Source organism: Asterias rubens, chromosome 9 (assembly GCF_902459465.1).
Source record: "Asterias rubens chromosome 9, eAstRub1.3, whole genome shotgun sequence".
NCBI classification, from domain to species: domain Eukaryota; kingdom Metazoa; phylum Echinodermata; class Asteroidea; order Forcipulatida; family Asteriidae; genus Asterias; species Asterias rubens.
In genome coordinates, this window is record NC_047070.1 from 4,957,564 (window position 1) to 5,079,459 (window position 121,896).

General features: G+C 38.3%; 7 protein-coding genes across 13 annotated transcripts; 3 read left to right on the forward strand and 4 right to left on the reverse strand.

The window, feature by feature from the left end:
- The first annotated feature begins 10,932 nt into the window (after nucleotides 1-10,932).
- Nucleotides 10,933-35,761, forward strand: LOC117294796 (CREB3 regulatory factor-like). 4 transcript variants are annotated; one of them, XM_033777320.1, is made up of 9 exons: nucleotides 10,933-11,217; nucleotides 24,150-24,247; nucleotides 24,394-24,686; nucleotides 25,300-26,259; nucleotides 28,431-28,665; nucleotides 30,963-31,185; nucleotides 31,550-31,623; nucleotides 32,338-32,460; nucleotides 34,556-35,761. In XM_033777320.1, the coding sequence occupies exons 3-9, from the start codon at nucleotides 24,678-24,680 to the stop codon at nucleotides 34,660-34,662; spliced, it is 1,731 nt and encodes a 576-aa protein (XP_033633211.1). In that variant the 5' UTR covers nucleotides 10,933-11,217; nucleotides 24,150-24,247; nucleotides 24,394-24,677; the 3' UTR covers nucleotides 34,663-35,761. The 4 variants fall into 4 exon arrangements, with proteins under 4 accessions (XP_033633211.1, XP_033633214.1, XP_033633215.1 ...); XM_033777323.1 differs by having other exon boundaries at nucleotides 30,966-31,185; XM_033777321.1 differs by lacking the exon at nucleotides 10,933-11,217 and adding an exon at nucleotides 12,902-12,980.
- Nucleotides 35,762-45,900: 10,139 nt separating this feature from the next.
- LOC117294989 (ectonucleoside triphosphate diphosphohydrolase 4-like) lies at nucleotides 45,901-60,234 on the reverse strand. Of its 2 annotated transcripts, XM_033777548.1 has the most exons (11): nucleotides 60,219-60,234; nucleotides 59,814-59,946; nucleotides 58,744-59,123; nucleotides 57,292-57,442; nucleotides 56,761-56,924; nucleotides 56,264-56,418; nucleotides 54,160-54,329; nucleotides 53,646-53,976; nucleotides 53,298-53,380; nucleotides 47,381-47,542; nucleotides 45,901-46,638 (listed from the first exon to the last, which is right to left on the reverse strand). In XM_033777548.1, the coding sequence occupies exons 2-11, from the start codon at nucleotides 59,819-59,821 to the stop codon at nucleotides 46,389-46,391; spliced, it is 1,854 nt and encodes a 617-aa protein (XP_033633439.1). In that variant the 5' UTR covers nucleotides 59,822-59,946; nucleotides 60,219-60,234; the 3' UTR covers nucleotides 45,901-46,388. The 2 variants fall into 2 exon arrangements, with proteins under 2 accessions (XP_033633439.1, XP_033633441.1); XM_033777550.1 differs by lacking the exon at nucleotides 60,219-60,234 and having other exon boundaries at nucleotides 56,291-56,418; nucleotides 59,814-59,966.
- Nucleotides 60,235-60,523: 289 nt separating this feature from the next.
- LOC117295038 (vesicle transport protein SEC20-like) lies at nucleotides 60,524-64,496 on the forward strand. The gene is made up of 6 exons (XM_033777603.1): nucleotides 60,524-60,607; nucleotides 62,059-62,151; nucleotides 62,889-62,980; nucleotides 63,236-63,343; nucleotides 63,768-63,883; nucleotides 64,123-64,496. The coding sequence occupies exons 1-6, from the start codon at nucleotides 60,524-60,526 to the stop codon at nucleotides 64,308-64,310; spliced, it is 681 nt and encodes a 226-aa protein (XP_033633494.1). The 3' UTR covers nucleotides 64,311-64,496.
- Nucleotides 64,497-67,475: 2,979 nt separating this feature from the next.
- On the reverse strand, nucleotides 67,476-92,132 carry LOC117295036 (histone-lysine N-methyltransferase NSD2-like). Its single transcript, XM_033777600.1, has 17 exons — nucleotides 92,068-92,132; nucleotides 89,966-91,297; nucleotides 88,851-89,645; nucleotides 87,270-87,415; nucleotides 85,817-86,053; nucleotides 85,288-85,420; nucleotides 77,579-77,818; nucleotides 75,945-76,145; nucleotides 75,171-75,350; nucleotides 74,245-74,404; nucleotides 73,475-73,683; nucleotides 72,766-72,878; nucleotides 72,233-72,502; nucleotides 71,493-71,751; nucleotides 71,110-71,216; nucleotides 69,846-70,062; nucleotides 67,476-69,544 (listed from the first exon to the last, which is right to left on the reverse strand). Exons 2-17 carry the CDS (start codon nucleotides 91,263-91,265, stop codon nucleotides 68,805-68,807), a joined length of 5,307 nt encoding a protein of 1,768 aa, XP_033633491.1. The 5' UTR covers nucleotides 91,266-91,297; nucleotides 92,068-92,132; the 3' UTR covers nucleotides 67,476-68,804.
- A 140-nt stretch (nucleotides 92,133-92,272) lies between these two features.
- LOC117295037 (28S ribosomal protein S26, mitochondrial-like) lies at nucleotides 92,273-98,271 on the forward strand. Its single transcript, XM_033777602.1, has 4 exons — nucleotides 92,273-92,914; nucleotides 95,688-95,834; nucleotides 97,309-97,432; nucleotides 97,982-98,271. Exons 1-4 carry the CDS (start codon nucleotides 92,682-92,684, stop codon nucleotides 98,189-98,191), a joined length of 714 nt encoding a protein of 237 aa, XP_033633493.1. The 5' UTR covers nucleotides 92,273-92,681; the 3' UTR covers nucleotides 98,192-98,271.
- A 2,069-nt stretch (nucleotides 98,272-100,340) lies between these two features.
- Nucleotides 100,341-104,688, reverse strand: LOC117295068 (methylated-DNA--protein-cysteine methyltransferase-like). 3 transcript variants are annotated; one of them, XM_033777641.1, is made up of 4 exons: nucleotides 104,522-104,688; nucleotides 103,923-104,070; nucleotides 102,798-102,943; nucleotides 100,341-101,466 (listed from the first exon to the last, which is right to left on the reverse strand). In XM_033777641.1, exons 1-4 carry the CDS (start codon nucleotides 104,526-104,528, stop codon nucleotides 101,201-101,203), a joined length of 567 nt encoding a protein of 188 aa, XP_033633532.1. In that variant the 5' UTR covers nucleotides 104,529-104,688; the 3' UTR covers nucleotides 100,341-101,200. The 3 variants fall into 3 exon arrangements, with proteins under 3 accessions (XP_033633532.1, XP_033633533.1, XP_033633531.1); XM_033777642.1 differs by having other exon boundaries at nucleotides 104,531-104,687; XM_033777640.1 differs by having other exon boundaries at nucleotides 104,501-104,685.
- Nucleotides 104,689-107,193: 2,505 nt separating this feature from the next.
- On the reverse strand, nucleotides 107,194-120,154 carry LOC117295084 (tetratricopeptide repeat protein 1-like). The gene is made up of 7 exons (XM_033777654.1): nucleotides 120,067-120,154; nucleotides 113,731-114,358; nucleotides 112,258-112,318; nucleotides 110,425-110,537; nucleotides 109,302-109,338; nucleotides 108,465-108,613; nucleotides 107,194-107,542 (listed from the first exon to the last, which is right to left on the reverse strand). The coding sequence occupies exons 2-7, from the start codon at nucleotides 114,226-114,228 to the stop codon at nucleotides 107,348-107,350; spliced, it is 1,053 nt and encodes a 350-aa protein (XP_033633545.1). The 5' UTR covers nucleotides 114,229-114,358; nucleotides 120,067-120,154; the 3' UTR covers nucleotides 107,194-107,347.
- Between the last annotated feature and the right edge of the window lie 1,742 nt (nucleotides 120,155-121,896).

Below are 121,896 nucleotides of genomic sequence, written 5' to 3' on the forward strand. Positions count from 1 at the left end.
TAAAGCCTATGGACCCTTATATTTACTATATGTATTAAGGCCTATAATATAGACCCATCTTCTTAAGGCCTGTTGACCCGATCTTTATTTATCAGTGGGGGATGGCTGAAAATTAAGGCATATGGACCCATTTTTTAAGGTCTATGGACCCATCTTTACTATGTATGTAAAGGCCTTTATAGACCAATCTTTGAATCATTAATGCCTATTATGAACCCATCTTTTAAGGCGTATATGGACACATCTTAATACTGTAGTAAGGTCTACAGGGACCCATGTTTTTAGGACTATCAGATCCATCTTGATTTGTATTTAGGCCTATGGACCCATATTTTAAGGCATATGGACCCCATCTTTAAGGCCTATATGGACCCATTTTTTAAGAAATTGACTCAGTTTTTAATTGTATTAAGACATATGGTCCCATTTTGCTTGTATTAAGGCCTGGACCTATTTTTTATATGCATACACTATGGACCCATCTTTGTATTAAGGCCTATATGGACCCATCTTTCAGGGCCTATTAACCGTTGATACTTCTATTAAGGCCTGGACCTATTTTTTATATGCATACATTATGGACCCATCTTTGTATTAAGGCCTATATGGACCCATCTTTCAGGGCCTATTAACCCATTGTTACTTGTATTAAGGCCTGAACCTATATTAGGCATACATTATGGACCCATCTTTACTATGGATTAAGGCCTATATAGACCCATCTTTCAGGGCCTATTAACCGTTGATACTTCTATTAAGGCCTGGACCTATTTTTTATATGCATGCATACATTATGGACCCATCTTTGTATTAAGGCCTATATGGACCCATCAGGGCCTATTAACCCATTGTTACTTCTATTAAGGCCTGGACCTATTTTGTATAGGCATACATTATGGACCCATCTTTACTATGGATTAAGGCCTATATAGACCCATCTTTCAGGGCCTATTAACCAGTTGTTACTATGCATATATTATGGACCTATCTTTGTATTAAGGCTCTATATGGACCTATCTTTCAGGGCCTGTTAACCCATTGTTATTGTATCAATGCCTGGACATAGGCATACATTATGGACCCATCTTTACTATGTATAAGGCCTATATATATGGACACATCTTTCAGGACCTATTTATTAACCTGTTGTTACTTCTATTAAGGCCTTAACCTATTTTTATAGGCATACATGGACCCATCTTTCAGGGCCTTATTAGTCCATATTGTATTTGTATTAAGGCCTGAACCTATTTTTCATAGGCATACATTATGGACCCATCTTTACTATGTATTAGGGCCTTTAATAGACCCATCTTCTAAGGCCTGTGGACCCATCTTTACTATGCTTCCTTGTTTATAAATCTAAAAGTTAAGGCAATTTTTTTAATCATAATTTTTTATGTTTAGTGTTCTGTAGGCCTTCATCTGGTTTTAAAACCATAGAAGTTGTGGTGGCATTTAATCTGTTTACCGTTTTGTCTTATCTGTCACTTTCTTAGGATTCCTTGTGATTTCTTATCCTCAATATTGTGGGTGTGTACATTAGATTTGATTTCATACATATGTTTAAGTGGAGACATGGTTGAGTAAGTCAACATCATTGTTGTCTTATCGTTCATGTTGCCTTCCTTGAAGGAATTCTTGATCCTCAATGCTGGCAAATGTCTTAATCACATAGCATACTTTACTTTACTTTTGTTTACCCTAAAAGGTAAGGCAACTTTTAATACAGGTCACAGTAGGCCTATAGGCCTAACATACATAATGGTTGAAACCCATGGAGCTACTTTTATAACAAATCTCAGCCTTTCTGTCTTCTGATGGATCACTGATGAAAACTTCTTAGTGTTGGCCAAAACTCCAACTTCTCCAACTGTTGTAAGGTCCGTTTAATCTTGATCAGCCATTTGTAACCATGGTGATAGTTTTAATGAAAAATTTACTTGGTGCTAGTTTCCCAATTTCTTTCTTTCCATTGGCTTATTTTGAGGAATTCTTAGTCCTCAGTGTTTAAGCCAATATCACAAATTTCTTATTAATAAAAAAGTCACACTTTTTATACCCTTGTGACAACCCTCAAGGCATGATACACTTTTGGTAATTGCCAAAGACCATCCTTACCTAGTGTAAAAATCACTAAACAAGTGATTTTGAAAGGACGTGAGTGAATGTTTAAAATGCTTGATGAAAGTGATGATAGGGGACTTGCGCTACTATTTTTAGAAACTCAATAATGGTAAAACAAATGTAGTTTAAAATAATAATAAAAAACATCTCGTTACAATCATCAAACATCAACAACTTGAACAAAAACATTGCAGTCATACATACCTACAAATAAACAAACCATTCAAACACAATTTCTTAGAGACCATGAGAGTTCTTCGTTATGAACATTTTCGAGGACTACTTTCTTCAATTGACAGCGTCTTCAAAGCTAGGCATGCCAACGCAATTAAAGACATCAGGATATTTTCTTGGGAAATAGAAATCCAAGTCAGCCACCTTCGAGTTTTTTGGTTGCAGCACTGCACACTAACAATAGTGACAGGGATTGTGCCAAATTCTTTGGAACACGTGAATCTACATTTGTACACAGGATTGTTTGAAACACTTTCGTTTTCTGTGCCCATGAACAATATATGTCTGATGATTTTGGACCCTAAAAACAATGTAATACTGTACATTCATAATTAATTGAGTATGAGTGATCTGATTTATTGTTTGCAATATCAGTACTTTATCATTGTATTAAAATTATGAATATGTATGGGAAATCTGTTTTCAATGCTTTCCAGGGGCAAAAATAATGTTTAGTATAATACAATTACACTTTAGGGATAAATACCCTCAAAGTGTCGAGATTTGTGTCAGCAACTGACATTGTTGCAATCAAAAGTCATGATCAATTAAGGAAAGTCTATGTGAACAGAACAATTTTAAGGCAGTTTTGACAAGTCACCCATGACGAGAACCCATCATCAAGTTTATCAAGATATGTGCCAGCAAACAAAATGTGTCTATGGACAATTTTGTCTATGGAAATGTCTATGGAAAAAAGAAGGATCCGTATTGAAAGTTAACACATGTACTCATCTATGAAAAACTGAATCACAAAGGAGGAAAGTGTATCATCTATGCTGTTGTGCCAGCACATGACAATATCACAATGGAAAATGTTCTGTGGATTGACAATAAATGAACAAAGAAGTCAGGATAAACATTTTCACCGACTTGTGCCAAGAGCAAGAACCAATAAACTTTAGGGAGAGAACAGTGACTGATACAAAACAACACAATGCAACATTTACAAACAATGGACACACAGTCAAACAAAACAAAACATGTAAACATGATTAAATACAACAATTACATATTATTTAAACAACTTAGGCCTAATCAATAATTGTAAAAATTTTGAAGGACGGATGATAAATGAAGTGATAGAAATAGTGTGAAATCTTGTACTTTCCAATACAAGTGTTTTCAAAACATTGTTGAAGTAATGGGCCATCTCTCTTACTTTCTCCTCATATATAACTAGTGGGTCACCCCCCCCCCTTCACCCACCCCCAAACACCATCACTTTCCTCTCTTCTGGTATGGGACATCTGTCTCAGATTCTTCTCATTTTAACTGATGGCGTCATTTTGCTCATTTTCTTCTTCATTATAAACTGGCGATCATCTCATTGATCAAGTTTGAGCTGGTGCATGATCGTCCCTTCCTTTCAGCACATTATATGTGGAACTGGCTTCCGGTTGGACAACAACACCACCATATCCATTGAACCCTTATAAACTACATTACTTGTTCAACTACTAAAGTTCTTAACAAATTTGGTATGAAAATGGTACTTTCACAACCTGGTCACCCAAGAGTGAAAGTACAATGAATGAGTATGAAGTGGTAACTTGAGATTAACAATTAATTTAACAACAATAATTTAGCTAAAGAAAATTGAATACAGGACAAAAAACATACCGCATAAAACAATAATAACACAGCAAAAATACATTTAGACCATCAAACACTAAACAATTTTCATGTTCATAGAACAATAAGAGAAGTGAAACAAGATTGCCCATCAAAGCTCGTGTATGACTCAAGAAACATTAAGGACTGCTTATGTTATCTTCTTTAAACTCTGCATCAAGTTAATTTTGCCAACGCAGCTAAAATGGAAATACAGTCTCAACACAGTCTCAACTCATGTGAAAGGAATCTTCTCTCTATTCCCATGGAAATGATACACAACTGATCCTTCAAGAGGACATAAACGGTCTCAAGATATTACTGCTCACAATCATGATTTGAAATCTGTCCATAATGTAGGAAAGATTTATCATTTTTAAATAACAACCGGTGGAAAATATCCAAATCTTGTCTGTGTATTGTTTTGAATCAATCAATTTACATTGTCGTTTATTACTTGATAATTCACTTGGTGAATATTTTGTATTTGAAGACAAACAGGATGCAACTGCATAAAGCAGTTGTTTTTCCCCTATAATCATGTCTACCTCCCTGTACTGTGTATTATAGTTAGAATCAATCAATTTACCTTGTGGTTTATTACTTGATAATAATCATACTGTAATAATGGTGAATAATATTTTTTTTTTTTTTTTTGAAAAAAGGATGCTGCATAAAGCAGTTGTTTTTTCTCCTGTATTTTAACCATGTCTACCTTCCTGAGATAAGCAAGTTTCAGGTTTAACTTGGTGTACTGGTTTACATGCACTGATAATAATTACACTGTATTTTAAGAGGAACATGTATGTAACTGCATAAAGCAGTTGGTTTTCCCCCATAATCATTTCAACCTCCCTATACTTGCTGTAGCGCCCTCTATCGACACAGCACACTTTTGTTTATGTTTTGGTGACGGCAAAAGGAGTATGTGTCCATAAAGTTCCTTGATTTGTCAAGTGTGTCTTTTATTTTGTTTCAAGAGACTGTCATATTGACAGTGTCAAATGTTTAAATCAAAATTTTACGATATTGGAAAAAGCAGCAATAAAACAGTTCTACCACCAAGTTGCTGAGGATAAGATGAAGAAGCATTACACTGAAAGGTAGTTAGATTGTTTCATTCCTTTTTAAATATACAACCATATTTCTATTGTCTATGCAGCAAGCCACTTTTATTCAAGACTCAATTGATGCAGGACTGTTAGTAACTTTGTTTAGCCTAGATACCAGAATATCTTGTTTGAGGCCTAGAATTTGCTCAGATTAAAGGTCTACCTCTGAAAACAAAATGCTTTTAATTGATTCAAGATTACACTCACTTAATTTATCCAGGGCTACATAGTTATTAGCTTTCAAAAATAAAGGTTTAAGATTAGATTATTTTTCAATAGGTTATGAATACGGAGTAGGCTCAATGACTAAGTTTCCACAAAAAATGCTATGCCTGTATTTTTGAAGTAGGTCTGAATTTACCTGTTTATAAAAAAATGAAATAAAGAGATTAAAAAAGGCCTAAAGTATAATTATTTTCCAACAGATGATAAGCTTACACCAAAATACTTATGTGATTTAGAAGTAGACTAATGACTGTTTTTCAAAATGCCATGACTTTTTCCATGAAGTAGGCCTATACATTTAAATGGTCTTTACAATACAGAAAAAATGAAGGCCTAAAATTAGTGATGATAAGTCTAACACCCTAAAACATTTCTTCTAGTTAATATGGATTTGAAGCAGATGACATGTCTAAACCCATGTTTCGGGTAATGCATAGTAGGCATAGTGACTCTTTATTTCAAAGTGACATGCCTATCAAAGTATAGGCCTACATTTAAATGTTATTTAAAATTGAAATAAAGAAATAAATGAATAAAACAAACAAAATAAGATTTTTCCCCAACAGATGATAAGTTCAATACTTTCTTTTAGTTTATATGAATTTGAAGTAGGCCTAATGACTAATTTTCAAAATTACATTCAATTTCTTCGTTGATCAAGTAGGTCTTTATGAAATGTTTTTTTTAAAGAATTTGACAAAAAAACAAATGTAGGCCTCGGCCTAAAATAAGATTTTGTTCCTATTAATCGTTTTAACACCAAAAATAGTTTTCCTTAGAATAACTAATATGATAGTGACGACAATAGTATTCAGGTCTAATAGTTTGATTATTTTCCCCACAAATAAATGATCTAAATACATATAATAAATGTTTGTAGAATCGAATTACTTAGTTTACCGGTTTAGAATCTTGCAAAACTGACAACATTAGGCCTATAATTACATATTAATACAAGGTTTAGAACTTGAACTTAAAGATGACACATTTACTGAAGACTTAATAGTCCACACAGTTTTCATCATGGCTTCAAGGCATGCCATTCTTTTTTATATAGTAGATTTTAACGTTTAGGCTTAATAAAATAGAAAACAGTATTATTTCTTTGTGGAAGCAATTGAAAGACATCAAATAAGACCATTACAAGGTTTAGAACTAAAACTTAAAGATGACATTTTTTGAAGGAAAAAACTTACCAGTCCACAAAGTTTTCCTTATAGCTTTAAGGCATGCATTTATTTTTGTACACTGGATTTTATAGTTGAGGCCTATAAAAATATTACTACTATTATTTCTTTTTGTAAGCAATTGAAAGACTTGTAATACCCTACACATCTGGTTCATCTTAGTTATAATATTATCAACATTCTCAGACTAATGATCATTTAATAAGCCCTCTTCAGTTACAAAAGAAAATTGCAAGTCATATATTTACAGAACTGACCAACTTACATCCTTTATTGGAAGTACTATTCAAAACACATTTCTGGTAATGGTGAGGCATTGGACGGCTATATGGGGAAATGGAGGAGGCCGCAAAGGAAAAAAAAACAGGACGAATCACAATTTTGTTTGCTCGAAAATGTTTAAACCTTTTATCGCATTTTTTTTTAAAGGAACACGTTGCCTTGGATCGGTCCAGTTGGTCTTTGAAAAGCGTTTGTAACCGTTTGTTATAAAATGCATGGGTAGAAAGATGTTGTAAAAGTAGAATACAATGATCCACATAAAAGTACCTCGAAATTGCACGGTTTTCCTTTTACCTCGTCTAGTAACATGGTCGGCCATCACAATGGGAGTCAAATTTTTGACTGACATAAATGGCCGACAATTTTTTTTAAACTCAAGTCAGTTCTGTTGATATGCTTTTATTTTCACATAATGATACCCAATTTGATTCTTGTTTCTTGTATACCAACAATATTCTTTTCAGAATCCATGTTTTATCTTTACTTTTCAGGTTCTGAATTTGTGGTTCATGAAACAAAGTGGATGACTCAAAACAAATATAAACAGGTGAAGTAACAGACAAATTTCCTATTATTATTATTATTATTATTATTATTATTATTATTATTATTATTTTTTTTTTTTTTATTTTTTTTTTTTATTTATCAGAAAGGCATAAATTTTCATATCATATCTGAAATATGTATTATCTCATTGCTTAAAATTCTCTATTTTTTGGGTAGAAAATGATATTTGAAATGCAAGATGAGCAAACAGTTATAGATTCACAAGCATGTTGAAATTGAAAAAGTCATATCCATCATAAGTTTTCTTGCACCCTCATATTAAAGGTGACAATGCTTAACCGTTTTTTTAGTTTCCGCAAAGCCATAAAACTTTCGTATGACATCACTTTACTGAGAAGGGTTGGGGTTGTGGGGTGGGAGTGTCAGGGGCTTCGACACTTTGCGGTATAGGGTGAACAGTTTAGTTCCCCTCTCACATGGTCAATACCACAGAGATGATTTACGCATTGTAAGCGGAGAACAGACCATAATCAGACCCAGAATAAATGTAATTATAGGCCTTTATTAATTATACAATAATAATATTGACTTCATATAACATTTAATACATTCAAAACGGCAAACAAACTTAATTTCATTCAACATTTAACTGCATATTATACAACGTTTTTATTTGCATTATTATGAAGCTTCATCACAATTCACACGCTATTGGAATAATATTCCAATTATAAACTAATTTGCGTTTGCCAAAGTGACTTGTATTGATCCTAATAGACGTTTTATATCTCAAATCAGAATTTAGAAGAAAAAAAATGTTAACTATGTGGGTTGAGCAAGAACATTTCAAAATTTATTTAAAAACTTTCATATTGCTTATGTTTTTTAACAGGTCCTTTTTTTTCAATTTTTTGGGTTGAAAAGTTCACAACTGAATTGACACAATTATTATGGTGTAGGGCCTATATTGTTCCTCTGATTATTGCTTTTTTTTTTTAAGTTTCCCAAAAACAATCTATTTCGTGAATCCACATTTATTAAAAGCAACATCATCACGACTTTCTGCAGGACATTTTTTCAAACCCAATAGTTAAAAAAAATATCCCAGAGCCTAAACATAGGTCCCCTAAAAAGAATTTGGTCACCATATAGTTTTACCCACAACAACTTCAGCCATATCACCAGACTAATTAAACACATACATACAGACAATAGAAATCATCACAGGCCCTGCTGCTAGGGCGACCAAATTTGTCTAAAAGCGTGTACCGCAATCACATAATTTAAAATGAACAAGAACGCATCAACTGTTGATGCAGAAGTCAAACATAAAATTTGAAACTTGCAAATAATTGATTATATATAAATATTGAATAAATCGTTCATTTTTAGGACAAAAATTATTAAAAAAGATAAGATTATTGACCATGGATAGCGTTCAGATTCCTTCCCAAACCATAAACCCAAGTAAAGCGCATTCTGTTAGTGAATACAACATTAATTTTGAGCAGGAATTGGGGAAAATTTAAGATTTTTTTTATTTTTTATAAATTTTCGACTCTATTGAGCTAAACTAGCGGTTTATACTAATTACGTGACGTACTTGTTAAGAAAAACATTACTTAAGGTAAAAAAAAAAAGCATTTTTTTCTGAGATAGTGAGAAATTCTTGCTGAACCACATATAGTAACCCATTTTAGACTTTAATTTGTTAATAAAAAAATCATTAAAAAAAAGAAATTTTTACAGCTACAAATTTTCAGGAACATGAAGTTCTTTAGTAAATTGTTAGATTCAATTGAAAAACCAATAATCAAAAACTTTTGTTGACAACTTTACAGTCAATTTAATTTGGGGAATTGTTTTCGCATCGAGAACAAATATAAACAATCATCGTTTGCAACACGGTGTTTTGTCTTTTAGTATTTTCATGCAACATAAATATGACCAATTGAACCCAGATTTCCACAGCCTAGGTTTGTTTAGTTCTGCCTCCATGTTTTTTAAAGCATTTTTTAAAGGTCACGTGTAGGCTACCATGGTCACATGTTTGAAACTTATTTTAACATAGGGTCGACACGTTGTTCCATATAATAGTAACTCCATTGTTGTTTGTAGAGAACAATAACATTGACTGCAATTTCAACGAGAAGGCTAAAATGGTAAAACGAAAAATGTATTATTTTGTATAATACAGTGGGGGTTCACGGCAAAACCAACATAACAAAATTGGGGGCGTGCGTGACCGCACGCACGGGCTCCCATCGCCTCCTTCCCGGACTAGTGAGACGCCCCTGGATGCCTCGCAATATTATTCACCTGTCAACGACCTAATTACCCTGCTTGATGATATGGGCAAGGCTGGCATGGTGGAAGGAAAGGTAATTAGCTACTCCGGCTGCAATTGTCACTACCACTCTAAAAAAATCCCTGATTTATTTTAACGAATCCGTTTTTTAAATCGATTTAGAGAAAAAGAAAATGTCCCCATTGAAAAGTTCTATAGGTGGCGATTTTGACGATGTACATTATAAACAGTGCGATCTAATACGGCCCAGTGTACAGTGACAAAAAACCCGGTTGTCCATCATCCAAAGTCCACCACGATCGAGTGAGAGTCCATAGACCGAACCATGAATAAAATTAATAGCTTTTTTTCTTTTTTCTTTTTCTACGGTTTCCCCACCACCCCATCTAAAAATATTGGATGAAAATTGCATTGTATTTCCACCCATAGCATTTTGCACACGGTATATTGAAGCGCAACCTGCCCAGCTCATCTGCAAATTGCACAAACTATTTACATACAATTGAAATGGTAAGATTCCATTCTGATTGTGGTTTTTGTATAATGTTGATAGCCGTACCAGCCTGAACCTAGCTGTAGGGGGTTGTTGGCCGCAACCGCCTCGCTGCAGTATAAACTGCCATAAACTGCCGATGATAGCGTGCCATGTCAGGATTTCCCAAACAAATGACGCAATACATGGCCTTTCTTTGCCTTCCTAGAAAAACACCTCCTAAATAATCGACCGACCGAGGGGCGCTACAAAAATGATACAATTTGGTCTACAGTAACGTCTATGTTTTGTAATTTGTATATCAAACATACAGAATAAGTACTATCAATATGATGACATGATAACTTTATTGTAAAATATGCCAAAAGATCGAACAAAAAAATGGCCCAAAGATCTTTGGGGAGATAGTAAATGGAACGTGTCCGACCGAGTCACGCACCAGCACGTGATTTAATCAACATCCTGGACCTCGACCAATCACGTTGGCTAGTTGTTGAAAGATTTTCAGGGGTATAACATCTAGAAACGTTTTATTTCCAAAAGTGAGTTGATAATTATTACAATGTTTCCATATAATACATATTGCAGTAACTGTGTTAAATAACTATTAATAAAAAGATAATTATCTGTCTGGATAAATCCAAATAGACCCAAAACATTCTTTGTTATGAGTAAAATCTCCCTACTCAATGCCAAATATGCAAAAACCCACTCTTATGGGCGAGTGCCTTAGTACGAGGATTTTCATTGGTCAATATTTTATGTAATCACATGCACGGTACATCCTTGAGCGATATTTGACAGATTCAAAACAAAACACCATCAGGGGGCAGAGAGATACTGCAAGTCACGTATATTCACCTCATATTAGCTGAACTATCTAGGAGAAAGGCTGACGGAAATTTTGATGTAGCTGAACTATTCATTTTTAGAGACTCTTTGCTCACGAAAAAGGACCCAGTAATTGTGGAAACGGACAAACTACATTACAACAACTGTTCCCAGACAGTGGATTTGTGATATAAATTGCAAATTACACAGCAGAGGAACGTTTTTTTTCCCCACCCTGGACTCAGTGGAGTTTCGAAATCAACATCCAGGAACTGAATGCTTGTGTTTCCAACTGAAGTAAGTCGTTTGTTATAAAATGGTCTTACATGTGATTATGTAACATAATATAATGTGACTATCCAGACAGCCAGCCCCCGATTTCACGAAGCGCTGCGACGCGTCGCAAGTGCAAGTTGCGACCGGTTACACGTCATATTAGTTGCGATGCATATGAAATTGATTTCATCAAAGTTACGATGCTTTGGATGCGTCGCAAGTTTCTTGACAACGAGGAAGAATACGTCGTAAGAATGCTATGTTTCATTTGTTTACGCACAAAATGCATGAAAGGACATAACAATTACCACACGTAACTTCCGTGAACCAATCGGGAAGACACTAGACAACAAAATGGAAATTTACCCTCCCCCCCCAAAAAAAAAAAGGACGGGTAAAAGAAAAGAAAACAAACACACGCTTAACAAATGAACATACACAAACTAAAACAACTAAACAAATAAATAATTATAACCCCCCCCAAAAAAAAATTAAAATAAATAAATACCTAAACACTAGTCCGAAACGGTGTAGTGTCTGCCATCTTGAATGAACTATAATACACGACTGTTTCATGACCAAGTTGTACACAACATAAAACAGCCGCAGAACTTTAGCAGTTCATCCTCGTCCAAAGGGTTGTTTTTATTAAGAGTGAAAATAGTTTGTATTGCGACTCGTCGCGCTTACGACGTGTTTGGTGAAATGGATTGTGGAACTCGTCGCAGCCGCGACGTGTCTTAGGTCTGCGACGTCGCTACTTGCGATGAGTTTCGTGAAATCGGGGGCTGGTCAGATATTAAGATCTATTTTTGTATGATTATTTTTTGATAAATATATTGCATTTCATTTCAGTTCTGTTCAGCTCAGGTTATAATTATTATTATTTATTTTGTATGATTGTTAAAGTAAAACTGGACAAAAAACTTATTTGTATTTATTTAGTTGTGATAATGTAACCCTCCTCCCGACTGCGAAGTCGGCTCTGCCGTCGGGAGGAGGGTTACGTTATCGCAACTACTTTGTGTTGTGACTGAGATTGGGACAAGATCGGGACTCGAACCCACAAAAACTCAAGAGCAGGGCCCAAGAGCTTTAAATCTGGTTCGCTAGTGCTTGACCTCAAATTGCAGTGAGTTGAGCTTGTCGTTTTCAAAACCTTTGCTCAGGTTAGTCACATCAATTGTATGGTTTATCACGATTAGCAAAAGATCAAGAGAGGGCGCTGTTTGACCCACAAAAAGATATAGGTGATGCGTGCGCGTTTCGTGCATGACAACGTACACCGCATAGCAAACTGCCCCATTTGCCTACCCACAACGCATTGTGGTTTTGAATCGCGATAAACCTTATTGAAAAGCATTTACCTTCAGATTGAATGTATGGGATTTAAAAATACAGGGAGCACAGTTTTAACAATCAACAGGCGGGCGTGTTTTGCATGACATGTTGCAAAAACAATTCATTTACTGTTTTAAAAAGTGTTAACTCGAATTACAGTCTTGTTATTTTATTTCAATTTCATTTGCAGTTAATGCTATCCTTCTGTGTAAACAGAGGAAAGTGCAGTCATGAACTTTCATTTCAAATTCATCTAAACCAGGAAATGAGCTGACCTAAGAATGTAAAGTTAGACACTCATGTAGCTTCCTTCATTCAAAATGGCGAAGTGGTAGTTTGTTGTTAACTGGTTTTTGACAGCCAGTGGGTGGTTCAAACTGGTCCCAATGCTATGCTCTGCTTATCGTCAGCCAAAGAATCAGTGCTTATCGGCTTCTAAGCAGGTAATTCGACACCTTAGTTGAGTGTATTTCACAGGTTTAGCATTGAGTCTTTGCTTTGTCAAGTGCTCAGAATGTGTAGACGTTGTTACTGGGCATTCTTTCAGGTGTGCAGAAATTCGGTGCTTGCCCTGTGACTGCCTGTGAGGTGTTTGCAAGCACAGAATTTGCGGTAAGCAGAAACTTACCATGTTCATGATGTTCATGATGCCATGACTGGTACCAGTCAGTGGCACAAAAGATTTCTGGATTTCCTTTTACAGAGGAACAATATGCAGGGTGCATAGTACTAGTAGCTAGTTGTGTGTGGAGAACAAATTGTGTGCACAACAACAATGTACATTCAGGCCTGTATGTTTTTATAAAAGTGTAAGGATGTCACTAAGGCATTTTCTTCCTGGTAAAGGGCACCCTTTGAGGAAATTGTAACATTCTACTGGAGCATTTAAAAGACACCAAGGCAATGACCATGGGCCAATTTTATAGAGCTGCTTTTAAAGCAAAAAATTTGCTTAACAGCACAAAAATAGCTTGCTTATTTTACACAATTACTGGCCAAAATTTCATGCCATATATACATTGCTTGTGACTGGTATTTAGCTGTTGTTTACTTACCATAAAAATTGAGTCTTGGTCGATAATCTGATTTTACTAAGCATTATTTGTTTTGCTTTTAAAAGCAACATTTTGTGCTCAAGCAGCTCTATGAAATTGGGCCCAGGGGCATAGGTATCAGGCCTGTTTACATTGAACAATATGTAGTTTCGCCCACAATATTTTAAAATACATTAGGCATTAAAAGAGGAATACAAAATGTTGCAGCTGCAGAAAATGCCAGCTTTTGTAACCTCATGTTGAACTCTAGTGCAGATTAGATTGTACATGACTTTCATAACTCATTTAAGTGGCCCATGGATGTCTGTCCATACCTGTTTGACATTGGAAAAAGTATACATGAATTTAATTGAAGTTCTGCATTTCATTGTATTAAAATACATGTTTTCCCTGTTTGATCTGAGAACTTTTCCTCCATGATCTGATCAGAGCAAGGTGTAAATACTTTGACTGATTGAAGCAAAATTTAGTCAGTTGTTTGGCAAACTGATAAGAATACAGCACGTATTTATCCACATTGTTGACTTGCCCTCCTGTTTCCATCATGTAGTTAATGACATTAGGTCCACATTTTCACCCGAAAAATAGGATACTGGCCTACCAAACATTTTGTGGCTGGTTTCCTGCTAAACTGTACGAAGAAATTATGTATTTTTTTTCTTGAAACTGGTCCCTGGTTTTGAGGTCCTTGATGGAACAAAAACATCCACAGGTATCTAGGGTAGTAAGAAGAGTGTGTGAGCTCCTTAAACGTAGGCCTATGTGTGTGGGCTCTCAGATGCCATGATGGCTGGTGGTCAGATCTGCGGGCTTTGATCATAGTTTTGATCCTCTTCTTAATTTTGCTTACTGTGTTGTTTTGATGGATCAAAAGTTGACACTAAATTTATTAGTCAGCCTGCAGTCCTGGTGAATTGTGATAATTTTGCAATTGCTCTACAGAGAGTAGAAACACAGTAGTCTACAGACAACCTTTGCAGTTGAATGATCAATCCAATAATGGTTGTGGTCATGCTCCCTGTGAACCATTTACCAAGGTTAGGATCTGGCTAATTCTGTGTCTGCACAGAGATAAATAATAACATACATTTCCTGTTTTTTAGCGGATGCATGTATGAGGGTGAAATCTATTTCATGTGTAAAAAGTTTTTCTCAGAAAAAAGTTTCTATCGTGTAACAATAGATTTTTCTATGCCCTTAATTGCCACTTAAAATTTATAACCCTATATGTTGAGCATAATTTGCCTGACAGGATTTTATCAGTAATTGTGTTTTAAATTGGCTAGTACTGTTTTTTTCCTTCATGGTTTTACTAAGTTTCATGTGCATACACCATGCATTGATGGGTTCTTTGGCAGACACCATTGGCGCATTGTGCATAGAAACTAGAAACACATCAGCCACAAAGGCATGGCATTTCATAAAATGTTTGCTTTTCAACTCTAGGGTGTGCCCACTCCCCAATAGTCTAAATATCAGACAAACTTTGTGGGGCTCAAGGATATAGACTGTGGCTGTTCCATGTGGAACTCCACATTTAAAAAGAGTACTGCACAAAGGGGCATTTAAAAATGTACTGCACAAGGGGGCATTTGTTGAAACGGTTAAATGTACTCTTCATTGTGTCCCATGCCCATGAAAGCATTTGATGGACAAAAATTTACCTCCATGATCCATTCTGGGTGTAATGAGGTTCAAGCATTGTGCAACATTGTTGTTACCATAGAGCTAGGTAGGGGTGTTACATAAATTATGAGGATCAGATACATTTTGAAATGACAGGACTAGATTGAGGAGGACCTATGGCTTACAAATTTTCTGCTGAGCAAAAATAAGCAGGTCCTCCATGACACAGATTGTGTGAATGTATTTTGGCTGGTAGTTCTGGAAACCATAATACTTGCCTATTTTCTGCTTACCAATATCATAGAGCAAGGAGCTTTATGAAATTGGGTCCTATGGTCATTGCTCTCCGCCCCCTTAAAATATTATCCATATTTTCCATATATTACACACAATCCTCCAGAAGACGATCAGAGCATACTGATCGAAACGTCGAGTTAATCCAACGGTTCTTTTCAGAACCACCCCAACTCATTTAGAGATTGTTATTACATGGTGTTACCGCAAACTTTTCTATATACACACAATCCTCTTTAGAACTACCATATGACCTCCGAGTCCTGGCCCAACTCATCCTTGCCCTCCCCCACTGACCTGCAGAATGACCCCCATAAGTACCACCCCTAGACCAATGTAGGGTAGGTACTGTATGCTAATTTTTATACTTGACAATTGACATGTCAAGAATAAGTCCATGCTTGCAAATAAAAGTTGCCCCATTATGGAAATAATAAAATGCAGGTCATTTGAAAAACAAAAATAGTGACATTTATGCAAAACAAAAAACTTCATTTCCAAAAATCAAGTTGATGTGTTCCAACAAATGCAGATTAATGTTTTGGCAACGCTCCGTTATTAATGGTAGGTCGTGCAATAATTGAAATTTGTCTAATTTCAGCCTTTGTTACATTAAAAAACATTTAAACTCCCCATTCCAGTTTAGGTAGTTTTGGTCTCTTGCTTTTGTAACAAAAAGAGCCATTGTTGATATTGTAGGGGTGCTGACTAGGTGGTCCCCCGAAGCTGTTCAGAAACGTGACTGTACTCCCAGTGAACCTACAACCAGTATCCTGTACTGCTAATAGACTTTGCCTAGTTTACATGACATTGATGTAACCATGGCAGTATGTAATTATGATAATACATACATCTTTAAAATGAGAAGGAAATAGCAGATTATGTTCCAACATTTATTGTGTGTATTGTGTGTGGCTCGCTATCACAACAGAACCCTGGATGTGATGACCAGTATTCTTAGATCTTGGGGTGTGAAGTAAGTGCTTTGTGGTTTGGATTCACAGGAAAATAATGAATTGACTGGGAGCCTGTCTATGTTCAGGGTCATGCATGTTGTGTTTCTCTGAATCAGGTGTGTGTACTTTCTGTGGTCATGCATGCATAATGATGGTAATATAATGGTGTCCCTGCCAGCTGACTTGCTGTTTAGTGTTTGTTGACAAACTGTGTGCTGGGTGCTTGGAGACATTCTGGACTGGTACTATAGATAAAACTTTTGTTAAATGGTAAATGTTAAATGTTAAATGCATTGTTAAATGGTGCAGCTGGTCTACTTGCTTTTTACTATGATGGAGCATGAAAAATAGAAGGAGCAAGAAAAATGGATGGAGTGTGGACCTCTTAATTCATGGATTGACCGTATTAGTGGAACAAGTTTAGTAGGAACTGTTTCTAAGACCATGTACAAAGTGCCATGCTTTGTGTTACATAGAGAGTATTGAAGCTCACTGGAAATTTGAAGTTCTACGAGTGCAGACTCTCAATTATTTCAGGGCGAGACAGCTTTTTGAAACCACGGCTTTGGCTCGAGCTTGCTTCAGAAAGTTCTGGCTTAGACCCAGGGATGCCAGGGTGTACATTTTAGTGTGTTTTTTTTGTTTTCAAAAAAGAAAAGAACAAACCTGTCCTCTGCCTCTCTCCCCTTAACCCTCCCCTGCCTTTGTAGCAGAAGTGGAGGTCAAGTCTTATTCTCAGGTTTTCTTTCACTGTGTTGTACTCCTTCCCTTGAGAACTCAATCACTCATTTCAATATTCAGTATTTCCTGGGAAGGGGGTTGTGTTGAGTCACCCTAGCCGGAGGCTATGTAAATAGAGGGTAATATGGTCTGATGTGGCGTGGAGAAAATTCTTTGACCAGGGCCCAATTTCATAAAGCTGTTTTATTTAAAGTAGAAAACACTGCTTGGCCAATTTCTAAGCTAAAGTTGAGTGTATGAGCCACCAGCTACAACAATGCAAACTTTTAAGTTGCAATTTGAATTGTGGCAAATATATTTGTCGAGCAGTGTTGGTCTGCTTTAAAACAGCTTTAAAATGTAATATTAGGCTGATAACCTGTTTCCTCTAAGTGATACTATTAACTGTGCTTATTTGTGCTATTTATAGGGTAAATTGCTGATATTTTAGCTCCATGATTATGATCTGATGATTTGGTCCAAAGGTCCTTCAATCCAGAGTATTCACGATGCATCAATTCTTAGGAAGCATATGTACAATGATCCTTTCACATGATCAGCGGCTGATTTCATGAAACGCTAAGATTAATCCTATCTCGAGTTAGGACGGGTAACCCAACCTAACTTAGGACGGGTTCAATGTGTCCTTACGTATTTAATAATACGGAACTTAACTCGTCCTAAGTCCTAGGATTAATCCTAAGTTAGGAAGAGTTTGGTGAAATTGACGGCTGTACCCATGCATGCATTGTGTGTACAAAAGTGCATGATTCTTTCACATGGTCTGGAGTGGGCCAGACTTTCTAAACCTGGATGAATCCTGTTGAGCTCATTTGCATAATAATATTGGTAACCTGGATTATTTGAACCTTGTTTAAAGGCACTCAACATTTTTGGTAAAACTGTCAAAGACCAGTATTCTCACTTCGTGTATTCCAACATGCTTAAAAGAACAATAACAACATTTTGACCCAAGAATTTGATCATTGAATTTGCAAGATAATCACCAAATAAATAAAAAAAACTCTTGTTGCACAAATTTGTGCGCTTTTGGATGCTTAAAATAAAAGGCTTTATAGGCCTTAAGCCGTTTATTATTTGAGGTTACGTGTACTTTAGAGGGAGCTGTTTCTCACAAACCACTATGCTCTCCATTGCTCGTTAGGCAAGTCAGTTTTTATGCTAATAACTATTTTGAGTAATTACCAAGTCCATCAGTGATATTTTGTAACTGCTATTTTATCATTGAGGTATGTCTGGCACCAGTGTGTTGGCAAATTGTTTTAAAAACACATTCCCACGCATTGTGACATGTGGCACTGAAAAGAGAACTCCTTCGCTTTCAGTTTATATTGCCAATGATTGTTTCTGCTGGTATTGAATCATACTTTGATGACACTGTTGTTAAAGGGATGTTTTAAATTATTGTGAAAGGTCTTCTTTTCCCTAACCATAATTTAAAAAAGCTACTGTTTGTGCCGTGACAAGGAATTTCATATTTTGAAAAGAAAGATGTTCACAACAGATCTCTGTTGTTTTGCTATTTGTTTGAAATGTAGGCCTATGTAATATTATATAATATATATAAAAAAAACAAATACTTCTGGTAATGAAACCTTTCAGGATGCTAAGCTTGGGCGATATCGATTTATTTTATTCACGATATATATCGCCGACAATATATTCGATATTATAACACCCCTTACTAGTATTCTCCCTGCTCATTGGTTTAGCTAGAGCGCGTCACATGACATGTCTTAGTTTTGCTAGACGACGGCCGTGTGATAGTGCGTCGGTTTGCCGTGCGCTAGTCCGAAGACTAGCACATGGCGTGCATTACCCAGACGCCCGTTGCGTGTACGAGGATGATAAATTAATAGTCTGTAACCATTTCGGATTGCACGACACTACATGCAGGACAGTAAAAGTTTTGTTTAGTCTGTATTCGCGTCGTCCGTGGATTGTAGCATGCAGGTCTGTAACTTAATAATAATAGTACAGTATTAAGAAATGTTTGGGGTGTTATAAAGCAAATATTGACTGATTTTACTCGTGCAATGGTTAAAACGATGACTCCCTCGGTGATCCCCGGAGCGTTCTATTTTCCCTCGGCTTCGACTCGGGAAAATAGAACGCTCCGGGGATCACCTCGGGAGTCATACATGTAGTTTTAACCATAGCACTCGAAGCAGTCAATATTTGTATATAATCGCGATTAATTAAATTTGACATCATCAGTCTTCAAACTCCCAGTGAAAGTTGTAGAAGAGACAGTCATAGCATGAGGTGTTCTAATGACCTATTCTTCTGGTTTTACTCTAAATCTATGGGGTGCAAGATGTCTCAGCTAGGAAATACATCGCGATATTGCGATACTTGATCAAATTTGCGATATCGCGATATATCGATATTTCGATTAAAACCAAATCGATCCGATATCGAAATCGTTTCCAAATTAATATCGCGATATTCGATAATATCGAGGAGTGATGGTCACATGTTTTTTCCTGTGGTTCATGTGGTTTGGTACACCGCCTGCATACATGTACATGAACTTCTTAGAATGTCGTATGATATCTTGCCTTGGACCCCCCTCTCTGTTTGGTGAAAAGTTGAAGAAGAAAAGTATGATAAAAGAGTTAATATTGGATTTACAAAACAACCTGTTAAAAGAGAAAGGAATTCCTTCAGCAGTGTAAATGTTTTGAGAATAGATTAAATGGGTAATATTTAAAAAAAAAGTAAATATGTTTAGAAAGACAGTTTTTTTGGGGGGGGAAATTTTGTGATTTTGTCAAGTAAAAAGTGGAATAAATATTAGAAGTACTGTACATCCATCATCCATGGCCTATACTTTCTTGAATAAAAACATGAGCATCTTTATTTGATCTATCAAAAACTTCATTTCAGCAAAAAGAATTTGTTAAAAAAAAAAGTCAACACAAAAAGTGATTGTACAGCCAGTATTTTGATTGCAAGTTCTCCGTTATTGACTATTTTGTGTGGGTGATAAATCAATTGATTTCTACTGCTAAAAATATCCACCTGTTCTCTCTGGAAAAAGAAAATGGGATTTAAAAAAAAATGTTTTACAAGAACTTAAAAAAAAAAATGGTTGATTGATTGAAATGGAAATTGTTGATTTTGTGTGAGTGATATAATTACTTGATTTCTATTGCTTAAAATATCTACATGTTAGCTCTGAAAAAAGAAAACATGTTAATGTTTATACAAGAACTCTTTAATATTGTTTCATACGTTTTATTGCAATGGATTATCAATTGTTTTGTGTGAGTGGTATATAATCAACTGATTTATATTGCTAAAAATATCTACTTGTTAGCTCTAAAAAATAAAAAATAAATGTTTTCTCAAGAACTTCAAATAATATGTATTTTTCACAATCTTGAGACCTCCCACTAAAAGCAATTGCAAAGAGTCTAAATCAAACAAGGTAGGATTTTCCCTCTAACCATTTGTGGTGAATTGGGAACAATGTGCATGGATACATGTTAAAAAATGTTGACATTGAGTTGATATTTATAGACTAGTACAATACAAACAATAGGTCTCCTTACTCTACACTCTTTGTTGATGTGCGTGTATTATTGAGTTACCAGGCGATTGTTACTGTGATGGAGTCCTTTGAATATGCATCTCCCTCATGAATTATTAATCATCACTGGCATCATTCTTTATGCAAGCTCCTGCTAGTGCACATACTACTAGAAAGATCCAATACCTATACTAATGAATTTAAAGATCATGAGTTGTCTGATGCAGTCTGTTTGTATTATATTCATTTTTAAAGATGTTTTCAAGAACTTCAGAAGTGTTTTTTCTTGTACTTAAAACCATGGAGACCGCGAAACTTGAGAAACTCATGACTGGGTTCTCAGTTTTTGGGGTGGATCCCAACTTTTAGATAGTTAGTTTGGCTTGGGATCCTTGAACAAGAAAGGAGATCATGCATTTGCAGCTAAGGCTAGGTTGCTGGTTCGAGTCCTGCTCCAGGCAACGCTTTTGTGATCAACCCATAAGTAGTTGTTTATATACCAGTAAGAAAGTTACACAATTTTATGACCCAGACTGCAGTTATAAGGAAATAAAATGTGGATAAAATAAGTAGGAGTCTTAGCTTAACCTATGAATTATTCATGTTATCTGACAGTTTCCTGGTTCTGTTTCCATTATCTCAAGGTCACTTTCAGAATGAATTGTATCAATTTGCATACTCCCTGGTTCCCTGTTCATTATAATTGTCTCAAGGTTACTTTCAGATTGAATAATCAATTTGCATAAAGTTCCCTGGTTTCCCTGGAATCCTAGGGAAAGGTTGTTTGCATTGTTCAGCTCAGGATCACCTGTCATCATCAGTGTGGGGATTGAGCCAAACAGTTGGAAGTTTGCCAAAGAAGTCAGCTGATTGCCTGAAGTTAGGTTGGGGGGGGGGGATTCCAATGACTGCTGGATGTAAACAAACTCAGTGGGTCAAAGGGATTTGATGGTGGGCATGTTGCAATGTGTACTATGGATTGGTGTGATAATTGGGGTTGTTCAAGGTTGACTCCTAATACTGTTTGTAAAAGGGAATTAAATAACTATTAAATTTAAAGTTTCCTTTTTGGGGGGTCTTGGAGTAATTTTTTGCTAATTTCAGGGAAAAATGATGTGTTCACTATAAATCCTGTCAACTTAATTAACTCATATTTGTTTTTTACAAAGGAGAGCCCTCCGGTACATTTATTTGAGTATGATAAACAAGAACACCATACAGGCCTTAATCTGAAATATCTCAGCTTATTCCTTTACACAAAAAAAAAACCACTTGAAGAATTTGATAGGTATTGAGGAAGTGACGAAAAATCTTTAAGAATCCTATAGACCGATCCGACGCGCACCTGGCACGGCGCGCCATTGCTGAGGTGCACATGTGCCTAGTTTTGTGCACAAAGACATGAGGAAATTATGTTTCTTTTCACTCTTTATGGCAATTTCCTCAACAAATAACACAATTTCCTTAAGAGGACATCATGACTGACCACAAATATTTGCAACAATATCAGCCAAATCATCTTGAAAAAGGTGCTTGTCTTAGGCGAGTTAGGGGTCAAAGATGCGGAAACTGCATTAGTCGCCAAAGTGCAATCGGCAAGGTATTCTGTCAGAATTTCAGTATTTACTTTCTGCTTAACTTTAAAAATTTATCAAGAATGTAGTATGTTGTTAATCAAGCAGCCATCCTAAAGAAAATTTCATAGATTGTCGAGGAAGGCATTCAATTCCCATAAAAAGTGAAAAGGAAAACGATTTTCTCGTGTCTTTGTGCACAAAGCTAGGCACAAAGACACCCCAGCAATGGCGCGCAGCGCATGGCGGTGCCCAGCACTTACGCGCCTGGAACTAACTTTTATTTAAGAATTTTGCCTGTACATTGTTACAGACTTTTTTTCGTAAGAGTTATTAAAAAATTGATACATAACTATCACAGTTCTATCTGAAAAGCTGTGTTAAAGTCGAGCACTCTTCCCCCGCCCTCTGCCGTCCAAATCTGCATCCACTACAGTATGTTCAATGTTCCTTGCTGCAATTTCAGTTGGAAAATAAGCAGGGTTGTGAGTGCACATTGGAGTTAAAGCTTAAAGGGAAGGTACACGTTTGGTAATTGTCAAAGACCAGTCTTCCATTATCCCATTATAACCATAAAATAACAAGCCTGTGAAAATTTTGGCTCAATTGGTCATCAAAGTTGCGAGAAAATGATGAAAGAAAAAACACCCTTGTTGGATGAATTTGTGTGCTTTCAGATAAGAATAAAGGACTTCCAACTAGATGTCTTTTATAATTTTAGTGAGAAATTACCTCTTTCTCAAAAACTACGTGACTTCAGAGGCAGTTGTTTCCCACAATGTTTTACACTACAAACAGCTCTCAAATGCTCGTTACCAAGTCAGTTTTTTAGTTAATATTTGTTTTGAGTATTTACCAAACTTGTACCTTCCCTTTAAGCTTTAGTTTTAGAGTGCTTCCTTCAGTTCTTGCTTGAACATGTTGAAGGGTACAGTTGTCAGGGATAGCTTGGAATGATCACCAAATTGCTTGTTGATCATCGCCATCGGAAGCTGGGTGCTTTAAATTCTTTTCATCTGGAAAATTTAACTTTTCTTTCACACAAAATTTCGTAAAGAACTTTCTTCTGGAACATATTTGACCCGAAGGACATCCTTGTGTGTGTGGATAATATGTCAACACATTTTGACAGTCAATTTTGAGCTATATTTGCATATTTTTTAGCACTGCTAAATAAGAAAATTAAGGCATTCTTGCTTCAATAAATACTGTATTATAAGCAAGTGACTGACAGGGTGGGTTCGAATCCCCAGCCGTGACACTTGTGTCCTTAAGCAAGACACTTAACCATTGCTTCGTCCTTCGGATGGGATGTCAAGCCGTTGGTCCCATGTGTTTTGTAACGCATGTAAAAGAACCCAGTGCACTTATCGAAAAGAGAAGGGGTTTGCCCTGGTGTTCCTGGTCTGATTGACAGCAAAATTGCGCCACAGCATCTTGTTAAAGCATTTGTGCTGACAGTATTAGGTCTCATAATTCAAAACGTAGTCCCACATCTGGCAGGAAATACTTTATGTAACAGCTCCAGGAGTGTCACTGGGTGACGGACATGTGCACTATATAAGAAACCACAATTATTATTGTTATTATTATTATTATTATTATTATTATTATTAATATCATTATCAACAAAGCAAAGCCATGGTGAACCGCAAGCTCTGGCTGCCAACTTTTATTGCTCTTGTTAAATACATACACTTACGGTTTACTGAATTTCTCTGAAGAAAAATTGGCACAGTGGTTCAAAAAGTGTGCATTAGATTGAGCTTTAACTTCAATTTTATATATATAAAAATTGTCTCTCATGTTGGTTTATTATGATTTTTTGCAGGCTTTCTCATTTACTTGGATTGGAGAAATTGACTTTAACTACATTTAAGGAGATTGTGTGCACTGGGCCTTCGATCCTACTAAAGTCTATTGCATATTGTGAGTTACAACGTGATTCGTGTTTGTCATATATTTAAATTTTATAAGTACATTTTATGGTGGGAGTCTGGATGTTCTTCCTCTTTTTCAACAATTATACGATAAATAAATGATGACCCCCTCTTTTCTTCATACCTTTCCATCAGACTCAAGAACAGCTAAGAGTTATTACTACCTGTGCACGGAAAACAAGTCTCCACGGCGACACAGCGCGAGGCAGCACAGTGACATGGCCTGGTGTGGTCAATCTTTCACACACCTAGTCAGCTGTTGTCGTTTTTACCCAAAGAGCTTCCTCAGACTAAGTCAGGTCGAAGAGTAAGGAAAAAAACTTAGAATTGGAGTGATCAACTCCGAGTGACACTTTCTGAGCACTGTGTTGCCGTGGTTAAATTGTTGCCGTGACGTTTTCCTGAAGCCCAGCTCACAGATGTCTATGGTTCGTGATGTTTTTTTTTCCTTTTACTCTATCTTGTTTGAAGGTTGTGTTTGTCTTTTGCTCCTTCTAAATTTGCGAAACCAAAACAAAATTCACTCTTAATCCCCCCCCCCCCCCCACAAATCTTTGTTTTGATAATAGACTATACATTCCTGTGTAGACACATCTTTTTCAAATGGCCCAACCTGAAAAACACATTCATACCATTCATACCAAACATTTTTTTTTTAATGATCCTCCATTTGTCTCTTTGTAGAGTTTATACAACTTTACTGGACACCATAAAAACAACTTCACAGGGCCCGGTATGTGACGCTGAAAGTTCAGTCAGGGTTTGCTAAGCAGCCATGTTGTGTGTTTCCAAATTGTTTAGGCTTGAGATTTTTTGAGGCTGATGGGTGAATGTTTTTCACATAAGTCAGCAATATAAAAATCAAAAAAGTTGGACTGCTTGTGTGATTGTTTTAGTCAACTGGAATTGGGGAAAGCCTTTCTTTGGTAAAACTAACAGGGCAAACTCTGGTGCAATGCTCCCTATAGTTGGATAAAGTGCTCTTTTTACTTGGTAACTGTTGACTTCTAAAATGTCTTCTCCTTTTTTGTATTCCTGTAGTCAATATCAATGATGGATATGACGTTTTGCCAGTCTCTGTGTGACTTTCCCAGCTCTGCGTCCGGCTATGACCGTGCTCTGAACTCGCCGGATTTGTCCAACATCAGCAGTAGTCCACAGTTGGCATTTATGTATGAGCATGACGAGGCCCAAGACAGGGGTAAAGGCACAAAAAGAAACGTCTTCATGTTCCAACAGTCAATGGAGATAAACGAACTGGACAGTGACCTCAACAACAGCTTCTGGTCGGACGGATTGCTGTCGGAAACATCCTTCGGAGAGAGTGGCCGAGCCTCTTTGTGGGACTTCTCTGGATTTGACGATATCTCAAGTCCGCTTCAGCATCCCGAAGACGATCTCACTTATGCGCCGACCTTAGCCGAGCTAAACAATGACGACTCACAGAGTTTCGATGCTATGCTAAGCTCGCACAATGCCATTACACCGTTAATCCGGAAGTCACAGTCCCACGACCTCAACAACAACAACAACAAAAAGGCAACGAGTAGTAGCGTGACAAAAGCTTCGTCAAGCAGCATGGCTGGACCTGCTGCTGATGTCATGCAAGTCTCAAACGCCCTGCTGATAAAACAGGAGAAAGTCGACCTTCCAAAGCCTCTCTCCATTCCCGCCGATGTCAAACCAAACTCGACCCCTGTGCTCTCGCATGGAGGAGGTAGAACACACAGAGAGAAGGCCGTGAAAAGCTCATACAGACTGACCCGAAAACCTATCCACCATCGGCATCATCACAGTCTGATGAAGAGCACAAGAAAGTACATCAGTCGGTATGGGTTTGACCCAGGCATCTCGTATCCTCCAAAGAAGGGAAATGTGGAGCAAAAATGGCAGGAGATCCGAAACTTCATCGAAGAAGATGTCGATGGCGGAGCTCGTGAGAAACTTATGGGGAGTCTAAGATCCAGCCTAGAGCCTGAGCACAAGAAGCTTACAATCAAGGTACAGTTATATTGATGATGACTTTAAAAAGTTTCAGAGAGGAAGCTCGTAAACAGAGTTTTTATTTTAAGATAAAAATCTAACCCTTTTCGATATTTTTAGATGGATATTTCAAGGGGCAGAGATGCAACTTTTCCGATTTAAATCGGAAAACCGATTTTTCTTATTTTTACCCCCAAAATCCGTGTTTTTTTTGTTCAAAATCTAAAAAACCAGATAAAAAGTGTCAGATATTTCCCCGATTTATGCTTCCAAATACGCTATTTTTAAATTCGTCGTTATTTTTAAAAACTTGAAAATCGTCGTTAAAACCATGGAGAACCTAACAATCCCGTATGGTATCGTCAGCGATCGCGTGCGAATCACAACGCATGCACCTCGCCTTCCTAAGTTGATAATTTAAATTTTTTGGCATGTTTTGCTCGTTCGTAAATATCAGGGACTCAAATTTTTTTGGAAAAGCATCAAGATCGCAAGGCTTGCAGACTAAATACGCTTGTACAGAACCAGAATCAGCCAATTAATGTTGGTTTCAAAATCGCACAGTGCTTTACACTTATCAGTGAATGGTAATAATTAAATATTTAAAAGATGATTAAAAAAAATAAAATAATAAATAAAAAGAAATTAAAAAAGTTTCCTTTTAAACGAAGTAATAGAACTACCTGGTTTAGATTTTGGTATATATTTTTATAAGTATAAATTTACACAAGAAATACAAATTGAACAGGGGTTGTCACAACTAGAAACTAGAAAACTGCTAATTGCCTAAGATTCTTCAAAAACAAAATGTGATTATCACCCCAAGATCTTTTTGATTGAAGTGAGTGCTACCAAGAGGTTGTTGCCCCCTTGACAATTATTTGTATAATTAACTACATGTTGCATGGGGGCGCTCTGTCACACTGGCTACATGGTAAACGGTTGAATGGCTTAATTCTCACTGGCACGAGCTCATGAACAAAGGTGTATGCAAAATAAGGAAAGGTGTATGCAAATATAAGGGCCTGATGGCTGGGTTGGTAGAACCAAAAGTGGACGGACCTCATGACAGATTCAACTCCCACTCTAGTCAAGTTAGTTCCAATCAATATTTGATTTCATCCAATCAGTTTCCCCCATGGTTGTGTACATGCAAGAACTGTAACTTCACCAAAAGAGAGGAAATTACAAAATTCCAATGGTTATGTATTTTTTAAATTTTTTTGTAGTTTGAATGGCAATAAGGAGAATCTAAAAGAAAGAGAGAATTCAGCTGATGTGAGGAACAGTTGCATGCATGTTTATTATTATTGAATAATATTTTTATTTAGAAAATAGAATTTTGTTGCAGTCTGCTCGCCAACCAAAATAACCTAAATGGTATTACACAAAAATGTATGGTCTTAAATTATGTAAAAACGTCATTAATTTAAAAAAAAAAAACTTTTATTGTGTGTGTGCAAGCTATGTAAATACCCCGCAAAACATAATCTTCAAATATTGATAGAAACAGTTTGACGTTTTGCTATGGCCCTCCCTGACACTAGGTAGGAACAATGGGCTCCTTGCATTGTGTGCACTCCTAATTGATGGGCAAGCTGTGAACAGCTGATGTTTAGGGTCGCCTTATTAGGTGTTGCTAGGGGCAACGGGCATTGCCTTACTCTAATGATCCGTTCAAGTGTGCATACACTTGTTTGTATTGTGCGTAAATAAAAAAAATGTCATGAAGGAAAAAACATTTGCACAAATCCATTCTTCTTAATTTCTTTGACTGATTTAATGATCTGGCAAGATGTGTTTTTATTGAGTAGACTGAGTAATGGCAATAATCAGTTGCATTATCACAAATCTAAAAACATTTGTATTATTTGTTGTTGTCTTTTTGAGGGGTGGGGATGGGTGATTGGCCAGGGGTTGATATGTATATTTATGAGGCATATGCCACCAATTTTACACTAACCATGGGAAGCACAATAAGTTATCAGACTTTTTGAATAATTTTGTACGAAAAAAAGTATATGAAATGGTATACATTAATTTGATTCTGACTTAGGTTGAACCTGGTCTCGATCAGGCATATACGAAGTCCGAAATTCTAGAATACCTTGAATAATTATTAAACTTTTTGAATAGCTTGTATGTGAACAAATATGTAACCATTTTACATTAATTTGATCCTGACTTAGGTTGAACCCGGTCTCCATCAGGCGTATACTTCTGCTGGAGCTGAAGACTATGACTCTCACGATGAGGGTCTCGGGAGTGAGCATGAAGACCAAGATGATGAGATTGATGAGGATACAGATGAGGAAGGTGAGGAGGAGGATGGACTGAGCGATGAGGAGGAGGAGGAGGAGGAAGATATGCACAATGTGGAGGAGGAGGAGGATGATGCGTGTAGTGACATCTCAGAGGACCATGGTAAGATCCAGTGTTTTCTCTTATAATAATAATGCTCTAATGTTAATATTTGGACATGGTGTTTTATTGTGTCATACAAAAGTACCCAAACTCTTAAAAACACCTTGAGGGCCAGTAAGAGTTCTGCAGAGATACCAACATACACGATTTGGGCGTAGCAAATACGATTTCGAGCCGTGACTACGACGCTACGATAATACTCAATAAAACACGCTAAACAAGCCGCCCAATATAATTTTATAAAATCGTACAATACATGCAAACAACGAATGAACTATTAAGTGGAAATAAAAATTAAGAAAAAAATCAAAACAATTGTAACAGAAAAGAAAAAAACACTTTTAATTTTAGAACGCAGTGTTGAATAATAGCGGCGAATTCACTCGAACAATGTACGTGTCTCGACGTAATGATTGTTGCGTGCCCTCCCCCGCTGGCTGGCCGGCTGAGTGTGCATTTTTTACGTTAGTGCATTTCTGCAAGATCGTACCCATTGATCTCTATTACACGATGGGGAATAGTGCACACGTGCGTGGGGAATGAGGTTGTGTGTGAGCTAACGTGTCACAATAACCACATTCCTCATGTATCCACTATTACTGTGCCCACGCTGGCTGTACATGTACTTCATCGAAGCTTGGCAAAAAAAGTACGAAATAATGGCGACAAAAAAAGGAGACCTTCTGAACAAAAATACCTTCAACTGAGTGGCCTGTGAGGTCTAAGCTAGACAGTTTCCATGTTTTCCTACCAGTAATTGTAGCGCCGATGTCCAGACAATGCCCAAAATCCGGACACATATTTTTTGCCCAAAATCCGGACACGTTTTTTTATTTTTTTTAAATTTTTTTTTTCTCTCTCTCCCAATAGCTTGTTGTTGCGTTTCTGATCATTAAAACAAAAACATTTAAGTAAGGCCACCCTTTTTTATGTTACATTTAAGTAAGGCCACCCTTTTTTATGTTACATTTATTTTTGAAACATAGTCAGAAGATGAGGGAAATCAGGTTTTTTTTTCAATTTTTTTTTCACTGGCCACTATAAACATTTGTACTATAGCTGTTCTGTTGATGCATACAGGTAATTGTTATTTCACAACAATGCCTGAAAATGAGCTAATTAGCATTGTAGAGAGTAATAGAAAGATCGGTTTAGGGAGCCCAAGCTGCGCTCGCCCTTAACATTTGGGAGATGCTACTCTTTTTTAAAATTCAATGTTGGCATCTCTGGTTCTGTCCAACTAGTCCAGCAGCAGATTTCACGAATCGATAGGATTAATACCATCTCGAGTTATGGAATTAAACTGGATCTAAGTCCTGATATTAATCCTAAGTAAGGAAGAGTTTGGAGAAATGGACAATTGCTGGCTTGTTGCTGAAGTCCATCATCCATATGTAAACCGCTTCATATAAAATCAAGACACAAGTCCCAGCATGCTCGAAAGAAAATAAAAATAAAAATAGACCAGTGAAAAAGCTGGCAGGCTAGTGAAATGACAATTGCTATCCACGCGGACTGGCGCAGCCCTGACATTGTGGTGCTGTACAACGCCGTTTGTTGGTTTTGCGAAAAACTTATCTTTTGATATCTCTCTTTTTAATTTTGGTTTTTACCCATACACCGATGTGTGTTAGCACTGTGTACTCAGTCCTGTGAAAAAATATCACAGGCATGTTACTCGGGTGGGATTCCAACCCACGACCCTTGCAATTCTAGAGCAGTGTCTTACCAACTAGACTACCGAGGTGGCCCGGCAGCTAGAGGCAGTTCGAATCCTATGTTTTGGCAGCGGGTACCGCAACGATATAATAGATGTTAAATTTGCATCGGGGATAAAGGGCAACCTCGGTAGTCTAGTTGGTAAGACACTGCTCTAGAATTGCAAGGGTCGTGGGTTCGAATCCCACCCGAGTAACATGCCTGTGATATTTTTTCACAGGACTCGGGAAAGTACTGAGTATACAGTGCTAACACACATCGGTGTATGGGTGAAAACCAAAATTAATATTCTTTATCCCCGATGGAAATTTAACATCTATTATATTTCTCTTTTTATTATATTTTGTTGAGGGGCTAGACCGAAGTTTGGCTAAGGCCCCCAGCCACCCTCTGTAGAACCATGCCTGTGGAACATTCTGTTCAAAAGTTCAATTTGTCATCATGAGAAATTTATAAATTCAACATTGATTTTTATCATTGACGATTGCGAAAATAGTTCCTACAAAGTTAAGAATTGGAAAGAATGGGAAAATAAAGAAAGAAACTTTTAATCAGGTATAAATCTTGTTTATTTTCAGCAGATGACGTTGCAGTTGTAAACATTCAAGACCAAATCCCGATAAAAGTGAAATCACGGCGCAGCGAGTACGACGATCTGACCCCCAACCCCAAGCGACTTTTGAACATCGGCAACGAACTCCACAAACTCAACAAGACCATCAGCAGTATGACGCCGGTCAGCGCGCTGCCGGTCAATGCTCGCAATAGATCCAGGAAAGAAAAGAACAAATTGGCATCAAGGTAGGACAATTGATTGATTGATTGAGTTTATAAAAATCCAGCAAGAACATAACAAAAATACATTTAAACAACAACAGGAGAAAAGACAATGAAACAAGAAAATCCCAAATAGAACACAAGGTAGAAACACTGCACAAAATTATCCAATGTAACAATATTGTACACAAAATTCTGAGGAACTTATTTCACTTGAGCGTGCTTTTGCCAATTTTTTAAATTAGGAGTCTGGAATGCCCCAAAGGTTTAACAAACTCTGTGGAGAACGGCAGGCTAAAGAAGAGTACATGTATCTTTTTATTTAACAAAAGTGATTACTGAATGAAATTTGGTTATCATGCCTCTGGTATCTTTTGACTTTCCACAGAGCATGTCGACTTAAGAAGAAAGCTCAACACGAGGCAAACAAAGTCAAGCTGTTTGGTCTGGAAAAAGAACATGGTGAGTAATTACACATGAATGGTTTAATGTATCATCAATGCCCCCCCCCCCCCAACAAAAAAAATGAAGAAAAACAACACTAATGTCTTTTAAAATAAATCTTGGAAAAAAAAAATGAACACACTCAAAAAGTCCACCTGCACCACAACAAATTGCATAAATAAAATAAAAATATCTTTAATGTTTACTTGCGATAAAACTTGTTATAAAGGAATAGTGGAAACAGGCCAACACCAACTTGGATTTGAACCCAAGACCTACAATCTGTACGTCTTCATTGTAGTATAACCCAGCCTGCTCCTTGAAACCCGCAAAAACATTTTCATCTCCAACAAATCACATTTACATAAACAAAGAAACTATAGAAACAAATTGACATTAATTATTCATGTGCCCTGAGGGGTTTGGGTGGGATTTGAACCGAAGACCTATAATCTACATGTCTTCACCATAAAAGTAACCCAGCTTTCTCGGTGAAGCCAACAATTAAGGTCTTCATCTCCCACAGATAACGTTAACAAAAACAAAGAACTTGATTATGTTTGGAAACAAATTAACATTAATTATGTATGACGTGCCGCGAGGGGTTTCTCAAAAAAACCCAACAACAAACAAACAACCCCAACAAAACAAAATACAGGTGGTTTTGTCCGCCATGAGTAATGGAGTCTCCGTTTCCCTCTCTATCATCTTGTGAAATTTTGTTACTGACAGATCGCTTGATGCAGGTGATTATGGCCATTAAGAAGGAGCTCGTTATCTATCTGGAGGAGCGGCCCAAGGAGCCTCCGCCTTGCCTCTCCAAACGCTTGAGTTCCCTCATCCAGAGTATCCTTGGTAAGCCAAAATTGAATGTACCAATAACTTGTCTGTTATGCTGAGTGACGGTCCACCATCGAGATTCAGTTGGAACGATTCCCCCCAAAAATTTGATTTGATTTAGACTTTCGGAAGTTAGATTGCTGCTCTCTGAAGTTTGTCTACCTTGCTGCAAAGATAACAATAATTTCAAACACAATCTGACTTTCTAAATCCCTTTTTTCCTTCCCAAATCCATTTGTTATCTCTGCGGATTGAGTTTGACTTTTACGATTTAAGTTTTGATTCTCCGTTCTCATTAAAAACCTATAAAATCTTATTTGAGGGGAGGATGGCACGATGAAAACACAATTTCGTCTAGAATTCTTGACTCTTTTTCAGTTTGTTAATTGGCCCTGTGCCACAAAAACTGGGAAGAGTTCCAAAAAAGTAAGAAAAACAAGATTTGTGAACAAATATACAATAACTAGATGAAAGATTTTGCTTTAAAGGTTAATGCGCCAGCCTCTAATGAGGAAAATTCAATTGGAAACACTATTTAATTTTCTTTCAAAATTATGACAATATCAAAACCTCTGGAGATGCAATGATTTTGGCAGTAAGCCAGAAGTAAATTGGACTGGACTTAAGCAAAAATAAATTTGTCTTGGTCTAAGTGCAGTACACTTTGTCATTTGATGATTATTAATGTATGGTTATTTTATTCATCAAATTTATGAACTATTTGGTTTTAGAGTTTTTTTGAAGAGAAAAAGAAGAAGAAGTTTTATATTCATTTTATAATCAGGCAAATTGGTGAGTGGCCAATCTTGGCGGATAATGATGGCATGGCCGGGGGCTGAAACAAATCTATGCAATTATACATGAGGATTTAAGAATAATTAATTTCTAAATTGTAGCCTTTTTATGTAGGGCTGTGATTTGTTTCATTATATGAAATGGACTATTACTGCTGTTGCACAACCGAACCTGCCATGGTTTGTGGAAGGCTACTAGAGTGAACCACTTGCATGTATTTACCATACTTTTTAACACATGAGGACACTTTCAAAGGGTGAATTTCCTTCAACACAGTGAGAGTTCTATCTTATTATGATAACCTGTGTGTATGTCAAAATAATAAATAATAATGCTATAATAACCACGTTAAAAACATCCGTTTGTTTTATTTGTTGGTTGAAAACACTCCTGCGATCAAAATACTGCAAATCGCTGTTAGATACTTGTTGACTCAACAAGAAGACTTTTAAGAAACTAAGGTTAACCCTGTAGACACAAAGTGAAGATCAGTTCATGCTGTTTTCTGTTGCGATGCAAGACAAATTGCTTGCTTAAGTACTTTTAGTACTCTGACCAGCGCCCAATTTCATGGCTCTGCTTACCACAGAATTCTGTGCTTGGTAGTACCATTGTTCGTTTCACCAAATTCACCATCTGTTTAAGCTAAGAATGCCTTGTAATGTGAAGTACACACCAGCACAATCAAAACTTTCCTTGCTCACCTGTGAAATATGCTTAAGTTAAGCTAGGATTTTTATGCCATGAGCGTTGATTCTTTGCTTATGGTAAGCAATGAAATCAGGTCCATCAGGAGCCTATAACATCCTGCATCATCAACAAATCTCCCACTCCATGGTAACTCAACACTTAATCATTTAGTATCCGAGGTAGGGTTGAACTGTAGGCCTCATACTGGGCCCAAAGTCATAGCGCTGCTAAACGGTAAGCAAATTTTTGTGCTTACTGTAGCAGAAAAATTTGCTAAGGTGCAAGCGTATTTCACAGATTAGCAGAAAATTGGGCGGCCATATTGCATTTTTACCATGGATTTGCATTGTAACGTCATTTGTTATGGTGCGGTAAGCACCGGAAGGTTAGCCAGCCTTTTCGTGTGCTTACGCTTAGCAGCAGTATGAAATGGCAACCGCACACTAAGAACAAAATTGGCCGCTAAGCAGCACTAAGAAATTGGGCCCAGATGTTGCCACCGAACTGACCTTAATGGTTTTGCGGCTGAGGTAGGGCGGCGGACAAAAGTTTTGTTATTTATAGAATGCAGGTTCGAATCCTGGTCTGGTCAGTAATGTTCTCGACTCCCTTTCTCTTCATGCAGGTCAAATGGTTGCGAATCACACCCAGGAATTTGTGAACAGCGTCCTGGAGAAGACGGCTAATGGCAAGCTACAAGGTGGCTTGAGCTTCCTAAAACATCATAATTAAGACAATCCCGTAGCTGGACATTGTGGTCGAAAGGAAAAGATACATGTCGACTTCAAGCTGTTGTATCGATGTGTCAGATTGGAAGGGTGCACACAGCCCTACCCCTTCTTACCACCCCACCAGCAAAATTTACCCAAATTGCTTATGTATCAGAAACATGGGTAAAAAGTTTGTGCAGGTAAAATTCATGTTTATGCTCTTCATTCCCAATAAAAGTCATACATTGGCGTCATCCAACGGCCATCTTAGAGGTAAACCGGTGATAAAGGCAGTGGCAGCTCACAGATTTGTACGAGCGGCGCGCAAGACTGTCCAATGAAAAATCTATACTCTAGGTGATGGTGCCCTACCCAAAGGACTTAATGGGAAAGGACTTAATGGGCGTAGGGTCTGTTGGCAAACGGGGGTAATAATAGTTATGTGGGATTGTTATGTCATGGTTTGGTTAATTTTCGGGTGATATTTTTTGTAGATGTTAAAGGTAGAAGAATTTTTATTTTTGATTTCGTGGAACACAATATTGGGAAATGAATATCTCAAAGTTAAAGTTGATCAAATTTTGTCCATGATTGGTCGGTGAACCACTTGGCGTCATAGACATATTTAAACACTTTTATTTATTTATTTATTTGTTTATTTTGTCTTATTCTTTAAGGGCATCCCCATTACTTGTAAATGAACTGTTTTCCTTTCTGCCCTTAGCTGGTGGATATATTAAAAAACAAAAAAAGTTATAACAAGATCTTTTTGCGCAGGCGCAGCTCAAAGCCCAAACCTAAGATGTCCGTAAAAATGGTGTTTCAAGAATGATGTGCAAAGACATAATTTGTTCTGTGAAGGCTTGAAAAATGTTGGATTTTGAAACACCAGAATTAAAGCTACTAACTCTTTAAAAAAAAAAGTCGTATTGGCTACAAATGTAGGTCTTTTTATGATCAGTTTTATCATATTTGTGAATCGGACTTTGCTCAAATTTTCTTAAAGGGATTTAATCAATACGAAAAAAAAAAAAAAAAAAAAAAAGAAGAATTACAAACCCTTTACTCTGCCTTAGTATTATTGCTTAAATATGTGAACAGAATAAGATTTGTTGTAAATAGAAATACAAAGAAGTTAATATATATTAAGGATGTAGTAAAAAGATGCGTGAAGTAAAAAATATGCAACTATGAGTTTTATGGGGAGGTGTATCCAATACACTATTTATGGTATGGGGCAAAATAATTGTCACTTGCAGACCCCTTACATTACTCTATGACACAATGACGTGTTGTCTAAATGTTGGTACAGTCGCCGAGAATGTACAACTTTCACAAACTTTGATTGTTTCCTTCAAAAGACAAACATGTTGACCATGTACATGTTCATGCGATGGCAAAATGATGCTATGTTACTAATGTTAGCACAAAGTGGACATTGGACATCAAGAAGTGTATGTAATCAGATATGCGGATTGGTAACAACATTTAAGGCTCTGGACATTTTTGGTAACGACTCAAAACATGAGCGTAAAGACTCACTTGGTAACAAGCAACGGAGAGCTGTCGATAGTAATCAAACATTGTTGGAAACGATTCCCTCTGAGAAAAAAGTAAATTTTTTTCGTCTGAGTAGGGAGAAACTCTGGATTAGACGCCTCCAGACCATTAACCCCATGGTCTGAACATCCAATAAGGAAACGACTAATAAACCTTTTGTTTTGCCGTCTCCTTTTTCCATACAGCCTTTTAGCCTGAGCCTCATTCACTAATTAATTACTTTTTTCCCCACCTCCCCACCCTTGATATTGTCCTTTGTGTGTCCATCCTCTTGTGGTCAAGCCAGTCCCTTCCCTTCAACCCCCCCCCCCCCCTGTTGGCTTTTTTCTGTATGCTTTCTAACCCCATACATGTATTTCCACTTCACTGCTTATGTTTTACTTAGTTACCTGTTCATGTTTGTTGTGTTGTCATTTAGACTTCGAGAAAGACTCTGCTAGGGTCGAAACGTCAGGCCATTAACATTTCTTTTGCAAAAAAGTAATTTCTCACTAAAATATTTTGAAACATGCACTTCAGTTTTTATCAGGCATGTGGAATTCGGAAGCACACAACTTTGTGTGGCAAGTGTTTATTTTCTCATTATATTCTTGACAGAATGAGCCAAAATTTCCACAGATTTGTTATTTTATGCATATTGTAGGGATACACAAAGTGCAATCTTGATATTAAAACCCAAATGTGTCCAGTGCCTTATAAGGAAACAAAAACAAAAAACAAACAAACAACCCAAACCAGGCTATATTTTCATTTAGAATTCTAAATAAACAGGGAACCAGTGATCCAACTCGCATGACTTTTTGGATGGTTACCAATATCTGGAAACAACTTTAACGGTGCCACAAAATGGACTTGAATTTTTTACATAACTAAGTGGTCTTGGCTGTGAGTGACATTATTTTTGTGATTATTGTTCTGGTAAAGAGCTGTTTATCTCTGTGTATTATTATTGTTATTTTTTTCTGTAAACTTGAAATGTCACTGAGAATAATTATGCATATACATGTAACTTAAATATATTCAGGTAAAAGACTTGCTTTGTATTCAGTCACACATTCCCAAATGATTGAAATTTCATGGCGGGAAATTATACTCAGTACTTCTGTTTGAGACAACAACAAAAAACTAAGAAGAACAAAAATCCAAACAATTCAGGAATACTCTGAAGGATATTTTTAGGATATTTCTTTTATTTTGACAAAACAGTCTTTAAAAAAAAAACAGTTTAAAGTGCCTCTAATACTTTTTTTAAAACAAATTTAGTAAAAAAAAATAGGTTGAAGAAAAAAACAAATTGACAAAATTATAATTTAATTGTAGTAAATGCATAAAGATGACAATAATAAAGAACGAATTTAGTGATTATGTGTATATATTATTGTATAGAGATAAATCTGACTTGTTTATGATGGCTTTTTGATGACCAATTGGTTATTTATTTTTGTTCCTTATATGTGAGGCATTTGTAAACATGTTTTTCAGTGTGCGTGAATAATTGGCTCAATCTTTGGGGCTGGAATAATACTTGCACTGTTAAAACCAAGCTCAGATAGAGCTAGCGTAAAGAAAAATCCATGGAGAACATGAAGGTTTTTTATTTTATTTCATTATTTTTTTCATTAAATTTATTATAAAGAAGATTTATTTATGGCTTTTAACAGATTCTCTCTTTTGTTGTGTACACGGAGATAAGATTTTATTTTTTGAGAGAAATTTGCAATAGGTTTAATTATTAAACAAAATTTAAAGAAGAAGTGTACAGAAACAGTATTTATCTATATATATATATATATATTATATAATCATATTCAGTGTGTGTATTTTGTGGCTTTTAAAAAAACAATTCTCAGGTTTCTAGTTGATGCTCATTAATCACTCCTTATTCAGACATTGGGCCAATTTAAAAAAAAAAAGAGAAATTTGCGAAACGAACCGTTGATTTTTTCGCTGAGTGAATGTAAGTTTATAAGAGCCCTGGGCAATGGGCAACCTTGTAAAAAGTGGCAAAGAATGAATTTGTTTAATGCTGGCCATCTACCATAATTATAATTATCGTTGTTGTTGTTTTTTTTGTTTTTTTCACAATGAGATTTTGTTTATTGATTAATTTGTTTTTTACCATTATGTTTGTTTAGCACTGCGTACTCAGTACTTTCCTGAGTTAATTGAAAAAAATCCACAGGCAAACTACTTGGGTGGGATTCGTACACGCTTTTAACACAAAAGATTCAAACTGCCTCTAGCCACGGTGCTAGCTCGGTGGTCTAGTTGGTAAGACGCTGCTCTAGCAATTCAAAGGTCATGGGTTTGAATCCCACCTGAGTGATTTGCCTGTGGATTTTGTTCACAGAACTCGGGAAAGTAATCCAAGTTTACAGTGCTTACTAAGCATCGGCGTATGGGTAAAAGAACAAGTATTTTCTATATCCCTGATGCAAAACTTACTTTTATTAATAAGATTATTTTATTATTTTATTTTTCTTCATTTTGTTCCCCCTGTTTATATTTATGTAACAGAAAAACTGTGTAATGAACTTCTGTAGAACCAATGCTCGATCAATGGCAGCAAATGTAATTTTCTGTTATTCACACGTGTTTTTATAGTGTGCACACATTTCTGAGAACAATAGAATGTCTGTGTAACATTTATTGTCTCCAACCTTCCCAACATTTTTGGAAATGAGAATGAACTGGAAATCTCAGATTTTTCTTAGCCATATCATAATGTATTAAATTAAACTTCCTGCCTGTATGTATAGTACACAAAAATGCTTTTGTTAAATGGCTGTAAGACTTTTACTGAAAGACGCATGAGGTGTGCAGGCCTGATCCAACGTAATGCAACTTCAATTGATCATTATAGAAGCTGTACCCTACAAAAGACTTCAGAAAGAGCTGTTCCGTTGCTATGCCCTTTGTTTCCTTAATTCTCAGGATTGATCATTTGAAACCAATCAAAAATCCATTCTTCACACCCACCCAAAGATTATAGTGTCGAAGGCGCAAGATGAGAAACTCTGGCTGAAATGTGCACTTGGCACCATTTTAGCAAGCAACTCTTTTGATGCAACAATAGATCACTGCAGACGATGATCATTGCTATCATCTTGCGCCATCCGCTTTGTATCTTTGATTAAGGAAACCATTTCCCTGTTATGTTGAATATCCCCGATTGGTAAAAATCTCTCCAATTGCAAGATGCAATAGTTGACAGCTCTGTTCTCATCAATGATATGTTCTAACAACAGACCAGCCGACGATTTCACAAAGAGTTAGGACTCGTCTTAAGGTCTGCATGCTACAGTGCAGGGTTAGGACTCGTCCTAAGTCCTTAGATTAGTCTTAAGTTAGGAAGAGTTTTGTGAAATCGACGGCAGGGCCCAATTTCATAGCTCTGCTTACCTCTGTATTCTGTGCTTACGACCATTCTCCCCATGCGTGCAAGTGTCAAATTTCTGCGCTAGCTGTGTATGCATAGATTGCCTTACGTGGGGTTCGCACGCGCCCAAGCAAGGATTCCCCGCTAACCTGTGAAATACGCTTGACGTAAGCACAGAATTTTCTGCTTATGGTAAGCAGAGTCATGACTTTGTGCCCAGCACATCGTCTGCATTAAGTGAGCTTCTAATGAGCATGTACAAAATAGTGTTGCACTTTTTGGGATTGACATTGAGTAATATTGGCATTTAAATACAATAGTTTAGCCCCTCTTAACTAGCTATAGTAATTCAGTTTTATTGCACCTTATTAAGTTTAGCAGAAAGAAGCAGTTTTTAAATTTCAATAAAGTATAAACAGAAAATTACTCAGTATAAACAGAAAAGCAAAACTTGGTTTTGTCGAGTTTCAAAAAATTTAAGTATTCAAATAGTGCGTCAAAAATGAATATGTAAAATTTGAGTAGTGAGAAAGAATACCAGTTTGTAACCAGGAAATATTTGGGCTTAAACTCCATTATTATATTGATTAACCCGAGTTATTGATCCCATTGTTAATCTCCTCCTCTTAGAAGATTACCATCAAAATAAAAATTGGGCGGAATTGAAAAAAAATCTTCTGCTATTACATGAGAGCATTCCTTTTGATTTCTTAAAGTAGACTTAACAAAATATATTATTCACCAAGGGAGGAATTTAGATGTTGAAGATGTATCTGGTGTCTGAGTGGTGAACTTAAAACAGTGTGTGACTCTAACCAAAGGGATTTGTTATTGAATACTATTATTATTATTTTTATTATTATTATTTTGTTTTGTATACATTTATTCCTAGTTTAACTTCTCAGTATTTTACTATGTTCCATCTGTAAAAAGCACGGTCTGTTAATGACAAGGTGTCCTAAATGTAGTGGAGTTCTTTGTTAGATGTTCATTTATATTATTTGATGTCAAATAATGATGCTTATGAGTTTTTGAGTAGCTTAAACTTTCTTTCAGTTAAAGCCATTATACACTTTCGGTAAACAGTATTGTCCAAGTCCCACACTTCGTGTATCACAACTTATATATAAAACAACAAACCTGTGAAAATTTAGGCTCAATCGGTCATCGGAGTCGGGAGAAAAAAACGGGAAAACCCACTCTTGTTTCCTCGCGTTTCGCCGTGTCAGACACGTGTTTAAAATAAATCCGTAATTCTCGCTAACGAGAATTTATATTGTTTTACCGTTTTCTCAAAAAGTAAAGCATTTCATGAACTAATATTTCAAGGGAAGTCTTTCACCATTACCTTCTGTAAACCCTGTAAATTATTTGTAAATCTGTGAACTTTTTTTTTTTTTTTCTGTACCGAAAGGGTCCAATGGCTTTAATCTCACAACTGCTCTCTGAACAATTTGTCTTTTACCATTTTTGGTGGGAAAAGTTTAATGTTTTGTTGTTAGTTTTTCCTTCAATCTAGAGTTTGGTTCTTTAGCTCAGGAAAGACTTCAAATATAAATTTAGCATGACTTATAAAAGAATTTCAGAGTTGTTGATTTCCCGTTATTTACTAATGGCTGGAGTAAACAATGTATGACCAAGGATTCCAGGCCAGTAGTGTCTTGATGATATTGCAGTCTACAAAGCCATAGTTTAAAAAAAGGTTATTTCTTGAAGGGTTCCTGTAACTAAAAGTTTTAAATTACAATTTAATTGATTGTTATTAAACAAAATTGTTATGATTAGATGTAGTGTCAGTACGGTGTAAAAAAAATAAATATTAGTCACTCGTGACATATTTTTGTACAGTATGCAAAAGAGTAAATAAAATGCACTTCAAATGCAAATATTTTTTATCAAAAGAAAAAAAAACAACAAAACTAAAAAACGGCTTGTGCGACATTATATTCCTCCAGTTTCATATACTTCTTCTTCTAGACATTTAAAGGGACATGTTGCCTCGGATCGGACGAGTTTGTCAATGAAAAGCGTTTGAAACTCTGTACTAGTGTAAAATGCATATTGTTAGAAAGAAGTTTTAAAAGTAGAATACAATGATTCACACAAATATGGCTCGAAATTGCGTGGTTTTCCCTTTACTTTGCGAACTAACACGGTCGACCATTTTGTGGATTAAAAAAATTTGACTTCACAAATTGGCATGCCGTTTTAGTTCAGGAAACACAAGGGTAACCACTCAATTTCGCTGCTTATTTGTGTGGACTTTTATGTTCTACATTGTAAACATCTTTCTTACAATATGCATTGTAGAACTACTAGTTTCAAGCCCTTTTCATTGACCAACTTGCTCGATAGAAGGCAACCTGTCCCTTTAAGAAACGGTTTTGTTATTTTGCAAAACTACGACAGTACAAAGCACCCAGTGTGATATAGCAGTGAACCTTTTTTTGCACTGATCTGACATTGATTCTTGAAGTGTACAAAATTAATATTTAAAGCTTAACATCCCAACTTGCTGTGCAGTCATAGTATGTACAACTGTAAATAAATAAATAAATAAATAAATAACCATTATTTCTGTGAAAAAAAAACAAGAAAAGGAGGATCTTTGTTTTTTTCATGACGTTGATACATTCTGCAAAGGATTTTGTTGTCATCTTCTTTCCTGTATCCATGGCAACCAGGACTTAAATAAATCACTAGGTGAAGGCCCAGCATTCTTATCAAATTGGATTTTATATTGAAAAAAATCACAAGGGGTAGTAAGTCCAGTGGTTTTATCAAATTTTGCCAAAAAAATAAAAAAATTGCAAAGGGTTAGTTCAGCGTTTTGATCAAATTGGTCCAAAATTGCAAAAAAAACAAGACATTCTTATCGAATTTGAGCCACACATTATCAAATTTTTCCAAAAAAACAAACATCACAAGGCTAAGTCCAGCATTCTTATCAAATTGGTCCAAATATTGAAAAATTACAGGGGGTTGAAGTCCAGCATGCTTATCAATATGGTTCAATTGAAAAAGTCGTAAGGGGTAAGTCCAGCATGTAAATATTGACCAAATAACAATGGGCAGCAGGTCCAGCATTCGTATCAAATTGGCACAAATATAAAAAAAACTAGACATAAGAATTTGTTTGATAACAAATTCGAGGTGTTCGGATTTCTGGCCTGAATTAACGAGCCATCACTTTTTAAGTTTAGTTGACTGGGGAGATAGTGAGCTATGCTGTGTGTTATTGTGAAAACAAAGTGAATAGCTATTAAATAACCTTTTTTCTAAGCGTTTTTTAGAACTTCCAGTTTAGACAGGTGAAAAGGTCAATACAAGGTCATCAACATATTCTTTTTTGTGAAGTATGTGGAGCCCTTTCATATGGTGTATATTGTCGAGATGGCTTGTGTAGTTAAGGAAATATGAATTTATGAATATTGACGACTGTAGAAGAGACTAGATTTAACCGAAGGGAAGGATTAAGTGACAAAACGCTTTGAGCTCAAAATTGATGTAATGATTATTAATGTACCACGTTTCATTAATAAGATACACAATTTTGTATGTACAAACTTATACTTCCGGGTTCGACCGGAAATGAAGGTCAAATGAGGTCACACATTGTAAACATTTGTAGAATCGTCGAAGGGCCTTAAAATTAAGTTATTATATTAATACACAAAATAATATTATTCAGATACGATTTTTTATAAAACAAACTACTACTTCCGGTTTCGACCGGAAGTAAAGGTCAAATGGGGTCACACCCTGTGTAAGATTTGTTTAATACTTCATGACCTTTCATATGGTGTAAAGATCACGTATGTAGCATATCTGATTCTGGAGATATGAGTATTTTAATAAAAAACTTCAATTTAATATAATGACGTCATCGATGACGTCATCATTCCAAATTTTGTTCTTTGTCATATACACGCTTTGGTCTAAATACGTGGTAAGTTTCAAGTCCGTACATGCTGTATTTTTTGAGATAGCAAAATAATTTTTTTTTCGACCTCGTGTACCATTTTCGTTGTGACGTAGCTATGACGTCACACATTATATTTTTAGAATGCTCTTGAGTTTAAAAAAATGTTATGCATTGGACATTTTTTCATATTTTTATTCACTTAGGCTCTAGAGCCCAAAATAACATGATTTGTTACTTTAACTTCCGGTTTCGACCGGAAGTAAAGGTCAAATGGGGTCACGTTGTGCACCGCATTTGTAGATCTTTATAAGAGGTTTTATGTAAAAAAAGAATCTTGAACGTAGCTCTTTTGGTTTTGAAGATATGATTTTTCTAATTATTTAAGGTTTATTTCACGTTTATTTAACGTAATGACGTCATCAATGACGTCACCATTCCAAAAAAGTTGCGGTGCCGTCTACTCACCGAGGTTGATGTTCATGAGAAGTTTCAAGTTCATACAAGTTTCAGTTTTTCTCAAAATTGGCGGAGAACGTTCAGGCAGAAGAAGAAGACGGAGAAAAAAAAAAAAAAAAAAAAAAAAAAAAACTTAACAATAACAATAGGTTTTCGGCTAAAAGCCGAACACCTAAAAAAAAAAAAAAAAAAAAAAAAAAAGAGGGCCAAGCGTGCTTAACAAATTTGACAAAACATTGAAAAAAGTCACAAGTGGTAATTCCAGTAGTCTTGTGGAATTTTGTTTACCAATCCTCTACCTAAAAGCATTGGACAACTAATGACCAGTTACGGTATCTAACAAAAAAAAAAGGAAACCCCACTTGTAGCACAAATTTGTGTGGTTTCAGATGCATAATAATAACAGGCTTCAGGCACGAAGTCTTTTACTATTTAAGTGAGAATTTGTCTCTTTCTCAAAAACTATGTTACTTCAGAGGGAGTTGTGCTCACAATGATTTGCTCGTTTACCAAGTAAATGTTGATGCTAACAATTAAATTTAGTTATTACCAATAGTGTCCAGTGCCTTTAAGAAGGTGGTCAGTCAACATCCTACTCACTCAAATTAAAATAACCGGAAATGAAGACCGTTTCCTGTTTCTTTAAATTATAGTATATTTATTTGTGTTTAATACCTTTTTTATACAGATGTTTTTTAAAAATAGCTTACAAATCTTTTTCAGGCGATCACTTCATTGCAGTCTTCAGAACAAGAACCCTTTTACTAAGCTGTACGAAATGATTTGTCATATTTTAGACAAAGAAAAAATTTGTAAAAGAAAAAATTGTTTTATCCCCTAAAAGCATCAATAATTCTAAAGCTGCAGTAAAAAAGGAATAATCCGTCCTAAAATTTAAATAATTGTTACATAATTAACCACGATCTGACAAAAGAGATACAGAAAGAAAAGCTGTTTCAAGTTACAAAAAAAAGTTACAAATTGTTTAGAAGACACCCCGTTTTCACATTTTGTGGGTAATCAGTGAATGGTTTTATTCAGCATTTTTTTTGCAATATTTAGACTGAATTTGTTTGTGCACACTGAATGTCAATATAGAGCAGCAAAGTAATGATTTTTGAGTAGCAACTGTTACATTTTGTGTAGCATTTTTGCAAAAAAAAACTTTAAAAAAAAAAAAAAAAAGGTTCCATTTGCATCATTGCATTGAAACATAGGCCCTTTTTGATACCTCGGCTTCGGCTTTGGATTTGGCTTTAAGCTTCCCTCTCTCGTCTGAAGCCCTGAGCGCGTACGCAAAGCATGCGCAATTGTCAAAACAACCTGGAGCTGAAGCCAAGGATTCAAAAAGGGCCATACTTCCTCTTTTCAATCTGTTCTTCAATACACCGATCTAGTAGGCTCCGCCCATGACGTACGTGTGAGCAAGAACATGTGGGGCTTTCCAATGCCTTTCCACACAACTCTGCCGCGCGCCAAGATACGCGCATGCATGTCGGACCTTATTTGTCGGACCTTCGTTGCGTTGTGATTGGTAAATACGTAATGGGGCGGAGCTTCATGGATCGGTCTATTGCATAATGTTCCAACAAGAAGAACAAAAAGGTTTTTTTCACCAAAGTATTGAGTCTAGTTTCATAAAGCTGTTTCAGCACACAAATTTGCTTAGCATAATAGTCATGTTTCGCAACAATGGGTTACCAACCAAAATATGTCTATTGCAAGTGACTGGTTCCTTGACAGCTTTTGTTAAAGGCAGTGGACACTATATATAATTACAGAAATGCTGGATCATTTAGCGAGATGACAGCGGCTACCAACCGCATCTCTGGCCCAGTATTCGTGAACGGAAGCCGACCCTCAGAAATATGAGAAATAGTTCATGCATTAATTGTTTCTCAGATTCAAAATGTAAAACGTTACGCAGTTTCATATGTTTTGGGGTGGAAATTTATCCAAATCGTATTAACTCGAAGGGAATCCTTTCTCAAAACTATTTTTTACTATCGACAGCTGCAGTGCTTCTCACCAAGTAAGTTTTTAAGGTCATAACATTTTTGAGTAATCAACAACCTATGACCTTACCTTAAAACAAAACAAAATATGAAAAAAGGAAGAAAAACAAAAAACGCATTTTAAAACACATTTTGTTGACCTTCGGTAGAAGCTTGTATAACGAAGTGATTTTAGCTACGACTCTGGCAATAAACTAAAGGTGTAAATTGATTTTGAATTAGGAATTTTCCCGAAATCAGTTCATTAAGATTATCTGCTTGCTAATATATAAATGAAATAACCCAGGATACCAGTTTATGTTTTTGACTTAATTACCTATTCCTAAGTGGAGGATGCTTTGATCATACACTAAAGTATACAGATGTCATGAATTTGGGGAGCTTTCATTACATGAATAGGGGTGATCCTACCACTAAGGGAGCATCACAGCTCCAGTTTCCTGTATCCCATCCTGTATTTGCCCCTCCTCTGTCATGAAGTAAGCCATAGTTGGGACCCGGTAAATGCGTCTGGGACCCATCCCCCTTAGCCATCGGACATACAGCATAATGAAGATACAGACAATGACAAAGCACGTAATGAAGATATACTGGTTGGAAATCTGGGTAGCGTGGACCCACGGTGGAGGGACCTGCTTCTGGAACGCACCCTGCTGGATTTCTCTGTGGTGACAAGAAATTAAAGAATACAATTGGTTTTTACCCTTACACTGATGTGTAATAAGCACTAGATACTCGGTACTTTCCCAAGTTTTAGCTCGGTGGTCTAGTGGTAAGACATCTGGGTTTTGAAACCTTTTTGTAGATAAAGTTTTTGGCCATGACATGTACCCCTACTCACTGTGAATGAAGATGTATGTAATATAATTTACCTGTAGAAGTTTCAGCTTTATTATTCGTCATAGAGTAATGTTTTAAGGAGTCGCAAAAAACCGCTGTACACGCTAAAATAATTGTCGCCTCACTGAGATGAAGATTATTTTCATGAAAAGGTTTGACTAATTTCTCAAAAAATACATCATTTCAGCAAGTAATATTTTAGGGAAAACTTTCTACCATCACTATCTTTTGTAAAGTTTAATGTCAATCTATGGATGTTTGTGTTTTATGCCATACAAAAATTACCCATTAAAAAATGAAACAAAAATAGTAAGCTTTTGTTTTGCTGTGGACATGCCGTCGGCCATTTTGAAAAGTTTGTTTTAGAATGAGACATGGGGCCTTTCTCAAACCTCCGCTTAGGCTCCGGCTCCATGTGCTGGGGTTCATGCAATACGTGCTGCTCCAAAATGCAGCTTAAAGGCTGAGCTGTGTACGCAGTGCTTGGAGTCTGAGTCGAAGCCCGAGCCGGAGCCCAAGCCGAGGTTTGAGAAATGCCCATGGAGCGTGGTGTTGTTTAACAGACCTGAGCGGAAGGAAGCGAGTACGATGCAGTATGGCACCCAGGGTCCACTGCACCTCTTTATCCTGTATAAGGCTGGCGGTGCGCAGGTAGTGATAATCTTCTGGAAATCGGAAACCCTTATGGAGAACCGTTGTAATCCAGGCTGATTTAAAACACTGGTATCTATAAAGAAAAAATTAAAATAAAAATTAATTTATTTATCCATTCATTCATTTATGGTTTAGAAGAACAAAAAAACAAACCCAAATCGCAACAGCCCAATTGCAAGTAAATTTAAAACAATAAAAGTATACCAATTTAAGAAAACACAATGAATAACTTTGGGTTAAACAAAGAGTTTACTTGAGTGGGATTTGAACAAACGACCCCTCAAAAGTTTTTTTAAAGGCAGTGGACACTATTAATAATTGTCAAAGACTAGCCGTCACAGTTGGTGTATCTCAACATGTGCATAAAATAACAAACCTGTGAAAATTTGAGCTAAATCGGTCATCGAACTTGTAAGATAATAATGAAAGAAAAAACACCCTTGTCACACAAAGTTGTGTGCGTTTAGATGGTTGATTTCGGGACCTCAAGTTCTAAACCTGAGGTCTCGAAATAATATTCGTGGAAAATTACTTCTTTCTCGAAAACTATGGCACTTCAGAGGGAGCCGTTTCTCACATTGTTTTATACCATCAACCTCTCCCCATTACTCGTCACCAAGAAAGGTTTTATGCTAATAAATATTTTGAGTAATTACTAATAGAGTCCACTGCCTTTAAAGGCAGTGGACACTATTGGTAGTTACTCAAAATAATTTTTAGCAAAAAACCTTTGGTAACGAGTAATGGGGAGACGTTGATAGTATAAAACATTGTGAGAAATGGCTCGCTGTGAAGTGACAGTTTTTGAGAAAGAAGTGTTTTCCCGGAATTTGATTTTGAGACCTCAGAATTAGATTTTGAGGTCTCAAAATCAAGGCTTTCAAGCATCTGAAAGCACACAACTTCGTGTGTGACAAGGTTGTTTTTCTTTCATTATTATCTCGCAATGTCGACGACCAATTGAGTTCAAATTTTCACAGGTTTGTTATTTTGTGCATAGGTTGAGACACACCAAGTGAGAAGACTGATCAAATGTATACAGACCCTTTAAAGGGTGTATGTACTTTTTGTAAGACAAAAAACACAATGTCCACAGATTTTCACTAAACTTACACAGTTTGAAGATAATGATAGTAGAAAGCTTCCCTGATAATATTACGTGTTGAGGTGCTGTCATGAAAATTATTTTAAGCATGTACAAACGTATTTTCATGACTATGTTTTACTTATATTAATTTTGGTTTTTACCCATACACCGATGTGTGTTAGCACTGTATACTCAGTACTTTCCCGAGTCCTGTGAAAAAATATCACAGGCATGTTACTCGGGTGGGATTCGAACCCACGACCCTTGCAATTCTAGAGCAGTGTCTTACCAACTAGACTACCGAGGTTGCCCGGCAGCTAGAGGCAGTTCGAATCCTACGTTTTGGCAGCGGGTACCGCAACAATATAATAGATGTTAAATTTGCATCGGGGATAAAGAATATTAATTTTGGTTTTTACCCACATCTATTATATTTCTCAAAAACTACAGCACCTCAGTAAGTCATATTTGGAGGGAAGCTTTCCACTACCATTATCTTCAAACCCTGTAAGTTTAATGTAAATCTATGGACATTTAAAAAAAGTACCCAAATCCTTTAAGACACCCAATGACCAGTCAAAATTCAATCCAAGTGGTCCGACTGAATAGTTCAGTGTTGAAAGGCTTCCCCTATGTAATATGAGTTTATATGGATAAGTGCAAAGGCTGTCGGACAAGTGCCCAAGCTTACTGGTCCTTCTAGCCAGTTGTTCACTCTCTTTTGTTAATTGAAGTACCCATTTCTGCTAATTAACCATGTTTTTTCTTAATGAATAGAGACAGAACGTGACAAAAGAAAACCCACACCCTAATAACAAAAGCAACAATCAAACACAACAAAGAACAAAATAATCAAGAGCAAAACCTGCAAGAGATTTGAATAGAAAGTTTCAATTTTAAAAGGTGGTTTTTATGGTGTTCATTATTCTTTCATAAGGGAGATCCTTCAAATGGCATAGAAACTTGGATCACTGCCAAATCTTTCTGAAGACACAGTAGGAGAATTCTACTAGACGACCATGGGGAAGCTGGTACATGAGAGGCAACATCTAAATGAGGACTAATTAGAGCACGCCTGAAGGATGCAATTTGTCAAAATTTACGCTCACGTCCAGAAACTAAAGAAGTTTTTCATCTACGTCTTCCTGAAGTCTTACATTGAAGAAGGATAATCTGTTTTTGACCCAATTAACGTTTTTATTACTAGAGTATTGTTTTGTTGTTCGACCCCAAATTACTTCAACCCCTTGTTGTTTATTACTTGAAATCTAAAATAAAAAAAGGCAGTTGTTAAAGACCAGTTTCCTCACTTGGTGAATCCCAAAATATACATAAAATTAAAAAACTGTGAAAATTTGGGCTCAATTGGTCATATATGTTGCAAAAAAGTGCTGAAAGAAAAAATTCCGTTGTTGCATTTGTAAATGGTGTATAATTTGCAACCACAGTACAACATAGTACAACTATAGAAGCTTGACTTCCGCATTTAATGCGTCAAGCATGATGTAGAAATAGAAGGTAGAAAATTGGACCATACATCAAGTATGTGGAATGTGTTTAAGAAAGGTTAAAGGGTGGCTGCTGTGTTTTTTTTTAATAATTTAAACGATTAAACATGACTTTTTAAACCTGAAATATTTTTTTATTTTTTTATATTAAATGCGGAAGTATTTTAAAAATGGTTTTCAAGAGATTAGGGGAACCCACCCCGCCCCTAAAAGGGGCATAAACGTGACGTCATGTCGGGAACCCGAGCCGTCGGGCCCTCTGGCTGTGTGCATATAGAGACCTGTGCACTGTGTGGCCTGGTACCTAGGTGCGTGTAGTTAGGGACCAGACTCTTTTTGCCGACGATATGTTTGAATTTCCGACGTGACTTCGATGGTAGGGGGGCGGTAACAATCCACAAAAGGGGGGGGGGGGCACGACTTATTCGCTAATTACGCAAGTGAGATATGTCGGGGAAAAAAACAAAACACATTTTATTGAGGTTCAATACATATATCAGAAATAAATGACAGCAAAATTAACTGTTTTATTTTAATTCACTGCAGCATCCCTTTAAACAAGTATCCAGGTGTACTTGGTTATAATTCTGAGATGTATTGTAAGGCATGACAGTACACCACACCCCCACTCCCTTGAAGCACAAACCCTTCATCTGTTTTTCCCATTTCACACCAGCCATGTTTGGTTTTATGAGACAAGAAATCCAGGGCTGTTTATTTTGTCTTTAATGTAGACATATTATTTATATAACAATTCTCCTGGTAATTGGACATCGAAGTTGGGAATTGAAAATAATAGTGTGATTGTGAGGGTCGAAACATACCAGACGGTAGAAGATGGTGTGTGGCTGCTGAACAACACTGAGCAACAACTAAAAACTATGGTACACGATCAATTTCATCAAACATACTCTTGCCATACTACAACAACTACTTCAACATTACACTTAGAACATCAGCTTCAGGGACAAATCTACCTCTTGTACTCCTGATGCTAGTCCTGGTGTAATAATAAAACGCAAGACAACAGACTGGTGTTTCTGATCAGCAGAGTGTGGGTTCGAATCCCCAGCCGTGACACTTGTGTCCTTAAGCAAAACACTTAACCATTGCTTCGTCCTTCTGATGGGACGTAGAGCCATTGGTCCCATGTGTTGTGTAACGCATGTAAAAGAACCCAGTGCACTTATCAAAAAGAGAAGGGGTTCGCCCCGGTGTTCCTGGCTGTGGCTGCTTAATGTGCCGTAGCACCTTGTAAACCCTTTTAAGGTGCTAAATGGTAACCTTACAGCACTAGTCCTGCTAGACCTGAGTGCTGCTTTTGACACTGTTGATCATAACATCCTTCTCTCTCGGCTCCAGAATCACCTTGGCATAGAGGACACAGCCCTAGCATGGTGCAAATCGTATCTCCACAATAGAACTCAGCATGTATGTATTGGCACTGCGATATCCGACCCTGTTGTTTTGAACTACTCTGTGCCACAGGGGTTGGTACTCGGCCTGCAGTGGTTTACACTGTACACTTTACCGATTCGTGACATCATCCTCAAATTTAATCTGAATTACCATGTGTACGCAGACGACACTCAGCTATACATCACGTTTAAATCTTCTCAAGAAAACGCCAATGCATCTATTGCAAGACTTGAGAAATGCATCCAAGAGATTCGACGTTGGACACAACAAAACTTCCTGAAGTTAAATGATGCTAAGACAGAGTTCCTTTTATTTGGGTCACGTCAACAGTTAACCAAGGTTTCAGTGCCATACATCTCCATCGGTGATGCTCGGATAGCTCCCTCGCTAAAAGCTCGGAACTTGGGGGTTATTTTTGATTCATCGATGACACTTCAGCCACACATCAACAATATTGTTCGTTTATCATCATATCACATCAGGAATATAGGTAAGATTCGCAAGTACTTGGATAAAAGTGCCACTGAAAAGGTCATTCACTCATTTGTTACTTCTCGTCTTGACAACGGCAATGCTCTTCTATACAGTCTACCTAACAACCAGATTTCCCGACTTCAACGGCTCCAAAATACTGCTGCCCGCATTGTGACACTGTCTAGAAAATCCTGTTCTATCACCCCCATTCTGAAACAACTACACTGGCTCCCTATCTCTCAACGAATCATCTTCAAGCTGATGCTCATTGTCCACAAAGCTCTAAATGGCAAGGCTCCCCACTATATTTCTGAACTGCTTCAAGTTTACACTCCATCAAGGAATCTTCGATCAAGTTCCATGCTTCTCCTCATTGAACCCAAGTCTCGACACTCATGGGGTGACAGGTCTTTTTCTTCAGCCGCGCCACGCATCTGGAACTCTCTACCACTTAATCTTCGATCTTGTGTTTGTACCGCAAAACTTATCTTATGTCACAGGTTTTCAATGACTAATTTTGTTGTGTCTGTTTTTCTTTGTGTTTTGTTTTTGTTTTTGTTTTTGGTTTTACTGCGCCTTGAACACCCAGCAGGGTGGATATGTGCGCATTACAAGTCTTATTATTATTATTATTATTATTTATTAAATAGTTGGGTCTCAGAATTCATCACTGCAATAACCTGAAAGTTTGTATATACTCAGTGCCTTGAGTACCTTGTTTGGTAGTTACACTGTACGTGCGCTATATAAGACTTCGATGTTATTACTAATGAACCCCTCTTCAGTTGTTCAACCATTGTTCAACCATTGTTGGCACCGGTAGCCGTACCGTCCGGCAGCGCAACAAAGCTGGCCCTTATACATAGCTACATACATAAATGTACACCACCACACACTGCTCAGCGTACAGCGTAGACCTATAACACATGGGTGTGGCATGGTTGCTACGTCATTCTCAATCGCGCCTGTGATTGGCCAATGTTTAGAATGAAACGCCCACATCCTGCATTTATAAGCACTTCTATCGGAATTCCGCTAAAAATGTACAAACCCATCAAGGCTGTTGTTTGAGCCACGAGTAAGAGGTTGAAAGTAGAAAGACACGACCGTACTCACGACTTCGCTATACTGTTCTCGCTGTACAATGTACTGTACATACAATGTATACGTTGTTCGTGTATGCACAGCGTGCAGACTGCCGAATCGTGCCGCACCGGGCTGAGCACACTACGCCAACAGCCTTGAGTCAAGGCTAATTTCTTTCTAGTGCGTTTTGATCTTGATGAAATAGCGCCTTACAAATGTTAAATGTTATGTTATGTAAAATAAAGATCACTTACTTTATTCTGTGGGCATCAGCTTTTGTGTACAGGCCTTTGACGTAATGCTCTTGTATTAAGGACCACCTGGTTGCACAGTAATCCTTCAAACAGAAAAACATGAAGAAAGAAATCTCTGTAAATATTTAGAGTTTTGGGGGGTGGGGGGGGGGTGGGGACACACTTATATTTGAATTGATTCTGCAAAGCATCCAATAAATACAATAAATAACCATATTGGACTTGTATATTACATTTTAGAGCGTCACTGCATTAGACTTGCCAAAATAAACAATGACACGTGATGCATGTTCCACCAATCAAATGACAAGGATCTGTGTGTTTGGTAAACACTAAAATTATATTTACCTTTGCAGCTAATTCAAATTTGACATAATTGTACATCCCTCCGATGCGCAGCACATCTTCCATACAGTACCAATATTCGGAGAACCCGTAAAACTCACTATTTCGAAACTCAATTTCCGGCTGGAAGACGCCGTTAAATGAGCATGGCTGCTTGGCGCACGGACTGCTGAGATTGAGGAGGGGCACCAGGGAAGCCTGGCATTGTTTAAAGTCACCAGTTCCCTTTAGGTGGATGGTTTGGCTGTTGTGGGATACCTGGTCTTGCATGTTGACTGGTAGACATGGGTCAGAAATCGCGGATTTTTCTTGGAGACCAGGGGAATTGGCAATGCTGGAAAGAAAAAATAATAATCATAGTTTGGAAGGAACTCAAAACGATGATTGCTTTCCAATATAATTGTATCAATCTTCCGATCCATTAAGCTCCGCCCCATTGCGTATTGACCAATCACAACCAATTGCGCAACCAAAAGTCCTACATTATAAAAGCCAATCAAATAACATATTCCCTCACCTTTTGTTAACGGGGAGCGAGGCATTAAGAAGAGCTTTCTCGTATCGAGTTCTGGCGGCGTTGCCCCCAAACCCAAGGAATGTAGTGACGTAAACCCTGTACACATGCTCAATTTTATGGACATCACAGCCGAGGTTGAACTCCGCCAGCATGCCCTTGGCAACATCCTCCTAGAATTAAAAGAAAGATAAAAAAGAGAGAAAAAAAAAAAGAGATTTGATTAATGTGATAATTCCTGAAAAGTGGATTTTAGGTCAGGGGCAGATTTCACAAAGAGCTAAGATTGATCTTAGAATTTGGGGTCACAAAATCAAGCATATTAATGCACTCAACTTCGTGTGACTAGGGTGTTTTTTTTTTCATTGTTATCTCGCAACTTCGACGACCGATTGAGCTCAAACTTTCACAGGTTTGTTATTTTATGCATATGTTGAGATACACCAAGTGAGAGGACTGGTCTTTGACGATTACCAATAGTGTCCAGTGTCTTTAAAATTCAGGAGGTTTACAAGACTCTGTTCATCACTAGAAATACAACACTACAGGTTTTGGGCACAATGTGGACTATTTCTTCCTCCCTCTCCTTTGATGACTGTTTTAACTTCTTTCAAAAAAACAATTTGAAGGCTCAAAGAGGTTTGAGAAAAATACTAAAATCAGAAAAAAATCAAGAGAACTCATGGGCCTGAAAAATATATAATTAAAGGCACTGGACACCTTCGGTATTTGTCAAAGACCAGTATTCTCACTTGGTGTATTCAAACATGGGAATAAAATAACCAATCATGAAAATTTGGGTCAATTTGGTCATTGAAGTTGCAAGAGAATAATGAAAGAAGAAACAAACTTGTTGCATTACCTTTGTGTGCTTTCAGACATATAATAAAAGACTTCAGCTGAGGTTTTTTATTATTTGAGTGAGAATTTACCTCTTTCTCAAAATTTATGTCACTTCATAGAGAGCCGTTTCTCACAATGTTTTATACTATCAAGAGATCTCCATTGCTCGTTACCAAATAAGTATTTAGGCCAACAATTTTAAGCACCGTTTTCTGCTTAAGCAGCTCTATGAAATTGGGCCTGGATCACAGACAAACGTGTTCAATTTTGCTAACATGTTCAAGTTGTATGTTTAATGGTTCGTACAAACTGTACTACTTGTGCAATTTGGCGTAATGATGACGCAATGATGGAATGTTTGTCTACCAGCCAAAGTTTTGTGCAAAAGTGACATCATTAGTGCGGTCCAAAGCAAGTCATAAAAGGCAGGTTAGCACAAATGCCAATGTTCCTAAACAGGCCAGGATAGCAGGCACAAACATGATGCAGCAAAAATGTTAGAAGCTAGTTTGATAAAGAGCATAGACAATGGGAGACTTTCGGGGACTCTAGGATGCAGCAGATTTGCCAGGCAAATTTAATTTCTTTACGGTAATGTGCGCATGCTCAGGACTATGTGAGCAATGGAGATTTGCATGGTAAGTCTGCTGCCACCTAGCATTCAAAAGTCTTACATTAACAGCTCTGATGTCACCAAGCTCACAGTCCATTCTATGTAGCTATGATGGTGATTTGTTAGGGTGTTCAGCAGAGTGTGGGTTCGAGTCTCGAGCAAGACACTTAACTATAATTGCTTCACTCCACTCGGGGGTAAATGGGTACCTGTGAGGTCAGAGATGGTTCTACTTGTGATTGATTTAGCTGAGAGGCACGTAAATCCGGTGGTCGTTGGTTCGAATCCCACTCTAGTCAATTCTTTGTTCAACCCCCAAAATCAAGCACATATTTATTGTACAGGCTGTATACTCTCCAGGGAGCCGAAATGGTTTTAGGAATGAATTAAGGCCCGGTGACGAGGGGTAACAATGTTAGAAGCGCTTTGAGAGGCTCTTCAGGTGTGAAAAGCACTATATAAAAACTAATTATTATGAACAGAGACTGCTGGATAGCTTTGAGAAAGTTGCAATTCTAACAATAGCTGGTTTTAATCATAATAAGGTTACCAGCCATCAGAAAAGATTGTCACAGCAAAGGGTTTTGAGTTTAGTTAAGTATGCCAGATTCATGCTTTCAGCAAAAACTGAGTCTTCAGATATAAAATAACCTCTGGGCCTGGCTTGTTGAAGCTTACGGTGTGAGGGACCTCAAATGCGATCTGCGCCGAGCCCCCGCCCATGTCCAGGATACCAACGGTGCGCTTACGCAGGACGCTTATCGGTCCGCTCTCTCCCGTCACATCCACCTCGACCATCGGATCACCTGTGAAATAAAATGAAGGAAAGATTCGTTAATGAGATTTGAATTGGTTATTTCACTTTGGATGGCGCTCAAAAATTTTCCGCAAAGGTTATTTAAAAAAAATATATATATATCAGGACAATGGTCTTGAATCATGGGTTACACAATAATCCTCGAAAAAAAAAAGATCTTACAGGACAAGTTTCCCTCTTTGTACAGGTGAACAAAATTTCCTTAATTTCAAAGTTCTAAGCATGCTCACATTTCCATGGATTTAATTTGTAAGTCTGCTGCCACCTAGAGACCCAAAAAGTCTCCCATTATTGTTAACATTTATTGAACACAAGATAACTTTCTGCTTACTGTCATCACCGTGGTCGAACCTGCCCAGGACATAGTTGATTCCAATCCAGGCGTACACGCCCTCTTGTTTCCCACTAATCACTTCAACCTGAGGGTCTGAGAACAGGAACTTGTAATCTTTTGGAATGTCCGTCTTTAAATCTTGGAGGATGGCTTCTTGCTGGCTGTAAAAAAAAATTAATATGAAAATAGTTAAGTTAATTAATATTAGAGTGTCATTGCCGAGTGGTTAAGAGCATCAAATTCAAGTTCTGGTGCTAAGTCACTGGTGTCTTTGAGCAAGATACTTTACTATAATTGCTTCTCTCCAACCAGGGGTATAAATGGGTACCTGCAAGGGTAGAGGTTGATATTGTGTATAAACAAGCCTTAACGCGCCACGACAACTTGGGGCTGTACACTCCCCAGGGAGCTGAAAAAGATTAAAGGGATGTGATTGGCCGAATGACCAGGGTACTTGTGTAATGCACATTGAGACGTTATTGTGAAATGTGCTGTATAAGAATTTGTTATTGCTATTATTATTAATACCTTAATGGAAGCATTCTCATCCCTGCTGTTGCTAAAATATAGAGCGGCGATTCTGGAAGCTTAGCTTTGGGAATGTGACTTGCAGCATAGTCTAGGAGGGGCTTAAGATATTCACTAGCTTCAGACGGGTTGTTTGCTAGCGTGGCAAGACCTGTAACCGATGAAAATATTAAAACACATGTAATGGAATAATAACAGTATTGGAATAACTAGTACAGGCATGACAGGCATGCAACTGTAACTACACTGAAATAGAGAAATCTACAAAATCTCAATGTATTCATATAGTATTTTTCAATTTTGAATGGTAACACTGAAAAAAAATCTAAAAAAATCAGCTGATCCGAGGAAAAGTTACATGCCTGCCAGTAGGGTTGGGACGTTTAACTTTTTATTTTTTTTAACCGTAAATAGAAAATAAAAAATCTGTTTCGAAATTTCTAAGAACCATTTGAGTTAGGAAAAAAGTGGGAACATTTTGGATACAAGAGATTTTTAAGCTATTCAAAAATAAATCACATTTTTTCAAATTTTTACCCCAAAAATTAAATCATGCCTGAAGTTTCTTATTGGATAAAGGAAACTGAAAGCAAAAAAAAAAATGATTAAACAAATCTAATATAAATAAATAACTATAAAGAGTTGTTATGATTGATTGACACCCCGGCTTCTATTGCTGTATTGTCTTAAATCTGAATAATCCTCCAACATTTCTTTATAATGTAAATGCAGTCTACTAGTATTCGTTACATTTTGTTTGGTAGTCTGCCACACCTGTTGTTTATGCTGTTGTGACTGTGAAGAGTTGGTGAAGTGCAATTGCCCAGTGTTTTTATTTTGTTTTCAATCCTGATCGATATTTGTACATCTGCTCCACAAGTGGGCTAATTGGATTTGGCAGACTGCATACAGAATTGGTAAGAAACAAAAGTCATGGAGATCACAGATTTACATACGGTCTAATGATGATGATAGTTCAAAATACCCTTGAAATATTTACGTCTGAAATGTCATATTTGAGAAATAAATAATCTAACTTCGCTTTTTGAGTTTATCGCTCAGTGAGCATTTTATTCATTTTTATTTTGGCATCAATGCAATGCAAAAATTTGTTATCAGTTTTAGACTATTCTCTCGTAACCCAGATGGCCAATTGATCTCAAACTTCTACAGGTTTGTCATTTTATGTACATGTAAATGGTGGATCACATAAAGTGCTTACACTACCAGCAACTGTTTTGTCAGTAAAAACCAATTAAGTAATGTTCATTTAATTGGTTTTTAAACTGGAGTCAAACTAGTCTTTGGCTATTGTTAATTTTTTTAATGTAGTCGCGGATAGGCCTATATCGCAACACAAACTACCGAAGAAGCTGTATCACACAAACATCTGGCTCAAAACATCAGGGCAAAATTTAATGACTCTGTATTACTAAGCATTTCTCGGCTTACCTGGTTTTATTTTCATCACCACCGGCTTTCGATGTGAGTCTCTCATCTGATGGATCTTGAGTAGTTTATTTGTATCACCGATATGCCTTGGCCAAAAGTACACATAAACCCTCGTCCCACTGCTCCCGGCATCCACTACGACCCCATAATATAGATTTTTGTCCTTGATATCGGTGACCTCTAGTAGTTCATATTTATTAATAAGTTCATTTAAGGGGTCATCTAGGATTTGGGTCATTCGAAACTCGAGGTAGACAATGAGGATCAGACCCATGCAGGCTAGGCCGATAATCAGACAAGCGATGTAGCGGGAAAATTTGGCATTTAGACGAAGGTTGATGTGCCATGATGCCGGTAGATGCAGGCAGAGTGCATTCCATCTAAAATGTTTTCAAAAGAAATCAAACAATCATGACACAAAAACAGATTTTGCATAATTGGTTTTGCGTGAAACCATTCCTACACAATTGGCCAATCGCGCAAAACCATTCCTGCATAATCAGCCGATCCGGCAAAGCCATTCCTGCATGATGAAATGAACGCGCAAAAAAACATACCTGCACGATCGGTCGATCGCGCAAAAAAACTTGATCCGACGTTTGCGCAAAGATGTTCGTTGCCCGATCGACCGATTGTTGCGCGATCGACCGATTGCTGCGCGTACAACAGATCTTTCACTTGCACAGCGCCATCGGTTGATTATATCATACAGATTGACCAATCGCGCCAAACATCCTCAGTGTTAAATATTTTGTTTTTAAGGAGGAATTTTTTACATCAAATTCTGAAATTTAAAAGAAAACCTTACCAAGCAAGTACTTTAGTTTTTCACGTTTATGCCAAACCAAACATCCACATATTTTCGAACATAATAATATCCCAAAGTATGTCTATAATTCGACGTGCAGGCAACACACCTCCCTGCTCCCTGCCCCCTCCCCTCATACCCCCCCCCCCCCCCCCATCCGAACATGGAGTAAAATTTCCTCCATCATGATACGGACACCTGCCTCCTGACGCTTAACACACAAATATAATCAAAACATATGCTTCTCTAGTCTTAATCTTACCTAGCCATATGATATTCAAATTGTTGATCCAATGGAGTTCAAACATCTAGCAAAAGACAGCAAATTGAAACAGAAAATAAATTCATTTCGATGGGTTTCTTTTCGCCATTCCAACTCGCCGACGTGTGGATGACTACGTGTGTGAAAAATGAAAAAAATTGTGACATGCATATTCGTCTGGTACACGAACACTTGCCATCCTAATACACATGGTATGGTAAAGAGAGCCAGACTATTTTGGAGAATGTCTGCACTTTTCAAAACAAAAAAGTTAATGACACGTGTCAATCAAGAGACTCGCGACATAGAGCCGGGTGTATAATTTGAGAAAAAGAGGAACAATTAATTACAATAAAAGGTTTTAATGTGTTTTAATAATTTAAACAAACAAATATCTCAGATCACTTTTGCTGATTGATTTGTTTTTGGGAGATTAGGATTGACCACAAGTTGACACTATTTTCTGTTGGTGTTTTACCAATACTTCGTCATCGAGCGTCAAGTAGGTTGGTTTCTCGTTTGACGGTCTTTGTTCAGTAAAGTATAGATGTGGAGGTGCATGGTCAGTGCATAGAGTAAGGACAGCAGTGGTGCAGACTTTGGTAAGTCAATGCGGTCGTTGACATAATTATATTTTTCGTGCTGGCATAAAATTTAGAGCTGAGCTCAATTTTAGGGTTAACGAACTTTTACACACGTAAACAAACAAAATGGCGATCGGCAATAATGTGCAAGCTGGGAATGTTGCAAAGGAAATCATTGCAACTGACCTCCAAATCAATGGCCTTGTCCAGGTGAGTATTACACTGAAATGCTGAACATGTAAAGAATGCCAGAATGCATTATTAAAATTGTCAAACTCAAACAATTTGTTTTGATAAAAAGAATTGTCACTGTAAGGTAACTGTCACCACTCACAGTGTCAGTCATTGTCAGTCGTGGACATGCATGGTGATGGGATGAACTTGAATTTGATTCTTACTATGAAGGCATCATCTCTAGATCATGACATGAATGATGATCTCAGAATCAGATGATCATGATCATGATAGATTTGTGACCAAAAAAATGAAAATTAATGGATTTCAATGAAACGGAAACTACTGGAAAGCTCTTGAAGAGACCTTTCAAATGACACCAAGATCATCTTTCTAAGACCAACAAGACCAGTAGTAATAAATAATAAGAAAGTTATGACATTTGTTGTGTCGCCAAATTAGCCTAATTAGCATCCAATGGACTTCCATTGAAAACAAGACACTAGCCCCTGAACTGAAGCTGCACTGCTAGCACTTGCAGCAGAATTACACCGCAAACTCATGGGGCATGTGGGCTGGGGCAGGATACTGTGGGCATGGATTAGGGACGAGGAATGTGTGATTTATGACATAGATAGAGTAGACATGAAATGTCCTTATAAATAATTGATTACCATTAATTTTAAAAGATAGGTGACATGTGAAATCTTGTTTGTTTTAAATGATTATTATTAATAACTTACTTATTTAAAGCCATTGGACCCTTTCGGTAAACAGTATTGTGCAAGGCCCACACTTCGTGTATCACAACTTCTATATCAAATAACAAACCTGTGAAAATTTGGGCTTAATCGGTCATTGGAGTCGGGAGAAAATAACGGGAAAACCCACCCTTGTATCCGCGCATTTCGCTGTGTCATGACATGTGTTTAAAATAAATCCGTAATTCTCGTTAACGAGAATTGATATTGTTTTACAGTTTTCTCAAAAAGTAAAGCATTTAATGGAATAATATTTCAAGAGAAGTATTTCACCACTACCTTCTGTAAACCCTGTAAGTTGTTTGTAAATCTGTGAACTTTTTTTTTCTTTTCTGTACCGAAAGGGTCCAATGGCTTTAACCAAAAAATAATATTTAGAAATAAAAAACACAAGTTCCTGTCGTGCCATCATCCTATTTTGATCCCTACATTTTTTAATTTCGGAAAAGTTTCCGTATGGCGCCACCAATTTTTCATTCGACATGAAATAATATAGAATCTAATTTACCTCAATGAGATATCCCTTTTTGTAAAAATTTGTGAAAATTGGTGGCGCCATAAAGAAAGTTATCTTTAAATTCCTCCATTTACCGGCGAGATCCACAGTGAACAGCAGTACCTCCATGACCTCTATTGTCCCCCCCCTCGCGTTGAGATGGTAGCAAGGTCCAATTTATTTGTGGAATTTGAATGTCGTTGACATCTTTTTATATGTTTGTCCTTCAGGATATCCGGAGTAATTGCCAGTCAGTTGATGACATGAACAAAGTCAACCAGAAGATTAAAGAACAAATGAAGATTACACAGACAAGAATAAGTGTAAGATTTAAGCCTTGGCCCAGTTTCATAGAGCTGCTTAAAGACACTGGACACTATTGGTATTTGTCGAAGACCAGTATGCTCACTTTGTGTGTCTCAACATATGCACAAAATAACAAACCTGTGAAAATTTGAACTCAATTAGTCGTCGAAGTTGCGAGGTAATATTAAATGGAAGAAAAAACACCCTTGTCACAAGTTGTGTGCTTTCAGATGCTTGATTTCGGGACCTCAAACTCTAATTCTGAGGTCTCAAAATCAAATTTGTGGTAAATTGCTTTTTTCTCAAAAACTATGTACTTCAGAGGGAGACGTTTCTCACAATGTTTTATGCAGTCAAAATCTCTCCATTGCTAGTTATAAAGTAAGTTTTTATGCCAACAATTATTTTGAGTAATTACCAATAGTGTCCACTGTCTTTAAGCAAAAAAAAATTACTGCTGAGCTCAAACAAATTATGCTCCAAAATAGGATTACCAGCTAAAATAACACTTTATATGTACGACATGTTACTGTTATCCTGCTCAGCAAACAAATGTTAAGCAGTATTTTATGCCTGAGCAGCTCTATGAAATTGGACCCTAGTTCATGCTTCACACAGCAGCGATTGCGAAGTGGGGCAAAAAAATCTCTGGTCCAGAAGACATTTTGAGATACTGGTCCAGTGGTCTTGTGTATTTTCCTCCAAATTTTAAGCCCTTATCTAGATAAAACAAAATTAAACTTTTTACTTGCAGGATTTGGAACGAATAGCCAATGAACAAGACAAGGAAACAGACAGATTAGAGATTCTGAAAGAAGTGGAAAGCTTCCGTAAGCAGTTGTCAAGGTAACACTCCAACAAAGGCAATGATCTGAGGCCGGTTTATTGTCGGTTGCACTATGGTCGCGCGATGGAAATCTTAGCGCGCTCAGCGATGACTATAAACTGTGGTTTTTGGACCGGCCTATATACAGACCAATCCTAAGCTGTACACCAATGTCGACTCTAGTCACCCACCTGAACTTGCTGAAAGATGAAACTTTAATGGAATGAATGGAATTAAAAGAATTGTTTGATTTTGTATACTTTTTTTTGATTTAGCACACAGACATCCATAAGGAAAGCCAACTTGTCTTGCAAGATGGCAATTGACCGTAGTGAACGAGAAAGTTTGTTTCACGGAAGTGCGGATCCAGATTTACGCAAAAGGTAAAACAAAAAGTATTTCTGGAAAACTTAAAGTGAAGGGCTTTTCAGGTTGCATCTTCTGAACTGTGGACATAATTCCCCCCCCCCAAAAAAAATAATGTCAAAGAAAACTCCTCCCTAGAACAGCGCAATCTATTCTTACAACAGGGCTCAATTTCATAGAGCTGCTAATAACCAGAAAATATTGCTTAACACTTTTCTGCTGAGCAGAAATGAGCAGAGCAGGATACCCAATTGAGACCAAATTGAACTTGAATTTTCATGGGTTTGTTATTTTATGCATAAGTTGGGATACACCAGTGAGAATACTGGTCATTGACAATTACCAAACGTGTCCACCAGTGCCTTTAAATCTCACTCTAGTCAACTTTCTTCAACCCCTAATTAATTGATAAAATTGTGGAATTTTTTTCCTTTCTTGCAGATTAAATAAAGAGAACCTGGCTAAGACAGCGACTAGCATCACTGATAACCTGATGTCATTGAACAGAATGATGGCTGCTAATGTAGCACAGAGTGGGCTCTCAAATCAAGTTCTAGGTAAAGTTCAAGCCCTTCAAACATCTATTTATCTATTTTCTGGACCTCGTTTCAGTGAGCCCACAATCAAGACTATCATGTCTGCAAATAGGAAAAGCGCAGGGGAAAGGGACATTTAAATACCCAACTCCCTTAAAAACTTTTTTTCAAGCAGTCTCTAAAACTTCAGGGAAATTCAAACACTGTTTATATGCGAAATGTACTACAGTTGAAACATAAGTTTGTGTGATTTCTTGCAGTTAAGTCTTCAGCAACTATCTCCGACACCCACGAGGAGTTTAAAGGCATGGGAGGAGTGATCCAGACCAGTCGAAGTTTGCTGACCAAATACAACCGACGAGAGCTGACAGACAGGCTTCTTATATTCCTTGCAGTTGCCCTTTTCCTTGCAACGGTGCTGTACATACTCAAGAAGCGAATATTTTGATGATAAACATGACGAGGGGGAGGGGGAAAGGGGCTTCGGCAGAAGGCTGGGGAGTAATTTTTAGTAATTTGGGGTGTCGTGGCCCTGGGACGGTCGTGGCCGAGCGAAAAAGAGCATCAGACTCAAGTTCTGGTGGTTAAGTCATTGGGATGCGAGTTTGAATCCCGGTCGTGACAATTGTGTCCTTGAGCAAGACACTTAACCATCAGCTTCTCTCCACCCATGGGTAAAATGGGTACCTGTGAGGGCAGAGATTTTTTATGTGAATGATTAGCTTGGAGCGCGGCAACTCGCAGCACCGGCTGTATACTCCCCCCTGCCCCCTCTCAATACCTTCTCAGTTCACAAAACTTCACCCTGGCATTTTCTCAAGGCGCAGAATGCCATGACAGTTGCCGCCTGCTAAGAGAGCATCTCAAAAGTTGGAACAGTATGAACGTTCTAATTGGATCGGATAAAGTATTCAAGCGTGTGCACATGGACCGTTCCAGTGGACTGCCGGAACATTCCATTGGAACATTAAAGATACTTATGCCCTTCGGTACAGTGGTGTGGTCCAGTGGACTGTGGGCATGTGCCAATGGGAAGTCTTTTGCGCCCTAAAAGGCTCCGACTTGTGAGATGGTCCGTGACCTTTGACCTATTTGATTTGTTTTGCAAGCAGGTGAGAGGTCATTCATAGACAGCAACATATCAAGCCAGGGTTTCATCATCTCTAATCTAAGAAAAATTGTTAACGTGCCATTCCTGCTGTCCGTATACATGTAATGTATATATGTATTTGCTTGTTGTAATAAATATATGAAATTAAAAACAATGAATCTTGTTAATTGATAGGTTTTGATTGTGTTGTTATTGACAGATATGGAATTAAACAATAATGACATGTCGTGACCGAGTGGCCAGCACCAGTTTCAAGCTTTGGTGTTTGATCAGCAGAGTGTGGGTTTGAGTCCCGGTCGTGACACTTGCTATGTTAAAAATTGGGGAGGTAGTGCTTTCTGCTCTACCAGCCAGGCTTTGGATTGATGATACCCAAGCCTACATCCGTATGGACTGTAAAGGGGGTAACCCTGTTTCAGTCCTAGGAGTAGGTGGCAATGGCCTCTGGAAAAAATAATTGTAGCCCACACCTTGAAGTAGCCGTCGGGCCTTAGGTGTCTGAAATCACATCCCTGGACCCAAGGAATGTGCCCCCATTATAATCTGAGGATAAGTCGGCCATGGATGCAAGTCAAAGATGATGATTGAGGACGTGTCGACTACTGATGCAAGTCAACGATGATGATGGGTTTGACAAAAGCAAATTAGAAATGGAACCTCCATTAACAGTTAAACAAGTATCAAATTTATTTTATTCTTTAAATGGTACAACAGATAGCCACAATTCATTCAGGTAGACTAGTACTTTCCCTGTGGATAAAAAAACCATTGCATTAACCAGAGTATGTTATTCAGATGCATCTACAAATATAAGATTAAATTTCACTCAATTTTGTACTCGCTGTTTACGTACTACCAATGAAAACTGGGATCTTCTCTTTGTGAAGAAAAGTCCACGATTTTTGTTTTCTAAAAACAATGTGGAAGTCTTTTACTTTTCATTATAATATATACAAGATTTTTTCTTCCACAAATATTTGAGCCCGTCAACACAGAGGGTACAGTTTCATTTATTGTTTTAAACTCTGAAAATGTCCACCCATCCATATTAAAAAAAAAAAATACAAGAAGGAAAAATGACAGAAAATAAGAATGTCCAAGGCAGGGCACACCATTGGTAAAGTCTTTTACAGAAGTATGCAACATTTCTGAAGAAAATTAATTTAACCTTTTGCAAACTGCTTACCAACAAAAAGATTTATGGTGTAACGCACCTAATAGAACAGTATGATGGGTTCTGCACAAAATTAAATTATCATTTTGGTTGACTTGTCGCAATCATCTGATAAATTTGTTAAATAAAATTTCGCAGTGAAGAAATTGCAACGCCCCCCCCCCCCAAAAAAAAACAAAGTTAGCACTTTTGTATGTTTACCCCAACAAATCCCGTTTCTCTGTTACCAATGGTGAACCGCCCTTACAACAAAACGTAACTGTTTCAGAAACATAAACACAATACCTAAACATGAAACCTTAAAAAAAAAATAGTACAAATGACAGTACTGTAACTTGTAGATTGATTATAGACCGTAGGAGTAGGGCCACTGATTTTCCGCGATCGCGGAAAACGGACGGAATTCGCGGAATCCGCCCTTTGAAACGGAAAACGGGATTTCAGAAAATTTGATTTTTTTTTTGATTTTTTTATTTTTTCTTGACGCCAAAACTATTGAAATTGCATTCTTTATTAAGATTCTTTTTGTTCAACTAAAAAGGCATCAGAAATCAGACCATTAAAAAGTACGAGATCGTAACCGTGGATCATTCTGTTCTACTTCACACCATCCTCAATGTTTACACACATGATGTACACACGTTGTTAACATGGTTAAGCGAAGGGCATTATTCGCGGCACGTTTCAAACATTTTTTGTTCACCCAAATTGCATTTTCTCCCTCTCTTTTACCAACAATAATACACAAACTAGCTTACCTATGATCTATAAGAACACATACAATGTTTTTTCATCTCGGAAAGGTCTAAAATAAAACCGTAAACTGTCAACATTCTGTCGCCAAAGCGAAAACAAAATGGCTGACATTTTGTTTGTGGATGGAGAATGGTCACGTCCATAGACTTGTTCCCAAGTCTTTGATCATGCTGAAACAGCGCCCTCTTGTGGATACACTCCTGTCATTAGCCTACAATGTGGCTGATGCAGAGAATCAACTGCAGTTTTAGACTTGGAATCAAGTCTATCACATCATGTGCATTGATACTGCAGTCACAGTGCAACCTTTTTAGAACAGCAGTATACAAAATAATCCACAATTATAAAAAAAGTATTTTTTTGAAATTTGTCAGTTCAAATGAACATTTTACGAAGTCAACAGTGCAACTTATCTCAAATTGATTTTTATAAGTGTGTCCCTGGGTATTAAACAACCTTTTATCTAATTAAAAAAACATGAAACGGAATTTTTTGTGCCTGAAACGGAATTCATGTTTTTGCCAAACGGAATTTGCACTTTTCTGAAACGGAAAATCAGTGGCCCTATAGGAGTCGGTTGTAGATTGGTAAATACACCAAAAACCCTAAAAACTCTCGCTGAAAAGCGCTGCAGCTATTGATAATGTTAAAACTATTTCAAGGATTCCCTTGGAAGTAATACAGTTTGGAAAACTTGTTTATACAAGAAAACGTTTGAATCTTAGAAATCATTTCTAGCAGAAAACTTTTTTATACAAGAAAACGTTAGAAAACAGACAAGAAATCATTTCTCAGATTTCTGAGGGTTGGTGTCTGTTTGCAAATAGTGTGGCCAAAGATGCCATGGTACACGCTGTCACCTCGCTTAAACTAGGATTCAGCGTTTGTGTGAAAACTATGTGAAATTTTGTCACTGTTTAATCAGCAAGTAGACACATTTTTCAGCTGACAATTTCACATATGATTTTAATTGTATCTTTCTCTATAAATGTTGAATATCAATCAGCGTTTATGTTGACAAAACCAATCTATGGCCCTTCCCTTAAGACTTAAACATATTTTTCTTTAGACTGCTAGGAAGACAAAGTCAGCTGTTTTCCAAACAGACCCCCCCCCCCCACAGTTATACCACTGGAAAGGTAAAACAAAAGTGCAAATAATTTAAACAAACACAGTGTCCCTTTTGAAATTTAAAATGCAGCAGAGAATTGCAACAATACAAACCCATAATAGCCTTTTTGAGATACTATAGGAGTGCACTGTCTGGTTTTGGGTGTATATTACACAGACAAATTTACCCAAACTAATGGGTTGTATGGCATTGTGTCCGCCACATCTCAAAAAGGCTCGCTTGTAAACACTCAAATGCACCTTCACATCTGCACATCGATTATGAAATACATCAACTCGGTAAAATAAGCCATTCACAAGTTTGAATTGAATGAGGTCTGGTACAACGAATTCCAGTTGAGCATTCACTTGTAACCGATCAAGGTATTGTACCGGACATCATTCAAATCTGAACTCGCAAATGGGCCCTGGCCTTTTGGCGTCTACATTTGGTACAAATAATAAAACTTAAAAAAAGAGTAGATGTTGCAGTTAACAATAAAGGACTTAAATGTATGAAAATGCATTGGTGCCAGAAGTAATACTAACATAAAACCAAACAAAACCAGCAACTAATTTCCTTTGCAAGAGGTGATCATAAAAAAAAATGAAGAAAAAAACAAAAACATCACAGACATTTCCTCTAAGTACCCAAGGAGCATATTTCAATTAAATTATCAAATATTGAACAATAATTCTTTTAATATTTCATGTGAACACTCAACAGACTTATAATAAAAAACGTCAACAAAAAATAGTTCTAAAAAACATTCCATTGAATGCAGCTTGGTTTATGTGGCTTTCACCGTATCTTTCTTTACCTTTGCGTAACGCCTATTTAATTTAGGCACAGCACTAGCCGAGTTCTCTGTTGTTAATTCGTCTTTCTTTAAGTGTTTCTTCTTCTTTTCCTCCTTAAAGTCCTCATCGATTACAAGTTCTCCCTCGCTGTCATCTAGGAGAAACGGAAGCTCTTCAGCCGAGTCCGTCGGCTGTGGCGGTAAATTGTTTTTAATTTCAACATTAGTGTTCAACTTTGCCGTCTTGGGTTTGATGTTCTTAACCTCGTCCTTGACAACCTTCTTCGCTCTCGCTCGGCGTTTCTGAGGCTTCCCTTTACCGACTTCATCTGATTCAGTTTTGTCGGCTTTCTTGGCGAGGCCCTTCATCTTCTTTTCTCGGTGCTTCTCTTTCTTCCGTTCCCGCCTCCGCTCCTTCTTCAGCTCTTTCTCTTTGATCTTCTGCTTCAGCTCCTCTTTCAATTTCTTCTTTTCCTCTTTCCGCCTCTGATTGGCTTCCTCTTCGATCCTCGCCTGGCGTTCCAGCTCCGCGAGGTCTCGTTTGAGTTTTCTCTTCAACACGAGCTGTTTCACGTCTTCCTCGTCGTGGTCGTTGCACAGCGACATCTCGTCGACGACCCGGATCTTGTCTTTGAAGTGGATGAGGCAGTAAGAGTTGGGGCATTGTTCGCAGAGCTCCAACGCCAGCTTCCCACACTCATCGCAATGGTGCCATGGACAGTCCCATTTGCCTGCATGGATGATAATGTCACAAGTTAAGAGCAACTCTTGAGTACATCATAAATGACACTATTGTTCTATAAGTTCAAAAGTCAAAGCACTAATTACTTTTGCGACATAGTACGCAGAGCCATGTAATTGGTTTACAAAGTGAAATGGCACAATCAGCATCCAGCCACACCAGAAAACAACACAGCGAACCCCTTCTCTTAACCCTTAAGGACAATAGCAGCCAGAAATGGCTTGTACAACAATGACCAAGATCTTTTTTCTATGTTTCTAGAACAAACTGTTCAAACAAACAAATCTCACCATGAGGAGGTTTGCTTATGTTCAGACACCCCAGGCAGTAAGCTTTGGGGCACTTCTTGTGGTCACACATAACGAGTTCGCCGCCTTCCCCACATCTGAAGCAGTCGTCCTCGTGTTGGACCTTAGCGGCGATCTTGACCCTGCGCTTGCGTTGTTTCTGCTTCTTCCTGTCCACGGCTTTCTTGTGCTTCTCTGCCTGAGCTTCAGCTGCGGCAGTCTGCTCAAAGTGGACGGAAAATATTGAAAGGGAGAAGGTAGAATTAGCTTCTTTCTGCAAAACAACTAACCAACCAAGGCCTAATGGCATAAATGCAAAAAAAAGTTAGTGGCCCAACGTTTCGACCCTAGCAGAGTCTTTCCCGAAGGCGAAATGACAACACAACAAACATGAACAGGTAACTAAGTGTAACAACAGCAATCGAGTGGAAATACATGAAAATAATAATAATAGTATTTAATCATTCTTGTATAGCGCATAGCACAGAGTAATAAAACATGTTCCTAAGCACTCTTGAGAAAAACACAACAGAATACAAAGACAAGATGTACTGGGTGACAAACAAAATGGATGAATTAAATGTAAAATAAGTGCATCTTTAAAGCAATCTTAAACTTAACAATAGAGTCAATGTTTTTTAGATGTTCTGGGAGATCATTTCATAAATTTGAGGCAGTGTGAGCGAACCTGCATTCACCGTATGAAAAGAGAGAGAGTCAGAAAGTACAAAGCAAAAGGAAAGGGGTAAACAATGAAAAGGGAGAAACATTAACAATCCTTCAAAGTATTCCACAAATATATAGGCCAGTCAAACAAATTTTAAAGGTTAACAATAAGCCTAGAAATTATTGGTAAATGAAGCTTCAGCTGCAGCAGCCTGCTCAGAGTGGACGGAAAATAGTAAATAGAAAAATAGAATTAGCTGTTTGCAAACATCTTACCAACCAAAAGGACCGATGGTATAAATCCAACATAGTAAATAATGGCCAGACGTTTCGACCCTAGCAGAACTAAATGACAACACAACAAACATGAACAGGTAGCTAAAATGAAGAGAAAAAAAGGCAGTGGAAGTGGAACTACATGAATTGAGAGAAAGAGAGTCCGAAAGCACACACAAAAAAGCAAGAGGTAAACAATTAGTCGAGAGAAACAATAACAGAAACAATAACAATCCTTCAAAGTGTTCAACAAATATATATGCCAATTAAACAAATTTTGAAGGTAAAAACAACTGTTGATTTCATAAGAGGAAAATCATCTGACCTTTGGCCTGACCCCCATGAATCCACTGCAGTTGGGGGCGCCGCATTCACACCGCTTCTTCTCGTTGCCGAGACAGTCCAGATTGTAGTTAAAGGTCAGCTCCGTATCTAATAATAATAATAACAATATTACTGTCTCAAAGCACTTCCAACATTATTACCCCTGATCACTGGGCCATTTAATCATTCCTTGAATCATCTCAGCTCCCTGAGGAGTATACAGCCTGTGCGACAAATATGCGCTACTCTGCTAAACCAATCACAAGAACCATCTCTGCCCTCACAGGTACCCATTTACCCCTGGGTGGACAGAATCAGTAAAAACTTCAAACTACAAGCTTTGCAGTCTTTTCATCCAAGTAAGAGCCCCCCACCGAAACTTACTGCTTGGGATGTCGCAGATTGCAAAGAGGCCGACTCTTGTATCGCCGTTCACCGTCCATTTCTGCGTCTCGCAGTTGGGCTGGCAACAGTGGTTCATGAAGCGCGACAGGTTTCCTTTGGGTCCGGCGTCTATGATGCGATCCTTGTCCAGGGTGAGGAAGTAGAAATCGGTGATATTGTTGTCATGGGCTTGGCGGATCCGCTCCCTGCACTCTTCTTCATCCACTAGCTCACCGACATACTCGTTGACAAAGTCACCCTGAAATGAACCAAAAACATGAACTTTGTTTGACCTTTTTTACTTGACAAAGTCACCCTGAAATGAACCAAAAACATGAATTTTGTTTGACCTTTTTAGCAAGAAAAAACAATACAAAAAAACCAAAAGAAAAACGTAATTGGTAGGACTGCTTTTATTCAACAGAAACAGTTGCTGGCAGTGTGAGAACTTTATGTAATCCACCTAAACTGACAAACCTGTTGAAGTTTGAGAGAGATTGGCCATCTAGGTCACAAGACAATAGTGAAAAACCAATTACACATTTTGCATGACATTGATTAAAATTGTTTTTTCAAGGGATTTTTTCTACTATCATCTACATTAGAACGTGTACGTTTTATGTCAATCTGTGATCTTAGAAGAGTATTTTTCTTACCAATTCTGTAATGTTCCATTAAGTAGGAATAAAATCATGCCTACATCAAGCTTGCGACAAAAAGGAAAAGACAGAAATAAATACCTTTTTAATGTCAACTAATGCCATGAGACCCCAGCCACGTTTGGCCATCTTCTCCGACCTCGCCTCAGGGTACTGCCTTTTCTGGAACCGCTGATTCTGGCACTTCTCTCCCGCTGGGCATACGAGGGGGTGACACTCAACCAGGAGGATGCGATTGAGGCAGTCGCTGTCCTTGCTGCAGGGGTTCTCCATGGTGGGTTTGCAGTCGCAAGGCTGACACTGGCTCATGTCAAACGGAGGCATCTGGACACGACCCACTGGCTTGTTCACCTACGGGGTAGTGAGTATCAATTTATCAATTTCAGACCTCAAGTTGGTGTGTTTTTCATTCTCAAAACATGACAAAAGTATGTAAATAAAAAGAAAAGAAAAGAGAGTAAAGGGAAAGTACTGAGTATACAGTGCTATCACACATCGGTGTAATAGGTAAAAACCAAAATGAATATATTAATTCTTCATCCTGATGCAAATTTAACATTACCAAATATATCATAACAAAAACATATTTGGACTTGGTAGAAAGGTTTTTCTACCTTGATGAATTTAAATGGCCGTGGTTTCTTGCTGCTATTCTCAAGCTCCCTGGCTTCCTTCTGGTCTCGGAATCCCTTCCACTCCTTGTACTTCTCCACTGCTTCGGTAAGAGCTGATGGAAAACAACAAAAAAATGATCAGTGACAGCTCCCTCTATAGACAGGTTGTATACTTCACGGAGACAACAGAGGCAATGGGAGATTTGGAATGCTAGGTGGCAGCAGACTTACCAGGTAAATTTCCATTGTTTACGTAGTTCTGAGCATGCGCACATTACCGAGAACAATGGATTTTACCTGGTAAGTCTGCTGCCACTAAGCATCACGAAAGTCTCCCATTGACTCCATAGAACATTTCAAAGGACATCAATGCAAGGATCAGGGCCTAATTTAATTGCTCTGCTTACCGTAAGCAAACAATCGGTGCTTACGGTAGCAGGGAATTCTGTGCTTACGTAAAGCAAATTTCACAAGTAATCGGGGAATTTTGGTTTGAGCGCATGCGTTTTCTGTGTACAGGTTTGCTATTTAACAATGATGGTGTAACGTGTACTAAAACAAATTTCTTTGCATGCCAACACTACACATGTGTATAGTATGACATAATGACCTAACAGCAACGGTACACTAGACAAAGTGTTTAAAGTCAGTGCTGTGTTTAAAGTACCCAGTCTGTGAAAAAAAAGGGTACGTAACTTCTACAACTTACCTGCTTTGAAGACGGCAGCAAGCCCCTTCGTCGCCGCATTCTCTTTACTTCCTTTGTCCCCCTCGTAGTACGAAAAGACGCGCCCCTGATGCGTCCAGAAGTAGTCATGTGACCCGAAGAATTGGACGGGGAACTCGCCAACCTGGTGGTTCATGTCTTGGATGTTGGTCGGAACATTGCGGGGGTTACACACCTGGGCCGGCCACCACCTGAACATCAATTGTATTACATTTTAAAAGATAAGACAGCTCCATCAACAAAATCTGACAAAACATTACCATTTGTTTGTTGTTTTCACTCAAAATGTGATCACCTAATTTAAAGGGGGGCTCAAAGTTCTTTACACAATGACCGGACAAAATTCACATTATAAAAAGTGAAGTGCTTTGAGAAGCCCTTAGTTTATTGAATAGACATGAATGGCTTACATTTCAAATCATGGTCTGTACATGTTTATACAAGGGTCTAGATATTGAAGAAAGGCACGATGTTCCCTCTTGTTTTTGCCAACCAGCCATCGATTTCACCGAACTCGTTCTAACTTAGGATTAATCCTGAGGACAAGTTACGTTCCATATCCATAGACATTAGGTCGCATTGAACCCATCCTAAAGTTAGGATTAGTATCTCACCCTAACTCGAGATAGGATTAATCCTAACATTTGATGAAATCAGCTGCTGTAGTGTTAGTGTGCACCACCAATGTGCTTGATGTATTTCACAGGAAGGGTCTACTCTTAGCTTTCCACCTGTACAAAAAGAAGCCATACCTGTAATTGCCGAGTTTGACCCAGATGATATCGCTGTAGCGAGGGCGCTTTCCGTTGGCGCAGTCTCGACAGTTCCAATTGCCCTCTGGAACCGATGAGTAACCGATGCAGGTCGCATGGAAGGCAGCTGGGCAGCTGTCGCAGCAGATTAGATTACCCCCTGCAGAGAGAAAAGAAGAATGATCATCATGAGCTTAGCAAATTGTTTTTGCTAAGCAAATATTTACAGGGAGCCAGTCACAGTTTGGCTGGTAACCAGTTTGTTCTAAGCAGGCCTGGAATTTCACAGAGGCCACGTAGCCCATGGCCTCCTTTGCCCTGGTATTGGCTTTGGTGCCCCTTCAAAAGTTTCCCATAGACTTTAATATTTTCCAATGGCCTTGCCCTCTCAAAGATGAAATTCCAGGCCTGGCTAAGCTAAATTTTTCTCCACTTAGCAAATATTATGTGCGTTTAAAGGTATTATACAGGATATGTATTGGATACAAAAGATCAATTATTAAATTTAAGCCCGACAGCCAATACTGATCACTATGATCATTCTAGAACCATTTTTTTTTGTGGGGGGGGGGGGGGGGTTGCTTTGGCGAAGATATTAGAGAGACAAGGTGAAGCAATGTCATTCAAACAGTTAAAACCTATAGAAGAGTTTTGAACTACAATCCATGCCATATCTCGTTGGCCCCCCTGCCCCATTTCAAAGTTGGTTCTCATTGCGCACGGTCTTCTGTGTTCCAGTCAACTTTGAGCCGGGGGACGGGGGAGAGAATGTTTATTGTCGGGGGAAGTGGACAGGGATTGGTTATTGTAATGCTAGAAATGGGCGCCCCAGCATTTTGGACGGGATTGTAGATGCGTTTCTCCATGGGTAGCCAGTGTAGTTTAGCGAGTAAGGGAGATCCATAAGACTTGGGAATACAACTCACCTATTGAGCAGATGAAACACCAGCTAACGCTGACGTGGGCGTGGTGCTTCTGGGTTTTGATTGGCTGGAAGTGACGGCTACAGACGATGGCGTTAGAGGCAAGGACGATGCTGCCAGCAGCTATGCAGCTATCCCCAGCATGGAATGATGTCGGGCACCGGACACAACGCATCAGACGACCTATCAGTGAAATTCATCAATTTGATTTTTTCCTAATTTCTGATTATACACAACACTGTTTAACATTGAAAACTCAGAAATCAGAACACCAGTTTTACCAAAGATGAAATGGCAGGCATGGCGGGTAGTTTGACAACTCAATATTTCAATTTTTCAGAAATAAGAAAAAAAAAAAAACCTTCATGATCCTCTCAAAAATCACAATGATTTTCGAGCCAATTTACAGGTAACCAGTTCTAGGCAATCTCCAAGTTGAAAGGCATTCACTTTTGAATGTTCACATATTATTCTTTGGGATCATAAGACATCGTTTGAAAAGTTACTTGTGTGCTACCAAAGTGGTCCAGCAGAGATGGTATGCTTCGTTTTTAAAGCACCAAGGCATTTCCTCTTTGGAATGGGCGTCCTATGAGGAAATTGTAAATTTCTACTGGAGCATTTCAAGGGCACCATGGCAACGACCAGAGGAAATGGAGGCAATCCCTTTCATTGCCTCTGTGAAGTGTCAGACCTGGTCCTGTAAAATGCACTGTAGTTGGTTGCCTCCAAGTTGCCTGTAAAAATTGCCCCGTGTTACAAGGCCTTTAGACCTACCTTTACTGGCCTTGAGACTTTTGGGATTCTCTGAAAAGCATGACGAGCATAAATGAAGAGGGCACTTGAAACCCCGGGGCTCAAAGCGTGTCTGGGAGAACGCCTTGACGCATTCTTCATGGTAGTACTTCCCGCAGACAGGGACAAGGCAACGCTTTACGTCCTTGCTTCCGGCTTTGCAGACAAAGCAGGAGTGAACCCCTAAGAGGAATCAATCAAGCAATCATTTATAAAGTTTACAAAAGCACCCAAAATCAGAGGTTTGCTTTAAAGGGGTTCAATACATTTTGCAGATTTTGCAAAATTTGACCTGCTTAGCTACTCAACCCAGAGGTCAAAGTGAAGGCCATGTCCAGAATTGACACTTGACAACATTTTTCATGTTTGCATAATATTTTACTTGCAGAGCCTAATTTTATCATAGAGTTGCTTAAGCAGAAAGTATCAGGCCTTGAACGTGGCTCTTGTAGGGGCACACTAATTTCACTCTGATAAACGGCTCTTCTATGAGGAAAATGTAACGTTCTATTGGAACTTTGCAAAGGACGGCACATCAAAAAGCAGTGCACCACGGCAATTGCTGTGGGTGCCATGGTTCATTTCAAGGCGTGAAGTATTGCTTATAAATTATCTGCCAAACAGAAATTAGCAGGATATCAGTCACATAGATGTGACATGACAGTTTAGCCAGTAACTTTATTGTGATATAAGCATAACCAGTTTCTTAGAGCTACATAACTACAAAAAGTAGCTAAGCAAAAGAGATCGATGCTTACAAGAATTTTACTTTTTTGACCAAGCGGGAAATTGTCAAGTGATATTTTCTGCTTTGAGCTGTATAAAATTGCGCCCTGGTTTGTATCCTGTGTTTAGACCAGAATGCTCCAGTTGCCTTCTAGAGATTATACCTCGTATTTTACACGTTTCAAGGTCACGATGTGCCACAGTTTTGTGAACCCATTTTCTTGTTTCGCCCGTGAACCCCAGAATGAATAACCAGAATGACATACTAACTGGTCAGCACAGACATTGTTCAGGGGACTCTCGTTATATAGCAGCGTTGCCGACACTGGCTGTACCTCTTTATAACAGTAACAGCGGATCTAAGCTCTGGTGTTGTTAGCAGCAGAGTGTGGGTTCGACACCCGATCATAACACTCGTGTCCTTGAGCAAGGAACTTGACCATAAATGCCTTCTAAAAAGTTGGGAAGGTAGTGCATTCTGCTCGACCAGCCAGGCTCCTAGTGGATGACACCCATGCCTACATCCCTAAGGACTGCAAAAGGGGGGTAACCGCGTTGTTACCCCAAGAGCGGCAACGTGCCCATTGGTGGCAGTTGATTTGGGTGGATCGGTTAGAGTGTAGCCCTCACCTTGTGGCTGTCAGGCTTTGTAATGTTAGGCACCTCTCATAATTTTTAATTAAAATAATAGCAAAACAAAGAAACAGAAATGAAATTCAGGACATAAGAATCAACTCTTTAAAAGTTGTTACCTTCTTATAACAATGGTTGTTTATAACGAGGGCCGACTTTATCAAGATTTTGTTTCAAGTTTTGCCCATTGTGTAAAGGCTATTCTCTTGAGAAAGCATTTTGCATTGACATGCTATTCATCATGAAATAATACCCACCTGAAATACACTCGTCGCATTTAAATGTACCCACGGGGGTGACTTGAAGTCCGATGCAGTCAAGGTGGAATGCCCCACAGCACCCGCCTTCGCATAGAAGTAGCTCCCCAGTGCGCTCACAAACCTGGCAGACGTTCTCCTTCTTGGCGGCACCACCTCCGCGTTCCCTGGGGGCGCCGTTGGCACTGCTGGTGTGGGATGCATTACTGGTGCTGGCTTGCTCGTCGCCTGAGCTGTGTCCTGATTGGAGCGAATATGTATGTTTAGGGGTGGGTCAGCATGCAACGGGATAGGTCGCAGGCCTGGAATGTATCTTAAAAAGGGTAATGGCCATTTTCATTTTGAAAAGGACACTTTTATTGAAATTGATGTCATGCAAAATGTTGTTCACTATTTTCTTGTGACCCAGATCAGTTTTTTTAATAAACTTTTCAGTTACCTACACCTATTTAATCATTACTATTCATTTCATTCCATTTTGTTACTATTATGTGAAGGGCTCTGCGAAAATGAGTTACAAGGGGGGACAATTGAGTTTTATACATAGCTGAAAAGAGCATACATCAAGCTTCATTTTAATATATTTTGATATATCTTACACAATTGTTTGATGTTCAGTTCAAAAGTTATGACATTTTGAAAATGAGATTATGTCACAATCTGAAAATAAACCATACTGGGGAAACAGCCGTTTAATAAAAACATCAACTATTGATGTCTTGGGGATGATCGATAAAAAACTTTCTTCAGAAAGTTTGAAAATATAAAGACGCACATAATTGTTATTTTCACCCTCTCATCACTCAACAGCCCTGTTCTGGAAAGTGGGTCGTGCGACAAGCGGCTTACTTTTGTAGAGCCCGTCACATACTTTCCAGCAAATTTCAGGACCTCACACGTAATGGTTTAGTAAAATACACTAGTAACAATAGCATGACCAACATACCACTCGATTTACCATTTTGCATGTCCACAAAGTGACGCCACGTTATCCACTGAAACACATTGCTCTGGCACAGTACCATACACGTGGGGGTTGGACATCTATGTTTCCACAAAGTGACTTAGTGAGTTTTCCTAAGCAATGCATGCATTGACTTGTGCACATCACTCTATATGCACGCCTCATTTTAGAAATTTATTTAAAGGGACATATTGCCTTGGATTGGGCGAGTTCGTCTATGAAAAGCATTTGAAACCGTTTATTATAAAACGCAAATTGTTAGAATTGAGTTTTAAAAGAAGTATAATGATCCACACAAATATGTCTCGATATTGCGTGGGTGTCCTTATTTTAAGCGAACTAACACGACACGCCAATTGACTGACCTTGTTAGTCCCCTAACAAATGTATGTGTTTATAAATTAAAATAGTTGCAAGATTGAAAACACCTTTGACAGTTCTGTAAAAAGGATAAAGGCAGCTCTACCTTGGTGTTAAACGTTTTTGTTTAAATAGCAAGGAGTCTCCGAAAACAGCAGTTTCAACGATCCACTTCAACGGTGAATTTCTGCGGTATATTTTTGCCGAGGTTCGTGGCACGACTGACAAATCATACATGCCAAGATGCTTCCCTAACTGAGCTATGTATATCTAGTCTTAGGATGAAAAATTAAAAGGAAATGTCGCTGATTGAAGTTCAATTAGTTTTAATGTTATTTTCCTTAAGGCCGTAACCCTTCCTTGCAAATCTGTATGTTTCACCTTTCTTGTCTTTTCAAAAAAGAAAAAGAAAAAAAAAACAATTGTCAGGATGGAACGAACTGAATCTATAAAACCTAATTGATTGTATACTTCAAATACGGAACTCCTAAAACAAAATATAGACAACCTACAAATAAAAAGGAAAGCAAACGAAAAACAAAACATAGCACATGCACATATACTGTTAGCACAACACCCATGCACAAAATATCTTTAAATCTTAAACGCAATTTCAAATCCAAAATGTAATTTTGGGCAAAACAGCTGGAAAAGAGACGAAAGAAACAAACCAATTTTCTTATTTTTGTTTTCATGAGGCAAAGTCCCTTCCATCATTTCATTATTTCATCATGTTATTATTTTAATAATCAGAATGTATATACAGGTGCATTGACAGAAATATTATACAGAGAGTAAAAATGTTGTTAATTTTTATTACTCTATATCTTATTGATATCTATGTACAATTTACAACTAGAGTAGTCTATTATTATAGAATTCAAAATAAAGATCTCCAATAAAACAGACATCTAAGATATTGTTATAATGGTAGAGGACATTTCCCTTGACTAATGGCCTTTTCCAAACCTAGGCTGAGGGCTCTGGCTTTTGCTTGAGCTCCGTCATCAATGTGTGCTTCAGCATCTAATAGAGCCTGGAGCAAGTGTCAAAGCCTGGAGCCTGATCCAGGGTTTGGAAAATGCCCTTTGTCTCTTTCAAAAAAACTTTCAGCTACAAATTGAGCACAGCCAATCATTTTGACAATGTGCTTGTTCGTACATTTTTTTCAAGTAATCGAAAGAGAAATAAAGCTAGGGCTGATTTCACACGAGCTAAGATTGTTCTTGACTGTGCTCCGTTGTCATAATGGGCTGATGAGGCTGGCAGCCAAAAGGCGTCCTTGCATGCCTGCTTCTCAAACACGTTGTAGCCGTGTCCTTCGCAATTCAGCTCTTAGCAGCAAGTAAAGATAATTAGCCCCCAAATTATTATAATTATTATTATTATTATTAATATAACTTTGTTTCACTCTTAAAGATGCTGTCAGATTTTTGGCCGATTTGACCAAAAAATTTTGATTTAAAATTCAAAAGGTATTTTGAGGGGGTCGAGAAAGTTACAAGCTTTCATTTGAGCCATTGCTCGAAAAAGTCCGCCAGTTATTAGTAGCAGTGAAATACGTGTAAAGTGCTCAAAATTAGTTTTGTCGGGATCCCGAAAATATATCACGTGACAAATTCTTTAAATTTTTGTCATGGTTCCTGACCATTTAAAGTAAAAGTTAAACTTTTTTTGTTAGAGCGGGTGATACTCTTTGAAATACCATTCACTCAAAAGAATCTATTTTTTAATGTTTGGGGCCAAAAATCTGACATAGCATCTTTTATTGCTAGAAGCTGTCTGGTCAAGGTTCTAGCTTTTACACTTCAACAACAAATCCTGAACTTCAACTTTTGGACCAGTGAGATAAACGCATTAAAAAGTTTATATTAAACATAATATTTTAGGTTGAAATATATTATAATACCTTAATTAAAATACTCATTCTTAGGAAACTTATATAAATTACATGTACATTGTACCATAATAAAAATGAAAGCTTCTTTCTAATTGTTCATAACAAAAATTTGTACAGCGTAAATTAATTTCATGCATAATTTAAACACAAAGAGGTATAAAGGTTGGTTCATACTCGCTGCATTTTCACTGCCTACGCAGTGCGTGGACCCATTTATCACAGTGCACAGTTTTAAATGGAAGTGTAGTGCGTAAGTCATATTGTGCTTCTGCGTCCGAATTTGAAAAGAAAGAAATTTGGACCGTACACATGAGTCGGTAGCGTAGATGGACAAATTTAAAACCATTGTCAATGAATGGCGGCAAGAACCTAGGCCCCATTTCTAACAATTTTCTGCTTAGCAGGAATGAGCAGGATACCAGCCAAACATTGTACATGAGACATGGTACTTTTGGCTGGTAGACCTGTTCTGGCAAGCATAATTTTGTTGTGCTTAGCTGCTTTTTGTGTTAAGCAAATTGGGCCCTACATTAGAGAAGATGAAAACCGTGCGCCTATTTCCAATTCTGTGCAACACGAGTTTGGAGGAATACCGAGATGTACAGAGGGGACAGTGACTTCATGGAGGAAAATTGGGAAAAATTATTGTAAAGATTGGAAGGTGGGCAAGGATAAATCAATCAACTTATGAACAGATCATTGCATCGCACGAATGTACAAACACAAGTTGATCCGGATGTGGATCTATTTCTTATATTATAAACCATATTTTGATAAAGTATGAACGTTAAATCCAAACTCGCATTGTCGGTCGTGTGAGTGAAGTCGCAGCAAGCATGAACCGGCCTGTAAGGCACTGGACACTATTAGTAATTACTCCAAATATTTTTTACAATAAAAAACTTACTTGGTAACGAGCAGTAGAGAGTTGTTGTTAGTATAAACAATGTGAGAGACAGCTCCCTCTGAAGTAGCGTAGTTTTTGAGAGAGAGGTAAATTCTCACTCAAATAATAAAAGACTTCAGCTGAAGCCTTTTATTATGCATCCGACAGCGTACAAAGTAATGCATCAAGGGTGTTTTTTCTTTCATTGTCTCTTGCAAATTTGATGACCAATTGAGCCCAAATTTTCACAGGTTTGTCATTTTATGCTATGTTGCCCGGGATACACAAAGTGAGAATACTGGTCTTTGACCATTACCAAGTAGTGCTTTTAAACCTTGGCAGTTTCATTACAATCTTCCTATTTTGAGTGTTTACCAATCTATGACCCATCCTTTATTAAAGCTCTAGGAGATCATAGTTTAAAGGAACGTTACAGAATTGGCAAGAAACAAAAAATGTGAAGATCACAGATTTACATAAAACTTACACTTAAAGGTGATGATAGTAGAAAACATCCCTTGAAATATTTCTGTCTGAAATTTTATATTTTATGAGAAATAAATAATCGTATTTTGCATTTGGAGTTTATCGCTCAGTGAGCGCTTTAATCTTTTTGTTTTGGCCTCATGCAATGATTGGTTTTTCACTATTCTCTCGTGACACAGATGGCCAATCGATCTCAAACTTCTACAGGTTTGTCAGTTTATGTATATGGTGGATTACATAAAGTGCTTACACTCCCAGCACTTTTTGCTAGCAAAACCAATTCTGTAATGTTCCTTTAAGAGAGAACTAAGAAATCTAGTAAACAAAACTTTTCCTACATGGGAGTCATAAATCACATCTTACTTACTTAAAAATGTTAGTGAAGTATAAAACAGGCACTTACAGTGCCACTGTCTGCTGCATGCAGTGTATGCAATGAGGGTGTTTGCCCCATTCCACATTGGTATGCACAGCACCCAATACTGTCTTTAACATTACTATCATAAACTGTACGGTCGCCATAACAGAACAAGTCTAAATATTATAATAAGTCACTAATTTAAAAGCCTTTTTTTATAGACATAAATGTCTTCGGATTGCCTTCCTTTACTGGTTCTTTTCAAAATTTCTTTTGACTGTCCTCATTATTTGTAAAAAATTCCCTTCAAATATCTAAGCTCACTAAAGCATGGTTCATACTTCCTGTGAATGCAATGCGAATGAATTTGACGTTACAACTCTGTTTTAACAGCAATATTCACAAGAGAGTTGAGCACAACTCAACTGCTGCGAATTATTCGTTGCATGTGAAGTCAACATTCGCATCGCATTCGCAGGAAGTATAGTATATATAGGGAAATGTCGAGTTCTCTCAATGCACTGCTGGTGTCATCAGCTTTCAATTTTAAGTTGCTATTTCTCGCAGAAACTCCAGAATTCAAAGTTGTTCATATCCAGATGAGGAACCGCTGTTTTTCCAGAAGTACATTTAACACCTTGGCTCTACGTTTTGAATAAGACTATTCTTTTGTTTGCTGATTGGAGCAACTCTAACGCACCATTGTGTCCATAATGTTTAGAATGCAATATTTCATACACTGTGATCTTTTTCGACATACATTGTCCAGGGTGCAATACGTCATACACCACCATTTCTTTCATATAATTTAATACTTTAACTACATTGACCTTTTAAATTAAGTAGACTTTCCCTAGTCTCTTTTCCAGCTTTACTTGGTTATTAAAATGATACATTAACAGCATGGGTGTTGTGCAGACCTAGATTTCAATAAACCATAGAAACAGACAATGTCACTGGCCAACTCTTATTAAGACAAGAAATACACATTAAAACAAGTTTACATCAGGGGAGGGGGGGGGAAGACAATTTTGGGTTGATGTTTTGGGGGTTTTCAGTGACTGGCCAGCAGAACCCGTTGAAAGGCTCGAAGTTTGTGTACAAATCTACAAGACTGCAGGGCTTGTAGCTTGAAACGTTTACTGGACCAGAATTTCTTTTTTAAAAGACCTGAACCAAAATGAGTTGAACAAGCACTCAGAGGAGATCAATTTCATGTGTGTTTATGTGTTTATAAGTTTTCCCTCGATACTATTGAAAGAGAATTGAAAGAAAATTACCACATTCACAGTCACGATTTTACGGTATACACTAGACCACTAGGCTTGTCCCATTATGAGTTTACTAGCCCGACAGTAAAGACACAGGCCTCAGGCCTGTGGTCCAGTGTCAATTTCAAGTTCTCAGTTTGCTTGTCCTTTCACTAGTCCGTCAGCTTTTTCATTAGTCAATACTTTATATTCAGTAAAGAAACTTCCCAAGACTGTTTCAGCCAGCGTGACTGCTCAGAGGAAAGTTTGACTGGTCCCCTGGAGTTTAACTGGCGGTTGGCCAACGGAACACTGCTGAGGGAGAGCGCAAGGGTAATAATGGTCTTCAAGTTAAATGCAGCCTAGTTCATTAAAAAACAAAAACCACAAAGAAACTGGAAGATGTGTTTCTTTTTGTAGATGTTAAGCGTTTCTTTCAAAGATGGATAGGTCCCAACCTCACAGAAAGTGATTTTTTTTTTAGAAGTTCTAAATTCTCCATCATACCCAGCTTTTCTTTGATGGAGTGGGTGCGAGAAATAATTGAGATAACATTTTGGAAGCTTGAGATCAAAGTTTTACAATGCATAAAAAAATGCTAATCTACAGAGTATTTAAAATGGAAGAAACTATATTCCTTGAGTCAGATTTGTTTTCTTACTTTTTTTCGGCCGCACTGCATGAATGAGAAACTGCATTTGAGCCTTGCAAATTATAGTACATGTATGGCATTTTCCAAAATTGCAGACTGCATTAAAAACATTTTTTTTAAAGAAATATATCTTTAGAGTTGATGGAAGCTAACCAATGCTCTTGAAAGGCCATTGACAGCACTTAAAATTTCTATTGCTGAAAACTTTTTATAAAAATTGTTTTTATTAAACAAGACCACGTTAATTTCCACAAGATGGTAAGACATCATTCAATATTTTTCAATTTCATCAACTCTTTTTTTTTTTTTTTTAATCAGCCAATATTTACTTTAAACACTGGTCCTCATAGAATTTCAAAATTCATAATTTCTGCGAGTTATTTTTCAACTTAAAATATATACTTATTTTTTCCAGGAAGCTCAATGTCGCAGTTAAATTGTGAGCCAGTCAAAAGCAGTTGTCAAAAATATAATGAAAATAGACCAGCCCCCTCGCTCAAAGAAGAAAAAAGAAGAGAACAAAATTCACAAATTTTCAGAAAAATAAAATAAAAAAATCTGACAGAAATTACCTGAGAAGTTAGAGCGAGTGAAGGCGAGCAAGTCCAGGCCTTGGATTTTCATAAATAAATTACTTCCGAAAGTAACTGTTACAAACTTTGTATGGGCACCAGGGAAACTCCCTGCATTGTCTCGGGGGTAAAAATCCCCGTATTGCCCCTCAAACGTTTCACCATCCCCAAGACGGAAAACTTAGATTGAGAAGTTACAAAAAGACAAAGGGGCATTGTTCCGTCCCCATGACGGGAGACTTAGATTGAAAAATTACAAAAAGACAAAGAGGCATTGTTACCACTGACGCTGAACGGCACTCCGTTGGTGGTCTCCTGACCGACGCCCGCCGACTCTATGGCTCCCGTGATCAGATCCGTGTCAATAATCAAGCCTGGCTCGTCTTCTTGCATCTCCGCAAAGTCTTTGGACATCTGAGTCGGGACAAAATTTATACAAATGATATCGATACAAATGATAACACGATACAAATGAAACTTGTTTCTATCAGTCTCAGGCCAACCACAGAAACTATTGCACATCTCTAAAGCTGTTAATTACAGAATCCATACGTCATGAACCAATAAGGCACTCTAATTTGTGGAGTCAAATTTCTAGGCATGTTTGTGTGGTTTATAATATTCTTCTTTGTACAACATCTTTCTAACCAATATGCATTTCACAACATATGGTTTCAAATGCTGTTCATAGACAAACTTGCCTGATCCAAGCAGCGTGTCCCTCTAATGTAAAATTAACAAAGTAACTTTGTCAACAGCTCTTTTAATCTTTAAATCCTCAAAAGCTGACAAGAGAGTAATTTTAAATACCTCGGTAGCAATGGTCTCTCCACCACTTTTCTCTGCTTTCACCGGTACTCTGGTCAGAGCCGTAGCACCGTTGATGAGATGATTCGACCGTCGGCCTTCCTTCTTCTTAACAGAGGAGGCGTCTCTCTTTTTTCTCCGGCCTTGACTCAACGTAAGCTTGGTGAACGCTTGGCTTGATGGTGGACTCATCGTACCATCCACCTTGCCACGTTTGTCAGCCTTTTCCACTTCGTTCAACTACACAATTATACAAAACAAACACCGGGTCTAAATCTACCAACAAAGTCATTTGGGGAGGCCATGAAATAACCCAGTTTTATATAGTGCTTTTCACACCCGGAGGACGAGGACATCCCAAAGTGCTTCACATTAATACCCTTGGTCACTGGGCCTTAATTCACTCCTCAAACCATCTCCGCTCCCTGGTGGGGAGTATACAGCCTTGTGCAACATTAATCAGGCTACTGAGCTAAATCAATCACAAGAACCATCTCTGCCCTCCCAGGTACAAATTTACCCCTGGGTGGAGAGAAGCAATTATAGCTAAGTACATGTATCTTGCTTAGGGACACAACTGTCTCGACCGGGATTCGAACCCACACTCTGCTGAACAGATGCACCAGAGCTTGAGTTTGGTGCTCTTATCGACTTGGTCACGACACCCTGGAAGGGGCACAGCACTTTTCCACTGGTAAGGCGCACTTCTAAAATGTCAATTTGTACAGGAACCTTGTACAGCGCACCACGGCAACTGCTGTGGTTGCTAAAGGTCATTTTGATGCCTGTTGGGGTTATTTAAAAGCTGCAATACCCACTCTTTAAACTTTCCCTGCTATCTGCATTTCTAAATCTCAATTTACTTTGCTTGAATGGTGAAATTTATTTATTCATCTTATAACACCTCCAACAGCTCAATTAGCGCTAATTACAGCATGAATAGTACTCAACTACCATCACCTACTACTACTGATGACCTGGCTATGGCTACCGACATTGCCCTTCACTGGAGGGATAGCATTTAAGCAGCATGGACAAAAGAAACCAGTACTCAACCCAACAGGTTTAGTAAAAACCATGCTGTTGGGAGTTTGATCAGGTTTTGGATGGTTAGGTTAAAGGAATTACGCTAAAAAACCCAGTGCACTTATCCAAAACAGAAGAGGTTTGCCCCAGTGTTTTTGGTTTAATTGGCAGCATAACGCACTGCAGCACTTTGTAAACCATTACATGGTGCTATATGTAAAAAGGATAAGGTCTCATAATTCAAACGTAGTCCCACATACCTTGCAGGAAATACTGTATGTTACAGCACCAGGAGCATCACAGAGTGATGGATGCGCGCTAATTAAAAAGCCACTCTCATTATTATTTATGTGTCTTGGACATGTTAGATCTTTTTTTTGCCACAAGAGGGGAAAAGAAAATCTCCTGAACAAGAACGACCCATATTTACCTTCAGTGACTTTGTCATCTTGGGAGAGAAACCTAGATTGTCTAGGTCTGCCTCTTGAAGCTTCTTGGAGGGTTTGGTCTCTCGTCGTGAGCGTTTTACGACCAGATCGGACTCGGGACTTTCTTCTTTAACCTTCCGTTTTCTCGCTTAAAAGAAAAAAGAAAAGGCAAACAAAAAGTATTGGTCAAAATGGCTACATTTGTTCAGAATTTGAACAAAGACAAATTTACTAGAGAGGGACTTGAACCTCCTACATGTACTTCGGGATTAAATGTCGATGCTTTACAAATTGAGCTATAGCCCACATTGTTTGGTTTCGCTATTTCCTAATCAGTCTGTGTTCCGGGGTGCCAGCCAGTTTTCCTGGTCCGATCTTTACCTTGACCAAAACCAAGTTACATATAAATCGTGGCCTTAAGCACTCAAGTGAATATTTCTTTAGGTTTTCCATTATGGAGATGATTGTACATGTAATTTGTCCAAAAGGGCCTGTATATGTCGTTGGCTCATTGTTACAATGATAATGTATGTAATAGGTCGTTTGCAAAACTACAATGATTGAAAGAGCACAATATGATTAAAGACAGTGGACACTATTGATATGCACAGACCAGTCTTCTCACTTGGTGTATCTCAACATATGCATGAAATAACAAACCTGTGAAAATTTGAGCTCATATGGTCGTCGAAGTTGTGAGATAATAATGAAAGGAAAAAACACCCTTGTCACACGAAGTTGTGTGCGTTTAGATGGTTGATTTCGAGACCTCAAGTTCTAAACTTGAGGTCTCGAGTCTCGAAAACTACGTCACTTCAGAGGGAGCCGTTTCTCACAACGTTTTATATTATCAACCTCTCCTCATTACTCGTTACCAAGTGAGGTTTTATGCTGATAATTTTTTTTGAGTAATTACTATTGTGTTCACTGCCAATTCTCAATGTGAACACATTTTACGATAACGACACAATTACCTTTTTTCTTAGAAAATAAATGCTAGAGGGGTATGTAGGCAACAGATCTTTAAACAATCAGGCCTACATGTACAAGCGATATTTGTACTAAAAATACAATGATGTGTTTAACATGTACTTAAAAAAAAAAATTAAAGACTGCCGGACTTGTACGGTCGTAAGCTTAGAGGCCCAATGCTAAAATCACTGGCCTGGGGCCTGTATTAATTTTGAGCCCTGTTTAGCGCCTACTCTTAAAGGTACTGGACACTATTGGTACATTCTCAAAACAATTGTTAGCATAAACAGCTGTTGATAGTATAAAACATTGTGAGAAATGGCTACTTCTGAAGTAACTTAGTTTTTGAGAGAGAAGTTATTTTTCTCTATAATATATTTGAATTTGATTTTGAGACCTCAGAATTAGGTTTTGGGATCCCGAAATCAAACATCTGAATGCACAGAACTTCGTGTGACAAGGGTGTTTTATCTTTCATTCTTTCAACTTCGACAACCAATTGAGTTCAAATTTTCGCAGATTTGCTATTTTGTGCATGTTGAGATACACCAAATGAAGAGACTGTTTTTTTTGACAATTACCAAAGGTGTCCAGTGTCTTTAAGGTGTTACCTGGTCTTGGTGGAAGCGGTGCTGGACTAGTGACAATCTTGCACTTCTCATCATCTGGTATCTCATCCCACTCCTTCTCAAGGAGAGCTGTGATCTCCGCCTTGCTCTTTCCCGGATGCTGCGTTACCATCTCCTCTTGCCTCTTACCAAAGTACTCCAAAAACTGCGCTGTCTTTCGACCCGGCTTCCTCTTCAATCTGGGCGGTTCCGGAACAGGGGTGGGCTCGGTTGTGTTCGACTTCCGTTTACGATATTTCCGTTTGGCTCTTGGAGTAAGGCTAAGGTTATGATTGTCCACATCTGAGGGCGCACTACCCGCTGGCGTTGGTAAGGAAGCGGTCTGAGGCTGGCTTGATGATTTTGTTGTACATGTGGCTGCAGCGGCTTCACTGTCCTGCTGCTTCTTGTATGCACGCTTCGCCTTCATTTTCGGCGAATCCCCGAGCGACACAACATCAATCTGCTCAGCAGAAAGATTACCCATCGCCGACTTGGGAATCTCATACTTGAACGTGAATTTGAGTTTTCGTTCGTGCCTGCTCATGGGCAAGGCTTTCTCACACTCGACAACGGAGGCCTCCCAGGCAGACTTTCGGCTCGGCTTCAAGGCTAGCTTGGCCATCAACCTGGCTCGTTCAGACTTCTTCTTAATTTTAGAAACAAGCTCCTGTACTAGTTCGTTATACTGACTCTTGCCAGTGAACTTGCGCATACTGCATCCACTGACCCAACCTCGCTCAGGCACCTCCCCAAAGAACTGCACATGGTACATGCGGTAGCTTTTCCCGTAGGCACCTGTGATGAGTCAAAATTAATGAAACACATCTAAGTTTGAAGAATAAAACAATGGTTCATCACAAGAGAATTGCCCTTTGCGGATTAAGCATAATGGGTTATAATTATACAGGTAAGCTTAATATACTTTTTAGGCTATTTAAAATTAATTCTGCTGAATTTCTGACAGAGAAAAATTGGAAATCAGGTTAAATTAGGAAGAATATAATGCCCGACTAAAGTTTGTGAACACAAAGCTGAACAAATGAAATGGGATTAAAAAGCCTTTTCTATTTTCTACAAAAAGTAGTTGTAGTTGAGTACAAGTGTTTCAAACTTACCTTTCATTCGGGTATAGATACCCAAGTTGGGATCATACGCCACCATGCATGGCCACCAGGGATGACCTGTAACCTTTGACCACACAAGGTCACCCACAAGCCACTCACATGGCTTCTCATCAAATGACGTCGAGGGAGGATTTGTGGGGAGTGTTGTCTTGGGCAATGCATTGGCCTTCCCCGCTTTAAAGTTCTCTCGTTTCTGAGCAACTGTTTTGGGTTTATTAGAAACAACAGGGTCTGGTTGAACTGGGACAGCAGGGATGACCTGTTCTTCTTCGTCCGCATGCAATGAGTCATCAACTAGCTCTCGCTCTCCAGCGTCAGTCCTATCACTCCCATCCTTCCGCACCAAGGACGATGTTAACCTAGGTCGACCCTTATCAAATGTTTTCTTGATTGTTAGTTTAATTTCCGGAGATCCAGGAGGAACGTCAGAAGTGTCCGATTGGGCCGAGTCTGAAGGTGGTGTTGGCATTACAGAGGCAGCTTCCCTATTCTGTTGGATTTGGTTTGGAGGAGTGGTTGGCTTTTGGGGTGGTTGCATTCGATGCTGTGATTGTGGGGAGTTGGCGTCCCCCGCTGGTTGCTGATACACAGAGGATAATGGCTGACTTTGGGCCAGGGGCTGGGCTGGATAACTCTGTTGGCCGGCATGAGGGGGTTGGAAACCTTGAGGCAGAGATTGAACAGTAGTCTGAGGCTTTGCAACTGGTGGTACGGGCAGCTGGCTCTGAGACGTCTGCTCCGATTTGAACGGCTGCTGGTACATGTCAAACTTTTGTGGCGACGTGTGGGACTGCGACGTTGCCGTTTGCTGGTATGGAATATGCGACTGGATGTACGGTTGCTGCATGCCGTGCATTGGGTTGCTGCTGTATGATGACTGGTAGGAATGCGGTGGATATAACTGCTGCGGGAACGACTGCGAGTACGAAGACTGTGCATATCCCTGCTGGGGGTACTGCTGGTACAAAGACTGCTGGGATACGACCGGTTCCTGGGGTCTCATGGGCTGGGCTATCTTATGAAAAGGTGGTCCCGGAATCGGGTTGACGGGTATATGACTATAGGGCTGTGAGCTGCCTGTGTAACTGCCCAACGGCGGCAATCCCTGCATGGTGGGCGTCCCATACGACCCTTGGGATGCGGATGCAGTGTCGTTACTACTTGTATAGAGGGACGGGGGTGGAGGAAGAAGATTCCGCTGGTCACTTGGATTCATCCTTTGACAGGGGGTGGGATCGATGCCAATGGCGGACCCCTCAGTTTTGGAATCCTTGGATTGCGATGTGCCCATACAAGGGGCTTGCTCCTTGTGCTGTGATCAGCCTGAAAAAAAAAGACCAAATAAAAAAAAAAACAGTGAGAAATAAACATGTAAGTAATTTTTAGATCATTGATCTCACAGCTCAGGATTTTGCAATGCCAATGATGGCTTTTCCTGGCTTCCAGCATGGAACTTTGAAATTGAATTCAGACGTGAAACTTTTGAACTGCAAACAAACACGAGGAAATGGCCGATCACACTCAACTTTTGTACGGAGAGCCATTTACAGCTTTCTGTAAAGCCTTTAAAGAAAAAGCCACTATTTGATAAATTATGTTTAATTTGGTTGGAAAAGCACTGCCACTGCACTGGAGTTCAGTTGTTTGCAACACGTTTTTTAAACAAGCTAATTAAATCAAATTGATTCTATTTATTTATAGGTTTTAAAATAATTGGGTTTGTAAAGGGTATTTATTTCCCTAAACTGACTGAATGATAGGCGATCAATTTTATTCGTAAAAAGCACACATTTTCAATTATTTTGAAATGTATACTGATGCCCCAAGAACTGTGCACGTTGTGTTTGCAGGGAAAAGCATGCAGTTGGAACACTGCCCACGCAAAAACGTATGGATTCGAAATGGAAGCCATGTTGTCGTTGTTGCACATTTGTGTAAAACAAATGAAAACAGGGCCTTTATTACTTTTATTTTAAAAGAAATTAAACAATTGACGGACACAATATTCAAACACGAAAACCATTAAGATATACCAATGCTTATTTTAATTTTTTGAAGATAAATTATTGCCTGTGGATAAAAGAAAATCGAACCTTTTTTGAGAGTACAACTGCTTCAGTGCTTGGCTTTGCTTCTTCTAAACTCGATAACTGTGTGTGTGTGTGTGTAGTGGTGCTGTGTGATAAAAACCAACTACGACCCGACATTGACCGAAATCTCACGGCGCCAAAAATACTTTGTTCTCATTGGCGGACGAAACTGTACGGAGATAACCGATTCTGAACGGAAACTGCCGACTGTTGTCATGCACCAGAAATACTGTTTCGTGCGCCTTTGTTCGATTTTCATCGCAGTTTTCACTTCACGATTGTCTTTTCCTTCTTGAATGAACAAACCGAGTGTTTATAAGTCCTTTTCACTAACCTTCCAGGACTTCATCATTTGGAAGGCATTTCAGAACCGCCGGAAAAGCAAATAAATAGGGATTGACCGTGAACTCGTCAAGCTTGTCGTCTGTGAAACAATTGTCGGGTCAAAGGTCATCTTGAGCATCAATCCCACACTGCTTTGCGTTTTGCAGGGGGACACTTGGAATTGGATGGAGATCGACTTTTGAGTGATTCAATGTTTGGAAAAATCTTGTTTACTGATTTATAAGTAATTTTACTCAAGAAGTGACTCTGGCATTTGCCATACGTTTTACAAGATGTTTCCAAGATGCTGTTTGGTTTTAAATCGTGTTGCAGGGGTTGCCGGATCTTGGGACCCAACGTTGAGTGCAGTGACTTTTCAGTGTGTTCGCTGGCGAAAACAGCGAACAGATCCGAGAGCCAAATCCAAGATGAACTACAGAAGAATTCCGACACCAATCGATCCGTGGGAGCATGATTTTCTTTTGAAGAAGAACCGACATTATGCATGTATTACGAGAGCGATGAAGTAAGTTCAGGAGCTATTGAGGTTTGTTCCGTTATCATCATCAGGATTCACAAACGTTAGCGGAACGGACGTGAATGTATCATAATAGAAGAGTGGGTGACAATGGCAGTTTAAAATTGACAGGGTCGTGGCCGTGCGATCGATCGAGCAGAAGATTGGGTCATTTAAATTTGTGATAACGTAACCCTCCTCCCGATCCAGGGTTCGAAATTAGCGGTCGAAATTAGCGGTCGAAATTAGCGGTCGAAATTATTTCTTTTTAAATGAGGGTTCAGTGGCAAAATCCCACAGAAAACTTTTACTAAAGCTTTTAAAATAGTAAGTTTGACAGTTCTAGATACTTGCTAGATTTAATTTGGCCGTGATCGGGACCTGAACTGCTGTCGTTCGTTTCAGAAAACACGTACAATAAATTGAAAACACGATGCACAAACCACATGGTGCCGAGTATCCTCACAGTGTATAAAGTACACGGTCGCCCACTGGTCCATGCAGTATGCACAGCACATACACAACACACACATTTGTCCAAAGTCCATTCTGACCAACACTCCGCACACTGTCATTGGTCTTCTTGACTAGACTTCAATGCAGTACACGTTCACGAACGGAGTAAAGAATTGCCGCACGTTGTGCATAATGGCTGCAGACTGTGCACAATGTACAGCCTTGGAGGAATTCTAATAACATGGACAACTTTTGCCAACAGAGGGCGTTGCGGGGCAAAGTTCATTGAATTATTTCTCGATGTGTGTTGTTGACTGATCGTTGATTCATGAAGATTTTGTTGCAAACGGAGTTCAAAACATGTTCAAATCAACCAACCCCCTAACCACGAAGTTATTAAAGTTGTTGTTGATGGAAAAGGGATAATACAAATTCCTCCAAAAACTCAATTATAAGGTCTTCACTTTCGTTTTTCTTTTTTTCGTTTTGAAAAGTGAAAGGCTAGTGAAAAAACCTGTGGGCGATCGAGAATTTTGGTTGACTTGCCCGGCGGGCGATTGAAAAAAAAAATTAAGGGAAACCCTGCCGGATCCAGACAGGAGGAGGGTTACGTTATCGCAACTAGGTAATTTATTAATCGCAAGGCCTAACCCTTCAAGCAAGCGGGGTTTTTGACTGCCGAGCTGTCCAGGGCAATTCATTTATACAGACCTACATCTATGACCAGTAGGATTTGAAACTTTGCATGGTGGAAATACATGTATGACATGGAAAGATTTGTGGGAACGTATCGCCATGTAATGACTACAAATGTACCCTGAGTTGGGGTAGTTAAGGGAAGGGTTGCGGTAACACCAAATGACTTTCCCTAAATGAGTTGGGGTGGTTCTGAAAAGAAACATTGGTTTCAACTCAACGTTTCGATCAGTATGCTCTGATCGTCTTCTGGAGAAAGACGACTAGATTAGAGCATACTGATCAAAACGCTGAGTTGAAACCAGCAGTTCTTTTTAGAACCACCCCAACTCATTTAGGGAAAGTCAATTGGTGTTAACGCAAACCTTCCCATACATCTATATGATAATTCTTGTCAAAGCCTGTTCAGCATCTGGACAAGGTGAGAAGACAAGAAAGAAATTTCAATTTTAGAAGTGGGAGGAAAACTCCAGAGAATTATCCCAGGAAAAACCCACACAGTCAAGTATCTGAAATCCCAATCCACATGTGACTTACATACTACAGTGTGTAGTTCCCCTGGTAGGATTCGAACCAGGTGAGGCAAGACACCTCTACGCCAACCTGACTGATTCCTCAATGTCTGTACTTTACAGTATATGGGTTAGAATGCTGGTCATTGTGACACTTGGTCCTTGAGCAAGGCACTTTATATCATAATTTCTTCTCTCCACCCAGGAATGAAAATAGTTACCATCGCTAGCTGGGGAGTTTGGATGGACTGGTATTCTGTCAAAGACTCAAAGGGGAATAGAAATATTCAGTTATTAAATGCTATTATAAAAGTGAAAACCTTATAACTATTATAATTGGTTAATTAAAAAAAACATTCAACTTGGCAGCCAGAGGCTGAATTGCGTTTAAAATAACGAAGCAGAAGAAAATACTATTTTTTAAATTACAGAAAAACATTAAGATATAAAAATATTTAATTTAAGTACAAATACAAATCAAAGACTATTAATACAAAAATACTTTCCACTAGGGCATAGGGAGGCATAACGCACCTCTCTCTTGCTATTAATTCTAATAAGTGCTACTACGTATTAATTTAGTATTTTAAAAGATCATAAATGGAAGCATGAACAAAATTGCACTACAAGAGCATGCATACATTACACATGTATAAACCTATACATTGCAGACCAACTCAATTGGGCGATGCACTTCTTTTTTGTAAATTTTGTCTTTAGAGAATCTCTGTTGTACACTAGCGCCCCAGATACATTTTGTCCGTCACTCGTTAAACCACTATTTTCTATATATGATTGTCACACACAGTCACTGGGTCTAATATAAACACCATCCTTATAGACCTTATGCACATGACGTCATTTTAGTAGGGCGCCCTCACCTAGAGGTCAAAAGGAGGTTGTTCATTGGCCAATTCTGTGCGCCGCGCGTACAAATCTGTGCGTTTTGATTGTTTCGTCACCGTTTTTCCACTAAGATGGCCGCTGGATGACGTCAATGCATAAGGTCTATTGGAATATTCGACTTTGCACTACTTTACACAACTTTGCACTACTTTGTGTTTTTATTACATGACTTTGCACTCCTTTGTTTTTTTACACTTTATGTTTTTTGACAGAAAAATGTTTATTGAGGAGATTTCTAGGAATACACTTGAAACGGCAGAGGGCGGGTCAACTGAAGAAAGAGCCCAGAAAGAGAGGGAAGAATATCTCCAAATGCTGAAGTGGAATGATCAAGAGAACGCACGGACCAGACTGATCAGGTATGGGGAAAAACTGATGATTCACAATACACTCTAGTACTAGTAGTAGTAGTGCAACCTCTAATACGGTTTGCCCAGGACTCCTGATGATGCCCTTTTTCTGCAGTGTAGCTAGACTGCTCCCCTGTCTTGAAGATACTGGACACTATTGGTTTGTCAAAGACCAGTCTTCTTACTTGGTGTATCTCAACAAATGCATAAAATAACAAACCTGTGAAAATTTGAGCTCAATTGGTCATCGAAGTTGCAAGAAAAACAGCCTTGTCACTTGAAGTTGTGTGCTCTCAGATGCTTGATTTCAGGACCTCAAAATCTAATTCTGGGGTATCAGAATCAAATTCAAATATTTTATAGTGACGTAAGCAAAGTACCCTGTTACAATGTATGTGTACAGTTAGTGACTGGTTCCCTGATTATTTTTGCTAAGTAGATTTTTTAAGCAATATTTTCTGTGTAACTGCAGCTCTATGAAATTGGGAGATGGATGGTACACGTAGTACAAGCTACATGTTATATGTAATTTGGCTTTTAAACTTATTCTGAAAGCAAAGTTGTTTTGGACTGAACACTATTTATGCTTAAAGGACAATGAAGGAACACAGTGCCTTGGATCGGACGAGTTGGTCTATTAAAAGCATTTAAAACCGTTGGTTATGAAATGCATATGGTTAGAAAGAAGTTTTAAAAGTAGAATATAATGATCCACACAAGTATCACTCAAAATTGCATGGTTTTCATTTTACATGGCGAACTAACACAATCGGGCATTTATGGCAGTCAAAAATTTGACTCCCCTAAATGGCCGACCGTGTTAGTCGACGCGGTAAAAAGAAAAACCACACATTTTCGAGGCATATTTGTATAGGTCATTGTATTCTGCTTTTACAACATCTTTCTAACCATATCGATTCTGTTACAGAACGCTTTTCAAGGATGAACTCGACCGATCCAAGGCAACGTGTTCCTTTAAAGACAATGGACACTATTGGTAAATGTCAAAGACCAGTCTCCTCACTTGGTGTATCTCAACATATGCATAAAATTTGAGCTCGATTGGTCGTCGGAGTTCCGAGATAACTATGAAAGAAAAAACACTCTTGTCACACGAAGTAGAGTGCATTTGGATGCTTGATTTCCAGACCTCAAATTCTAAACTTGAGGTCTCGAATTCAAATTCGTGGAAAATTTCTTATTTCTCGAAAACTACGTCACTTCAGAGGGAGCCGTTTCTGACAATGTTTTATACTATCAACCTCTCCCCATTACTCATTACGAAGCGAGGTTTTATGCTGATAATTATTTCGAGTAATTACCAAAAGTGTCCACTGCCTTTAAGTGCTAAGCAGCTCAAAGAACTTGAACCAATATCTTTGGGAAGCCGCTTCCAAGTTCTTCCTGCCCAGTGCCCATGTCCCTGCAAACAAATTTCTCTCTGATGGTTTGTTTGAGCGTTTACCTCGTCTTTTTACAACAGAGAGGAGAGACTGACTGAGGAGGGACGTCTCAAGGAAGAAAATAGATTGGAGAAGATGATCAGAATGGAGGAGGAGAAGAAACAGAGTCTTGAGGAGTTGGCGGAGAGAGTTATACAGGAAAAGGTAAAGTGTCATCATTTTTGGAAAATTAGGGGCCATTACAAAGAGTCGATGTTAGCGTGAAAGTTCAAAATAGTCAATGTTGAAAAAATTATATTTTTCAAATTTGTTCTGAACCACCAACCCAATCCAAATTTTGATTTGGCTTCATAAGATAATCCATACACCTAATAACAAACTACATGTAACGCCTCAAATATACCAGCCATTTTAGATCAAAGGTATCCAACATCATTAGTTTTCAATGGCTTTTCCTGGCTAAAACAAACATAGTTTAGTCATAAAAATGACACTCTTGCCAGCGTCTTCTCTTACGATTGTTAATATGACTACATGAAGATTTATTAAATCAATACTTAATTTTGGATGTTTTGTTTTTTCTCTTGACCCACCCACCAACAATTTCGCAATTTGTTTTTCTTTAAAAGAGGTTAAAGCGCTAGGTCTGGGAAACAACTGCATTCCCAGTGGTCTCCGTACTCCATGGGGGAATAAAAAAGAAGAGCAAATCTTCATTTTCTCTTGATTTCTCTTGTGTTTCATGTCATTTAGGAAGCCAGTAAGTCGTACATCACACTGGACAATGTGGATGAGGTCATAGAGAGAGTCATGGATAACACCAAGGACTTTAACTTCATGATCAGTAAGACTGGCGACATCCTGCTCCCGGAGGGTACACCATGGGAAAGTCTCACTGCGAGGAAGGACCCAGACCCTGCGGCAGAAGAGGACCGTCCACAGGAACTCACTCAACAATTATAGTCACATAAAGGCCGAGTCACACTGCAGCGATAACGATAACGATCACGACGCACAGAGAGCGCATTGTATTGGTTGAATTGCTCTACGCAGAATATGCACACGCTCATCAACCAATAGAATGCGTTCTCTTTGCGTTGTTATCGTTATCGCTGCAGTGGGACCTAGACCTTTACCCCGCTGTATCCATCTGTTTGTTTGTTTGTTTGAATGATCGTCCCGGGAACTTGGCAAATTCCCACATGGAGATGTGTAAAGCTGGCAATAGCCAATCTCTCCCCCCCCCCCCCTCATACAAACATTGGTTTTACGTCTATGATTTTGAATTGCACAAATTAAGAAATTGTGATTCAGTAACTTCTACTAGACGACAATACTTATTCTAGTCATGTGAAATGATAAATCAGGCCTTAAATTTGTTCATGACTGGGCAAAGCAATTTTCCTCCATGGTAAGGGGCACTTCTTAAAGGCAGTGGACACTATTGGTAATTGTCAAAGACCAGTCTTCTCACTTACTGTATCTCAACATATGCATAAAATAATAAACCTGTGAAAATTTGAGCTCGAATGGTCGTCGGAGTTGGAGATAACTATGAAAGAAAAAAACACCCTTTCCACACGAAGCTGTGTGCTTTCATGCTTGATTTCGAGACCTCAAATTCTAAATCTGAGGTCTCGAAATCAAATTCATGGAAAATTACTTCTTTCTCAAAAACTATGTATGTCGAGATACACCAAGTGAGAATACCGGTTTTTACAATTACCAATAGTGTCCAGTGTCTTTAAGATGGATTTCCAGGCCTGGTTGTGTCCTCAATTTTACATATCTGGACAATGCACAAAATACAGTAAAAACAAACATTTTATAGGAGATGTTTATTTGTACATGTGATAAAATAAAGATTTCTTCAATATGAATACAACAATCTGTTTGAATTTCTTTTTAGTATATTTTAATAGAAAAATATGCTAAATTTTACCGCAGAGGTAAAAAACAAAACCAGTCTGATAGTAACACAATAGGTTCTGGTATTTTCAGATGAAAAGTACAGTTATTAGGAAAAAGTACTTACACATGTAAAGGTATAATGAGGGACTGGTTGTGAATTTTCTTTTTTAAAGTTTGGTCTGAAAGCTGATCATAATACTGATTATGAATTTCATACTTAAACCTTTTTTTCCCCTGTGAAATATTTCCTTTTGAATGAAGTTGTATTGGGAAAAACTGTAATATGAAAACCTACAAATATTTGTTGTGGTGATAGCAAAACCGACTCTGCGAATCTTGCAACACCCGCAATGTTCTCACAAGACTGCTGGCTCCTGCGAGACTGCTGCTCTTGTGACTCCACTATAGACGATGTGACCTATGTTTACATTCAAAGCACCCTCTGTTGACAAAACACTGTAGAAGTGATATTTCGCCGGGCAAAAGGATGCGTAGTCATGGTAAGATTGCGTGTACTTTCTAGCTGGCTGCCAAAACACGAAGGTTTTGCCCGTCGGTATGCGCGCAATCATGTTATTGCTTGCGGTTGACGCCAGAGGGCACATCGTCTATACCCAAGTCACAATTAAAGCAGAAGCCAGGTGCCATATCTAGTCACCGACCGGCGTGTAGAGGTGGCTGAAAGACCCAGCAACAGTGCCGTCACAGTCACACTTAAAAGTGCCTTGCACGCTGCCATGATGGAAAATGGGTCAAATTCTTTATGTGAAACCCATCGCAAGCTAATAGTGACTGGGGTATAAAACGGGGCGGTAGTTGGGAGCCAGCAGCCTTTTGTGAGAGCAGTAGTCTCGTTAGAGCAGTCTCCCCAGAGAGAGACAAGGGACGGCAGTCTACTCTTAAAGGAACATGTTACCTTGGATCGGACGAGTTGGTCTATAAAAAGCATTTGTAACCGTTTGTTATTAAATGCATATGGGTAGAAAGATGTTTGAAAAGTAGAATATATTGATCCACAAAGATTTGCATCAAAATTGCATGGTTTTCCCTACACTTTGCGAACTAACACGGTTGACCATATGGGAGTTTGATTCCCATAAATGGCCGATCGTGTTTAGTCGACAATGTAAAAGAAAAACTGTGCAATTTTAAACAAATCTGTGTTGATCATTGTACTTTACTTTTACAACATCTTTCAACTCATAAGCATTTTATAACAAACAGTTACAAATGCTTTTCCAAGACCAACTCGACCAATCCAAGGCAACGTATTCTTTTAAGTAGTCGCCAGAGAGCAGAGTGTTACGCTTTCACCAAGACAGACATGTAACATCTTGTCCACAAGTCTATACATACAAACCTATCTTTGTAGTAAAAAAATCCTTGGTGTTTATGTAGAAAATAATCTCCCTTTGATATCTTGCAAAGACATCTGTGAGAAAAGTTCTGCTTCAGCAAAATGAAGCAGAGTACCAGTCATAAATGGTACATGTATGGCATGCTATTGTGGTTGGTAATCTTATTCAAGTAACTGGTAAAGCATGTTGTTATTATGCTTATAGCTACTTGTGCTTAAGCAGCTCAATGAAATTGGGCCCTGGTTTACAGTTAGGCCTAAGAATAAACAAGACCAGGGGCCCATTTTCATAGAGCTGCAAAATTTAATAAAACACAAAACAATTGTGCTTTGTGGGCACTTTTCCCCGCTTACACATGTAAGCATCTCTGTAGAATTGGGCCCAGTGCTATTATTGTTAGTATATTTATTTATTTGACATTAAAACACAGAAAATACAAACATAAACAAAACAAAGGCCAGGGACATATGCCCAGAACTAAACAAGTTTACCTAACAAATGTAGCCTGGAGGCAAATATCTCTTGCCACGTATCAACAAGAAGATATAAAAATCTACATTTACTTCCATAAATATAGATTTTTTTAACTGAAAACTTCAATTGAATACGCGAGTTGCAAAAATAAGTACTGAACGCTAAACTTCATAGGGCTTGTTATTGCCAAAGAAGTTTACACTTTACAGCAAGGGGAGATTTTGATCTCCTATTTGAAAGTCACCCCTTCATGATCAAGAAGCCATTTCTTCAAAGCGTTCCCGTTGCCTGACATGTAGTTGCCAAGACCACCCCCACTAGCCGTCACTCGGTGGCAAGGCATGAGAATCGCAATCTGGTTGGCCCTCATAGCGCCACCTACAGCTCGACAGGCTTTGTTGTTTCCAGCCATGGCTGCAAGCTGGGCATAGGAGACGGTTTGGCCACAAGGAACTTGACTTGTTAACGTCTCCCACACTCTGTAGGTAAAGGTTTCTACAGTGAAAAACAAAAATGCAAATATTTGTACAGAATATGAAGAGCACAGAGGCCATTTAACCTGTAGCTGCAATAGTAGGCAGGAATCACACTCAAGTTTATGATACAATCTAGGAAACTACAGCAGAGGAATCAAGGGGGATACAAGTTTTTAGTTCACTGATCAACTTGAATTGATTTTGGGTGGTGCAAAGAAAACTTGCATTGAGTGGTACTTGAACCTGCGACCTTTGGATTAAAGTTCCAACGCTCTACCAACTCCTTATAGCCCTTATGTTGGCCGTCTCTCTTTCCTGTCAGTATCTTTGTAATACCATATCTCAAGCCAATGGACGTGTAACTGTCTTATATAGCCAGGGATCACAGCATGCCAAATAATTTATTACGAAGAGGATTATTGTCATCAAACCAGTAGGTCATATATCAATAGACCCCTTACACAACGCGCAGCGCACATACACACGCATCTCCTGTCCGCCATTTTGTGTGTCAAAACATGCTAAAAAGGAATTGACTCCACAAAAAGGGCATAAATGGAAGACGCACATTTTTCGGAGGTGCGTAAACATGTGAACCATCCTTTTGTGTGTTTTGACACCCAAAATGGCTGACAGCTAGGAGACGCACGTGCAAGTGCGCTGGGCGTAATGTGCAATGGGAGACTTTTTGAAAACTCTGCCACTAGAGGGCAGTCTCTCAGCCTCTTGAAAATTAGTCAGACACATTGTCAGACAACTAAACTTCAGATTTCTTCTCAATTGTTGGTTGGTCAGCAATTTTGGAATGTTTGCTTATTACCCTAGAAAAAACACCCAAAAAACTTATGCACACCGCTTGTTATCCTTGAGGGAACGCGTGTCCAGTACGTCCTGTTCCAGAACAGTTTGGTTTATGCTGGCATTGTGTTTTGAAAAACAAAATACAGTTGGGCTAAATCTAAATACAAAAACAAAAACACGCAAAACACAAGGTATTTGCTGTCAGTGACCGTCACTCCCATGCTTCGCCCTATTCCTAAATTGACTGACATTCCTGGTGAAGAGCGCCCTCTCTTGGTAATTGGCAGAAAGTCGAAAGTTTCCAATGGACCCTTCCCATGAAATATGCTAATCACATTCACGATGCGTACAGACCCTGTTGGTTGGCAAACGCCATAGAGTTGTGCACTAAGCAGACGCGCAATCGCGTCTGCGTCACGCACCCATTAGCCGTGTACAAAACAGCGCGATGTTCCCTCATTTTGCCACCCGAAACGTTAGTGCGCACGCGCTATGTGCAATTTACATATTTCATGGGAAGGGTCTATTGGTCTATACCCTTGAACCAACCTGGTTTTGCATCTGGCCTGTGAAACAGAGGCAGAGGTCTTTGATAGGCTGCTTCAGCATTTTTGAAGTACATCGCTAGCCAATCGGTGCACTCTCTCAGGGCAGCTGGCCAATGGTCAGGCGCCTCTGTAATTGATGTAGTAACCCTGAAACAAAACAATTAAAGTTAAAAGGAACATTACAGGATTGGCAAGAAAACAAAATCGTGAAGATCACAGATTTACATAAAACTTGACCGTCTAATGATGATAAAAACATCCCTTGAAAATTTCTGACTGAAATGTCATAGCCTTTTTGATGAGAAATAAATTAAACTAATTTTCTGTTTGGAGTTTCGCTCAGTGAGCATTTTATTCATTTTTGTTTTAATCGTTGTCTCACAAATCTATTGATCGATCTCAAACTTCTACAGGTTTGTCATTTTATGTATGGTGGATTACATGTACATAAAGTGCTTACACTGCCAGCAGCTGTTTTATTAGTGTAAGGGGTCATAAACCGATAGCCGATAAGGATACGACATAAACCGATAGCCTGGTGGATAACAGTTTCGCTGCTAGTGTCAAACCAAGAGTATGAAATTGAATGTTACTTATCAAAAATTGATTTCCCATGGGTTCCTACATATAGAAAGAACTTGGTATTAATTCAGCAGGATTTCTAGTAACTGATGAACTGATTGATCGATGGCCAGCTGTGGCCAACAGAGAAAATTGTTACAATACTTGACGGCTCTTTTCAGAGTTTGTTTGGAAAGTGGAGCATGCATGTACTTTGAATAACTAGGTACATTTATGCATGAAAAAGAGCAACCATGTCAACCCCCTGCATGTGGCTGTTGAATCACTGGTGCTGGTAGCGGTGATCATTTGTTCATTTGATGCTGGGACATATTCTAACTCATTCCCTGATCCTTTCTCTATGCTGCAACTTACAAGCGAGCACTGGAGTAGATTTCACAAAAAGTTAAGACTAGTCTTACTCGAGTTAGTAAGAGTTACTCGTCCTAACTTAGGGCTAGCTACACGTTTTTGATATCTCTTAGGACTAGTCCTAAGTTGGGACTTGTCCTAACTCTTTGCGAAATCGACCCCTGGTCCAGTATTGTTGGGCAACCCGGCTTACCTGTCATCGTGACCCGTGGGTAGTTCCGTAGCAGCTGTTAACTTGATGGAATGAACTCCAACATTGCAAGCCGTCACACAAATTAGACCGATTGGTGTTTGGAGGACTGCCTTACTGCACTTGCAAATATTGGTCATTTTCTTGGAGACTGAAATAAATGTGGGTACCTTTAAATTCAAATTTGTAGGCAGTTTATCAAATGAAATAAAATAAAATAAATTGGGGGAGTCTTAGATTTTATATGCAACTGTCAGGAAGTATCCAATTAAAAAAACAATTTTGTAACCATCACATTCGTTTTTTGTTGTGATTTATCAAAATCCTCCATCCTCCCAACCGTTGGCAACTTGGCAATATTATCAATAGAAAAGTGTAAACAAAATGTATACCTATCATAGTCATACATACCTATTAATATACATACAGTTCTAGCCCACCTTGTTGAGCTGTTATTGTTAATGGCTCCGCTTTTAACATCGGTCTCAGACTCATCACTGTCACAGTGATGAGACCGATGTTAAAAGCGGAGCCATTAACACTCAGCTCAACAAGGTGGGCTAGATACATATCATACATACCTATATTAGTATTATACATACATATCATACCCACTACACTGTGTTACAGTCACAGTACAGAACTATCTGCTGTCACTTGCAGTCCTAGTACACGACAGCAGCACAACCATAAAACAGATTATAAACCAACAGTCTGCTGATGTAAACTGTCAATTCCTTGACACTTGAGGGCGCTAAAACTAAACAAAGACCAACATTGAAAATCCAAGAATTAGGCATTGATAATAACACTTCAAATTTTTGCTTTCGCTTTTATTCACACTAAAATTTCCCATATATAATTGGTTCTTAATCACTTTTTAATTAAATTTTCTCTTTTTCCCACCTTTTTTTTCTTTCGCCTTTTTAGTGCAGCCTTAAAAAAAGCTCCCTTCTAAGTTCTTGCCTAGATTAATTGCTCTACACTTTACAGGCGCTCCCTTACTATCTTCAAAAATATGGCAAAACAGTTCAGGCAAATATGACAAACGAACAATAATGATTTAAAAAGTACTGCTTGTAGTATACCTGAAAGAAGACTCGAAAAAGTCAACAATTTAATTTTCCGTTATTAACTATGATTTGTCGCACTGTGTTAACACTTTTAGGGCCTACAAGGTGTTACACAATCTCATAATTCATAAACTTCAAAAATCTGTCTGGAAATAAATAATGATAGGGCCTACACACTTTGAGAGTCTCATAAAAAAGCAAAACATTAATTATTGTTAATGTTATTCTGTAAAATTTTAATGAATATTGCTGTATCAAGATTATTGATAATATTTACCCAAATTAAAGACAGTGGACACTGTTGGTAATCGTCAAAGACAGTCTTCTCACTTGGTGTATCTCAACATATGCATACAAAAAAAACAGGTGAAAATTTGAACTCAATTGGTCGTCAAAGTTACAAGATAATAATGGAAGAAAAAACACCCTTGGCACACAAAGTTGTGTGCTTTCAGATGTTTGATTTTGGGACCTGAAAATCTAATTCTGAGGTCTCAAAATCAAATTCATGGAAAATCACTTCTTCCTCAAATACTACGTTACTTCAGAGGGAGCCGTTTCTCACAATGTTTTATACTACCAACAGCTCTCCATTGCTTGTTACAAAGTAATTGTTTTTATGCTTACAATTATTTTGAGTAATTACCAATATATAGTGTCCACCGCCTTTTAGCCGATTTACTTTGCAAAATTGAACTGTGCTACTTCAGAGGGAGCCGTTTCTCACAACGTTTTATACTATCAACCACTCTCAATTGCTCGTTACAAAGTAAGTTTTTACGCTTACAACTATTTTGAGTATTAAATTACCAATAGTGTCCACTGCCATTTAGTAAAATGAACAAAATAGTATTCAAATATTGAACAGCCTTGAATAATTCTTTAACGATTAATGTTTACACAATTGTTTACATGATGTTGTTATTACAGGCTGCAGAAAACCGTAAGACTGCCAACTTAAAGGAACACGTTGCCTTGGATCAGACATGTTGGTCTGTAAAAAGCATTTGTAACCCTTTTTTATAAAATGCATATGGTTGGAAAGATGTTTTAAAAACTAAAGAACTAACACGGTCGGGCGTTTATTGGAGTAAAAAATTTGACTCCCATAAATGGCCGATCGTGTTAGTCGACGAGGTAAAAGGAAAACCGTGCAATTTCAAGGCATGTTTGTGTGGATCATTGTATTCTACTTTTACAATATCTTTCTACCCATATGCATTTTATAAAAAAAACGGTTACAAACGCTTTTCAAAGACAAACTCGACCGATCCAAGGCAGCGTGTTCCTTTAAGGGCTAGTATATCTCAGTTGGTAGAGTGTCACCACATTACCGGTAGTTGGGATGTTGGAGGTTTAAATCCTGCTGTAGTACTTTTGTCTTTGTTCAATCCCAAATTAATGAGTTAAAAGCTTAGATATAAATTAAACAACGAATGTACCCCTGGTGAAGTATATACTTTTTAATTTTGTTGCAGTGATTAGTTGGGGCTTACAACAAACATAAGAGACCATCATCGTGCAATAGCATCCGCACTAATGACGTCATTTTGGCTGTCAGACAAACATTCCACCATTTTAGCGATCACGCCAGCATCAATGTGCCACATGGCACTTGTTGTTAGTAGTGTCTAACGCGAGTAAACATAAAACGTGGACATGTTTGCACGCAGATGTTAGTGAAATTTGGAACGTTTGTCTAAGACTCGGGTACTAAGCTTCTATTTTTAGCACTGTGCGGAGTGCACTTCCCAAATGAAGACGCCATGCAAACAACCCAATGTCAAACTCCCTCAATCTTGGTGGGTTGTGGTGGTCTTGAAACAGCAGCAGATTTTCATGAAATGCTAGGATTGATCCTAGGACTGGTTCAATGCGTACTAACGTCTATGGATACCGAACTTAACTCGTCCTAAGATTAACCTTTAATCAGGCAGAGTTCGGTGAAATCGATGGGTGGTATCTGACATTGTTCACAAAGAGTGTGTCCTCCGGTGTTCAGACCACAGATTGCTGATTGCAATATATGTCCTTCGGGTGGGACATAAAGTTGTTTGGCGCATGTGTTTTGTAACGCACAAAAAAGAAACCAGAGCATTTTAGTATCGAAAAGAGGAGGGGTTGGCCAGTGTTCCTGGTTTAATTAGCAGCATATTGCACCACAGCACCTTGTAAACCATTATATGGTGCTAAGGATTAGGTCTCATAATTCAAACGTAGCCCCACATACCTTGCAGGAAATACTGTATATGACAGCGCCAGGAGTGTCACTGAGTGAGGCATATGCGCCTGATATAAGAAACCACTATTATAAATATATATACGTCGTCAACGAAGGGCGCTGCAAAAAAGGCACTACTTTCCGTTAGTCTTGCCGGGGTTCTGAGAAAAGTTCACAGAATATGAGCCAGTGTTCGGGTCTTGGTTGAGTTGAAAGTTATTCGTGGACAATCCAAATGGACGCAGGCAGAGGTTTCCCAGGTCCTTCAGCTTGGACATCATTTCTTCTTTTAGTTTCTCATTACGCTCCTTGATCTGATCTGGAAGACGCTGTTGAAGAAATGTTAAGAAAATGAACGTCTCATAATTTCTGGCCTGATACTACACAAAGGCGACGGAGCTGATTGCCTCCATTCCCCCTGGTCATTGTCTTGGTGCCCTTGAAATTGAAATGTTCCAGTAGAAATTTGTGCCCTTTACCAAGAAGAAAATGCCTTGGTGCCCTTGAAATGCTCCAGTAGAAATTTCCAAAAATGTTTTTTTCTTTCATTACTATCTCGCAAATTCGACGACCAATTGAGCTCAAATTTTCACAGGTTTGTTATTTTATTATATCTTGAGATACACAAACTGTGAAGACTAGTCTTTGACAATTACCAATAGTGTCCAGTGTCTTTAAGAAGCTCTATGAGACTGAGCCCTGGTTGTGAAGCCAAGGATTCTCAGAAAAGGGAAAAGTTGTTAAAATAAATTAACAACCCAAGTACCTCATGGAGAGAAGACAAGGAAGGAAGTTTCAGTTTCATTTATGGGTGGGAAAACCCCAAAAGATAATATATTGAAGTCTTATGTAGCGCACGTATCTACCAAACAAGGTACTCAAGGCGTCGAGTATATACAAACCTTCAGAAAGATAGGTTATTGCAGTGATGAAATAGGCGTGATATAGAACAGTAAGCCATTCAACAGCTTTATTCCACGTACTGCATTTTTTTTTACTCCTTGCCTGGTGCATGTTTCCCTCCATCCTACAATCCAGACTGTCTTGAGATGAATGTTAATTCCTACCTTCAGCTCCCCTTTCACATTTAATAGTTTTTCTTCTAGAAGCCCATAGCCCATACCAAGAGTGGCTTTAGCCTTGTTAAGGGCGAATGTGTGTAAAAAAAAAAAAACCTGAAAGTAGGTGCAAGGTACACGCAAAATTTCAGCTATAAAATCAAAGCGAAAGTTTTAAAGCTTTGGTTCTTACCATGCAAGCAGCTCTTGCCTCGTAGCAACCAGGGTCTAATTCAAAGGCTCTCTCGTAGTCCTTTAGTGCATCCTCCAGCTTGTCTGTTACTTCATAGGTCTGTGCCCGCCTCAAGACAACCTTCAAGTACACTGGGTTTAACTCCAATGCTGCAAAGAAAGTCAACAAAGGAAGTAGGAAGAATATCATGTCTGGTCCCTACCTGATTTCCTCAACAACAACAACAACAACAACAACACCACTTCTTCATCAACATTTTCATTCGTCTTGTTACAAGTCTTGGGCATATTTGCACACTTTTGGGACCATTTTGCTTTCACGCATGACGGAAACAGACTCGCTCAATTTAACAGGTTCCAATTTTTGTATTTGTTTATAATTTGCAAGTCGCCAGACACACAAGGCCTGGGCTACAATAAAATGTTTTTCAAGGGGCCGTTGCCGACTACTCCCTTAATACAGTCAATACCGAAATAGGCTTGGGTAACATCCATCAGAAGCCTGGCTGTTAGAGCAGAAAGCACTACCTCCCCAACTTTAGAAGCAATCAAGGTTAAGTGTCTTGCTTAAGGACGCAAGTACATGCAATACAATAAATAACAACACAGAACATTTATATAGCGCGATACTTAAAAACAGAGTGCTGTGTCACAAGTATCACGACCAGGACTTGAACCCACACTCTGCTGATCAAACACCAGAGGATGAAACCGGTGCTCTCAACCGCTAGGCCATGACATGCCACAAAAATGTTAAAATATATGTGCGAAACTTGCAGAGTCTATTGGCGCTAATTGCGCTGTTGGATGTTAAACGAGATTTGCTTAATACACTCACCTTTATTACAGTCCTTAATGGCACTCTCAAAACGTTCCTTGATTGAAGAAAACACAAAGTGGATAATTGTCAGACATAATTACCCAGTGAGTGACTTTGGAACCCTATGTGGCAGCAGACTAACAAGGGGCCAATTTCACAAAGAGTTCAAAAAAAGACTAGTCTTAACTCTTTGTTAATCCATCCCTGGTAAATTGCCATTGTGTACATAATTATGAGCATGCGCACATTACCAAGAACAATAGACTTACTTTGTAATTCTGCTAACATCTAGCGTCATAACAGACTTAACTTTTGATTTGTAAAGCAGTCTTATTAAAATAGGTTGTCAAACAAATTAAAACTACATTTACCGGTAATGCTTCTATTGTTATTTATTTATTTATTATTTTTACTATTATTATTTTGTTTGCGGAGGGATTATTTTTTTTATTATTTCCTCGCTTAAGCCTCGAAGTGACATCTCATCCGCAGTAAGATAGAACAAGTTTGGAGGAGAAAAAAAAGGAAAAAAAAGAATCAGCAAATAACATCTCTGGTATATAGAAATGAGTTTATTGATAATTTGTACCCCCTAAAAAAAGATTTGTGGAACAAATATGTCACTACTTGCTATCGCTATGTAGCCTTTATTCAAGGCGCTCCTGGGCAGCTTATAATGAAGTTTTCAGTTTTCTCAACAAAAGCTTGCTCCTCACAGCAGTTCTCTGAGTGGTTTCCACTCTGAATACACATCATCAATGTCGCTCAGAAATCAACCTAAGTTCAAACCATACAGGTGTCGCACTACCAGATTCAGGACAAGTCCTCTGCCTTACATGACTGGGTTACTAAATAGAAAATAGTGCAATATTGTCCCCTCAGACCACCATTGGATCTTATGTCTCGTATTGTATCAACCAATCAATTTTCTGGAGGTTCACCCAAATATAATTAATAATTTTGTCATTGTCTTCTTTTAAGGACTGTGAGTCTAAGTGTGCTTGCTTGTACAATTTTGTCTCAGACTGCCCGAGTTTTAATATTGTACTTTTCTTTTTTGTAAATTGCATGTAATTCAGCCTTTGGCTGCAATGTGTTTTTTAACAATAAACCAATTAAATAAATAAAAACTTAATCTTACCTGTCGGATTTTGCAGGCTGCTCTGTTGGCATACATTATGGAACGATCTTTTTTAAAACACAGCGGACAAAGTTTGAGTGCTTGACTGTAGTTGTATACAGCATCTGCAAATTCTAAAAATGAAACAGTTAAATGATTACATTTTAGTAGATATAACTTTGGATCGGGGTTAAAGAATATTATCCGTTCTTTTTGCCTTTTATCCGTTCTTTTAGATGTGCATTAAAGGCAGTGGACACTATTGGTAATTACTCAAAATAATTATTAGCATAAAACCTTACTTTGTGACGATTAATGGGGAGAGGCTGATGGTATAAACGATTGTGAGAAACGGCTCCCTCCGAAGTGACATAGTTTTCGAGAAAGAAGTAATTTACCACGAATTTGATTTCGAGACCTCAGATTTAGAAATTGAGGTCTCAAAATCAACCATCTAAACACACACAACTTTGTGTGTCAAGGTTTTTTTTTCTTTCATTATTATCTCGCAACTCCGACGACCAATTGAGCTCAAATTTTCACAGGTTGGTTATTTATGTTATGCATATGTTGAGAAACACCAAGTGAGAAGACTAGTCTTCGACAATTACCGAGCACTGTATGTATACTCGGTACTTCCCCAAACGAAAACTTATACAGCGCCAAAGTCCGCCTAAAAGAACCACTCAGGGTTACCCCATTCCCCAGTCCGTAAAGGATGTAGGCATGCATATCATCCACTAGGAGCCTGGCTGGTAGAGCAGACTACACTACCTTCCCTACTGCTTACGAAGCTTATAATAGTGCATTGTTCAAGGGGCACAAGTTTAAAACCCAGAATCTGCCGGTGAACTGCACAGCTCTGTCATGACAAGCCACATGTAACCCTAAAATTTCCCGACGGGTCTCTGGGATCAAGGATTACCAGGCCTGTATGCTTCGTTTTTGAAAGGGCAAGGGCACGAAGTCATTTCCTCCTTTTTAAAGGCACCCTATGAGGAAATTGTAAAATTTTTGCGGGAGTATTTTAAGGGCACTAATGCAACGACCAGGGCCCAATTTCATAGAGCTGCTTAAGCACAACATTTTGCTTAAGCAAAAAAATCCTTGCTTAGTAAAATCAGATACCGGCCAAGACTCCACTCAATTGTTATGTTAAGTGAACAACAGCTAAATATCAGTCACAAGCAATGTATATGGCATGTGTAAAATAGGTGAGTTCTTTTCGTGCTTAAGCAAGATTTTTGCTTAAGCAGCTCTATGAAATTGGCCCCAGGGGACATGGAGGCAATCGTCTTCGTTGCCTCCTTGAAGTATCAGGCCTGGATTGCAAGGGCATACGTTTCATGACAGGGTAGCTAAACAACGCCACAGGACTGTTTTGATTGTCTGTTTCTCATATAGTTGGATGTCAATCAAACTTGAAGAGATAAAATACTGGGAAAAAAACAGGAGGCCTATATAAGTTATTAATGAATACCCCAGTGATTTCAGGCAGTCTTATTGTTTGACAAGATGTCACATGAATGTTTCCATGGTTTTAATTCAGGGAGTAAAAGAGTGGTGACAAGTTCTTAAACGACCGTTTAAAACCGTCAAGCTGTGTCTTTATCAGCCGTTTAAACACCCCCATGTGACGCTCTCTCCACCAATAGAAATAGCGATACTGTCTGGGGTATTTATGAATAAGGGAGTAAAAGAGTAGTGAAGCAGCCTTAATGAACCGTTTAAAACCGGCAGGGTTTTGGCCGTGCAATAAATAACCTAGCAAAGGCTTGTGATTACATTCTTCGACAATGCACAAGTATCCAATATTTGTATGTTGTTCTTACTATTTTGCTTGTGTATATTTACCTCCAAGTTTGAATAACTCATTGCCTTGTGTCTTATGAGTTTGCGCCTCTGCCCTTTGAACCTGGATAAAACACCATTTGGAGAAATTACATTAGACTAAATCGTAAGAGTACATGTTCATAGCAAAAAGGATTTATAAAGGGTTTGGGACAGGGAGAGGGTGGGAAGGGGGGGGGGGGGGTTGGCAGAAAGGTTTCCAGGAACATATTTTCCCTTGCTTTTCATGTATTTATTTCATAACTGTAGGCAGAAAGCTCAGAGGGCTTGAGTTTGACATTTGACCGCTGGCCAGAGGCCAGTGTTTTTAAAGACACTGGACACTATTGGTAATTGTCAAAGACCAGTCTTCTCACTTGGTGTATCTCAACATATATGCATAAAATATCAAACCTTTGAAAATTTGAGCTCGATTGGACGTTTGAGTTGCGAGATAACTATAAAAGAAAAAACACCCTTGTCACACGAAGTTGTGTGCTTTCAGATGCTTGATTTCGAAACCTCAAATTCTAAATCTGAGGTGTCGAAATCAAATTCATGTAAAACTACTTCACTTCAAAGGGAGCTGTTTCTCACAATGTTTTATTCTATCAACCTCTCCCCATTACTCGCTACCAAGTAAGGTTTTATGGCAATAATTATTTCGAGTAATTACTAACGTGTCCACTGCCTTTAACCTCTGTAGGAATTTTTCTTCTCATACAGTGTACAAAGTTCCTGTCTTTTCCCCCAAAAAAATTCCAGCCCTGGCTGGGTTTATACTTTATGCAAATTGCATAAGCGAAGGCGACTTCCCTGCATCACAATTGGAACAGGGCGCTTGTTTGCGCCACATAATTTACTTCGCTTTGTTTTTCGCGTGAAGTACACACACATGATGCACCAAGCTTCAGTAGGAAAAGTATTGATAATGGTTTTATATACAAGGAAATTCTTACTTTATAGCACCAGGGAAAGTGGTGAGTGGATCAAGTACTTTACTCTTTGGCATACGAAGCGGTTTATATGTTGACTTTAGCTCAAGAGAAACTTCTGGGGCTTAAATGGCTTGTTTGTGCACCGAGGCGTTGATATTGAAGAACAAAAACCAGCATTACTTTTTTAAAGGAAGATCGTTTGTAAAATATGCCAGGATGAAAAAGACACTGTTGTTCTAAAACGGAGGAAAAAAAAAAGACAAAGCATGTTATGTGATGGTTCTGTCGAATAATGTTGAAAATCCCAGTACATCTTTCAAGCCGAGGAGTACTGAAACTTGGGCCCCGTTTTGATTATGACTTTTCCTTGGTGACTGCTTGTACCATTCTTATGCAGTGAAGAAGCAGGCTTATATGTTTGTATAGACCAGGCAGCTTATGCTAAAGATTACGGTAGGCCTTTATATGATTTACACTCCATCAACTCTTAGTATCACTTATACAGTTTCTTTTAATGCTAAAAATGAGTAAAACAGACTTTCACAGATTGTGGGCAAACCTGTTTGTCTTCCTCCGTCATTTGTTCCTCCATCTCCTTCTTGCCCTCGTCATCTGAGACAATACCCCCATTGTCCTCCTCATCTTCCTTGGGTGGCTCCGTTTCTTCTGCTCCTAACCCATCCCGACTCTCTGCATCATCGGATTCTCGTGTCATTTCACAAGTTCTGTTTGGATCTGTCTCAACCTCCTTCTCAGAGAGTTCAGACCTGTCTTCCTCTTGTATAAGAAAGCTCAACGAATCATCAGTTTTGATTTCATCCTCTTTAAAATTATCTTCCTTTTGAATGTCAACTGATTCCTGCAAGAGTTGTGACTGGATAAGATCTTCCACAATCTTGCCGGCATTCTCCTCCCCGGCGACACCATCAGCTGCATTGTTATCCGCAGCTAACGCATCATAGAATTCATCGTCCGAATCACTTTCATCCACAGGGGGCGCCGTTTTCCCCGAGGGGGAAGTTTCTCTGGCAAAACCGCTCTCAAATTCAGAGGCCATCACGGATGATTTACTATAAGTAGACGCTAGGAGTTTGACCGGTGTAGAAAGCTATCTGCTAATTAAAACTACATCTTGATTTGACCGGACTTCATCATAGCTCAACAAACACCATATCTTGGGAAAAACACTAAAAAATACAAAAGAAAATAAACAAATGTTTTTTTTAATGAGAATTCTTGAGAATAAAATAAGAGTGATAGATGAGACTGCTTGATTAATGAGAATAAAAAATAATCACACACCTTTCAACTTTACAATCTGTACAATACATAGTGCCAATATGCTGTATTTGGCACTTTATTATGATTTGGCTAATGTCCAAGTCTAATTCTAAACAATCTCAAATGAAATTTAGGTTTTTCTAGTAGTTTACAGAGCCCCTCAAAAACTCAATGCCTCATATACTATACTATACCTATACCTAATATACTACCCTATACTACTTCTTAACAAAGATACAAATTAAACCAACTAAATAGTTGGGAAAAGTTTCCGTATTGGGCCACCACTTTTTCATACGATATGAAATAATATAGACCCTAGTATCTAATGAAATATCCCTTTTTGTAAAAAATAGTGAAAAAGTGGTGGCGCCATACGGAAAGTTACTTCTATAAACTATTAGAAAAGGTTCCCCCGTCAGCTCCCGGGGGAGGGCTCCTTATAGTTTCTAGAAGTAAAGGAAAGTTATCCAATAATTGTACACAACAATGTGACATGACTGGTGCTCGCTGAGATGGCAAATCTTGAACACTAGTTTTGCCCCCCCCCAATCCCCACAAATATAGGCCTAACCTAAAGGAAAACTAACTTATCATCGAACTTTAGTCACTAGTCATGCTAGTCTAGTAGTAGTGACTAGTGTGTAGGTACTTCTATAACTAGAAACTATATATAATAAAGACACCCCCGGAGCCTTAGTTTCTTCTAGTCTAGTAGTAGTGACTAGTGTGTAGGTACTTCTATAACTAGAAACTATAAAGACACCCCCGGAGCCTTAGTTTCTTCTAGTCTAGTAGTAGTGACTAGTGTGTAGGTACTTCTATAACTAGAAACTATAAAGACACCCCCAGAGCCTTAGTTTCTTCTAGTCTAGTAGTAGTGACTAGTGTGTAGGTACTTCTATAACTAGAAACTATAAAGACACCCCCAGAGCCTTAGTTTCTTCTAGTCTAGTAGTAGTGACTAGTGTGTAGGTACTTCTATAACTAGAAACTATAAAGACACCCCCAGAGCCTTAGTTTCTTCTAGTCTAGTAGTAGTGACTAGTGTGTAGGTACTTCTATAACTAGAAACTATAAAGACACCCCCAGAGCCTTAGTTTCTTCTAGTCTAGTAGTAGTGACTAGTGTGTAGGTACTTCTATAACTAGAAACTATAAAGACACCCCCGGAGCCTTAGTTTCTTCTAGTATAGTAGTAGTGACTAGTGTGTAGGTACTTCTATAACTAGAAACTATAAAGACACCCCCAGAGCCTTAGTTTCTTCTAGTCTAGTAGTAGTGACTAGTGTGTAGGTACTTCTATAACTAGAAACTATAAAGACACCCCCAGAGCCTTAGTTTCTTCTAGTCTAGTAGTAGTGACTAGTGTGTAGGTACTTCTATAACTAGAAACTATAAAGACACCCCCAGAGCCTTAGTTTCTTCTAGTCTAGTAGTAGTGACTAGTGTGTAGGTACTTCTATAACTAGAAACTATAAAGACACCCCCAGAGCCTTAGTTTCTTCTAGTCTAGTAGTAGTGACTAGTGTGTAGGTACTTCTATAACTAGAAACTATAAAGACACCCCCAGAGCCTTAGTTTCTTCTAGTCTAGTAGTAGTGACTAGTGTGTAGGTACTTCTATAACTAGAAACTATAAAGACACCCCCGGAGCCTTAGTTTCTTCTAGTCTAGTAGTAGTGACTAGTGTGTAGGTACTTCTATAACTAGAAACTATAAAGACACCCCCAGAGCCTTAGTTTCTTCTAGTCTAGTAGTAGTGACTAGTGTGTAGGTACTTCTATAACTAGAAACTATAAAGACACCCCCAGAGCCTTAGTTTCTTCTAGTCTAGTAGTAGTGACTAGTGTGTAGGTACTTCTATAACTAGAAACTATAAAGACACCCCCAGAGCCTTAGTTTCTTCTAGTCTAGTAGTAGTGACTAGTGTGTAGGTACTTCTATAACTAGAAACTATAAAGACACCCCCAGAGCCTTAGTTTCTTCTAGTCTAGTAGTAGTGACTAGTGTGTAGGTACTTCTATAACTAGAAACTATAAAGACACCCCCGGAGCCTTAGTTTCTTCTAGTATAGTAGTAGTGACTAGTGTGTAGGTACTTCTATAACTAGAAACTATAAAGACACCCCCGGAGCCTTAGTTTCTTCTAGTCTAGTAGTAGTGACTAGTGTGTAGGTACTTCTATAACTAGAAACTATAAAGACACCCCCAGAGCCTTAGTTTCTTCTAGTCTAGTAGTAGTGACTAGTGTGTAGGTACTTCTATAACTAGAAACTATAAAGACACCCCCAGAGCCTTAGTTTCTTCTAGTCTAGTAGTAGTGACTAGTGTGTAGGTACTTCTATAACTAGAAACTATAAAGACACCCCCAGAGCCTTAGTTTCTTCTAGTCTAGTAGTAGTGACTAGTGTGTAGGTACTTCTATAACTAGAAACTATAAAGACACCCCCGGAGCCTTAGTTTCTTCTAGTATAGTAGTAGTGACTAGTGTGTAGGTACTTCTATAACTAGAAACTATAAAGACACCCCCAGAGCCTTAGTTTCTTCTAGTCTAGTAGTAGTGACTAGTGTGTAGGTACTTCTATAACTAGAAACTATAAAGACACCCCCGGAGCCTTAGTTTCTTCTAGTATAGTAGTAGTGACTAGTGTGTAGGTACTTCTATAACTAGAAACTATAAAGACACCCCCAGAGCCTTAGTTTCTTCTAGTCTAGTAGTAGTGACTAGTGTGTAGGTACTTCTATAACTAGAAACTATAAAGACACCCCCAGAGCCTTAGTTTCTTCTAGTATAGTAGTAGTGACTAGTGTGTAGGTACTTCTATAACTAGAAACTATAAAGACACCCCCAGAGCCTTAGTTTCTTCTAGTCTAGTAGTAGTGACTAGTGTGTAGGTACTTCTATAACTAGAAACTATAAAGACACCCCCAGAGCCTTAGTTTCTTCTAGTCTAGTAGTAGTGACTAGTGTGTAGGTACTTCTATAACTAGAAACTATAAAGACACCCCCGGAGCCTTAGTTTCTTCTAGTGTAGTGGTAGCATGGTAGTAGTAAGTAGATAGCAAGTGCCAGTGGGCTACTCTTAAAATCTACGTACTGGTGTTGTACTACTACTACTATTACTAGTATAGTACTAGTAGTAGTAGTCATGGTAGTATCGTAGCGTCATACGTTATCGACCCTGCAATGTTTTCGGTTCCCAACTTTGATTCCTGTTTACCACGAGATTGTGCAAGCTGCACCGGTGACATAAGCTATGCAGTTTACTCACAGTCTGTATTTTCATCAGGCTTAATCATGCTGAGAATAAAGTTTCCTGTCGTTGGTTATGCTCAAACATTTATAAAATGATTGATTTTTGGTACTAATCACTAGTGCATTATTATGCCAACATTCAAATGAGTCAAAGAAACATCATCCAACCTTATGATATTTCTGGATTCTAAAATCTATTAGATAGTAGCCATAATACCTTAGGACAAAAATGTAATTAAATTTGTTAAGTAGTAATTAAATAATATTTATTTATTTTGCACGCCTTACTAGCTTCTGAATATTCAATAAAATACCAACCAATGTCATGAAAGGTGTGAAGAAAACATATGACGTGTGGAATAGGGGAAACCAGTTATCTCGCCCCCCAGCAAAGTCGGCCACAACAAAGCCGCCCCCCAGCAAAGTCGCCCACTACAAAGTCGCCCCCCAGCAAAGTCGCCCACCACAAAGTCGCCCCCTGTCAAAGTCGCCCCCTCACTTACAAAGTCGCCCCCTGTCAAAGTTGCCCCTCACAAAGTCGCCCCCTGACAGAGTCGCCCCCCCAACAAAGTCGCCCCCCCGACACTGTCGCCCCCTAACAAAGTCGCCCAGTGCATGGTGCATCAAATAAATTATCAAGCAGAAGTGAACCTGAGGGTGATGGAAAATTATTTCACGAGTGTTTATTTTAAGAAGTTTGGACTGTCTTAAGTTGGTAAATCCAGTGTGATTCATCTATGCTTGGTCATCACCACAGCACTACGAGCCTCTGGTGATCTTCTAGTTATACTAGCGGGGAATATTCACTATCGGGATGCCGCGCGTCACCCCCACTAGACACTGGGACAGTTACACCAACGGCGAAATCGGTGCCAAGAAACTGTTACGTGGCTGTGCCGCCCTTTTTGGCAATGCACCATAATTATTAAATTCAGAAAACTAGCTAATTGGTTATCGAAAAGACAAAGCATTCGCGGATTTATTAAAAGTAATTGTGGTTATGTTTTTTTTTTTAAATACAGTTCTAATTTTTTGTTCGCGGATTTATTAAAAGTTCGCGGATTCGCGGATTGATTTAAAGTTATTGTGGTTATTTATTTGTTTTTAAATAAAGTTCTAATTTTTTGTTCGCGGATTTATTAAAAGTTATTGTGGTTATTTATTTGTTTTTGAATATAGTTCTAATTTTTTGTTCTACTCTAAAACTTTTTTTTGTTTTTTTAAATACATGTACTACTTTTTCCAACTTCAAACTTTTTAAAATATTTGTTATTTCCGTGTAACTGATGGGTTGTTTTTATTTGCATTTATTTATTTGTTTTTTGTTGATGTAAACTTCAAACTCAATTTGTTTAATTTTTTTCCCCTCCATATTGAAGCAAATGTTTGTGCAATGGTAATTATTCGCGAATTTATTAAAAGTTATGGTGGTTACATATTTGCTTTTAAATAAAGTTCTAATTGTTTTTTTTATTATATATAAAACCTTTTTTTATAGTCTATATGTTGTTTAATTGAATAAAATTATGTTAACTCTAAAACTGATGTGTTTTGATACATTATTTGAAGTTCTTTAAGTTTTATTGTTGTGATAAGTTGACAGGTTGCCTACTTTAATTAAAACCCTAAGTCGATCACTAGGCCTACAGACAAAATCACATTTTAGTCATAACAATTGTTTATTGTTAAAAGAAATTGATTAAAAATATTAACTAAAAATATTGGGTATAAAAATTTGTTTCCGGTATGGATTAAAAATTATGCACAGCAATAATTATGTATACAATCTTAAATGGTTGGCATGCTTAATTTAATTCAGAAAAATGTCTATGTTCGATACAGATTTACATAATATTAGAATAGAAGGCCAATTCAAAGTATAAAAAAAAAGAAAATAGCTAATTAGTTATCTAGCGAAAAGACAGAGCATTCGCCAAGCCTGGAATCTCCAATGGTTGAATCTAAACCGTTAACAAAGGGCGCCCTCACTTAGTGAAATCTTCTTGGGCGACTTTGTTAGAGGGCGACTGTGTCGGGGGTGACTTTGTTGGGGGGGCGACTATGTCAGGGGGCGACTTTGTGAGGGGCGACTTTGACAGGGGCGACTTTGTAAGTGAGGGGGCGACTTTGTGGTGGGCGACTTTGCTGGGGGGCGACTTTGTAGTGGGCGACTTTGCTGGGGGCGACTTTGTGGTGGGCGACTTTGCTGGGGGGCGAGATGACTGGTATTCGGAATAGGATACTAATTTTTTTTGCTTAACATCACAATGTTTGAGTAAATTAAACTCTATGTTATTTTATAACGAATGAAACCGTAGTGGCAGAATACGGAAACTTTTCCGCCACAAATTGACTTACCATTATGCTGATTAAAAATTAAACATGACACTGACTTATCCAGTTTTTGAATGAGACTTGGACGACCCGATGTGTAATTATTTTTTGTCGAGAACAAGGAAAAAATAGCGCCACCAACTGTTGGCCAGCAGTCTATTCCTGTGAATACAAACAGCGCCCTCTGCTGCCGTTTATACAGATAAAAATTAACTGGCCTACCCTCTACCCTGCGCCCAATTTCATGGCTCTGTTTACCGCCGAATTCTGGATCTGGATCAGAACTGCAAGCAGTCTCCCAGTTTGGGGTGCATAGGTTGCATTAGATGGTCAGAGTTTATTGCAGCTCTGTAGGGATTTGTATATAGTAAGAGGCGTGCTGCAGCCATTCTGCGCTCCTCGAAATGTCTCCAGCCCAGAGTTAAGGAGCACGGAGGAAGGACCGGTCTTAGTGTATCTGTTCGAAACAAATCTTAGGCTCAAGTTTGGCTATGTTTTTTCAATGTGAAATGGGTCCCAGATGCACAACTCCATGCGTTGGAGGACTAAAGTTTTGAATTTGCTTCAACTCGTGGGGAAAAGCTGTGGACATTTATACGGATGAGGCCCCTAAAATTTGGTTACCTTTTGTAGCTAGCTACCATGTCGATTAGCCTTGGCGGCCTTACACTTTTGTATACTACAGTGGCTCTGTATCTGTGTGCAGAGGAAGAGTCCCAAAAAAAATGATACCTTGTCCGATACCTTGTCGATGTGCTGTGCCCAAGTCAGTTTACCGTTAATGTGTAGGCCTACATGATATACACGGTCCAAGTCATGACCGTTAAGTGGATAGCTTATCAATTGCTTTGTGCATACAGTAAATACAAAAACATGTCAGACACATAAAAGACAGGACATAAACACATAATACACGTGTAATATATATACTGCGAATCTTATGAAGGCCATGAGAATATTAGAGGTTATTCGTAAATACCCCAGACAGTTTCTCTACTCCTATTGGTGGAGAGCGCGTCACGAGGGGTGTTTAAACCTTTGATAAATACCCCAGACAGTTTCTCTACTCCTATTGGTGGAGAGCGCGTCACGTGGGGGTGTTTAAACGGTTAATAATGACCAGTGTTTATAACTGGCCGGCTTCCGCGTGTCAGGCGCGCAAGATTATTACGCGGAACGCAATTCATAGTTATAGATAACAGCGCGTAATCTAAGCGCGCGCGCGTACACACAACCCACGCGCATCGAACAGATTCTTCACAAAGTTTTCGAAAAACAATATTATTTCAAACCTCGAATTGTCAATTAATAAAGTGTCTATATTATTGTATTTTCGTTTTGTAACAAAAGCACATAATGAATGGGAATAAAAGAGTAGTGACGAGTAGTGACGTGTGTAAAACCTTGCAAGGATGTTGCCGTGCGATAAAGGCCATCGCCTTCGGCTCGGTCCTTTATCACACGGCCGCCGACCCTGCCGGCTTAAAGGAACACGTTGCCTTGGATCGGACGAGTTGGTCTATGAAAAGCGTTTGTAACAGTGTTTTAATAAATTTCATATGGTTGGAAAGCTGTTTAAAACTAGAATACAATGACCTCGAAATTGCGTGGTTTTCCTGCTACTGTGCGAACTAACACGGTCGGCCATTTATGGGAGTCAAAATTTGGACTCCCATTTAATGGCCGACCGTGTTAGTCGACGAGGTAAAAGGAAAACCGTGCAATTTCGAGGTAGTTTGTGTGGATCATTGTATTCTACTTTCATTTCATTCTACAACATCTTTCTACCAATATGCATTTTATACAAAACGGAAACGCTTTTCAAAGACCAACTCGACCGATCCAAGGCAACGT

Excerpts from the sequence above, each read along its gene's own strand:
- LOC117295038 (XM_033777603.1), top strand. The coding sequence starts at position 60,524 with ATGGCGATCGGCAATAATGTGCAAGCTGGGAATGTTGCAAAGGAAATC. Across the intron at positions 62,981-63,235 it reads TTCCGTAAGCAGTTGTCAAG|CACACAGACATCCATAAGGA; the intron begins GTAACACTCCAA and ends TTTTTGATTTAG. Across the intron at positions 63,884-64,122 it reads GCTCTCAAATCAAGTTCTAG|TTAAGTCTTCAGCAACTATC; the intron begins GTAAAGTTCAAG and ends GATTTCTTGCAG.
- LOC117295084 (XM_033777654.1), bottom strand. The coding sequence starts at position 114,228 with ATGGCCTCTGAATTTGAGAGCGGTTTTGCCAGAGAAACTTCCCCCTCG. Across the intron at positions 110,538-112,257 it reads TGAGTTATTCAAACTTGGAG|AATTTGCAGATGCTGTATAC; the intron begins GTAAATATACAC and ends TTTCATTTTTAG. Across the intron at positions 108,614-109,301 it reads CATTAAGGACTGTAATAAAG|CATTGGAGTTAAACCCAGTG; the intron begins GTGAGTGTATTA and ends CTTTCTTTGCAG.
- LOC117294796 (XM_033777320.1), top strand. Across the intron at positions 26,260-28,430 it reads ACAAGAAGCTTACAATCAAG|GTTGAACCCGGTCTCCATCA; the intron begins GTACAGTTATAT and ends ATCCTGACTTAG. Across the intron at positions 31,624-32,337 it reads TGGTCTGGAAAAAGAACATG|ATCGCTTGATGCAGGTGATT; the intron begins GTGAGTAATTAC and ends TGTTACTGACAG.
- LOC117294989 (XM_033777548.1), bottom strand. Across the intron at positions 53,977-54,159 it reads TCGCTCCCCGTTAACAAAAG|CATTGCCAATTCCCCTGGTC; the intron begins GTGAGGGAATAT and ends TTTTCTTTCCAG. Across the intron at positions 47,543-53,297 it reads GCTGATGCCCACAGAATAAA|ATACCAGTGTTTTAAATCAG; the intron begins GTAAGTGATCTT and ends TTTTCTTTATAG.
- LOC117295037 (XM_033777602.1), top strand. The coding sequence starts at position 92,682 with ATGTTTCCAAGATGCTGTTTGGTTTTAAATCGTGTTGCAGGGGTTGCC. Across the intron at positions 92,915-95,687 it reads TGTATTACGAGAGCGATGAA|AAAAATGTTTATTGAGGAGA; the intron begins GTAAGTTCAGGA and ends GTTTTTTGACAG. Across the intron at positions 97,433-97,981 it reads AGAGAGTTATACAGGAAAAG|GAAGCCAGTAAGTCGTACAT; the intron begins GTAAAGTGTCAT and ends CATGTCATTTAG.
- LOC117295036 (XM_033777600.1), bottom strand. The coding sequence starts at position 91,265 with ATGGGCACATCGCAATCCAAGGATTCCAAAACTGAGGGGTCCGCCATT. Across the intron at positions 87,416-88,850 it reads ACCGCTTCCACCAAGACCAG|CGAGAAAACGGAAGGTTAAA; the intron begins GTAACACCTTAA and ends TTTTCTTTTAAG. Across the intron at positions 71,217-71,492 it reads AATCTGCGACATCCCAAGCA|ATACGGAGCTGACCTTTAAC; the intron begins GTAAGTTTCGGT and ends TATTATTATTAG.
- LOC117295068 (XM_033777640.1), bottom strand. The coding sequence starts at position 104,528 with ATGATATGTATGTATAATACTAATATAG. Across the intron at positions 104,071-104,500 it reads TATGTATAATACTAATATAG|TCTCCAAGAAAATGACCAAT; the intron begins GTATGTATGATA and ends CATTTATTTCAG. Across the intron at positions 102,944-103,922 it reads CCCACGGGTCACGATGACAG|GGTTACTACATCAATTACAG; the intron begins GTAAGCCGGGTT and ends GTTTTGTTTCAG.